Source organism: Bombina bombina, chromosome 6, assembly GCF_027579735.1.
Source record: "Bombina bombina isolate aBomBom1 chromosome 6, aBomBom1.pri, whole genome shotgun sequence".
Lineage (NCBI taxonomy): Eukaryota > Metazoa > Chordata > Amphibia > Anura > Bombinatoridae > Bombina > Bombina bombina.
Window position 1 is genome coordinate 435,146,739 of NC_069504.1, and position 144,179 is coordinate 435,290,917.

The following is a 144,179-nucleotide window of genomic DNA, read 5'->3' on the forward strand; positions in this document are numbered from 1 at the left end:
GGTGGTTTAGGGGTTAATAGTGTTGATAGATTCTTTGCGTTGTGGGGTTTGGCGGATTAGGGGTTAATAGTGTTGATAGGTAAATGGTGTTGTGGGTGAATGGCGGATTAGGGGTTAACACATATATTAGGTAGATCATGATGTGGTTGAATGGAGTGTTAAGGGTTAATACATTTATTAGGTATATTGCTTTGTTGGGGGTTTGCGGTTTAGGGGTTAATACTTTTATTATTAGTTGTGATGTGGGGGGTTACATATATAGGGGTTTCGACGTGTCAGGTTTATTTTTGGGAGGAGGGTTAGACTTTTACGGGAGATTTAACTTTTTTTTCCCTTATGCTCTGGCAAATTTCTAAACTGCCGTAAGTCACTGGCGACTCCAGAAAGGTGTATTTACGCACATTTCTGGACATTGCTAGTTTATCCAATTTACGGCAGTTTATGTACTGCTGGCTCCCTATATGTGATTCCCCCGATGTGCAGAGTGAAATTGCAAGCAACGTGGGTTTAAGATGTTACACTGAAGCCTGTGCCGCATAAGTAATCTCGCCCCTTATCTTCTTCTGTCAACAAAAAATACCTATACTTAGCAAAGATAGACTAACCATTATTATTATTATTATTTTGAAAGTCTTGTATAAATGGGTTAGATCAGTATTGTTCCACAGAATGCAAACCTTTTGATGACACTAGTTAACTGCTTTAACTAATTGGTTTAAAAGGGAAGAGACATTATTAATGGACTATAAACAATGTACTCAAATATTCTACACTATTTGGTGGCTACATTTTCCAAATGTGAAATTAATTAATGAAAGACATTTTCTTGGGATTGCACAATTCTGTAACAATATTTTCAATGGTCTGAAGTTCCTAGGGGCTATATTTGGTACCATCTTTGTCAAACTATTCAATGATCAATAGGAGATACACTCATTTAGAGAAAAGAAGTCAGGCAGCTATGATGGCAAATGCTAACAAAAATATTAAACTCTTCAATTAGGAAAACATTAAACAACAAGATGTAAATAAAATAGCTGGGCTCACTAAACAAGGGTCAACAGTGTTACATCACTCATTTGAGAGTGACACATTGATAATTATTAAGAAGCAAAAAGACCTCTGAACCAACTGAAAGACCTTAAAATTACAGTAAAGTCAAACTTCAATGTTCATGATTCATATAAAGGATGCAATTTTAAACAACTTTCCAATTAACTTTTATCATCAATTTTGCTTTGTTCTCTTGGTATTCTTAGTTGAAAGGTAAACCTAGGTAGGCTCATATGCTAATTTCTAAGCCCTTGAAGGCCACCTTTTATCTGAATGCATGTTGACAGTTTTTCACAACTAGAGGGTGTTAGTTCATGTGTACCATATAGATAACATTGTGCTCACACACGTGGAGTTACCTATGAGTCAACACTGATTGGCTAAAATGCGTCTGTCAAAAGAACTGAAATAAAGGGGCAGTCTGCAGGGGCTTAGATACAAGGTAATCACAGAGGTAAAAAGTATATTAATATAATAGTGTTGGTTAAGCAAACTGAGAAATGGGTAATAAAGGGATTATCTATCTTTTTAAACAATAAAAATTCTGTTGTAGACGTCCCTTTAAAAAAGCCCCGGTGTCCTTCTGTGAAGATTAATCATTCAAACAGTCCAAGCGAAACAAACCGCGGGTAACGCTGATCCCTGTATTTCACTGCCACCCTTTATTTTACTCTTATTGGTGGTAACTAGTTTGAGAGAGGATTTTCTTCTTCTTTTTTTTTCTCCTTAGGATTGAATTAAATATATATTGGATTATAGAAACAGGTTATATGTAGCAATAAACATAGGAATGTTCTGTTTTTGGTTGCAAATAATTTTATATTATGTAGAAACTATTTCTAATATTATGGGATGAATTGTGAATAATTTACTATTTTTAACTGAAATATTGCATATAATACATTGCATTATTTTATGAATGACATGTTATTATTCTTCAGCTCAATAGATGGCGCATGGACTTTAGTAACTATATAAGTGCTAATAGGGATTCCATGCAAAAAGTAGTAGTTCCAATGCCGGTTAAAAGTAGAAAGTTCCTTTATTGTTATGCACATTAAAAACACCAACAAGCACAGTACAGTTTAGCTAAAGCACAGCACAAACCGACCAAGACTCAGATAAAATACAAATCAAAAGGGAGGAAAGCTGCGCTCCTTATGCAGCAGACATGTTTCGTGCTTGCCAAGCACTTGTTCACTGCAGTGAACAAGTGCTTGGCAAGCACGAAACATGTCTGCTGCATAAGGAGCGCAGCTTTCCTCCCTTTTGATTTGTATTTTATCTGAGTCTTGGTCGGTTTGTGCTGTGCTTTAGCTAAACTGTACTGTGCTCGTTGGTGTTTTTAATGTGCATAACAATAAAGGAACTTTCTACCTTTAACCGGCATTGGAACTACTACTTTTTGCATTGGATCCTCTACTTGTCTAGCGTATAGGACGGATACGCTACTGTTCCCTACTGGTTCATGTGACTGTGATGTCATCCCCACTCTCCTGTGTGCCGAATACCGGAAGTGCTGTCCATATGCGGTGAGGACATGATAGAGCACACTGCTTGTGTTTTTGTTTATGTCTAATAGGGATTCCCACAGTTATCCAATCTTTGAATCCTCTCGAGAAAGCGCGGCCGTGACCCGGGAGAAACGCATTGAGGTTGCAAGCCGAGAGCGTGTCCTGACTGAGATTCCTTAGTGGCTACTGTTGGGGACTTTTCGGAAGTTACGTCATCCTCCTGCATGAATGGGTACCACAAGGGTGGTGGTGAAATACAGGGATCGGTCTGACCCTTGGTTTGTTCCGCTTGGACTGTTTGAACCATTAATCTTCACAGAAGGACACTGGGGCTTTTTTTTAAGTATTTTAACTGTAAGTGCAGATGCTATAGCACAAGGTTTTTATTATTACATTTTTAATCAGAGTGCGCTCTGTTTTCTTTTATTATTTACTAGAGAATTTTTAACATTTTGCTATCACTCAATTTAACAAGAAAAAGAGTCTTTTTAATTTTTTTTTATTTAGCAATCAAAAACTCTATTTTTTTTTTTTAGTAAACAGCCCAAGGTATTGATCTATGGTGCTTTCCAAAGGCTTTGCAAGTTAAATTTGTTAATTATTGATTTGCAAGTTTCTCTTGAATAAAACAATTGCAGTTTACATTGTCATCAAGTAAAATCCCATAACACTGACTGTCAACTTACAGTATGTTCTATTTCTGAGATGCTCTGTAAATCTACCCAATCAGATAGGACCATGACACAAATCTAAAGTAAACTTTCAGGTTCCTTTTGTCACTTCTACGTTTTGCTAAAATTACAAACCTTAAAGTGAATGTAAAGTTTAATGAATAAGGCGCTGATTTATCATGGCCCAAATGGGGCCAAATACCCCTGTTTCCGTGCGAGCCTTAACTCATCGCCTCCTCTGAGGCTGCGGTCTGCAATCCACCCGATCATGTATAATCGGGTTGATTGACACCCCCTGCTAGCGGCAGATTCATGAGAACTGCTTGTGCAATGTTAAATGCAGACAGCATATGCTGTCGGCATTCAGTGATGTCTGGTGGACATAATCCGCTACAGCAGATCATGTCCGCCAGACATTGATAAATTGGCCCCTAAGTGTCCGGTATCTAAAACTAATCTTAAAAACAGGAGCACTTTAATTAATTAATACAATGAAGCTTCTATTTTTAAATACTTACCTTTCTATATGGAAAACAGACCGGTGATCCTGCGCCCGTATCTCCTGCTGTACTTAGCACAGCGATGACGAATCCGGCTTCCTCCAATCGTTGCGTGGCCCCACAAGGTGGATGCCAAAGGGGGCACACAGTGATTGGAGGAAGCCGGTCTGTTTTCCATAAAGAAAGGTAAGTATTTTAAAATAGAAACTTCATTGTAAAGTTTAATTAATTAAAGTGCCCATGTTTTTTCATTAAACTTTACATTCACTTTAATACATTCGGGTTGATTGACACCCCCTGCTAGCGGCCAATTAGCCGCGAATCTGCAAGGGGCGGTGTTACACCAGCAGTTCACAAGAGCTGCTGGGGCAAAGCAAAATGTGGAGAGCATATTACTCTCCGCATTCAGCGATGTCTGTCGGACATGATCCGCTGATCGCATCATGTCGGACAGAGGGTTGATAAATCGGCTCTTATGTATTGTGAGCAATATTTATATGTTTTTCTCAGTGCATTGATTACATTTAACAGTAAATAGACTGAGCTTCTAAGAACCTATACGTAGAACTTTAGTAGGTGCTAAACAAAAACTGTTATATTTACTTGCTGTAAGCATACAGCATAATAAGGACACAGAGATAACCATTTTTACAAACAGTTTTCACTCATGTCAAGGATGCAACTAGACTTTACTGCACCAAGGGCAAAGGCTGTGGAGGGACCCCCTATTTAAACACCACTCTTGCTGACTGTTTGCAATCAGCAGAAGCTCAGCTGGCAGCCACATATAAGAATGAAGAGCTGTTTCTCTATGATTGTACCATCCTTCCCCCATGGTTACTTTGTGCTAGTCTTAATGGAATTAAACATATGCTATACTGGTCTGGAGCTGAGCTATCCAGGAGTGGTAAATCAGTAAATCATCAGCAGCCTTTAGCTCTGAATCAACAGTGAATTAACTATGACCTAGGTTAAAAGTGGAGCACAAAAATATTAGTGCAATTGTGCGCTAACACCACTCAAATTAAATCAATAGCTCTCCTATTCTTGTGCTCATATCAAGTTGAAAGTAAAACTTTTTTCACTCACTTGACAGCCACAGATGTGCTAGCATTTGGAGGTCGGATAGTGCGACCACACTAACTCCCTCTCCGCATTTACTTCTATAGGGCGCCATACTAAACCCTGTTCTGTTTTTTGCTTGCCTGCTTACTTGAAGGTGCGTTTAGCCAAGTGCGATTGTAATGTTTCAGTAGTGAGGATAGCGTCTGTCCAGGTAAGGACCAAGTGGCTGAGAAGTGATTAAAACCAGGATGTGAATACAGGGTTTGAGCTCTGAAATGGGTCAGACAAGCAAAGATCAGCAACTTGTGGGCAATTGTGGTACTAAGTTGAGTTCTGAAGATGGAGGCAGAATCAAGATACAGAGACAGGTTAGAAAACAAGCAGAGGTTACCAACGATTAGGAGAAGTACTGAGTCAGGATCCAAAGAGTAGTCAAAAATACACTAGAAGATGGTCAATATCAAGAGTTCATCAGAAGACAAGCACACCCAAAGAATAACTCCAACAAATGGGCACAATATGGACACAGTTGTGTCATTGTAATAGTTTGAATAGTATGACAACTCTAAAACTGAAGGTGCATTAAGAAATTCTTGATAAAGCATTGTCCTTTATTAGAAGAAAAATGTATTTTAAATATATATATATATATATATATATATATATATACATACATACACATATATACACATTTTTACACAGACATACAGGGGCCTATCTATCAAGCCCTGAATGGAGCTTGAGGGCCCATGTTTCTGGCGAGCCTGACCACTGCTTCATAACCCTATCCGCCTGCTCTGAGCAGGTGGACACACATCGCCGAAAATCAACCTGATCGAGTACGATCGGGTTGATTGACACCTCCCTGCTGGTGGCCGATTGGCCGCGAATCTGCAGGTCCACCAGACCTTTGCTAAATATCCCCCCATGTATATATATATATATGTGTATAAAGTTCAAACAGGATCCGCACACAATGGACTTAACATATAGGGGTAGGTTTAACAAATGGCAGGCGGACATGATTTGCTGTATCGAATCATGTCCGTCTGACATCGATAAATGCAGACAGCATACGCTGTCAGCATTTATCATTGCACAAGCATTTCTGGTGAAATGCTTGTGCAATGCCGCCCACTGCACATTCGCCACCGATGGGCAGGGGTGTCAAACATCCCGATCGTATATGATCGGCATGATTGCAGTCCGCCCCCTCAGAGGTGGCAGACGAGTTAAGGAGCAGCGACCGCTACTTCTCAAGTCCTTATTCCAGCAAGCCGGAAAGGCTTGTGCGGAATGAGGAGCATACGCTGCTTAATGAATCGTCATACCCCCATAGTATTTATTAAACCACCTCCCCCACAGGAAATTACATAATCGTGGTTGTCAAGGTGCTCTCAGACAGCAATCATTAACATTATTATTGTGCAAAACATATTATTCTTAGGATATTAACAAGCAATGTGTGAAACTGTGTCGACTTGTCATCACTGTCTAATTGTGCTGATAATTAAATAACATGCAGTGCCATGAAAGTAAATGGAAATTGTCTGTTCTCACATAGGAGCACTGTGTGTGAGAATTGCAAAGGCATGTTCGTATCTAATGTTGAATAAGTTATGTGCGAGCTGCTGCAAAGTTGCTGTAAAATTGCCCTTTTCATGTTACCTTGTATCTACCTTTGGACGCTGTATCCAACCCCAGATTGTAGTGTTGTAACATTTCAATAGATTCTGACCCACCGTCAAAATAGGTTTTCTGAGTCACCCCCAATACGGGGGGGGGGGGTGCCTCAAAGCATAGTGATACGTCATACGCAGCGGTGCTCATCTTGGGGGAGTGTCTATAAGGATGGCTTTCTAATTGGTTGAAATGTAAACACCATTGTCATGGGGAGCTGTATAAAAACAACTAGCCCCTGGCAAGCACCGCTCGATCACGTTACCGCGCTGTTGTGTCTTAAGGCTAATGTTACATGCACTAGTGTGAATAATATAATCACTATTGTTGCTGTCTCAGATCTGCATTACCTAAATAAAACAATGCGAGCCGGCAACATTGAATATATATATATATATATATATAAAGCTTAAGCTGGCGTCTTAAGCTAGCGTCTGTATGTCACCTATAAGGTTAACTAGGGTATATAATGAGTTGCCAATCTAGGGGTCGATCCGATAAAAATCGTCGCCCGCAAAAGCTGGCGACGCCAATATTTGCGCGGGTTTGGTATCCTATATACGGCGTAACCTAGAAGTTACGCGCGTATATTCCTGCCGTCGCCCATAGTTTTTTGGGCCATAGGCAGGTATACCAAACCCACGCAGTTTGGTATCCAATATACAGCGTAAGGACTTACGTGGCGAAAATGGAGAAATCTTACTCCATTTTCACCTTGCCACAAAAAGCAGCCGTAAGAAGCCTTACGCTGACTATTGGAGCCCCGTAACTCCCTAAACTGGCTGCTAAATAAACCTAACACCTAACGCATGCGCAATGTCTATCTCCCTGTCAACCGCGATCTGCTAAATAAAACCTAACACCTAACGCATGCGCAATGTCTATCTCCCTGTCAACCGCGATCCCCCGCCGCAATCCCTAATAAAGTATTTAACCCCTAAACCGCCGCCATCTACATAAACTAACCCCCTACTGTGAGCCCCTAAAACCGCCACCATCTAACTGATCTATCCCCTAATGTGAACCCCTTACACCGCCGCCATCTATATTAAAATTATTAACCCCTAATTTAATCTACCTACCCCGCCGCCAGCTATATTATCTATATTAACCCTAAGTATATTATAGTTAATATAGTTATTACATTATATATATTAACTATATTAACCCTAATTATATTAGGGTTAATATAGTTAATATAGTTACTATAGTATTTATATAAACTATATTAACTCTATCTAACCCTAACACCCCTAACTAAATTCTTATTAAATAAATCTAATTCATATTATAAACTAAAATATTCCTATTTAAATCTAAATACTTACCTATAAAATAAACTCTAAGATAGCTACAATGTAATTAATAATTACATTGTAGCTATGTTAGGGTTTATATTTATTTTACAGGTAAATTGTTAATTATTTAAACTAGGTATAATAGCTATTAAATAGTTATTAACTATTTAATAGCTACCTAGTTAAAATAATTACCCAATTACATGTAAAATAAATCCTAACCTAAGTTACAAATACACCTACACTATCAATAAATTAAAGAAACTACAAATATCTATCTAAAAATACAATTAAATAAACTAAACTAAATTACAAAAAAAACAAACACTAAATTACAAAAAATAAAAAAAAGATTACAAGATTTTTAAGCTAATTACACCTATTCTAAGTCCCCTAATAAAATAATAAAGCCCCCCAAAATAAAAAAAATTCCCTACCCTATTCTAAATTAAAAAAAGTTCAAAGCTCTTTTTACCTTACCAGCCCTTAAAAGGGCCTTTTGTGGGGGCATGCCCCAAAGAAAACTGCTCTTTTGCCTAAAAAAAAAAAAACACAGTACCACCCCCCAACATTACAACCCACCACCCACATACCCCTAATCTAACCCAAACCCCCCTTAAATAAACCTAACACTACCCCCCTGAAGAACTCCCTACCTTATCTTCACCACGCCGGGCCGAACTCCTCATCCGATCCGGGCGATGTCTTCCAGCAAGCGGCAGTGAAGTCTTCTTCCATCCGGGCGATGTCTTCAAGCAAGCGGCAGAGAGTCTTCTTCCATCGGCGATGTCTTCAAGCAAATCGGCATCTTCAATCTTCTTTCTTCGCTCCTCCGCCGCGGAGCATCCATCCGGCACGACAACTTCCCGACGAATGAGGTTCCTTTAAATGACGTCATCCAAGATGGCGTCCGTCGAATTGAACGTGAATCTGATTGGCTGATTCAATCAGCCAATCAGATTTTTCTAGCTTAATTCCGATTGGCTGGTAGAATCCTATCAGCCAATCGGAATTCGACGGACGCCATCATTTAAAGGAACCTCATTCGTCGGGAAGTCGTCGTGCCGGATGGATGCTCCGCGGCGGAGGAGCGAAGAAAGAAGATTGAAGATTTAGTGTTTTTTTTTTGTAGTTTAGTTTATTTAATTGTATTTTTAGATAGATATTTGTAGTTTCTTTAATTTATTGATATTGTAGGTGTATTTGTAACTTAGGTTAGCATTTATTTTACAGGTAATTGGGTAATTATTTTAACTAGGTAGCTATTAAATAGTTAATAACTATTTAATAGCTATTATACCTAGTTAAAATAATTAACAATTTACCTGTAAAATAAATATAAACCCTAACATAGCTATAATGTAATTATTAATTATATTGTAGCTATCTTAGGGTTTATTTTATAGGTAAGTATTTAGATTTAAATAGGAATATTTTAATTAATAATATTAATATTAGATTTATTTTAATAAGAGTTTAGTTAGGGATGTTAGAGTTAGATAGGGCTGTTATACTTTATATATATATATATATATATATATATATATATATATTATAATAACGATATTAACTATATTAACCCTAATATAATTAGGGTTAATATAGTTAATATATATAATATAATAATTATATTAACTATATTAACCCTAATATAATTAGGGTTAATATAGTTAATATAGCTGGCGGCGGTGTAGGGGGATTAGATTAGGGGTTAATAATTTTAAAATAGATAGCGGCGGGGTAGGGGCTCACTTTAGGGGGTAGGTAAGGTAGATGGCGGCTGTGTTAGGGGCTCACTTTAGGGTTTTATAGATTTAATATAGCTGGCGGCGGTTAAGGGGTTAATAACTTTATTAGGTTGCGGCGGGGTTTGGGAGCGGCGGTTTAGGGGTTAATACATATTTTATTGTTAGGATAGTGAGGGGGGATAGCAGATAGAGGGTTAAACATGTCGGGCTATGTTAGGGAGGCGTGTTACTTACGTTACTTACGTGCCGTAAGTCACTGGCAACGCCAGAAATTTGTACTTGCGCAGATTTCTGGACATCGCTGGTTTATCCGACTTACGGCACGTTAGCATCTGACGGTGCAGTATATGGGATAGCTCGAGTTGCGAGCTGAAACTGCGGGCGACGCGGGTTCCCTCGCTTGCGCCGCAAACTACGCCGTTTATCGGATCGCGCCCCTAGAATATACAAGCGACTGTATGAAGTATAACTGAAATATTGAACCCTACATTAAGCACTAACAAATAAAAGTCATGTATTTGTAAATTATCTTAAAAATATACCTAGAACGTCAAACTTAGCTAACAAGTGTGGTCAAATATAGAAACAAGCCTGTAAAAGGGCTTCATAAAAAACTTTTGAAAGGGGTTCATAAAAAAAAGCACCTATCTACATTCATATTCAATCCGTTTGGGTAAATGGTATTAAGGCGAGAAATCCACCTTGCCTCACATTTAAGCAACATCTTACTTCTATCACCCCCTCCTCCTGGGTGGGGGAATGTGGCCAATTAATCTGAATCGTAAATCAGGCAAAGCATGCTGTTGTTCTAGAAAGTGGCGAGCTACTGCTTGTTCACTCTTGCCCATTTTGAGGCGAGCTTGCACTGCAAAGGGCTCTCAAACTGCAAACGCAGCTTCATAATTGAGCTCAATGCATAAAAGAGTCAGGTAGAATAAAGCCAAGTAGGGTAAGGTGCAGCCCCCTCTATTATAAAGTATTATATAAACATAAGATTCCACAAATAGAGGCCTAGTTATCAAGCCGTCTACTTTACCTGCCTTTGCTGGCCCAAAACGCCCGCCTAAGCTCACCTACCATCGCTGCGGACCTGAAAAATTTCGCCTAAGTTATCAATAAAGCTGTCAAAAAGCTGCGCACCAAGTACAGGGCGATGAGCAGTGGACTGTGATAGTTATCACTCATCCGAACTCGCTGCTCTTCGGCTTTTTGACAGCTTTATTGCTAACTACACTGTTCTACCCCCTATACTGGCGCCCCCGGAGCCCCCCGCAACTAAATAAAGTTAGTAACCCCTAAAACGCTGCTCCTAGACCCCGCCGCAACTCTTATAAATGTATTAGCCCCTAAACTGCTGCTCCCGGACACCGCCGCCACCTACATTATACCTATTAACCCCTATCCTTCCCCCCCTATATCGCCGTCACCTATAATAAAGTTATTAACCCCTATCCTGCGGATCCCGGACCTCGCCGCAACTAAACAAATAGTTTAACCCCTAAACCGCCGCTCCCGGACCCCGCCGCAACCTATATTAAACTTATTAACCCCTATCCTGCCCCCCATACACCGCCGCCACTATAATAAATGTATTAACCCCTATCCTGCCCCCCCTACACCGTTGTCACATATGATACATTTATTAACCCCTATCTCGCCCCCCCTACACCGCCGCCACTGTAATAAAATTATTAACCCCTAAATCTAAGTCTAACACTAACCCTAACACCCCCCTAACTTAAATATTAATTAAATAAATCTAAATAATATTTCTCTTATTAACTAAATTAATCCAATTTAAAACTAAATACTTACCTTTAAAATAAACCCTAATATAGCTACAATATAAATAATAATTATATTTTAGCTATCTTAGGATTTATTTTTATTTTACAGGCAACTTTCAATTTATTTTAACTAGGTAGAATCGCTATTAAATAGTTATTAACTATTTAATAGCTACCTAGCTAAAATAAAGAGAAAATTACCTGTAAAATAAAAACTAACCTAAGTTACAATTACACCTAACACTACACTATCATTAAATAAATGAATCCTATTTAAAACTAAATACTTACCTGTAAAATAAACCCTAAGATAGCTACAATGTAATTAATAATTACATTGTAGCTATTTTAGCGTTTATATTTATTTTACAGGTAACTTTGTATTTATTTTAACTAGGTACAATACACAATAATACAAACTATTTAATAACTACCTAGCTAAAATAAATACAAAATTACCAGTAAAATAAATCCTAACCTAAGTTACAATTAAACCTAACACTACACTATCATTAAATAAATTAAATAAATTAAATACAAATACCTACAAATAAATACAAATAAATACACTAACTAAAGTACAGAAAACAAAAAAGAACTAAGTTACAAAAAATAAAAAAATAATTTACAAACATTATAAAAATATTACAACAATTTTAAGCTAATTACACCTACTCTAAGCCCCCTAATAAAATAACAAAGCCCCCAAAATAAAAAAAATCCCTACCCTATTCTACATTTAAAAGATACCTGCTCTATTACCTTACCAGCCCTTAAAAGGGCCTTTTGCGGGGCATGCCCCAAAGAAAACAGCTCTTTTGCCTGTAAAATAAAAATACAAACCCCCCCAACATTAAAACCCATCACCCACACACCCCTACTCTAACCCACCCAACCCCCCCTTAAAAAAACCTAACACTACCCCCCTGAAGGTTATCCTACCTTGAGTCAACTTCACTCAGCCGAGCCGAATTCTTCATCCAATCCGGGCGATGTCTTCATCCAAGCGTGGCGCTGAAGAGGTCCATCATCCGGCTGAAGTCTTCATCCAAGCGGGGGCTGAAGAGGTCCATCATCCGGCTGAAGTCTTCATCCAAGCGGGGGCTGAAGAGGTCTTCCATCCGGCTTAAGTCTTCTATCAACCGGCATCTTCAATCTTCTTTTTTCCAGCTCCATCTTCATCCCGCCGACGCAGAACATCCTTCCTCCACAACGAACTCCCAACGAATGAAGGATCCTTTAAATTACATCATCCAAGATGGCGTCTCTCGAATTCCGATTGGCTGATAGGATTCTATCAGCCAATCGGAATTAAGGTAGGAATAATCTGATTGGCTGATGGAATCAGCCGATCAGATTCAAGTTCAATCCGATTGGCTGATCCAATCAGCCAATCAGATTGAGCTCGCATTCTATTGGCTGTTCCGATCAGCCAATAGAATGCGAGCTCAATCTGATTGGCTGATTAGATCAGCCAATCAGATTGAACTTGAATCTGATTGGCTGATTCCATCAGCCAATCAGATTATTCCTACCTTAATTCCGATTGGCTGATAGAATCCTATCAGCCAATCGGAATTTGAGGGACGCCATCTTGGATGACATCATTTAAAGGAACCTTCATTCGTCGGGAGTTCGTCGTGGATGAAGGATGTTCCGCGTCGGCGGGATGAAGATGGAGCCGGAAGAAAGAAGATTGAAGATGCCGCTTGATAGAAGACTTCAGCCGAATGGAAGACCTCTTCAGCCCCCACTTGGATGAAGACTTCAGCTGGATGATGGACCTCTTCAGACCCCGCTTGGATGAAGACTTCAGCCGGATGATGGACCTCTTCAGCCCCCGCTTGGATGAAGACTTCAGCCGGATGATGGACCTCTTCAGCGCCACGCTTGGATGAAGACATTGCCCAGATTGGATGAAGAATTCGGCTCGGCTGAGTGAAGACGACTCAAGGTAGAATGATCTTCAGGGGGGTAGTGTTAGTTTTTTTTAAGGGGGGTTTGGGTGGGTTAGAGTAGGGGTGTGTGGGTGGTGGGTTTTAATGTTGGGGGGGGGGTATTTTTATTTTACAGGCAAAAGAGCTGTTTTCTTTGGGGCATGCCCCTCAAAAGGCCCTTTTAAGGGCTGGTAAGGTAATAGAGCTGGTATCTTTTAAATGTAGAATAGGGTAGGGAATTTTTTTTTATTTTGGGGGGCTTTGTTATTTTATTAGGGGGCTTAGAGTAGGTGTAATTAGCTTAAAATTGTTGTAATATTTTTATAATGTTTGTAAATTATTTTTTTATTTTTTGTAACTTAGTTCTTTTTTTATTTTTTTTACTTTAGTTAGTGTATTTATTTGTAGGTATTTGTATTTAATTTATTTAATTTATTTAATGATAGTGTAGTGTTAGGTTTAATTGTAGCTTAGGTTAGGATTTATTTTACTGGTAATTTTGTATTTCTTTTAGCTAGGTAGTTATTAATTTTAATAGCTATTGTACCTAGTTAAAATAAATACAAAGTTACCTGTAAAATAAATATAAACCCTAAAATAGCTACAATGTAATTATTAATTACATTGTAGCTATCTTAGGGTTTATTTTACAGGTAAGTATTTAGTTTTAAATAGGATTCATTTATTTAATGATAGTGTAGTGTTAGGTGTAATTGTAACTTAGGTTAGTTTTTATTTTACAGGTAATTTTCTCTTTATTTTAGCTAGGTAGATATTAAATAGTTAATTACTATTTAATAGCTATTCTACCTAGTTAAAATAAATTGAAAGTTGCCTGTAAAATAAAAATAAATCCTAAAATAGCTACAATGTAACTATTAGTTATATTGCAGCTAGTTTAGGGTTTATTTTACAGGTAAGTATTTAGCTTTAAATAGGAATAATTTAGTTTATAAGAGTTCATTTATTTTGTTAGATTTAAATTAGATTTAATTTAGGGGGTGTTAGGGTAAGGGTTAGACTTAGCTTTAGGGGTTAATAATTTTATTATAGGTTGCGGCGGTATAGGGGGGGCAGGATAGGGGTTAATAAAAATATTATAGGTGGCGACGGTGTAGGGGGGGCAGATTAGGGGTTAATAAGTTTAGTATAGGTGGAGGCGGGGTCCGGGAGCGGCAGTTTAGGGGTTAAACTATTTATTTTGTTGCGGCGGGGTCCGGGAACGGCAGGATAGGGGTTAATACATTTATTAGGGGTGGCGGCGGTATAGGGGGGCAGGATAGGGGTTAATAGGTATTATGTAGGTGGCTTGGGCTGGGATCAGCGGTTTAGGGGTTAACAGATTTCTTAGAGTTGCAGCGGGGTCCGGGAGCGGCGGTTTAGGGGTTAAAATGTTTAATATAGGTGGCGGCGGTGTAGGGGGCAGATTAGGGGTGCTTAGACTCAGGGTACATGCTAGGGTGTTAGGTGTACACACTTCCCATAGGAATGAATGGGATGTCAGGCAGCAGCGAACTTGAACTTTCGCTATGGTCTGACTCCCATTGATTCCTATGGGATCCGCTACCTCTAGGGCGGCGGATTGAAAACCAGGTACGCTGGGCCGTAAAAGTGCCGAGCGTACCTGCTGGGATTTTGATAACTCCCAAAAGTAGTCAGATTGTTCCGAACTTGCGTTCGGAACATCTGGAGTGACGTAAGAATCGATCTGTGTCGGACTGAGTCCGGCGGATCGATGCTTAAGTCACCAGATTCTACTTTTGCCGGTCTGTAGGGCTTCATAACTTAGGCGAATCAGCCTCGTCTCAAATACGCTGCGGAATTCCAGCGTATTTGAGGTTGACGGCTTGATAACTAGGGGCCACAGAATCTAAAACTTCAACAACTGTCAATCAAAGTGGCACGTTCACTACAAATGGACGTTTGTGCATCAAAACTATAAACCTATTTTTTTAATTATTCACTGATCCAACAAGCTCTAATGGTTGAAGCATTTATTGTATGGTTCTAGCTAGTAAATATCAATAATAATAATAATAATAATAATAATCATAATGTGCCCTAGATACCATAATCGTCCATTTGTGGCACGTTCACCACAAAAGGACGTTTGTGCATCAAAACTATAAACCTATTTTTTTAATTATTCACTGATCCAACTAGCTCTAATGGTTGAAGCATTTATTGTATGGTTCTAGCTAGTAAATATCAATAATAATAATCATAAATAATATGCCCTAGATACTATATCCTACAAATTCATTTAGAGGCCTCTAATATTGTAATAGACATCACTAATACTTAATCCTTTATTTAAATTCAGTATATTTGGGAAAGTACAGCAAAAACACAGAGTGAACAAATAAGCAAAGTTTTGTTGATTTTTTTAAACCACGTGCATGAAAACCACAGACTTTCGTTAGTTTCCTGATCTTGGGAAACCATCAGAATGATTTTCAGTGGGGCTGACCATCTTTATGTTTATGGTAACACTTACGTCTGAATGAAGTTACCTGGTCCTTTTTCTTTTTTCATGACAATGCTTACAATTACTAGTATGTTTAATGGGAACTATATAAAGACATACATTATCTGAAATATATGGGATGGAGACATGATGATATTTTCTAATGCTCCCAAGTTGGATGTCACATATGTGTTTAACTCCTTTGCGGGGGTTAAGCTTATAATTAGCAATGTCATGTTTTATTAACCTGCACTAACGAATACGACCATGTAATATTGCATTAGAATGTTTCTTTAAAGTAAGAGGATTTGCAATAGAAACTTACACTTAGGACAGGTGAGCCCTAGATCTACAAGGAGTAAAATATATTTGAATTTTAGATTTAGACATTATGGGTTAGATTACAAGTGAGACGCAAACGGTTTTAGGCTAGAAAAATTGTGTTTTTGCAAGCCATTTTCATTGCGCTGATATTACAAGTTGAGCGCAATTGAGATTGCGCTAGCATAATTGCCGTTTATGCTTCAATCCTTACCACGATCTCAGAGCTGTGGTTAACTGTTTAACACAAAAAAGTTGCAGAAAACACTTCAAAAATACATTACAAAGTACACTCATATTAACACTGTCTAATAAAAATTATTTTAAAAAAAATATTTCACAAAAACGTTATAAGGGCAAGATATGAGATCTCGGGTGGTAGAAAAAAAAAAAGGGCAAGCAAATGGCATTAACATTGCTGAAGATGTATTTGTATGTGTATATATATATATATATATATATATATATACATAAATATATATATATATATATATATATATATATATATATATATATATAAATTCTCAGGAATAAAAGATAGCGTCAGCACAATGCTTAAAAAATTCTTCTTTTATTTAAACAACATCAGGATAAAATACAGCAACGTTTTCGAGTCACTTGGACCCTTAGTCATGACTAAGGGTCCAAGTGACTCGAAATATTGCTGTATTTTATCCTGATGTTGTTTAAATAAAAGAAGACTTTTTTAAGCATTGTACTGACGCTATCGTTTGTTCCTGTGAATTTATATATAGGAGGGTGGCAGGTATAGTTGAAAAGTGCTGGACTTAACAAGTTGTTGGCTATATCTATATATATATATATATATATATATATATATATATATATATATCCTTCTTAATACAGGGACAGTCCACAGCTGCATTTATTACTTATGGGAAATACTGAACCTGGCCACCAGGAGGAAGCAAATACACCCAAGCCAAAGGCTTAAATACCTCCCCCACTTCCCTCATCCCCCAGTCATTCTTTGCTTTTCATCACAGGAGGTTGGAAGAGAAGTGTCAGAAGATTTCGGAATAGTTCCTTAAGAAGGGTATCTGCACTTCGAGATGGGACTGGAGTTTTAAGTAGTCTTGTCAGCCTCTCAGTTAGAGCATTGATGAAAGTTAGGAAGTCTGGAGATGCATGGAGAGTCTTTCTGCGAAAACATCCAGACTCATATTAACAGCTCCTAAGCAATCAGCGTTGACGAGTTTTGCTGCCTGCTTTTCTTCACTCAAGTCCATGTCAGAAGCGCTGCTACAATCTGTCAAACTTGAAGGACCGTGTTGCTGTTCCACAGCAAAGATTACGGTAAGATCATTTCATTTTTTATACACATGTTAACGATAGAAGACCTGGTCACAGTGGGACTCCTTTATCTTTATGGAATCAAGGGTTAATTTCTCCTGAGGGGATTATTGAACAGTGGGGTTTATTTATATTTGTTATGTGAATTTGACTGCTTATGTGTAGGAGACGTTTGGGCTCATAGGCTGATACGGAACGTACAGGTAATTTTTCATTTTGAGAGCTGCTTTATTAAGCTGGCGTGCTTTTTCTTAGCAGGGGCGGTCCTGCATGATGCACCGTGTGACCAGGAGTGGTCACTTTTTTTCCCATTTCCGATTCTTGACCAAGTGTCTGCGGAGAGGAGTCAATTTCTCTACCTGTCTGGGTCATAGGAGGTGGTGAGTGTCCCAGCCATTGGGGGTATAAGGTGCCAGTTGTTCTTTCTATAATTTAAATTAGACGAGTTATGGAGGATTCTGATATTTTAGAGGGGGATCCCTCTGATACAGAATTTGATACCTGCGTATATTGTGAGGAGGCCCGGACAATCTGGCCTCCTTTGCCCCGGTGGGGAGGGCCCTTCCACCTGTGGCATCCTGCATAGGGCCGTCCCACTTCACGGGCAGGAAGGGTTCCAACCAGGCCTCTCAATTATGTTCCATATCCCGCATTAGGGTGTTCTCATCAACCAATGTTGAGATGTTAGAGACCACTGAGTCGTCCACCTCTGAGTATTCCTTGTCCCGTGAGGTGTGCTCCAAAATTTTCTGCTCCTATACATACAATTTCCCTGTGTACTGCCGCTCCTTCACCTGAAGGGGGCTTTTTTCCACCAGAGGTTACTGCACAGTTCAGCATGGCCATCTCTACGGCCGTAGCGATTTTGCCTCTTCCTGCTACGTGCAAGCGAAGGGTTAATTCATGCACTCCTGCCCAGGGACCGTCATGTAAAATGACTATTGTATCCGATCAGCCTTCTGGGGATGCGGTTTCCTCTGAGGCTTCAGAGGTAGAACCTCCAGGGTCGGAGTCTGCTGACTTGATTCCTCCGACTGAGGAAGATTTAGCATTTAGATTTAGAATGGCACGCCTGCGTTTACTTCTGAGAGAAGTTTTGGTGATGTTAACCCCTTAACGACGCATGTCGTACAGGGTACGTTGCACACAACCTGGTCTTTAAAGACCAGCGACGTACCCTGTACGACATCAGGGTTTAAAGCGGCTGGAAGCGATCCTGATCGCTTCCAGCCGCTTTCAAGGTATTGCTGTGATGCCTCGACATTGAGGCATCACTGCAATACCTTTTTTCCAAAACCGATGCAGAGAGAGCCACTCTGTGGCCCTCTCTGCACCGGTAGCGATGGGCCCGATCGTTGGTGGGTGGGAGCAGCTTCAGGGAGGCGGGTGGGCGGCCCATCGCTACCCGGCATCCGGTTCCTGAATGTGCAATGTGCACGCCGGGTGCCAGGAGCGTGCGGGGGCCTGCAGGGAGCCTGCCACCAATGAATTAATGAATGGGAGAGAGGGAGAGGGAGGGGGGGGAAATAATTTTCAAAAGGATCTGGGAGGGGGAGAGGGAGGAGGGTATTAGGGGGGGCAGCTACACTACAGCAAAAAATTAATTATATACAAAAAAAAAAAAAAAAAAAACATTTTTTGGGGGCAAATTGGGTACTGCCAGTACCCAAGATGGCAGCAAATAGGATGTGGGCAAGCATTATAGAGCTGTTTGGGGGGGGGATCAGAGAGGTTAGGGGCTAAGGGGGGGTCCATCACAGCTAAACAGATATTTAAAAAAAAAAATTCATAAAAAAAAAAAAAAAAAATTTATTTTAGTACTGGCAGAGTTTCTGCCAGTACTTAAGATGGCGGGGACAATTATGGGGTGGGGGAGGGAAGAGAGATGTTTGGGAGGGATCAGGGGGTGGGATCTCTCAGGTGGGAGGCTGATCTCTACACTAAAGCTAAAATTAACCCTGCAAGCTCCCTACAACCCCTGCACTGCTGGACATAATACACGTGTGATGCGCAGCAGCATTTTGCAGCCTTCTAATTACCAAAAAGCAACACAAAAGCCATAAATGTCTGCTATTTCTGAACAAAGGGGATCCCAGAGAAGCATTTACAACCATTTATGCCATAATTGCACAAGTTGTTTGTAAATAATTTCAGTGAGAAACCTAAAATTGTAAAAAATTTAACATTTTTTTTTATTTGATTGCATTTGGCGGTGACATGGTGGCATGAAATATACCAAGATGGGCCTAGATCAATACTTGGGGTTGTCTACTACACTACACTAAAGCTAAAATTAACCCTAGAAGCTCCCTACATGCTCCCTAATTAACCCCTTCACTGCTGGGCATAATACATGTGTGGTGGCAGTGGCATTTAGCGGCATTCTAATTACCAAAAAGCAATGCCAAAGCCATATATGTCTGCTATTTATGAACAAAGGGGATCCCAGAGAAGCGTTTACAACCATTTATGCCATAATTGCACAAGTTGTTTGCAAATAATTTCAGTGAGAAACCTAAAGTTTGTGAAAAAAATTATGAAAAAGTGAATTTTTTCTTTATTTGATCTCATTTGGCGGTGAAATGGTGGCATGAAATATACCAAAATGGGCCTAGATCATTACTTTGGGATGTCTTCTAAAAAAAAATATATACATGTCAAGGGATATTCAGGGATTACTGACTGATATCAGGGTCCCAATGTAACTAGCGCTAATTTTGAAAAAAAGTGGTTTGGAAATAGCAAAGTGCTACTTGTACTTATTGCCCTATAACTTGCAAAAAACGCAAAGAACATGTAAATATTGGGTATTTCTAAACTCAGGACAAAATTTAGAAACTATTTAGCATGGGTGTTTTTTGGTGGTTGTAGATGTGTAACAGATTTTGGGGGTCAAAGTTAGAAAAAGTGTGGTTTTTTTCAATTTTTTCCTCATATTTTATAATTTTTTTATAGAAAATTATAAGATATGATGAAAATAATGGTATCTTTAGAAAGTCCATTTAATGGCGAGAAAAACGGTATATAATATGTGTGGGTACAGTAAATGAGTAAGAGGAAAATTACAGCTAAACACAAACACCGCAGAAATGTAAAAATAGCCCTGGTCCTTAAGGGAAAGAAATTGAAAAATGGCCTTGTCCTTAAGGGGTTAAAGGTTCCTAGCAGTGATCCGTCAGTTGAATTTCAGTCCTCTAAATCAGATAGCAATCTTGACTAGACGAGTGGAGAGGGATGGAGATCCTATTCCTTATCGTCTATACTGTATATATATATATATATATATATATATATATATATATATATATATATATATATATATATATATATATATATATACTGTATATATATATATATATATATATATATATATATATATATATATATATATATTAGCAATCCCAGTTCCAAGCTCTTTGGGGGGTTTGTGTCGTATGATAGGTTAGACCTTTTTTTTCCACACTCTTTGGTTATCACTTTTGTGCGCTTGCCTAATTTCTTTTTCTAGTCCGTTTCAGATAGTTTTTTGTTTTAGGGCTCTTGGTTGGTGTAGAAACTCTTTATAGGAAGACTTTTCACCACATGTTTTTTTTTTATTCTGGTGGTCCGGATTTTTGGTGACTTCCGGTGGAAGCATCTAGGTCTCTATTCGGGGTGATGGTTCCCTCGATAGTTTTGAGACAAATTTTAAACCACAGAGTTTGTTTCTTTATTTGAATTATTCTCAGTTTTTCTAGCACAGCTCGAACTTCAGAATTTTCTGTTTAGCTCTTGAGTGCTCTGGCAGAGGTGTTGTACCCTAGATGACAGGCAGAAACTGTTTTGGGTACTAGTTAAGTCTGCCTCTTCCTTTCTACTTGAGAGATGGAGCTATTTCTAGCTATTCTGGTCCAGGCAGAGCAGCTCCATCTATCCTAGATAACAGGCAGGACCGGTTTTAGGTACTATCTTGGATGGGCGCTTGATTTTGGATCATATTGGATCCAGGAATCCTAGAGGCTGGAGCTAGGCTTCTCATTCTGCTTTTCTGGGCACCTTTTCTTCTCTTGATTTTGTCTTTCGGCAGAAAGAGGGAAGCTTTTAAGGCGACTTTTGGAGTCATTGTCCAGGTACCTATCGCAGTGTGAGCATTATTTAATTCCACTGTTGGTTAATGGTCCAATAAGGGGAGGGGTCTCCCTTCCTATTTGAGCTCTATGGTACTTAAGCAAAGCTTATTATATCTCCTTTTTTTGAGGGTGAATATAAGGTTTTCTCTACCTTTATTCAGGTATTCTGCGGCATGACTGTCAAGAAGGATATCTTTCCTGTTCATTCCGTTTGAGCAAAATCCAGTTCTTAGGGACCGTATCTTCCAGTAAACTTTGTGTCTGATCCTAGGTTTTTTGGGGGGATCTGGGGTTTAATTGGGCAGTATCCTGATTCCAGATTTTACAGTAGCTCCCTGGTCTTGGCGATTCTGGTTTTCTTACCATCATCTGCTAGTAGACTTTTAGGGATTTTCTCTTGTCTTCTGTGATCCTCAGAGTTGGATCTAGACCTGAGTTCTCAGGTATAGGCACCAGGGTGGATCCCTGGATGCTGATTTGGTCTTACAGACAGGAAGATTTTTCTTTAGATCTTGCGAAGTTAGAGTTTACTTCATCAGGTTTTGCAATCCAGTCCCCCTTAGGCCATCGCTTGTGCTGTGATGGAGGGTGATGTTTTCAGCTGAGGCCGAGACATCAGCATGGCATTATTTTAAATCTGTCTTATCAGATTTATATGGAATACTGGTTGGGGAAATCAATCTCCAGTGTTCTATTCAGATCTCTCTGTCCTCTCTGTCAGGAGCAGGTGTCAGTGAGACTGATTGCTCCATTTGTGCCCGCGAGTTCATATTCATGGTTTAGGGGTTTTCGCTGCCATGGGGGTTTCCTTGTTGCAGGGATCAAGGCCCCTTTGCATCTTCGGATCTTATTCTTCTGAGGCGGATCTCGAGAGGTCGCTAGGTCTTAGCCGATAGAGGTTTTTTTCTGAGAGCTTGCGGTCCTCTCCTTCAGCACATAGCTGTTCCCTCGTCATCTATCATAGGTGTGGAGGGCCTCCCCTTTTGTTGAGAAGAGCAAGATTCGTCCTGGCACTCTATCTGCCTTACCAGGGTTTTTTCTTTGTTTTCCTCAAGGATGATCTGGAGAAGGGCCTTCCTAGCTATTTCCTTGTTTGAACAGTCTTTTTGGGGCAGCCAGCTGTGATAGCCTGATTGTTAGATTAGCTGCCTAGCAAGCGGAAGGTTTGCAGTTAAATCCAGCTGTAGTTCCTTGCACCTTGCATGTGGGCTCACAAGCAGCTTTTAAAATACCCTGTTTGGTCTTCTGCTCTAGAGGCTCATTGAGCTTCCGGGCGTTCAGTTCTTTTTGCTAGGGCACTGACTGTGGTCAGGCCGTTGAGTTTTATCTGCTGCTCCTTCTTGGAGTTTAGATTTCATTTTTAGGGGTTTGCATCGGGTTACTTTGGTACCTGTGCAGGAGGTGGTCTTTGAATTTTCTTCAATGATCTATTACGTCTGTGTTAATTTTCTATGTGCCATAGTCTCTGTGTTGCAATCTGCAATACATACTCCTTATTGGGGTGTCCTTTATAATGAGGCTGTTTTAAAAGATTAGTTAGGTTTTCTTCCTAAGATTGTTATTTTTATGTCATATTCCTTTTCCAGGGGGAAAAAGTTTTTCCCTTTTCGGGGAATCATGCATTGATATTTTTCAGACTACAGAAGAATAATCAGTTTTCTCTGTTGAATATTCGTATCTGGGAAGTGCAAAGCTCTTGAGGCTTGGTCAATTTCTTTATTGTTAGTGGAGGAGTGTCTTTTGCTTGACATAGGAAACAGCAGGGACGCTAGCCTCCTCATAGGTTTACGGCTCAGTTTGAGAGCAGTGACGTCATCTTGGATGGCTGCTTGGTCCTCCTAGCATTCCTTTTCCTTTTTGCTTTTGTTGAAGCAAGCTTCCGGAGAATTGGGTTTTGTTGTAGGCTGTGGTGCCCTTTAGATTTGGGCCGCCTCTCCTTTTTACCCTCCCGTTAGCATTCAGTATCCTCTGTAGCTTGGGTATAATTTCGATAAGTAATGAATGCAGCTGTGAACTCTCCCTGTATTAAGAAGGAAAACATAAATTATGCTTAACAGATCATTTCCTTTCCTTCTGTACAGGGAGAGTCCACAGCTCCAGCCCATGTTTTCCATTGGGTGGACCTAAATTATTATTATTTTTCTTCTGGTACCTTTTTCACCTGTTATTTCTCCTACTGTTCCTTGTTTTCTCAGCAGAATGACTAGGGGATGAGGGAAGGGGGGGAGGTATTTAAGCCTTTGACTGAGGTGTCTTTGCCTCCTCCTGGTGGACTTGTTCAGTATTTCCCATAAGTAATGAATGCAGCTCTGGACTCTCCCTGTACAGAAGGAAAGGAAATTATCTGGTAAGCATATATATATATATATATATATATATATATATATATATATAGTATCTCACAAAAGTGAGAACACCCCCTCACATTTTTGTAGATATCTTTTCATGTGGCAACACTGAATAAATTATACTTTGCTGCAATGTAAAGTAGTGAGTGTACAGCCTGTATAACAGTGTACATTTGCTGTCCCCTCAAAATATCTCAACACAAAGCCATTAATGTCTAAACTGTTGGCAACAAAAGTGAGTACACCCCTATGTAAAAATGTCCAAATTGGGCCCAAAGTGTCAATAGCAGTGCCTTAACCCTCGACATGGAATTCACCAGAGCTTCACCGGGGTCCTCTTCCACTCCTCCATGATGACATCACAGAGCTGGTGGATATTAGAGACCTTGCGCTCCCCCACCTTCTGTTTGAGGCGTCCCCACGGATGCTCAATAGGGTTTAGGTCTGAAAACATGCTTGGCCAGTCCATCACATTTCCCCTCAGCTTCTTCATCAAGGCAGTGGTCATCTTGGACGTGTTTTTGAGGTTGTTATCATTATGGAATACTGCCCTGTGGCCCAGTCGACGAAGGGAGGGGATCATGCTCTGCTTCAGTATGTCACAGTACATGTTGGCATTCATGGTTCCATCAATGAACTGTAGCTCCCCAGTGCCGGAAGCACTCATGCAGGTCCAGACCATGACTCTCCCACCACCATGCTTGACTGTAGGCAAGACATACTTGTCTTTGTTCTCCTCACCTGGTTGTCGCCACACACGCTTGACACCATCTGAACCAAAAAAGTTTATCTTGTTCTCATCGGACATGGTTCCAGTAATCCATGTCCTTAGTCTGACTGTCTTCAGCAAACTGTTTGTGGGCTTTCTTGTGCATCATCTTTAGAAGAGGCTTTCTTTTGGGACGCAGCCATGCAGATCAATTTGATGACGTGTGCGGCATATGGTTTGAGCACTGACAGGCTGACCCCCCACCTCTTCAACCTCTGCAGCAATGTTGGCAGCACTCATTAGTCTATTTCCCAAAGACAACCTCTGGATATGACGCTGAACACGTGCACTCAACTTCTTTGGTTGACCATGGCAAGGCTTGTTCTGAATGGAACATATCCTGTGAAACCGCTGTATGGTCTGGCCCACCGCGCTGCAGCTCAGTTTCAGGGTCTTGGCAATCTTCTTATAGCCTAGGCCATCTTTATGTAGAGCAATAATTCTTTTTTTCAGATCTTTAGAGAGTTCTTTGCCATGAGGTGCCATGTTGAAATTCCGGTGACCAGTATGAGAGAGTGTAAGAGCGATAACACCAAATTTAACACACCTGCTCCCCATTCACACCTGATACCTTGTAACACTAAGGAGTCACATGACACCGGGGCTAATTGGGCCCAATTTGGACATTTCCACTTAAGGGTGTACTCACTTTTGTTGCCAACGGTTTAGACATTAATGGCTGTGTGTTGAGTTATTTTAAGGGGACAGCAAATTTACTCTGTTATACAGGCTGTACACTCACTACTTTACATTGTAGCAATCATTTCTTCTGTGTTGTCACATGAAAAGATATAAAAAAATATTTACAAAAATGTGAGGGGTGTACTCCCTTTTGTGGGATACTGTATGTATATATATATATATATATATATATATATATATGTTTATATATGTTAATGTATTTATATGTGTATATATGTATTTACAGTCATATATACACATATAAAAACATTCATATATATACAGTATGTAGGCATATATAAACATATATGTAAGTGCATTATACTGTAGCTCTTTGCCATTAAAGGGATACTAAACCCTAATTTAATGATTCAGATAGAGCATACAATTTTAAGCAACTTTCTAATTTACTCCTATAATCAATTTTTCTTTGTTCTTATGCTATCTTTATTTTAAAAGCAGGAATGTAAAGCTTAGGAGCCGGCCCATTTTTGGTTCAGAACCTGGGTTATGCTTGCTTAAATGTAGCCACCAATAAGCAGGGTGCTGAACCTAAAATGGTCCAGCTCCTAAGCTTTCATTCCTGCTTTTGAAATAAAGATAGCAAGAGAACGAAAAATGTGATAATAGGAGTAAATAAGAAAGTTGTTTACAATGTCATGCTCTATCTGAATCATTAAAGAATAAAATTGGGTTTAGTATCCCTTTAAATCAATTGCCAGGATTTTTGTGGAGTTTTTTTCAGAAAAATGTAATAGCAGAATAAGAGTCTGCTTATGCTAATTTAGGAATTTAAACTGACATTGCATGAGGGATGATGAATAGTAATTAATATGTATTGTTTAATAATAGTAAGATTATAAGGGAATTGCTGTGAGTGTCGGCATTGATAGCTTTTCTATGCACAATGTAGCAATTTTCTCACTTTCATATATCTGGATAGCCACAAGATCTTATAATATAATTGATCTTGCTATCAGTTTTACAATTAAATCATCAACACAAAATTGAGACAGTTTTCACAAAATGCAATATGAGTGATGTAAATACTATACATACAAATGTTATAATTGATAATAATAACAAATACACACCTAGATTACAAGTTTTGCGCTATAGAGGGTGCAAAACGAACACAACAAAAGTTGTGTTATTTCACCCTCCATAGTGCTGCCATGATGAGTTTTTGAAAGCCGCCTTGTGCGTGCGATATGGTTGCGTTAAGCTCCATACCGCACAAAATACAAGCGCTGCTTTGACGTGCTCATGCACGCTTTCCCTATAGACATCAATGGGGAGAGAGTGTTAGTTTTTTTCTAACACCTGCGATCGCGGAATGAAAAGCTCCATAACGCAGCCCCATTGATGTCTATGGGGGAAAAAAATTACGTTTAAACCTAACACCCTAATCAACCTAAACACCCCTAATCTGCTGCCCCTGACATCGCCGACACCTAAATAAAGTTATTAATGCCTAATCTGCCGCTCCTGATATCGCCGCCACTATAATAAAGTTATTAACCCCTATTCCCCCGCACCCCAACATCGCCCACACTATAATAAAGATATTAACCCCTATTCCGCCGCTCCCCGATATCACCCACACTACAAGAAAGATATTAACGCCTATTCCGCCGCTCCCTGACATCGCCGCCACTAAATAAAGTTATTAACCCCTAAACCTCTGGCCTCCCACATCACTGCCACTAAATAAACCTATTAACCCCTAAACCGCCAGACCCCCACATTGCAAAACACTAAATTAAACTATTAGCCCCTAAACCTAACAACCCCCTAACTTTAAATTAAAATGACAAGATCCCTATCTTAAAATAAATAAAAACTTAACTGTGAAATTAAAAAAAAACTAAGTTTAAACTATATATTAAACTAACATTACTATTATACTAAAATTCAAATAACTATCAATTAAATAAATTAAATTACAAATTAAAAAAAAAACTAACCCTACTAAAAAAATTTAATCTACAATTACAAAAAAATTAAAAATACTAAATTACAAAAAATAAAAAATACTAAAGTACAAAAAATAACAAACACTACATTCCGAAAAATAAATAAAACAAAATTATCCTAAATAAAAACAATTACACCTAATCTAATAGCCTTATAAAAATAAAAAAGCCCCCCCAAAATAAAAAAAACTCTAGCTTACAATAAACTACCAATAGCCCTTAAAATGGTCTTTTGTAGGACATTGAAATCAGCTTTTTTCCTTGTAAAAAAATACTAAGACCCCCACAACAGTAAAACCCACCACCCAACCAACCACCTAAAATAAAAACCCTAAGCTACATATTGCTCTGAAAAGGGCATTTGTATGGGCATTGCATTCAGCTCTTTTTCATTTCCCTTTTTTAGTAGGGTTAGGTTTTTTTAATTTGTAATTTAATTTATTTAATTGATAGGTATTTTAATTTTAGTATAATAGTAATGTTAGTTTAATATATAGTTTAAATATAGTTTTTTTTAATTTCACAGGTAAGTTTTTATTTATTTTATGATAGGGATCTTGTCATTTTAATTTAAAGTTAGGGGGTTGTTAGGTTTAGGGGTTAATAGTTTAATTTAGTTTTTGGCGATGTGGGGGCTGGCGGTTTAGGGGTGAATAGGTTTATTTAGTGGAAGTGATGTGGGAGGCCAGAGGTTTAGGGGTTAATAATTTTATTTAGTGGCGGTGATGTCGGGGAGTGGCGGAATAGGGGTTAATATCTTTATTATAGTGTGGGCGATGTTGGGGTGCGGGAGAATAGGGGTTAATAACTTTAGTATAGTGGCGACGATGTCGGGGAGCGGCATAATAGGGGTTAATAAATTGTATTAGTGGTGGCGATGTCAGGAGCGCCAGATTAGGAGTTAATAACTTTAAAATAGTGTTCGTGATGCGGGAGGGCCTCGGTTTACGAGTTAATAGGCAGTTTATGGGTGTTAGTGTACTTTGTAAAACTTTAGTTATGAGTTTTGTGTGCATAAAACTCATAACTACTGGTCTCAGATTGCGGTACGGATCGTATCGTTATAGGCTGTAACGCAAGCTTTTTAGCTTCACCGCACAACTTGTAATAGAAGGGCTATGGAAATCCCATGAGAAAACGTAATTTTTTTCGAGTGCGGGACTGACGTTACGTTACAGGCTAAAAGGCTTGCGGTACAGCTATACACAAGTAATGGCTGCATTGCTGTTTTAACGCTAAAATGTCCATTTTTTTCAGCGTTAAAACACGAACGCAAAACCCGTAATCTAGGTGACAGAAAGTAATTAAGAGACACAATTGTCCTTAAACATGGTTGTTTTCATTTATATACTGTACCCATATTTAGTTGTATGAAAATGAAGTGAACATACCACACACAATACACACACGAGACCATTTGAGTTCTTTAAATTGTATCCTTTTTTTCAGTAGCTTTTACTGACCAAGTAACACTGTTAACTTCTCACTACATAAAACCAGTTCCACTGTGAACGATACCGGAATTACAAAAAAAGTCTAAAGAATTTTACAAAACAAACAAATGGAATAAACAGTGCACTCTAAAATATGCACAAAATATAACTTTGAAAAAGTTCAAGAGAAATTTAAATAAATTAAAAGATAAACAACCTTTGATATAGCAGCACCTAAGAAGATACTTCACAAGGGCAATAAAGTCTTTATTTGTTCTGCATTCTTGATGAAGGTCTAGGTAAAATACTCATCTCTAGAATGCCCTGGCAAAGCTAATGCCAGTTCTTTGTTCTCATGTGCGAGGTTTCTAAGGCACCAGTGAGACTAAACGTACAAATATTTTATAGTCACAAACATTCATACAACCTGTTTTGCAAGAGAGTTTCCTAAGTGTTGCTGTTGTATTTTCTGCATTGTCAATGGTTCTCATTTGATGTGCGAGATATCTCTGTATTGGGGCACGCAACACGACTATGGGCCAGATTACGAGTGGAGCTCAAAATTGCACTTACATGAGCATGATATTTGTGATCCACTCGTAATACCAGTGCACGCAATTGCGCTCACATTGCATGTAAACTTTGTGCTCACGAGAGCGCGTTTCCATAGGGATCCTCGTTCTGATGCCGTCATACACGGTACAGAACCTAGCGCAGCGAAGGGGTTAAGTTATGCAGCAATGGGCAACAAAGTGTAAATATATATGTATATGGATATATACATATGTTATGGGTAAAGTCAGATATTGGGTAATCCTAGGATTACCCTGGTAAAACAAACATTACCAAAGTAGGTAAAGCCTGATGTAAGATCATAAATCCCCTCAGAGTGCATGCGCTTCATCGAGTCACTGCATCAAACATATATACGATGCACTGTAATTCCCCCATCTTCACTATCTTTTTTGCCTCTGCCTGGAGGGTTCAAGGGGGGGCGAACCTAATTCACCAAGGTTCATTTGGGGTGGATGCCAGTGGATTGGCTGGGCACCCCCCTTCAATCCTCCTAGGCGGAGGCAAAAAAAAATAGTGTAGATGGGGGAATTACAGTACATCTGGCTTTACCCACAGCCGCTTGGGTAATGTCCGTTTTACCCAAGTAATACTAGGATTGCCTGGTTATCTTACTTTACTTGTAACACATATATATTTATGTGTATATATACATAAAAAGAGAGAAGCGCTCAACCTGGGAACGAACAATAGCATAATAGCTTGCTCTATGGCTAGTTACCACCCAAGAAGCAGCCTCTTTTTGCTCAATGTGCCTTTCACAGAGAAGAATTTTCAGTCTGGATATCAGTCTGATCCTGACTTCACAGTACAATCCAGCCCCAAAATACCAGGCAATCCCTCTCTGAACGAGAGAAACAGCAAAACCCCAGACGTACGTTTCGGCCTATAGTGGGCCTCGTCAGTGAGGTGCAGCTATATCCCTCTAGGCACACTGAGCAGTGGGTCCATGTCTGGATTCCCGCATCACACTTAGGGAGACTTCCCAAAATGTCATAATTTGCATAAATAAAAAGAGAGAAGCGCTCAACCTGGGAACGAACAATAGCATAATAGCTTGTTCTATGGCTAGTTACCACCCTAGAAGCAGCCTCTTTTTGCTCAATATGTGCCTTTCACAGAGAAGAATTTTCCTGAAGCATATCAGTCTGATCCTGACTTCACAGTACAGTCTAGCCCCAAAATACCAGGCAATCCCTCTCTGAATGAGAGAAACAGCAAAACCCCAGATGTATATATATGTGTATTATTTAAGCACATACATATATATATTGAGAATTAACACAGTCCCCATGGACCGAAATGTAAAGGTACTTTTCAGTGCTGTTTTTTTTTTCTAACACCTCACATCCGAAAAATTTAAGCCATTAAAACTGCTTTGTGCAGTTATTAATTAAAAAATAAAGATGCTATTTTATTTTTATTTTAAAAAAATAACACTACGTTTAATTTTGTAGGGAATTTGGGGGATATTTTTAAAATTGACCAGAGGTTAATTTTCAGAACGCTAATTGCTACAGCGAGTACACTGTAGCATTAACCAGACACTTGTAATGGCTGGTTATTTATCGTCCACCAGTAAACTGGCGAATTTGCCCTAATTACGGGCACACGATAAATTTGCGCTCCACTTGTAATCTAGCCCCATATATATTAAAAGGCAGAAAGGCCCAGTAATGAAACCCAATAAAAGATAGGTAAAGTGAGCCTTTATGAATTTCGAACATGATTTCCTTTAACAATGAGGCTCCTTGGAAGTCAAACAGGTATCCTTGAAGATAAACCACCCTCCACCCACGGATTCTTTTGATGAATAAAACCCTCCTCACAACGCATGAATTAAAAAAGTACAATATGGTTAGTTATCCCTATCACACACTATAACCTTGCTGAATGGAATATATGAGAATACATACTCTATCAGTCAGGGGGGTATTTTGAGGGGTAGTTATGACATGTTGACTTTTAAGCCCTATAATCTTAAAATGGTTAATTTATTAATTTCATTAAAGCTCATCAATCCCTAGTTGTCTAATGGGGTTGTGTGACGCCTCTATGCATCCTTTGGTTGTAAGATATATATGATGTACATACGAGTTAAAACTGTTGCAGGGAAGATTTAGAGGCATCAAAAGAGAGTAATACACCATTTCTGTCAATATAAATTCAGATATTAAATTATACCACTTATAAGTACAGTTAGCTGCATGAAAGATTGTTTCTGGACATTTCCTTGTGTTGTCTATAAAATAAAAATATTTACTTACACAGGATTTCTTTTACTAATGAGAGAGTATATATTCGTGTTAAGAGATTATCTCCAAGACACACGCCTATACCTGTATCTATTACACTTTGTGTGGGTGTATTGTGTATTGGAATGATATGATTCACAAATATAACCGTTTGCCTTATGCGAACTTTCGTTTATATTTATAATCTCACCTGTGAGTCAAACGATCTAAACATTAAGGACGGGTTAGATATTGAAAAGATATTGACATTAGAAAGTTACTTGCGTGCTAAAACCAGACGTTTATTTTTACCCACAAATGAAATATCATTTGTTCAGACAGGATGTTAGGGACATTTATTTTTATAACATAGATAAGTCCTTTATTTGCACTACTGAACTGCTGCCAACTGTTCTTTTGTGTATAGGGGTCAATATTCATCATTTAATAAAGGTAATATAAGGTAAACAGAAGTTAAATGCAACTCTTCAAACATTTATAAGACTGTGCCCTTATTGCGATTGCATTTGGTCTAAATCATATTATAAATGTTTCAAGAAAAAGGTGTCAATTCTATTATCACATTGTTCTATGAAAGAAATAAGGAGACATTATTATCAAGTTATTATTGCATAATAAATATACTGTATAATAAATTAAACACTATGGGCCAGATTACAAGTGGAGCATTATTTAAATCACCTGCTCGGGCATTAACTGTGTTAGAAGTTAGCTTTTTGTGTGCGTTGTGTTGCGCTCGTATTACAAGCTGAACGTAAACTGTTTTCACTCGCGTGCTAACCCTACTAGCGTAAAAAGCCGAACCTAATCCCCCATAGAAGCCAATAGAGCAAAAAAGTGGGAAAAAACCCTACTCGTATGCAAACCCGTATGCAAGCCCTAACCTGACATGGAATATAATTATATATAGGTATAGATATATAAAGAGATATATAGGAATATCTATTTAAAAATACATAGAACATAGTCTGCTAGGTGGAGAACATTGGAATGTGAAATATTTACTGTAAATACACAGTATAACACGTATTTAAAAATGAATATTGCATAAATATAATTTTACATGTTTTCATCTATTTAAAGGGACATGAAACCCAAAAATTTTCTTTCATGGTTCAGATAGAGAATACAATTTTAAACAACTTTCTAATTTACTTCTATTATCTAATTTGTTTCATTCTCTTGGTATCATTTGTTGAAGGAGCAGCAATGCACTACTGGTTCTAACTAAACACATGGGTGAGCCAATGACAATCGGTATATATATTTATATTCAGCCACCAATCAGCAGCTAGAACCTAGGTTATCTGCTGCTCCTGAGCTTTCCTAGCTAAACCTTTCAGAAAGGATAACAAGAGAAGGGACTAAATTAAATAATAGAGGTAAATTGGAAAGTTGTTTAAAATTGTATTCTCTATCTGAATCATGAAAGAAACATTTTGGGTTTCATGTCCCTTTAACTGCAAAGGACTCCAATGCACTAATATATATTTGTCTTTATATGTGTACATATGTATGTATTTGTTTTTATATGTATATATGTCTGTAAGTACATATATACACATATATATATATATATATATATACACATAAATACTTATATCTATATATATATATACATATATACACACACATATATATTCTAACATCTGAGACCTCATATCTTTGAGCCCTTATAACTTTTTTTGTGCAATATTTTTTTTAAATAATTTTTATTAGATGGTGTTATTATGAGTGTAACTGTACTTTCTAATGTATATTAGATTTTGTGAGACCTTTTTGTTTTGCAAAACAGTTAACCAGAGCTCTGAGGACGCGCTAACCCAACGCGCTTTAACTTTAATTGCACTCAAGTGATCACGTTTGCTTTCAACTTGTAATCCGAGTGAAAAACCTGATGCGCACAAACACCTGCAATAAACCCCTTTTCACTTGCACGTCACTGTTAGAGCTCCACTTATAATCTATCCATATATTGCAAAATATCTACATAAAAATAAAAGTTTATAAGCAGTAACTGTCTTTTTGTTGCTATCAGGGATACAACCCTTAAAAAGCCTGTTGAGTATGTTTATTGTATCTCTCTTTTTTGTGTACTGGTTAAAAGAGTTTTCAAGGTCTGGGCCTTTAGTGCTGAAAACCTGATCTTTTGAGAAAGAAAATTATCTGTAGGTCTATATTGTCTTATGATATTCGGGTTTCTTCTAAGAATGTTACAGATTTAAGAAAATTGTTTACTGTGTATAGTTACATTGCAAAGTCACTCTTCTTTACTTCTGTCAACGGAATTGACCTTTAACAGTAGTTGCCTATCTAAATTCCTCACTTTCTCTTTTATTTGTCTAAGTGGGACAGTCTACTGAAAATTCTAAATTTCATGATTAAGATAGGGCATGCAATTTTAAACAACTATCCAATTTACTTTTATCAACAAATTAGCTTTGTTCTCTTGGTATTCTTTGTTGAAAGCTAAACCTGGTAGGATCATTTTTTAATATCTAAGCCATTGAAGGCCGCCTCTTATATTAGTGCATTCTGACAGTTCTTCACAGCTACACAGTGCTAGTTCATGTGTATAATATAGATAACATTGTGCTAATGTGCTCACTCTGATTGGCTAAAAATGCATGTCTGTCAAAAGAACTGAAATAAGGGGGCAGTCAGCAGAGGCTTACACACAAGGTAATCACAGAGGTAAAAAGTATATTAATATAATCATGTTGGTTATGCAAAACTGGGGAAAGGTATTAAAGCATTATCTATCTTTTTAAACAAACAATAACAATTCTGGAGTAGACTTAAATCTTGTCTCTCAAGCTAAGTCAAGCCTTAAATGTATTGGCACATACAGCATATTTACTTAAATCTGCATAGTCCCTTCTCACTCATACAAATAGCTTCTTTGGTATAACTTTTTTAAGGTGTGGCTGATAGCAAGAATCAGCCCTTTAGAATATTTTTTTCTAAACATTTCAGCATGAATAGTCCCCAATTCACAATTACCTATTAACTGAAGGTCCAGATAAGGATTCTGCTTTTTTCCCAACTCAAAGGTGAATCTCAAATTGAAATCAATATCATTCAAGTAGTCAACAAAATTAGTTATGTCTGAGTTTTCATTACTCCAAATAATTAAAATGATCGTCTATATATCTTGCGTACATCCATATGTTTGTCTTGAAGAGGTTCATATCCCAAAGATGTTGGAAACCTCCATCCAACCCAACAAAAGGTTGGGATAAGAGGGGGCAAACTTGGCCCACATGGCTGTTCTGCACCTCTAGAGGTAAAAATGATTGCTACACTGCAGAAAAATGTTTCATAGCGAGAAGGAGGGAGGGATCCACTACCTACAGAAAAGGTGTTGGGATACGGGGCCCTACATAAAATCACGTGGATGGTGGAAAGGCCTGCCACACTACAATTTTTTTTTCTTTAATTAACCTTACAAACTACCTGATTAACCCCTTTACTGCCAGGAATTTCAGAAGAGTGGCAATGCAGCAAAGTCATGCATGTCTGCTATTTCTAAACAAAGGGGATCACAGATAAGCTTTTACAGCCATTTGCTTTATGGCTGCATATGTGATATGAAAATAATTTTAGTGAGAATCCCAAAAAAATATGAAAAATATGATTTCATTTGCAGTGAAACAGTGACATGAAATATACCAAAATGGGCCTAGATCAATACCTTGGGTTGTCTACTAAAATTATATATATATATATTATTTTGATAGGTAAATAAAAAAAAACAAGGAACTATTTCTGTTTGTTTTGATAGGTAAATAAAAAAAAACAAGGCACTATTTCTGTTTGTTTTGATAGGTAAATAAAAAAAAAACAAGGCACAATTTCTGTTTGTTTTGATAGGTAAATAAAAAAAAAACAAGGCACAATTTCTGTTTGTTTTGATAGGTAAATAAAAAAAAACAAGGCACAATTTCTGTTTGTTTTGATAGGTAAATAAAAAAAAACAAGGAACTATTTCTGTTTGTTTTGATAGGTAAATAAAAAAAAAAACAAGGCACAATTTCTGTTTAAATGGTGTGATAGTAAAAATGCTAAAAATGCTCTGGTCTTTTGAGTATGTTTTTGTCTGAAATTCATGGTCCTTAAGGGGTTAACTGTTTTACAGGTGTTAAATACGTAGAGCATTTTATTATTGCACTGATGCTTTCAAATATCTAACACATTTTTTTTACTCTCAAAGGGTTAATGTCCCTTTAAGGTCATAATTCAGGTTTAAATTATGTAACACTATGGGCTAGATTACAAGTGGAGTGCAACATATCACTTGTGCGAAAGCGATATATGTGCTCCACTTAGTAATATTAGCGCACAAGGTCGCATTCACATTGCATGGAAACTTTACGCTCACAAGAGTGCGCTTCCATAGGTTTCAATGGAGCCTCATTCTCATGCCATGAGACACTACTGAGAACCTATCGTAAAGAAGGGGGTAAGTTGCACGCGATGGGCAGCAAGTATTAAATACATATGTATTTGCTTATATACATATATATTTATGTCTTTATATGTATATATACACATATTAACACATAAATATATATGTATATAAGCATATACATATATTTTTACAGGGAACACAAAGTTCCCCATAGACCGCAATGTAAAGGCACTTTTCAGTGTCCTTTTATTCACCCACCACCCGCCAACTTTAACCCCTAAAAACTGCTTTGTACAGTTTTTTTATTAAAAAAAAGTAACTTTTTTTTTAATAAAAAAACCCCAATAATATTTATTTGGAGGGCAATTGGGGAATATTTAAAAAATTAACCAGAGGTCTGACCTCTAGTTCATTTTTGAAGCTCTAATTGGTACCATTCACTTGTAATGGCTAGTTATTTATGTTGTACCAGTAAACGGGCGAATTTACCCTTGTAATCCCCCCTCTATGTTTCCCTTATACCACTGAGTACACAGGCAATATTGGATAAAAATATTTATTATAACATGTCACTTGCTCAATAATCTTATGTTGTCTCTAACCAGATCATTATCCTCTAAATCAGGGGTCACCAACCTTTCGGACCTCAGGGACCACTAAACTTACAATTTTGAATCCCATGGACCACTAACATGTTTTTCTTTAAAAGGTACAAAACTCTATAATTGTATGTATGTATATATATATATATATATATATATATATACAGTGGCGTAGCGTGGGGGGGGGGCCACAGGGGCGGTTGCCCCGGGCGTATAATTCTGAGGGGCGCTTCCACCCTCAACTTAGCAAAGGGAAGAAGGGAGGCTAAAAAATCTGACAGGTGCCCAACTCTGTTCTGCGACCCATCAGGAATGTGGTGATGTCACGTCACGGTCGCACATTCCGTCGGGTTGCAGATTTTGATGTCTTGAGAGACTGAGGAATTTGAAGTGACTGTGAAGTGTGAACTGAAGTGTTATCCGGACCATTGCCTGCTACGTCACTTTGTCCATCCCATTCCTAGCACGCAGGTCAGGAGGGAAGAAGAAGAAGAGCAGCAGAGTCAGACTGTCAAGCGCGCCACGACTAAGGTAAGGTATCAGAACCAGACTTACTTATAGCTCTGCTTTTGCCTTATACTAGCAACGTGCAAAATGCAGCTTAATTATGGTTATATTATTACCCAACAAGTAAGTTCCCTTCCAACAAAGGACCCAGAGCGAGCTAGAATGCCATGCATTGCCCGGGGCACTTTTTAAGGATCTCTAAGCAGAGGGAGGGGGAGGAATCCTTAAAAATTGCAATAAATCTCTTTCAAATCCACCTACCCGTGGCACTGGTGGCAGCATGGCTGGGCTCTGCCTTTCTGTTAAACCCCAGTTACCTAGTTAATGGGAATGTGGGATGGTGGATCAGAGACCATACTTTCATGTTTGACCGGTTTACAACTTACGCCATCTTGTCCTTGCACAAAAAAAAAGTATATTTGTGACAAAAATGAGACCTTGTTTCCTGTATTTGATTTTTCCCCTCCATGATCTTCCCAGGGCAGAAGTAGATTTAGGGATTTGTGTGCTGTCTGGCACCAGGATTGTGCTGCTCACCAGGCATTTCACTGTGTTTGTCTCCTATCATAGGAGTCCTATGAATTCACCATCTTGAATCTATTTCTTGCTGGACTCCTGAGGTGTGGACTTTTACCGATTTTTAGGGTGTGGGTGCTCATTGCCTTTTTTATATACATTAAACCAACCCTTACTGCATTTAAAGTAAAAAAAAACCCTATAATTTGTGTTGGTAAATAAATTTAACAGCACCCCCTAAATACCATACACCCTCCCCCCATATATGTATGTAATGCTGGGTTGTCTGTCCCATGCCCCTTTTATATTGATTACTTACATTTGTTATATTTATTAAGGTAGAATATATACCCCACTTTTATATGTCATTGGCACCCAAAAGACAGTCTGCCCAGCAGGGACAACCTTATGTAACAGCTGCCAACCTGTGTGTCCCCTTTTCCTCATTTTAACGACTTACCAAAAACCTATTGCACCACATATACAATATGGGGTGCTGCAATGTGGGGGTGGGTGCACCCTGTGGTCTGCAGTATTTGTACCATGAAGTTTCACAGATCAGGGCGTCACCACCAGATGGGGATTAAGGGGGGCTTTCCCCCATGTGTAAAACTAGAATAAATCTTATAATGTAATATTGTATATATTTGCCCAGCTCTGGAGAGCTGCAGGCTCCTAGATTCAAAGCAAATTTGCCAATCCCATTCCCTACTGTACTGGTGGAAGAGACTCCGTCAGTGCTAATGGGTTAGGGGGGGGGCACAATACTTGCCTTGCCCTGGGCGCTGACAACCCACGCTACGCCACTGTATATATATATATATATATACACACACACACATACTGTACATAACTAGTATAACCATAGCTAAGTATACATTATGTATATATTTACACATTTTTAAGAATTATTTTTTGGAATTAACTGAATGACATAACTGAGATAATACTTCCAAATTACAGATGAAGGGTTAGTGCCAACTTTTGAACTGGAAACAGATAGGTAGAAAGTTGGAAAAAAAGAATTATATTTAAAAGGACCACAAGACTTCCAAGTTACCTCCCTAGTTGGGAATTATTCAAAACTACTTATGATCATGGACAGACATTGGAGTCATAAATTAAGTTTATATCAGAAAGCTCTCAATATGGATGTGAGCCAACCACGACTGATGTTACTGGCAATTACTTTAATACTGGTGGGATTTGGCTGATCTGCTGGATGGCAATTACTAGAATTCAGGTGGAATGGCTTTGTTCGCGGGAAAATTATTAGAATCTCGGACCCCACCACAACTAAATAAATTGTTTAACCCCTAAACCGCCGCACCCGGAGCCCACCGCCACCTATATTAAAGTTATTAACCCCTATCCTGCCCCCCACTACACCGCCGCCACCTACATTGAACTCATTAACCTCTAAACCGCCGATCCCGGACCCCGCCGCAACTAAATTAAATGTTTAACCCCCTAAACCGCCGCTCCCGGAAAGGCTAAGAAGCCTGGGAATCGCAGAGTCTGCTTATTAGCAGTCACTGCCCCCAAAGAGATCACAAGTTCTACTGGTGTGTGGTCAGAGACCACTACCGGATGTATCTTGGCCTTAGTAACCCTTGAGATTATATTAGAGGAAATCATAAACAGATCTATTCGCGACACCGTGGGTGACGCTCTGGAGATACATGTGAAGTCCTTGCTTTCCGCGTTCCGCAGCCTCCACACATCTACCAGTTGTAAGGAGTTCGATAACCTAGCGAAAGTCTTCTTTTCGAAAGCGCCAATATCTCTAGGCTGATTGCTCCCTGTCGCACGCTCAGGATCGCACAACCAGTGACTGCTTAAGGGGACAGATACCTCGCCAATAAGGACGAATTAGATGTGTTCCTCAACCATCAAGCGATTGGGCAACTCCTTCGAACCAGTGCTAAGTACTATAGAGAAGGAGACAGGTCCGGCCGACTGTTGGCCTTGCTGATAAATAAACAGACGGCCCGTAAGCCCATAGCGGCCATTAAGTACTGTAACAAAACACACAAGACCCTGGAGGCCATTGTGGAGGCTCTGGCACTCTACTACTCCAACCTGTACACTAGCCAAAAGAAAGCTCGGGAGAGTGTGTCAGACTTTTGGAAAGACCTTGAGCTTCCTCAGCTCAAAGATGAGCAACTTGAAGCTCTAAACTCCCCGATATCCCCAGAAGAGATCCAAAAAACAATCTCCTCCATATCCAATGGGAAAGCGGCAGGCCCTGACGGCCTGCCCATTGAATTCTTCAAAATGTTGAAACCCCAAATCACCCCTACTTTAACTAGGCTCTATAACCTGTATTATAAAGAGATGGTTGCTCCCTCCAAGACATTCACGATGGCAAATGTATCGCTGATCTTGAAACCAGGGAAAGACCCCGGTCTCCATGAATCGTATCGTCCCATCTACCTTCTCAATTCGGATTACAAGATACTCATGAAAATCTTGGCCGATAGATTAAAAGTAATCCTGACAGACATTATTCATCCGATTAAACCGGATTTATGTGTCATAGAACTTCTGTGACGAATGTGCGGAGAGTGTTGCACACTATTGCGCATTTTACAACAAATCCTGAAGCCCCAGAGATGAGAGGGAAATCGGAGGCCTTCCTGCTATCCCTGGATGCAGAGAAGGCCTTCGATAGAGTGGAGTGGAGTCATCTCATAGATACATTACAGCGTTTTGGCTTTGCGGGTTCATTCCTTGCTTATATTGGACATGTTTATACAACCCCATGGGTCCACATTATGGCTAACGGCTTGTTCTCCCCATGCATATCATTGCAAAGAGGCACACGCCAAGGGTGCCCGTTATCCCCCCTCCTTTTTAACATGGCCTTAGAGCCACTGGCCGTAAAGCTGCGATCGACATACCCAGGCATTCTGCTTGGACAGGAGAGGCTACACCTCGCACTGTATGCAGACGACATGCTCTTGTTTGTAGACCATCCTGCAAAATATATCCCGAAGATATTAGCGACAATTGAAGCTTTCGGATCTTTTTCAGGCTACAGAGTAAACAATACCAAGTCAGAAATTCTGTGGCTACGGAAGCGTAAAACTCAACTATTCTCCTACCCATTTCGAGAGGCTAAACCCACCTTGACCTACTTGGGTATTCAGTTGTCCTCCAGCAGCCAAGCCCTGTACCACAATAATATCATGCGAGCGTGTCGGGATGCTGCGACGACGATGGAGGGATGGAGAAACCTGCCGGTCTCCCTCTCTGGGCGCATAAACCTAGTTAAGATGGTAATTCTACCACGACTGTTGTACCCACTGCTAATGCTACCATTCCTTATTACTAGGAGGGACATGGCGGGGTACAATCGGGCTCTTTCAAAATTCTTGTGGAGGGGAGGAAGACCGAGAATAGCTCTTGCGAAGCTATATGCACACCCTTCAGTCGGAGGGCTGGGCCTACCCAATTTAAAATTGTATAACTGGGCAACTCTTAACCGCCTCATGATTGATTGGCAATTATAAACTTCTACTCTCCTGAATTAGAGAGACAAGCCCTGGGAGGGCTCAACCTGGCGGTCCTGCCCTTCGCCATTCCCAATGCCCCGCACCCGGAGCTTAGGGATAACTTCCTCTATAAGGACACACTGAGGGCTTGGCGACTAGCCCTCAATCACGTTGGTTGCTGCTGTGTGGCGTCTAGAATGATTCCTTTGCGAAACAATGCTAGCTTTCCCCCTGGAACTGACTCCTCTCCCTTTGTCATGTGGGCTTCCAGAGGGCTGTGCTCTGTTGGAGACGCTCTCGACCTCTCTAGAAAATGCATTAAATCTTTCACTGATCTTCAGACTCAATTTGGGCTACCACAGGCCCACTTCTATGCCTACCTACAAATGAGGCATTATGTAGATCAACTGATAAGAGGAGATCCACAGTTTTGGGAACCATATGCGTTCGCCGGGACGGTGTTCTCATTTAAATTGGGCAACTTCACCATTTTGGGAATGTATAGAACGCGTTTAAGCTTCATTGAATCTAAAAACTTAACTCTGTTGGTCAGTAAGTGGAGCGGGAGTGTAGCGAGGGATGACCTCGCGGAACTAATCCAGCAAAGTGTGGTGAGTGCTCGGAGAGCGACCTTATCCATGTCCCTAAGAGAATCTCAGATTAGGATTTTACATAGGGATTACATTATACCTCGAAGACTAGCCAAGTGGAGACCCGGAACGTTGAATGAATGTAGTAAGTGTAAACTGAATGATCTGGATTTCCTCCACTTTTTCTACACATGCCCAAAGGTCAGACAGTTTTGGGGTAGAGTTGCCTTTTGGATTACGAGTGTCATTAAGCTAAGGGCCCAACTAGAAGTGGAACAGATATGTTTCTTGGAGTGGCGTGACCTTTGTCTCAGAGATACCCCCTTACTTAACACTATCATTTTAATCGCTAGGAAGACCATTTTGGGTGTCTGGGCGGAGAACACTGCTACAACCTTCAGTGCATTTAGACATCGCCTACACAAACAGCTGCTCATTGAGCAACTAGACACTAAACTGGACACTAATAGGAGACTTAAACAATTTGTAATCAAATGGCGACGTTACATTGAATCACTGAACCTAGACTTACAAAGACAAATTCTGATCCCCTTTGCACATACTGAATACATGCTGACAGCATCCTTGAGAGGCGAGTGGGGATTTTTGTATCAGCCACATAGCGGTGGGGAAAGGGGGAGAGAAAACATTATCATATAAACATTACTAGGTGACTCTTGGATCCTGTCCCCCATTGCCTTCTCCCTTCCCCTCCTCCTCTTTCTCTTTCTCCCCCCCCCCCCCCCCCCCCCCCCCCCCTTTTTTTTTTTTTTTTTTTTTTGTTCTTCATTATACCATAGAGCATGTACCACGACTACTACAAGTCACTCTGGAGACCCAACCAATATCTGGCTGAACAAGGTTGTAACAGTTAATCAGTTGATGTTTAATGGTTTAGTTAAATATATAATGTACCCCAGCTAAGAAAAGAGGACAAGGAAAGATGGATTAAGATCTGATTCAAAGTGTTCTTGTTTTGCCTACTGTAAGCACACTTGTATTGGCTGACTCCTACAGTTGTCATTATTATTTCTGTGAGTTTGAAATGTGTATGTACGCACTTGCTTGTAACCTTTCTCTTGTTCTCAATAAAAATAGTATTTTTAAAAAAAATTAATAACCTCTAAACCTAAGTCTAACACTAACACTAGCACCCCCTAACTTAAACATTATTTTAATAAATCTAAATAATATTACTCGTATAAACTAAATAAATCCTATTTAAAACTAAATACTTACCTGTAAAATAAACCCTAAGATAGCTACAGTATAACTAATAATTATATTGTAGCTATTTTAGGATTTATTTTTATTTTACAGGCAACTTTGTATTTATTTAAGTAGGTTCAATAGCTATTAAATAGTTATTAACTATTTAATAACTACCTAGCTAAAATACTTACAAAATTACCTGTAAAATAAATCCTAACGTAAGTTACAATTAAACCTAACACTACACTATCATTAAATTAATTAAATAAATTACCTACAATTACCTAAAATTAAATTAAATAAACTAAACTATAGTACAAAAAAAAACAAACACTAAATTAGAGAAAATAAAAAAGAATTACAAGAAGTTTAAACTAATTACACCTAATCTAAGCCCCCTAATAAAATAATAAAGCCCCCCAAAATAAAAAAAATGCCCTACCCTATTCTAAATTACAAAGTAACCAGCTCACTTGGATGAAGATTTCGGCCCGGTTGGGTGAAGATGGCTCAAGGTAGGGTGATCTTCAGGGGGTTAGTGTTAGGTTTTTTTAAGGGGGGTTTGGGTGGGTTAGAGTAGGGGTATGTGCGTGGTGGGTTTTAATGTTGGGGGGTTATATTTTTTTTACAGATAAAAGAGCTTATTACTTTGGGGCAATGCCCCACAAAAATCCCTTTTAAGGGCTGGTAAAAGAGCTGGTTACTTTGTAATTTAGAATAGGGTAGGGCATTTTTTTTATTTTGGGGGGCTTTATTATTTTATTAGGGAGCATAGATTAGGTGTAATTAGTTTAAACTTCTTGTAATTCTTTTTTATTTTCTGTAATTTAGTGTTTGTTTTTTTGTACTATAGTTTAGTTTATTTAATTTAATTTAATTTTAGGTAATTGTAGGTAATTTATTTAATTAATTTAATGATAGTGTAGTGCTAGGTTTAATTGTAACTTAGGTTAGGATTTATTTTACAGGTAAGTTTGTAAGTATTTTAGCTAGGTAGTTATTAAATAGTTAATAACTATTTAATAACTATTGTACCTAGTTAAAATAAATACAAAGTTGCCTGTAAAATAAAAATAAATCCTAAAATAGCTACAATATAATTATTAGTTATATTGTAGCTATCTAAGGGTTTATTTTACAGTTAAGTATTTAGTTTTAAATAGGATTAATTTAGTTAATACGATTAATATTATTTAGATTTATTAAAATAATATTTAAGTTAGGGGGGTTAGGGTTAGTGTTAGACTTAGGTTTAGGGGTTAATAATTTTAATATAGGTGGCGGCGGTATAGGGGGCAGTAGATTAGGGGTTAATATGTATAATGTAGGTGACGGCGGGGTCCCAGAGCGGCGGTTTAGGGGTTAACATGTTTATTATAGTTGCGGCGGGGTCCGGGAGCGGCGGTTTAGGGGTTAATAAGTTTATTTAGTTGTGGCGGTGTAGGGGCGGCAGATTAGGGGTGTTTAGACTCGGGGTACATGTTAGGGTGTTAGGTGCAGACATCTCCCATAGAAATCAATGGGATATCGGGCAGCAGCGAACATGAGCTTTCGCTATGGTCAGACTCCCATTGATTCCTATGGGATCCACCGCCTCCAGGGCGGCGGATTGAAATCCAGGTACGCTGGCCCGGAATAGTGGCGAGCGTACCTGGTAGTAGTTTGATAACTACCAAAAGTAGTCAGATTGTGCCAAACTTGCATTCGGAACATCAGTAATAATGTAACCATCGATCTGTGTCGGACTGAGTCCGGCGGATCGTATGTTACGTCACTATATTCTACTTTTGCCGGGCAGTAGGGCTTGATAACTAAGGCGAATCAGCCTAGCCACAAATACGCTGCGGAATTCCATCGTATTTGCGGTTGACGGCTTGATAACTAGAGGCCAATGTATCCTCATACAACTTTTTAGACAAAAACTGTTATTTATTTATCTCTGTGTGTATGCATGTATTTATGTGTGTATGTGTGAAGGTATACATGTATGTGTGTATGTACAGTATGTATATTTGTGTGTATGTGTGAATGTATACATGTATGTGTGTATCTATGTATTTACGTGTGTATCTGTGAATGTATACATGTATGTAGTCGTCCTCCCTTGCAGGGAGAGACGGATGTCAATAACTCTCCCCAGTGGCAGAACCCCTTCCCGGGAGAGGAGACAGTCGGTCTCTCTCCCAAGTGGCAGAGCCATCCCCTGGGAGCGGAGGTAGTCGTCCTCCCTCCCCTTACACAGAACCCCTTCCTGGGAGAGGAGACAGTCTGTCTCTGTCCCCAGCGGCAGAGCCAGGAGCAGGTACAGGAGACAGTCGGTCTCTCTCCCCAGCGGCAGAGCAAGGAGAGGAGACAGTTGGTCTCTATCCCCAGAGGCAGAGCCATCCCCTGGGAGTGGAGGTAGTCATCCTCCCTCCCCTTACACAGAACCCTTGCAGGGAGAGACAGATGTTGATAACTCTCCCCAGCAGCAGAACCCCTTCTCTGTCCATCTCTCTCCCCAGCGGCAGAGTCAGGAGCAGGGAGAGGAGACAGTCGGTCTCTCTCCCAAGTGGCAGAGCCAGGAGCAGGGAAAGGAGACAGTCGGTCTTTCTCCACAGTGGCAGAGCCAGGAGCAGGGAGAGAAGACAGTCGGTCTCTCTCCCCAGCAGCAGATCCATCCCCCGGGAGTGGAGGTAGTCGTCCTACCTCCCCTTACACAGAACCCCTTGCAGGGAGAGACGGGTATCGATATCTCTCACCAGCGGCAGAACCCCTTCCTGGGAGAGAAGATAGTCGGTCTCTCTCCTCAGCAGCAGAACCCCTTGCAGGGAGAGGAGACAGGCGGTCTCTCTCCCCAGTGGCAGAATCCCTTTCTGGGAGAGGAGACAGTTGGTGTCTCTCCCAGCGGCAGAACCCCGTACAGGGAGCAGAGACAGCCGGTCTCCCTCCCCAGCGGCAGCACAGTTTATCACGGAGCGGAGGAGCAGAGGTAGTCGGCCTCCCTCCACAGCAGCAGATCCCCTTCCCAGGAGGAGAGACAGCCCGTCTCTCTCCCCAGTAGCTGGGCTTCATCTCTACCCTTTTTGCGCCCAGGAGGATTTCTCACAAAAAAACAAATGCCAAAACCAGGGGTTACAATCTTAAGTTAAAGGGTAGCAGATTCAGGAAAAATGTGAAGAAGCATTTTTTTACAGAAAGGGTGGTTAAATCATGGAAAAAAATTGATGTCAGTATTTAGCGATGTCTAGCAGACATGAATCGCTATATAGTAAATCTACCCCAAGTAACATGCATTATGGGTAGACTTGGGCCTGTTTGGTTCTATTGACAAATTCTATGCTTCTATATGTTTATTATTATTATACTTTATTTATGAAGTGCCAACATATTCCGCAGCGCTGTCCATGGATACAATTCATTTAAATAAAACAATACAAGACTTGTAAAAAAACAGGACAAAATTTACAAACACATACAGGAGGGATTGAGGGCCCTATTCCCGTGGGAACTTACGTGTGAATGTATGTATGTATATGTGTGTATGTATGTATGTGTAAGTATATATGTGTGTGTGTTTTGTATGTAGTATGCCTATGTATGTATGTGTGTAGGTATATATGTATGTGTGTGTGTACGTATGTATTTTTGTGCGTTAGTATATGTGAATATATATTTGTATACAGGGAGTGCAGAATTATTAGGCAAATGAGTATTTTGACCACATCATCCTCTTTATGCATGTTGTCTTACTCCAAGCTGTATAGGCTCGAAAGCCTACTACCAATTAAGCATATTAGGTGATGTGCATCTCTGTAATGAGAAGGGGTGTGGTCTAATGACATCAACACCCTATATCAGGTGTGCATAATTATTAGGCAACTTCCTTTCCTTTGGCAAAATGGGTCAAAAGAAGGACTTGACAGGCTCAGAAAAGTCAAAAATAGTGAGATATCTTGCAGAGGGATGCAGCACTCTTAAAATGGCAAAGCTTCTGAAGCGTGATCATCGAGCAATCAAGCGTTTCATTCAAAATAGTCAACAGGGTTGCAAGAAGCGTGTGGAAAAACCAAGGCGCAAAATAACTGCCCATGAACTGAGAAAAGTCAAGCGTGCAGCTGCCAAGATGCCACTTGCCACCAGTTTGGCCATATTTCAGAGCTGCAACATCACTGGAGTGCCCAAAAGCACAAGGTGTGCAATACTCAGAGACATGGCCAAGGTAAGAAAGGCTGAAAGACGACCACCACTGAACAAGACACACAAGCTGAAACGTCAAGACTGGGCCAAGAAATATCTCAAGACTGATTTTTCTAAGGTTTTATGGACTGATGAAATGAGAGTGAGTCTTGATGGGCCAGATGGATGGGCCCGTGGCTGGATTGGTAAAGGGCAGAGAGCTCCAGTCCGACTCAGACGCCAGCAAGGTGGAGGTGGAGTACTGGTTTGGGCTGGTATCATCAAAGATGAGCTTGTGGGGCCTTTTCGGGTTGAGGATGGAGTCAAGCTCAACTCCCAGTCCTACTGCCAGTTTCTGGAAGACACCTTCTTCAAGCAGTGGTACAGGAAGAAGTCTGCATCCTTCAAGAAAAACATGATTTTCATGCAGGACAATGCTCCATCACATGCGTCCAAGTACTCCACAGCGTGGCTGGCAAGAAAGGGTATAAAAGAAGAAAATCTAATGACATGGCCTCCTTGTTCACCTGATCTGAACCCCATTGAGAACCTGTGGTCCATCATCAAATGTGAGATTTACAAGGAGGGAAAACAGTACACCTCTCTGAACAGTGTCTGGGAGGCTGTGGTTGCTGCTGCACGCAATGTTGATGGTGAACAGATCAAAACACTGACAGAATCCATGGATGGCAGGCTTTTGAGTGTCCTTGCAAAGAAAGGTGGCTATATTGGTCACTGATTTGTTTTTTGAATGTCAGAAATGTATATTTGTGAATGTTGAGATGTTATATTGGTTTCACTGGTAAAAATAAATAATTGAAATGGGTATATATTTGTTTTTTGTTAAGTTGCATAATAATTATGCACAGTAATAGTCACCTGCACACACAGATATCCCCCTAAAATAGCTATAACTAAAAACAAACTAAAAACTACTTCCAAAACTATTCAGCTTTGATATTAATGAGTTTTTTGGGTTCATTGAGAACATGGTTGTTGTTCAATAATAAAATTAATCCTCAAAAATACAACTTGCCTAATAATTCTGCACTCCCTGTATGTGTATGTATTTATATGTGTATGTGTGTAATATATGTATGTGTGTGTATGTATGTATATATATATATTTATATATATATATATATATATATATATATATATATGTATCTGAGTATGTAAAAATGTATGTAATTATATATTTAAGCAAGTATGTGTGTATGTATGTGTGTTCTACAACCTATTCAAAAACGTTATTCTTTAAAAAATAAAATGGTAAAAAAAAAAAGTAAATGATGTTCTGACATATGTTTGCATCAACAGGTTTAAATAATATTAAGAAGAAAGAAGAGAACCTATGGGTTGTGAAGGCGGCAGAACAGTTGTATAAGGTATGACAAATATTGTAAACTATATATGTATTACTTTTTACAGGTTTAAGTAATATACATTTGAAGAACTTGGGTGTGTGGGAGTCAACTCTTCACTTCCACAGTCCATACTTGCTTAGCTTTAGACAAACATCTATCCTCTCTGTATGTTGAGCTGGACGTCTTTTGACAATTTTTACTGCAGTTTATAACAACACAAATAATGGATCTATTTTATGTTTTATATGGGAATATTTTTTGAGAGTCATCCCAACTTTTGTTGTGTGTGTTGTGGGGCAAGTAATGAGAGCCCAGAGCTTGGCTATGTACCAAAGGTGAGGGGGATTCAATTTTATTTTGAACCCAAAATATGCACACTGGGGTAAGGGTTTTTTGTCCAAGGAAAATACATAAGACCCATGATTTATTATCAGATCCACTCCTGCGTGATACAATTGTAATTTTGGAAGTCAGCTAAACCCCTGAATGGAATTCTCATGACAGTAGAATAAAATGCCAAAAGGTACAGCGCTACAATGCCCTAGATGAAGGGTATGTGGCTAAAGATGGTGTCCACGATTGGTTATAAATATATAAATGACTAGTGGGTTCAAATACGTAAGATCCAGAATTTAAAATTATTAAAATATAAAATCAATCACTACTAAATACTAAATATGATTAAAATATAACATTTAATATAACAATAAGTAAAATGATAGTGAAGACAATGGTTAAAAATGAAAAAAATGTGTACAATCTAAGCATATATAAGGTGCTACTGAAAAAAGGACTATAGGCACAACTCTACAGGGAGTGCAGAATTATTAGGCAAGTTGTATTTTTGAGGATTAATTTTATTATTGAACAACAACCATGTTCTCAATGAACCCAAAAAACTCATTAATATCAAAGCTGAATAGTTTTGGAAGTAGTTTTTAGTTTGTTTTTAGTTATAGCTATTTTAGGGGGATATCTGTGTGTGCAGGTGACTATTACTGTGCATAATTATTAGGCAACTTAACAAAAAACAAATATATACCCATTTCAATTATTTATTTTTACCAGTGAAACCAATATAACATCTCAACATTCACAAATATACATTTCTGACATTCAAAAACAAATCAGTGACCAATATAGCCACCTTTCTTTGCAAGGACACTCAAAAGCCTGCCATCCATGGATTCTGTCAGTGTTTTGATCTGTTCACCATCAACATTGCGTGCAGCAGCAACCACAGCCTCCCAGACACTGTTCAGAGAGGTGTACTGTTTTCCCTCCTTGTAAATCTCACATTTGATGATGGACCACAGGTTCTCAATGGGGTTCAGATCAGGTGAACAAGGAGGCCATGTCATTAGATTTTCTTCTTTTATGCCCTTTCTTGCCAGCCACGCTGTGAAGTACTTGGACGCATGTGATGGAGCATTGTCCTGCATGAAAATCATGTTTTTCTTGAAGGATGCAGACTTCTTCCTGTACCACTGCTTGAAGAAGGTGTCTTCCAGAAACTGGCAGTAGGACTGGGAGTTGAGCTTGACTCCATCCTCAACCCGAAAAGGCCCCACAAGCTCATCTTTGATGATACCAGCCCAAACCAGTACTCCACCTCCACCTTGCTGGCGTCTGAGTCGGACTGGAGCTCTCTGCCCTTTACCAATCCAGCCACGGGCCCATCCATCTGGCCCATCAAGACTCACTCTCATTTCATCAGTCCATAAAACCTTAGAAAAATCAGTCTTGAGATATTTCTTGGCCCAGTCTTGACGTTTCAGCTTGTGTGTCTTGTTCAGTGGTAGTCGTCTTTCAGCCTTTCTTACCTTGGCCATGTCTCTGAGTATTGTACACCTTGTGCTTTTGGGCACTCCAGTGATGTTGCAGCTCTGAAATATGGCCAAACTGGTGGCAAGTGGCATCTTGGCAGCTGCACGCTTGACTTTTCTCAGTTCATGGGCAGTTATTTTGTGCCTTGGTTTTTCCACACGCTTCTTGCGACCGTGTTGACTATTTTGAATGAAACGCTTGATTGTTCGATGATCACGCTTCAGAAGCTTTGCCATTTTAAGAGTGCTGCATCCCTCTGCAAGATATCTCACTATTTTTGACTTTTCTGAGCCTGTCAAGTCCTTCTTTTGACCCATTTTGCCAAAGGAAAGGAAGTTGCCTAATAATTATGCACACCTGATATAGGGTGTTGATGTCATTAGACCACACCCCTTCTCATTACAGAGATGCACATCACCTAATATGCTTAATTGGTAGTAGACTTTCGAGCCTATACAGCTTGGAGTAAGACAACATGCATAAAGAGGATGATGTGGTCAAAATACTCATTTGCCTAATAATTCTGCACTCCCTGTATAGTATATATATGATGGAAGTACTGCTATTCAGTCAGTTTATGTCCAGTTAATATGAAATGTCCAAAAGAAACCCTGAAAATCCAAGAACAGTCCTATGACCTGTTCAGGCTGGTGAAATATCCAAATATTTGGTGTGTTCCAACTTAGTGAAAAAATTAAACAACAGTGTGCAAAAAAGTGTTCAAAAGATATGCATATATGTGTATGGATCCAAAATATAAATTGTAAAAAGCACCTCCAAAGTTGGAAATATAAAACGTGATATCAAAGATGCGTGCGTGAAAAATAAAAGTAAAAATAAAAATGAAAAATGAAAAAATGTGATAACTGTGAGGTGTACACCAAAAAACAGCCCTAAAAAATGTCTTTTGCAAAATATCCTTGAAAAATCCTGAAAACAAATCCTTAGTAAAAACCAATTAAGTGTTCCCAAAATCAATGTGATATGTGGTAACCCAAGTGAATCCAAGCAGTGTTGTTGTTAGATTCCTAGGTGATGGTCCTCTTCTCAAAGAATGTGTCAGTACTTTGATGATACCATCATGAACCTATGGAATAGTACAAAAACGGACATAGTGCAATACAGCTACTAAAGAATAAGAGTATAAGTATTCTACTCACCAAATAAGATCCTGAGCCGTATTACCAGTATAGCCAACGCGTTTCGGTCCACAAAGGACCTTTCTCAAGACTGCCTACTGATGCATGAGTTCATTGAGTGTGGCACATGGGGTTTGCAGGCTCATATAAGCATTGCTTCTTATACTGTATCAATTATGTAAGTATAAAACCTGAGTTTTCCTAACCTCTCTGCCACCTCAGAGGCGCAAGAGAGCAGTGTGTTGGACTGCACAAGCATTTGCTTGTGTAATAGTAAATGCTAGTAGCGTATGCTGCCTGCTTGCCCCAAACACAGTTGGAAAGGTTTCATGGCTGGAAAGTTTGCCTTCCCACAGGTCAGTAAATGGAGCACTTTGACTCATCCTGTATTTTGTCTTGTATTATTAAATCTCACCTTTGTTAGTGAACCAGAAGCACCCAAAGCACACATTTTACCACTGTTTTTCCCTGGGGCCACAAAAACTATTGTATGCATTCTTAGTGCAGAGGGCCACATGTAATCCATAGGCCACCAATTAGCCATCCCTGCTTTAACTAAAAGTCTTTAATTATGGTAAATAATTATTGTTAGCATCGTTTTTTACACTCATGGTAGATAAATGTAGCTATGGATAGATACGTGAGCAATGCAATTTATCATTGGAAGGATATGATATGTACAGTCTTGTGTCTCTTCCTTGCAGTCTACTTTCCAACACCCCTTCAAGAACCTTTTATTGAAATATTTTTCTCCTATAAAAGTTTGTTCACTCAATTTCCTAATTTACCTATCCTCTGGCTACAATGTTTTTATTATGTAGCTTTATAGTAACATCTCCACTTTTCTAATTAATAACCCATATAAAATATAGGAATGTACAAAATAAAGTCACATGAGTTTCTCTCACACTAAAACAATAAATACTTCTAAATACGTCTACTCTTTTTGACATTAGAGCACTCTGGTGCTGAGATCTTGTTTTACGACATTAATACGCCATGTGTAATTCAACATGGTACTCATAGTGAACATACTAATTGAATGAATTCACAGTATCAAGAAAATGCCATTCAGTGTACATTCATGCTTCATTTAATCATCCTGGCCCTAAATCTCCCGCCCCTCCATACAGACTGGTGCCTCCATAGGAGCCATAGTCACATATAGATCTCCACAGTATCTAGGTCACTGTTTCTGGGTGATCCCGGGGGGAGCGGCAGCCCTTCCAGGGTGTTGTTGGAAAGCCGGAGTAACAGCCTGGCAAAGGTACTCAGAAACAGTCTAATGTGAGGGGTGTCCAAAACCCCCGGTTCCTGAGCGAGCTCCCCCTCAGCAATCACCCTAATTTCATTGCAAATCCAATGTATGAAAATGTGTGCAATTTTCTTCTTAAATGGAAAGAGTCAACAGCTGCATTCATTACTTTTGGGAAATAAGAACCTGGCCATCAGGATAAGGCAAAAACAACCCAGCCAAAGGCTTAAATACTCCTCCCACTCCCCTCACCCCCCAGTCATTCTTTGCCTTTCGTCCCAGGAGGATGGAAGAGAAGTGTCAGAATTTTTAAATTTTGTTTTTATCTCTTATGAAGGGTAATATTCTTCGGCATGGGACAGGAGTTTTAAGTAGTCCTGTCAGTCTCTCAGTGAGGGCTAGGATGAAAGTTAGAGTCCGGAGATGTAGGGAGTTTCTTTCTGCGAAACCATCCCGACTCATATTAACAGCTCCTTAAGCAATCAGCGTTGTCGAACTTCGCTTTGCTGCCTGCTTTCTTCTCTCAAGTCCATGGCGGAGGCAATGCTACTATCTGTCACAATTGAAGGGCCACGTTCCTGTTCCACGGCTTAGATTCCGTTAAGATCGTTTCATTTTACTTTATTCGCAATGTACTGTAATGTGAATGTTTCCTGAGAGGCTACCACTGAGACCCTTATACATAAGGGTCTCAGTGAGTCTCTTTTAGTATCTTGGAATCGAGTGTTGATATCTCCTGAGGGGGGTTATTGCACAGGGGGGTTTATAATCATGTTTGTTATGTGATTCAACCTGCTTATGTGCGATGTTTTCTGGGCTCGTGGTTGTAACTTTGAGGCCTTTGGAAGTGACGCGGCCTTTTAGTTGGGTGCTCTTGTTTTGGACTGTACGGTTCACCTTGTGTTCGGGCATGGCTATGCTCTGTTTTTCCATTTCCGCATTCCCAACCGCGTGGCGAAGGAAAATTTTCTAGTCCGCAGGGGTTTGGTAATAGGAGGTGGTGAGTGCCCCAGCCATTGGGGGGGCTCAGGTGCCGTTTTAGTTTTTACTACTTTAGTCCATATTGAAATATCCTCTATCCTGTTATGGAGGATTCTGATGCTAAGACTGTGTTAATTTCAGATTCAGTTACAGAGGATTCTGATACTGAGACTATTTTGATTTCAGATTCAGATTCTGTGTCCGGTGATGAATCCGGAGTGGCCTCGTTGATGCCTGTCAACCAGTTTTGTTCCGTATGCCATTTCAAAGCGCCTGGTTCCTCAGGCTTGGGGAATCAAGGGACTGCTGAGCCATCCGCCTCTGGGGGTCCTGTCCTCCAAGAGGCAAGTTCTCTACCAAATCAACTTCTTCACATGTGGGTAACCCAGTTTATGGTTCCTCCATGCGGGGTGGCGTGTTTCCCCTGGAAGTTGCAGCAAGTTTTCGTTTCCACATAATGTTTGGCGATTGTTCGTCTGCAGAGTCCAGATGTTTGAGAATGTGCTTGTGCCCTATTGTCCCGGGCCTTCTGCCTTGGGGAGGGCATCTACAGTTCCCCTCGGGGGTATCTGTCCCTGAGCGTTGTGCCTTCTGTTACAGGATTGCACGCCTTTGCGTGTTTCTCAGACATGTTTTTCAGTTATTGAATGACCCTATCGTTACCAGATACGGGAATTTTCAGTCTGATAATTCGAATGGTGCACCTCATTAGACATGTGGGGATGAAGTAATCTCCTGATTGTCATTTGTCTGAGATCTTTCCCAGTTTTGTGAGATAGGGCTCCGTTTGGCTGGTCCTGCGGGTAGGCCTGTGTCTTTTTGGGCGTCAACCTCTGGGTTGCCTTATATTTTATTTATATCCGATAGGATGTCTTTTATTTGTTTTTGTTTCCTTCGGGAACCTTCTGGGATTGATACTCTTTATTACTTCTTTGGAAGTTGTTGGACATGTTAGTCCTCTGTTACAAATTTCTGTTTTCTGGGTGGGGGCTTCCCCTACGAGGGAGAATTTACACAGCCTGCCGATTGAGAACCTAGGTGCAGGCTGGTCCTGTCGGGTTCGTTCGTTCTTGCGGCTATTCAGCCATTCCAATAGAAAAGATGCCATTTGAATTAGTAATACCTCTATAACTACTTTTGAGTAAAAGTATAATGTAATTATAATAAACTTGTCAAATGTCCAAACACTTTCTGCTCCATTTAACATTGCACACGCCACTTTTTGTGCAATGCCGCTCCTCTGCTTGAGCTCGGCCAATCGCACTTGAGCAGGAGCTGTCAGTCATCCATATCAGATCAGGATGATTGAAATCCACCACACTTTAGGTGTCAAAGAGGTTAAGTAGCAGCAGTCTTAAGACCACAGCTACTTAGCTTGTGTTCCAGGCTTGTGGCCTCTGAAGCTGCCTTTGCTGAGTAGTATATGGAGCCCTTTGTATGTATATTTAAACATTCAGATGGTCGTATAAACGTTTGCAAACGTTTTATATCTTAAATGGACAGTAAAGTCAAAATTAAACTTATATTTATTGGATAGATTATGAAGCTTAAAAACAACTTTACAATTTACTTCTATTATGAATGTTGCTTAGTTCTCTTTGTATCCTTTCTAAATAGTGATCTTATGTGAGTACTACAGTGAGCACATGTCTTTAGCTATCTGACTACAGTGCTTGTAAGATTGTTTATAGCACTTATAAATAGTTGCAAACACTGCTGCCATAGACGACTAAAGACAGGTGTACGCTCCTCAGCTCTTAGCAGCCTACCTAGATTTTCTCATCAACAAAGGATGCCAAGAGAACAAATCAATATTGATAATGGAAGTACATTAGAAAGTTGGTTAAAATTGCATGCTTTATCCAATCATGAAAGTTTAATTTTGTCTTTACTGTCCCTTTAAAAGTGTAATTTGGGCTATATTTTTTAAAAAAATTTGTTATCAAGAAAATCATGAAACAGTCATATTTATTAAAATGTGACCTGACTTTGCAAGAAAAAAAAAAGTAAGATAACTGTAACAGCTATGATATGCCCTCTGAAGAAGGCCAAAACATGCCATTGTGAATACTTAGATAAATTGTTCAAAATATGATTTCTGATAGATTAGAATACAGCTGAGGGATTGTTTTAATGGACTGGAATATCTCAAACTTAAAACTCTTTGAAAAACCAGGCTTGATACCAAACTCTGATGGGCATTAATCTTAGCTTTTTTGATATTAAAATTAAACCAAGAATTTTACTAAAAAGTGAACTGAGTATGCATGAAACTGAAAGCAAAGTACACTGTGGGAAAACTCTGTGCCATAAATTTTATAAAGTAAAAGTGTTTAATAACCAGAGTAAAGATCTTGAAAAAAAAAGTTGAATCTTCAAGTCCTAAAATGACAATAAAAAGTATTTTGAAGCATTGGACTAGGTTTTTGAGGTGTCTAATGGTAGAGTATCTGAAGTGTTAACATGGCATGACGTTGTGGGCCAATAACAAACAACAGAAAATGGGTTGAGAGAGTTCTATTAGTGAAAATAGAGCAATTTACCCATTTAAATATGAATGACTCTGAATCAGAAGTAAGAATTATAATTACATCTTCACCATTAAATAAGGCAGCAGGACCAGATAATAATAAAGTTCAGGAATCATTAGTACATTTGTTTTGTAATTATTTCCAAAATTAAGATCAACAGATATATATATGTTTTAATTCTGCTAATGTATCATTAATTCTAAAACCCATAAAGACCCTATGTCACCACAATCTTACAGGATTTATGAAGTTAATTATCTATTTACCAAAATATAAGCTTTAGCAAGTTCTTTATGACATTCTTAATGAAAATATTTGCTAACAGATTAAAACTGATTTTACCAAACTAATCCAAATAAGGGCATATTTATCAAAGTGCAAGCGGACATGATACGATGTCGGCATTTACAAGAACTGCTTTTGCAATTCCGCTCTCTACAGATTCGCGGCTGCTAGCAGGGGGTGTCCGCCTCAAAGCAGGCGGACAAGTTATAGAGCAGCGGTCCATTTGGAGCTTGATAATTCAGCCCCCAAGTTGGATTTATTTAAATGAGATATTTATCATACAACATGCGCTAAGTGCTATATGTTATAAACACATTCTAGCCTTCCTGTTATCTCTAGATGCAGAAAATGCATTTGACATATTTGAATATGACCACTTAAGTCATTTAACAACTTTTAAGGGTTGATTTATCCCTTTATTACCCATTTCCCAGTTTTGCATAACCAACACAGTTATAATAATACACTTTTTACCTCTGTGATTAACTTGTATCTAAATATCTTCTGACAGCCCCCTGATCACATGACATTTTATTTATTATCTATTGACTTTTAATTTAGCCAATTACTGCAGTGTCTGCCACAATTCACGGGCGTGCTCACAATGTTATCTATAGGGTTTACTTGAACTAGCTCTCCCCTGCTGTGAAAAGCAAATACAAAAGCATGTGATTAGAGGCGGCCTTCAAGGGCTTAGCAATTATCATATGAGCCTTCCTAGGTCTAGCTTTCAACTAAGAATACCAAAAGAACAAAGCAAAATTGGTGATAAAAGAAAATTGGAAAGTTGTTTAAAATTACATGCTCTATTTGAAACATGAAAGTTTTTTTTGGACTTGACTGACCCTTTAATATAGAGGGGGTAGATGACAGGGTTGCCATTGTCCCCATTGTTATTTGATCTGGCATTAGAATCTTTAGCTATAAACTTGAAACTGCCATTCCCTGATAATGAAATAAGAACTGTTAAGTTTCAGATTTATTTATATGCAGATGACATTACTTTAAGTGAGTAAACTATAAAAAAATACTTAAAGGGGCAGTATACACCAATTTTCATATAACTGCATGTAATAGACACTACTATAAAGTATAATATGCACAGATACTGATATAAAAATCCAGTATAAAACCATTTAAAAACTTAATTAGAAGCTCCCATTTTAGCTCTGTTAAAAGGGTAGCTAGACCACCCACTTTAAGTTGGAAATAACAGACACTCCCCCCTTCCTCTGCATATGAAAAGACTCTTTACACAAACAGGAGCAAGCTGGAGAAGGTATAAATCAATATTCTCCTAAGACTTTGGGGCTTGGTTAGGAGTCTAAAAATCAGAGCAATGTTATTTAAAAATAAGCAACACTATACTTTTTTAAAAAACAAACAAAAAAAACTGTATGGGCTATATAAATGGATGAGCTACAAAACATTTATGCAAAGAAAATCGAGTGTATAATGTCCCTTTAGGTCAAATATTACAAACCATAAAAAATACAGCAATTTCTCAGGATATAAAATTAACACTATGAAATCTCAAATTTTTTGAAAAAAAAGAATCAAACTCAATCTCATTTCCATTTTTAGGAAGTTACAAATTACATCACATAACTAGAAATATTTTAAGCAACTTTCTAATTTACTCCTATTATCACGTTTTCTTCGTTCCCTTGTTATTTTTATTTGAAAAAGAAGGAATTTAAGCTTTGGATCCAGTCAATTTTTGGTTCAGCACCCTGGATAGCGTTTTTCTGATTGGCGGCTACATTTAGCAAGATAGCAAGAGAACGAAGAAAAATTGATAATAGCAGTAAATTAGAAAGTTGCTTAAAATTGCATGCTCTATCTAAAGCAATAGTGGATTAATTTAATCTACATTATTTACTACATTATAAACCTTATTTAATTAAGAAATAGTCTAATCTTAGGGTAATGTATAAAGATATATTAACCTCATGGAAAAAAATTCACATACATTTTGTTTAGTGATTTAAATATTCAATATAATATTTTGGAAAATGTGAAACATAGTTTATTTGCAGGTTTGCTAATGTATTAAAACTATAATTAGAGAATACACACACATTTGGGAGATATCTCCAATTTAAAATAGCAAAAAAAACCCCAAAAAAACAATGATATCATTAATTTATAAATTCTTTAGGAACATTTAGGAAGATAAATATTAAAAAGTATGCAAAATAGTGGGATTTACTAGGGTCAAGAAGAATAACATCTAAGATTATTATCATAAATATCCTAAAGAGTATTATGTTAGCTTCAGATTTAAGAGAAGCACAAATTTGGGTAATAAATAAAGATTATGGGGCCGATTTATCAAATTTCTGTCCGACATGATCAGCTCAGTGGATCATGTCTGACAGACATCGCTGAATGCCGACATCGTACGCTATCGGCATTTAACATTGCACAAGCGGTTCTGGTAAACTGCTTGTGCAATGCCGCCCCCTGCAGATTTGCAGCCGCTAGCAGGGGGTGTCAATCAACCTGAGCCTGAAGGCCCGCACGAAAACTGGGGCATCAGGGGCCATTTGGCCCTTGATAAATCGGCCCCTATATCTCTCACCTGAGACTAACTAAACGGAAAAAAAAACATTTTTCAAGTCTTTTGCAACAAATGTTTTGCAAGCCAAGCAGATTTTAACCACTTTTTAGGCAAATTGTGTAATTGTAACATTATTTTAAATTTAGAGAATAATATTTTTTGATCAGTTATGTTCTTTAAAAAAAAGAAAAAAAAAAGAAAAAAAAAGATGATTAAAAATGTATAATTATGATAATAGCACTTCACTTGCTTGAAAATATATCTTTAAAATATGGATTGCATCTAGGTCTCCAAGTATACAATGCCAAGTAAGATCAAAATAATAGAATAGAAAGATTCTTTAATTGCTGTGGATTATACATTAAAATATTAGAGATTAATTATCCAATTATTGTTATTAAAAAGATTAAGGATATAAAATATATCATGGAAGTGCAAATACGAGGAAAATGAACATATGGCTCTATTTGTCAAGCAGTGGTTGCTGCTTTGAAGGCCCTTCGTTTCAAGATCGCCCGAAACTAAAGTTAAAAAGCAGCGGTCGTAAGACTACTGCTCTTTAACCTGTCCGCCACCTAAAAAGTGGTGGATTAAAAATATCCCGGTGAAATCATCTGCTGAAATGCTTGAGCAATGTTAAGTACGGAGAGCGTATGCAATGTCCAGCTGTTACAGCAAATCATGTCCACTTGACCATTGTTAAATGTAGTCATAGGGGTCAAATTACCAAATGTCCGGCAGACATGATTTGCTATAGTGAACCATGTCCGCCCGACATCGCTAAATGCCGACAGCATACGCTGTCTTTCATTTCTTGTGAAATGCTTGTGCAATGCTGCTCCCTGCACATTAAATCACCCTGATCATATTGGCGGACAAGTTAAGGAGCAGTGGTCTTATAACTGCTGCTTCTTAACTGCCGTTTTTGGCGATCCGGAAACTATGGGTGGAGATAGCAGCATCCACTGCTTATTAAATCTCCCCCATAGTCTCAAGCGCTAGGGGGAAAACATTTTTTTTTTTTTTTTACAAGACTGATCAAAGTCATATTGACATAAGGATTAGCACTAACACTGGAATGAGAATGATCATTTAGTTTTCACACATAATATTTTACCACAAGACTGACGCAAATCATATTGACCTAAAGTTAAACACAAAACAGAAATGAGAATAATCACTTAAAGGGACACTGTACCCACATTTTTTCTTTTGTAATTCAGAAAGAGCATGCAATTTAAAGCAACTTTCTCATTTGCTCCTATTATCAATTTTTCTTCGTTCTCTTGCTATCATTATTTGAAAAAGAAGGCATCTAAGCTTTTTTTTTTTGTTTCAGTACTCTGGACAGCACTTTTTTATTGGTGGATGAATTTATCCACCAATCAGCAAGGACAACCCAGGTTGTTCACCAAAAATGGGCCGGCATCTAAACTTACATTCTTGCATTTCAAATAAAGATACCAAGAGAATGAAGAAAATTTGATAATAGGAGTAAATTAGAAAGTTGCTTAAAATTTCATGCTCAATGTGAATCATGAAAGAAAAATTTTGGTTACAGTTTCCCTTTAATTATCAGATTTAGTTTTTCTTTCACATGCCTGATTCAAGTGATACTAACACAAGGAATAGCACTCACACTGATCTGAGATTTGACATTAGTGGACTTTTTTTTTTCTTCACAAAGTTGACTCAAATCATATTAAAATATGGATTAGCACTAACACTAGATCGAAAATGGCCACTTATTTTGCACACTCCCCCCCCCCCCCTCTCCTTCCTCCCCTGTATTGTTTTATATCATTTTGCAGATTTATGAATCTGAGTTAAAGGGACATTAAACACTTTAAGATTGTCATATAAAATACATTGTATATATATATATATATATATATATATATATATATATATATATATATATATATATATATATATATATATATATATATATATATATATATATATATACTTTGCAATATACTTTCATTATTTATTTAGTCTCCTTTTCCAGTAATTTCATTTTGACAATTGTGAGATTTTCAGTTCTTGTTAGAAAAGGAAGTGTAGAACACTGTTATATTCCACACAGCCATTGGCTGCACACTCTAGTGATCTATTTATAACTGTCTCTAATTTGCCTCAGCAGAGAAAGAAACCTTAGTTACAACATGGCATCTCCCATTGTTTTATAGACACTAAAACTTTACACTTAGGTTGTCAATATTTAAACAACTAATTCAGCTTCATTCTATCTAGCATTTATTTAGTGTCCCTTTAAAATCTCATTTTGGGGTTTCTCTTTTTATGCTAATAATTCTATAATATAAAGATTTGATATAATTATAGAGAAAAGAAGGAACAACAGCTTTACACCAGCTTGGAGCTATTGCAATTAAAAAGGGGTTACCAGCTGCTTAAAAAGGGATATGAAACCCAGAAATGTCCTTTTGTGAATCAGAGCATACAATTATAAAAAAAGTTTCCAATTGACTTCTATTATAACATTTTCTTAATTGCCATAATATTCTTTGTTGAAGAGATACTTAGGTAGGTGTCTGGATCACTACATGGCAGGAAATAGTGCTGCCATCTAGTGCTCTTGCAAACGAAGAACATTCTTGCAAAGCTGTTGCCATATAGTGATTTGATAATAAAAGTAAATTAGAAAGTTGTTTAAAAGTGGATGCTCTTGAATCATGAAAGAAACATTTCAGGTTTAATGTCCCTTAAAGGACCAGTCAACACTGTAGATTTACATAATCAACAAATGCAAGATAACAAGACAATGCAATAGCACTTAGTCTGAACTTCATATGAGTAGTAGATTTTTGTTCTGACAATTTTAAAAGTTATGTCTATTTCCACTCCCCCTGTACCATGTGACAGCCATCAGCCAATCACAAATGCATACACGTACCATGTGACAGCCATCAGCCATTCACAAATGCATACACACTAATTCTTGCACATGCTCAGTAGGAGCTGGTGTCTCAAAAAGTTTAAATATAAAAAGCCTGTGCACATTTTGTTAATGGAAGTAAATTGGAAAGTTGTTTAAAATGGCATGCTCTATCTGAATCATGAAAGTTTAATTTTGATTGAGTGTCCCTTTAAATGACCAGATTGAGATCCAATCACTAAAATAATTTTGCAGCCAGCCTACTTAGGGCTTGCTGGTCTGGTGAGATTCTATAAGATGCCTTATCAGTATTACTAGGCCATTTAGAGATTGTTTCAAAGGTAACATTTACTTTGGGAACTGTGTATCTCATTAAGGGGTGTTGACTAATATGCTTTATCTTAATAGAGACGCTTACTTTACAATCTAATAGATAAACTGATGACATCTCAGCATGCTGATGAGTTTTTGAGAATCTGGTCCTCTGACCCTAATGTCAGTCACAAATAATGTGTCTTCTGATACCCCTGGGTCACTTGTAAAATGCTACAGCTACTGTCAGGGATTGTGGTATGTAGCTGTACAGGTGGGAAAAAATGCTTTGTTTGTGATCACCACTAAAATTATCAACTTTGTGTACAAAGTTTAAGCCACAGATTTAAATAATGTATCAATGTATTGTCTTGACCTAGATGCACTTTCTTTACCTTTTAATTATCTGGTCAAGTCAATTAAAATACCCATAAAAAAATCCAGTGTATGAGGAACACACTAGCTATTGATTATACTGAAGATGTCAGATTACTTAACTGCGAATAAGCAATACTGCACTTGTTGTTTGCTAAAGACAAATGGTTACCTCCAACCTAGATACCAAACCTTTCATGTGCTGATAGGACATTAATGTCACTTGTTTTTCCTGTTTGAACCGGTGCCAGATATTATTCTGCGTTATTTGTGCGACTTGTTATTATATCAGTTATTGTCTATGGGTATTTTAAGGCAATGCTTTGGTTTATAGATGGTGGACATTGTTCTCAAAAATGTTCTGCAGCATATGGGAAAAATCAGCATTAGTGGAAAACACATTTTTGCATAAAATCGCTTTAAAGGAACAATGTACAGGTAGCCCTCAGTTTACGCCGGGGTTAGGTTCCAGAAGGAATGGTTGTAAATCGAAACCGTTGTAAATTGAAAACCAGTTTACAATGTAAGTCAATGGGAAGTGAGGGAGACAGGTTCCAGGCCCCTCTCAAAATTGTCATAATTAACACCTAATACATTATTTTTAAAGCTTTGAAATGAAGACTTTAAATGCTAAACAGCATTATAAACCTAATAAAATAATCACACAACACAGAATATATAATTAAACTAAGTTAAATGAACAAAAACATTTGCTACACAGCATTATAAACCTAATAAAATAATCACACAACACACACTTTACTTGCATTTTTCTGAAAACAGTTCCTTCTATGCATTCCAATCTGGATTGATTTTTAGACAGGAAGATCTTGTTCCTTTGAAATCTGCTCTATAGCTCAGGTCTGGTTAAACTGATTAATTTCAGCTTGCTTGGCTTTGCTGCAACACAAGTGGACAGCTCCACCTACTGTCTATTTTAATAAATGCACTGCTTCTCAATGCTTTTCAACAGCAATCACATGACTTGAAAAAAAAAAAAGGTTGTTATTCTGAAACGGTGTAAATTGAACCATTGTAAAACGAGGGCCACCTGTATTTAGGCAATTAGCTGAAAAGAGTTAAAGGGATAAAAAAAACATTAGTTTCAGTTTTGTAAAAATTTTTTACTAAGCAGTGGCTTATACTTAACATAAATAATTGCAATATGTATTATTTACCTTTTCTTTCTTTCTTTCTTTCTTTCTTTCTTTCTTTCTTTCTTTCTTTCTTTCTTTCTTTCAGCAGGGTCTGTAATTTCCTGTCACAGCCCCACAAGGGCACTGTGGTCTCAACAGGAAGGCAAAGGAACAGCTTTTCTATTGAAGTGTTGTTAGGAGACACCTATAATAGCGCCAGTCAGTTTATTGTCCAGGCTCACTAGAGGACTTTGTGCAAAAAAAGTGACAGCAGAACTTAAAGGGACATGAAACCCATCATTCAGATAGAGAATACAATTAAAAAACGTTTTCAGTTTACTTCTATTTGCTTTGTTCTCTTGTTAATCTTTGTTGAAGAGATCTCCCATTCGTGCAGAATGATGGAGGACCGATACCAGGGTCAGTTTAAAAATTCCTTTTATTTCACTTCATTAAAGGGACAGTTCACCCAAAAACTTTCTCCCCTTTAAATTATTCCCAATGATCCTTTTTACCTGATAGAGTGTATTAAATGGGTTGCAAGTAGCTCCTTTACTCATATTTCAGCTTTTGAAATAGCTGATTTAGCTTGTGGTTTCCCAACCTATACTGAAAGTTTTGATACTGGCGTATACGCTATTGACAAGCCTAAGTAAACACAGCCAGCTGAAGAGATTACACCCTCAGTGGGGGGCATGATAGTTAAGTAATAAAATTATATTTTCCCATTGTTCTCTCTATGTATTGAGTTGGTGTTCCAGACAAATATAAGATAAGGAAGCAAGTCTGTGCACATTAAAGTGATAACATAATGGGATCTAATATTACCTGAAGCTCAACCCATTGTAATAGGCTTTAGTTTCAAAGCACAAAACCAGCTACTTCAGATACACAAATAAACCCAAAAATGCAATTTCTCAAATATTTTATACTCGCAGTTGGTATAACAAGTCATTTAAAATACATTTATGGAAAAACAATTTTACAGTGTACTGTCCCTTTAAAATATATCAAAAGTGTAAGATAAACATCCTCTGTGTCAATGTTAGTGTCAGGCGGACGCGTTTCGGCTATTGCCATACTCTTAGCCCTAATATAGTGTGGTACATATGTCTACATTTAAAGCATCAAAGCTCCCTTGATTGGCTAAAAACAAAGTGACATCAGAGGATGCCGGTTCTCTTAAAGTGATACATTTTAACATATCATTCCATTGCTTTATCCTACATAAACTCTCAAGTATTTGTGAATCCAGACTGCAGCAAAATATTCTGTACATTCAAAAAGACCTTGCCATTGGTGCCTATGCTTTTTACAAATCTAGACGGGGTTAATCCTCCTATTTATATACCCTGCTTGCATACTATAATCTCATCAAATTTATATTTGCACATACCGCATAGCTATTGCGTAAGGCATAAGGTTTATCAGCAGTTAATTACAGCTGTGTAAGTAATCCTATGTATATAATAATAATTCCTTAATATACTTAATACTTATTTTTGTACTCAAGATCTGCATTATTTGTTAATTACGTAATAATACTCCATATTTACATAAGCAATTACATTTACACTGCTTCACCTTATTCCCAAAATACAACTTTATTAATTTCTGGGAATAAGGTGAAGCAGTGTAAATGTTATTGTTTATGTAAATATGGAGTATTATTACGTAATTAACCCCTTAACGACGCATGTCGTACAGGGTACGTCGCACACAACCTGGTCTTTAAAGACCAGCGACATACCCTGTACGACATTAGGGGTTTAAAGCGACTGGAAGCGATCCAGCTCGCTTCCAGACGCTTTCCGGTTATTGCAGTGATGCCTCGATATCGAGACATCCTGAAATAACACCCCTTGGCCATCCGATGCAGAGAGAGCCACTCTGTGGCCCTCTCTGCACCGGACATCGATGGCCGGTATCGTTGGTGGGTGGGAGCTTACGTGGGAGGCGGGTGGGCGGCCATCGATGGGGCATATGACATCTAGGGGGGCGGAATCGGGGGGCGTGACAGTCGGGGCGCTCACAGAGGCGTGCGCACGTGCACGGGAGGGCGGGGGCGGGCGCGTGCATGGGGTGGGAGCGTGTGGGAACGGCTACACTACAGAAATTTTACAAAAATAAGTGGGATAGAGTGGGATCCAAATTATTTTAAAAAATACATCTAAGGGATCTGGGAGGGGGACAGCTGCCAGTACCCAAGATGGCTACCAATAAGGTAGAGGGGGAGGGTTAGAGAGCTGTTTGGGGGGGATCAGGGAGGTTGGGGGCTAAGAGGGGATCCTACACATCAGCATATGTAAATATGCAAAAATTTTCTTTCTTTTTTTAAAAAAAAAAATACCTTTTATTTTAGTACTGGCAGACTTTCTGCCAGTACTTAAGATGGCGGGGACAATTGTGGGGTGGGGGAGGGAAGAGAGCTGTTTGGGAGGTATCAGGGGGTGTGATGTGTCAGGTGGGAGGCTGATCTCTACATTAAAGCTAAAATTAACCATGTAAGCTCCCTACAAGCTACCTAATTAACCCCTTCACTGCTAGACATAATTCACGTGTGATGCGCAGCGGTATTTAGCGGCCTTCTAATTACCAAAAAGCAACGCCAAAGTCATATATGTCTGCTATTTCTGAACAAAGGGGATCACAGAGAAGGGTTTACAACCATTTATGCCATAATTGCACAAGTTGTTTCCAAATAATTTCAGTGAGAAACCTAAAGTTTGTCAAAAAATTTGTGAAAAAGTGAACAATTTTTTTAATTTGGCGGTGAAATGGTGGCATGAAATATACCAAAATGGGCCTAGATCAATACATATTCAGGGATTCCTGAAAGATATCAGTGTCCCAATGTAACTAGTGCTAATTTTGAAAAAAAGTGGTTTGGAAATAGCAAAGTGCTACTTGTACTTATTGCCCTATAACTTGCAAAAAAAGCAAAGCACATGTAAACATTGGGTATTTCTAAACTCAGGACAAAATTTAGAAACTATTTAGCATGGGTGTTTTTTGGTGGTTTTAGATGTGTAACAGATTTTGGGGGTCAAAGTTAGAAAAAGTGTGTTTTTTTCCATTTTTTTTCCTAATATTTTATAAATTTTTTTATAGTAAATAGATATGATGAAAATAATGGTATCTTTAGAAAGTCCATTTAATGGTGAGAAAAACGGTATATAATATGTGTGGGTACAATAAATAAGTAAGAGGAAAATTACAGATAAACACAAACACCGCAGAAATGTAAAAATAGCCCTCGTCCTTAAGGGAAAGAAATTGAAAAATGGCCTTGTCCTTAAGGGGTTAACAAATAATGCAGATCTTGAGTACAAAAATAAGTATTAAGTATATTAAGGAATTATTATTATTTAAGTAGGATTACTTACACAGCTATATTAATATGGCAATTAACTGCTGCGCTGACAAACCTACGGCTAGATTTAGAGTTCTGCGGCCAAAGGGGTGCGTTAGCTACGCATGATTTTTCCCTCCTCACCTTTTAAATACCGCTGGTTTTTAGAGTTCACAGAATGGCCGCGTTAGGCTCCAAAAAAAGGAGCGTAGAGCATAATTTAACACCACTGCAACTCTCGATACCAGCGGTGCTTACGGATGCGGCCAGCTTCAAAAACGTGCTCGTGCACGATTCCCCCATAGAAAACAATGGGGCTGTTTGAGCTGAAAAAAACCTAACACCTGCAAAAAAGCAGCGTTCAACTCCTAACGCAGCCCCATTGTTTGCTATGGGGAAACACTTCCTAAGTCTGCACCTAACACCCTAACATGTACCCTGAGTCTAAACACCCCTAACCTTATACTTATTAACCCCTAATCTGCCGCCCCCGCTATCGCTGACCCCTGCATATTATTATTAACCCCTAATCTGCCGCTCCGTACACCACGGCAAGCTACATTATAGCTATGTACCCCTAATCTGCTGCCCCTAACACCACCGACCCCTATATTATATTTATTAACCCCTAATCTGCCCCCCTCAATGTCGCCTCCACCTGCCTACACTTATTAACCCCTAATCTGCCGAGCGGACCGCACCGTTACTATAATAAAGTTATTAACCCCTAATCCGCCTCACTAACATCGCCGACACCTAACTTCAAGTATTAACCCCTAATCTGTCGATCGGAGCTCACCGCTACTCTAATAAATTTTTTAACCCCTAAAGCTAATTCTAACCCTAACCCTAAGACCCCCCTAAATTAAATATAATTTTATTCTAACGAAATAAATTAACTCTTATTAAATAAATTATTCCTATTTAAATCTAAATACTTACCTGTAAAATAAACCCTAATATAGCTACCCCCCCCAATATTACAACCCACCACCCACATACCCCTAATCTAACCCAAACCCCCCTTAAATAAACCTAACACTAAGCCCCTGAAGATCTCCCTACCTTGTCTTCACCACACCGGGTCCCGATCTGTCCAGAAGAGCCTCCGATGTCTTGATCCAAGCCCAAGCGGGGGTTGAAGAGTGACGTCCATCCTCGGGCTGAAGTCTGGATCCAAGCGGCGGCTGAAGATATCCATCTTCGGGCTGAAGTCTTGATTTAAGCGGGTGCTGAAGAAGTCCATAATCGGGATGAAGTCTTCTATGAAGCAGCATCTTCAATCTTCTTTCTTCCGGAGCCATCATCTTCCAGCCGACACGGAACATCCTCTTCTACCGACGCATACTCACCGAATGACGGTTCCTTTAAATGACGTCATCCAAGATGGTGTCCGTCGAATTCTATCAGCCAATCTGTCAGAACTCACTATACCACCTTATGTTAAATGTCATACAATTACCAATACCACCTTTACCTTTTAGTTCCTCCTAGCCTATTTAAGCTTTCTCCTGACGCCAGCCAGGTGCTTAGTAATTGAGTTTTATCCCTAGGTAACTCTGCTACAAACTGAGCTCCTGCTTATTTCAAGCTACCTTATTGGAAAATAGTTTAAAACTTATTTCAAGGGAAACTGACACCCTGCTACGGTGTTCTGTTTTCTCTACTTTGGTTTCGGTATTCATTTCAGTTACATCTCCACTTATATTATCAAGCCAGGATTATACTTCAAACATCTGAGTGCTTTTGCAACATTACCAGAAGATTTGTAAGTTTATTTCTCCCGCGGACTTCAGCCCTGTGACGTTAGACGCCAACCGCAACCGGTTTTCAGTAAGCTGTCACTCACCGCCTATCAACTGCTGTCTCGAGTGCCGCTCGAGTTCTCTGTTCTCAGCCGATTCAACAGGTAACCTGCGACTATCTCACTACAGCTAACAGAGTTGTGTAACATCTAATTGTGACTTTAAATCTCTGGCGCACACCTCACTAATTTGGGCATAGAGGAACTGCTACATTAATTGTATTGATACATATGAACTGATACTTTTCCAAAAATCATCAGAAAGAATTACTTTGTAAATTTGTTTCTAAATGGACACTTAACATATTAAGTTACTCCTTTATTTTTCCTTAAGTCTCCACATAGACTTAAAAGTTTATTAACTCACTCTGAGCCCCATTATGGTTAACATCGTCATATGCTGAGTGAAACATTATATCTGATCCGCAGCTGTAGATCCACAGCAATAGTTGAAAAATCTTTAACCTACATAGCCTTGACAGAATTACTAAGCCTGAATAATGGATCCAGCGGATCTGCCGCAAATTGTTTACAATCTTACACAAAAGGTAGATCAACTAGGACAGGCCATGAGTGCCTTACAAGTGGAGAATGAAACTTTGAGAAAGGTTATCAGAGACACTGTGAAGGTTACAACACCACCTCCGGTGAGCCAACCTGAACCTCAGATAGCATCCCCTGATTTCTTTTCAGGCGACAGACGCCTATATCGTCAATTTAAGAATGCATGCATGTTGCTTTTCACACTCAAACCTAAAACTTACCCTAGTGATCACCTGAAAGTTTTGACAATGATATCTTTTTTACGTGGTGAACCCAGGATCTGGGCAGACTCGTTTTATGAAACACATAATCCTATTCTCACTTCCCTACCAGATTTCCTCACTGCCATGGATGAATTGTATTTGGATACTAATTCACAAATTACAGCTGAAACTAAGATGAGAGCTTTACGACAAGGTTCTAAACCAGTTGAGGTGTATATCACCGAATTTAAGCAGTTCTCCACAGACTCCCAATGGAATCAAATAGCTCTTAGAAACCAATTCAGGCTGGGTCTCTCTGAGTCTATTAAGGATGAGTTGGCTAGAGTGGTTCTACCAGATACATTGGAAGGACTGATGAGGCTGTCCATACAAATAGACAGGCGTCTCAGGGAAAGGAGAAGTGAAAGACACAGTTCTGAAGTTATCTACCGGAAACCTACACCTCCCATACCCCATGGGGCTACCAGTAGTTCCACTCAAGAGCTGATGGAGATTGGAGTTCTAAGAGGTCCTCTGTCACTAGAAGAAAAGCAGAGACGCAAATCTCTAGCACTCTGCCTATACTGTGCTAATCCTTCTCATTCCGTAAAGGAATGTCCACTGCTACAAAAGAATAAGAAAAGTAAGTGCATTATGACTAACATTTCTACCTCAAAGCAGAATAACCCTATTTACTGTATCATCTCTCTCTCTTTGCAGTGGGAACGTAGACGCCTAACCACTGAGGCTATTGTTGACACCGGGGCCCACGGGAATTATATAGATTCTACCATTGTGAAAATAAATAAAATAGCACTTGAAAGAAAAACCACTCCTGTCTCTATTCGTGTGGTTGATGGCACATACATATCTAGCGGTCCAATAACACATCATACTGTTCCTTTATTGGTTACCACACAAGACAATCATCATGAATATATTCGTTTTGATGTTTTGCCCTCTCCTCTTTTTCCTGTGGTTTTAGGTATACAGTGGATTCGCTTGCATGAACCCACTATAGTTTGGAAGACATTAAAACTTACTTTAGACTCCCCATATTGTAAGCGTACCTGTACATCCCCCACACATGTAATACAGGTAGCACAGGTAGATGAGGAGTTGCCTATCATTCCCAAGGAGTATACCCAATATATAGAAGTATTTAGCAAACGTGAGGCAGAAAACTTACCACCGCACCGCAGTTATGACTGCCCCATAGACCTGAAACCTGGTGCAACTATACCTTATGGTCACTTATACCCGTTGAGTCAACCTGAGCTTGAACATTTAAAAGCTTATTTAGACGAGAACCTTAAGAAGGGATTCATCAGACCCTCAGTATCTCCTGCTGGAGCAGGCATGTTTTTTGTCAAAAACAAAAATTAATCATTACGTCCGATCATAGACTACAGAGATTTAAACAAAATCACTGTTAAGAATAGGTACCCTCTCCCATTAATACCCGAGCTCATAGAACGCCTTCACAAAGCTAAGATTTTCACTAAATTAGATCTCAGGGGGGCCTACAATCTCATACGCATAAGAGAGGGAGATGAGTGGTTGACTGCTTTTAGGACTCGATACGGTCTGTATGAGTACCTAGTTATGCCATTTGGCCTTACCAATGCACCAGCTACTTTCCAACACTACATCAATGATGTCTTCAGAGACCTGTTAGACATCTGTGTCGTAGTTTATCTGGATGACATCCTGATCTACTCTCAAAACCTTCAAGATCATATTAAGCACGTCAGCTGGGTGCTTTCAAGATTACAAGTACATCGACTTTATGCAAAGGCTGAGAAATGCTTATTTCACACTCAAAAGATATCTTTCCTTGGTTACAACATCTCCTCTGAAGGCATCGAGATGCAACAAGACAAGGTTGAAGCAGTAAAAGATTGGCCTATTCCACAAACCCGAAAGGATCTCCAACGCTTTTTAGGTTTCAGCAACTACTATCGAAAATTTATAAAAAATTATTCCTCTATCGTTAAACCTCTTACCATCCTTACGGGCAGTACAACTACCTATCGGTGGAACTCAAAGGCCAATGAAGCATTTGAATTCTTAAAACACTCCTTTACAACAGCTCCAATATTGCGTCACCCTGATCCTGCTTTACAGTATTTCCTTGAAGTGGACTCCTCGGACTACGCCTTAGGAGCTGTCTTATCCCAAAGAGAATCCTTAACCCAACCTCTGCACCCTATAGCCTTCTATTCGAAAATTATGTCTCCTCCTGAAAGGAATTACCCTATTGGGGAAAAGGAGTTACTCTCCATTAAAAGAGCTTTTGAATACTGGAGGCATCTTCTAGAGGGTACACTCTTACCTGTTATAGTTTATACCGACCACAAAAATTTGGAATACCTCCAGAGAAATAAGACCCTCTCAGCTAGACAGGTGAGGTGGAGTCTTTACTTTAGCAGATTTCATTTTCAAATTATTTACAGACCAGCTAACCGTAATGGAAAGGCGGACGCTCTCTCCCGAAGAGACCCTAAACCACCTTCGGAAGATAACCCTACAGTGATGATTCCCCACGAGAAGTTCTTAGGCATCACATCATCTTCTGAATCTGTTTATCAAAAGGCCATACAAGCTGAACAAGATTTACCTAAAGAAATAACACTAGGAAATGATGGTCTATATTACAATTCAGATAAATTATATATACCCGAGCAATTAAGACAAAATTTGATGAAGGAACATCACAATTCCCCTCTTTCTGGACACCCTGGTATTCAAAGAACTCTAAACCTCATTTCAAGGACTTATTGGTGGCCACATATGGCCGTAGATGTTCGTAACTATGTACAAAGTTGCACTAGATGTATCACTTCCAAATCGGAGAGACGTCCTCCTTATGGATTTCTGATGCCCATACAAGTTCCACAAAGACCCTGGACTCATCTAGGTATAGATTTTATAGTTGAATTACCTACTTCAGCTGGAATGAACACCTTAATGGTAGTTATCGACTTGTTTACCAAGATGGCTCATTTTATACCGCACCACAAATTGCCAACTTCAGCTGAAACTGCACAACTATTTATAGACAACATTATTAAACTACATGGGATACCAGAAATCCTTAATTCTGACAGGGGAACTCAATTCACCTCTCGTTTCTGGAAGAACCTCTGCAACAAGTTACAGATTGAACACCGTTATACCACCGCCTACCACCCCCAGACTAATGGCCAAACAGAGCGCTTAAACCAGTGGCTTGAGCAGTATCTGCGCTGCTACTGTGCCTACCACCAAACAGACTGGAAGAAATTCCTTTCAACTGCAGAATTCGCATATAACAACTCTCTCAATTCGTCCAGTAAGATGTCACCATTCTTCGCGAATTATGCATACCACCCAAAGATTAGTCTCTCAACAAAAGAATCTTCTTTAAACCCAAATGTGGAGGATCTAACTGATAGACTTACTGAAAACTGGCAACTATTACAAAGGAATCTACAAACAGCTCAAGAAACACAAAAGAAGTACTATGACCTCAGAAGAAGGCCATCCCCACAGTATTCAATCGGAGATTGGGTCTGGCTATCTACAAAAAATCTAAAATTGCAGACCCCAAGCAAGAAACTAGCAAGCCTCTTTATAGGACCATTTCGTATTATACGTATCATCAACCAAAACGCTGTTACTTTACAACTTCCTACCACTCTTGCCATCCATCCTACATTCCACGTCTCCTTATTGAAACCTGCAAAAAACACTGGAACCCAACTATTACCTCCTGAAGCTCAGTCTTTAGACCCTAACGTTTATGAAGTGAAGGATATTTTGGATTCGCGTTTATATAAAGGGGATCTACAATACCTTGTCAGTTGGAAGGGGTATTCTTCAGACGAAGACACTTGGGAACCCCATAATCTTGTGAACGCTCCCCGACTGGTGTCTCGTTTCCATTCAAGGAATCCTCATAGACCTCGCTTACAAGCCGTGGGACGGCTTGAGTGAAGGGGGCAATCTGTCAGAACTCACTATACCACCTTATGTTAAATGTCATACAATTACCAATACCACCTTTACCTTTTAGTTCCTCCTAGCCTATTTAAGCTTTCTCCTGACGCCAGCCAGGTGCTTAGTAATTGAGTTTTAGCCCTAGGTAACTCTGCTACAAACTGAGCTCCTGCTTATTTCAAGCTACCTTATTGGAAAATAGTTTAAAACTTATTTCAAGGGAAACTGACACCCTGCTACGGTGTTCTGTTTTCTCTACTTTGGTTTCGGTATTCATTTCAGTTACATCTCCACTTATATTATCAAGCCAGGATTATACTTCAAACATCTGAGTGCTTTTGCAACATTACCGGAAGATTTGTAAGTTTATTTCTCCCGCGGACTTCAGCCCTGTGACGTCAGACGCCAACCGCAACCGGTTTTCAGTAAGCTGTCACTCACCGCCTATCAACTGCTGTCTCGAGTGCCGCTCGAGTTCTCTGTTCTCAGCCGATTCAACAGGTAACCTGCGACTATCTCACTACAGCTAACAGAGTTGTGTAACATCTAATTGTGACTTTAAATCTCTGGCGCACACCTCACTAATTTGGGCATAGAGGAACTGCTACATTAATTGTATTGATACATATGAACTGATACTTTTCCAAAAATCATCAGAAAGAATTACTTTGTAAATTTGTTTCTAAATGGACACTTAACATATTAAGTTACTCCTTTATTTTTCCTTAAGTCTCCACATAGACTTAAAAGTTTATTAACTCACTCTGAGCCCCATTATGGTTAACATCGTCATATGTTAATTAAGTGCTGAGTGAAACATTATATCTGATCCGCAGCTGTAGATCCACAGCAATAGTTGAAAAATCTTTAACCTACATAGCCTTGACACAATCGGAATTAAGGTAGGGAAATTCTGATTGGCTGATGGAATCAGCCAATCAGATTGAGCTCGCATTCTATTGGCTGATCGGAACATCCAATAGAATGCAAGCTCAATCTGATTGGCTGATCGGATCAGCCAATCGGATTGAACTTGAATCTGATTGGCTGATTCCATCAGCCAATCAGAATATTCCTACCTTAATTCCGATTGGCTGATAGAATCCTAGCAGCCAATCGAATTCGAGGGACGACATCTTGGATGACGTCATTTAAAGGAACCGTCATTCGGCGAGTAGGCGTCGCTTGAAGAGGTTGGATCCGCGTCGGCTGGTTAGAAGATGGCTCCGCTCCGCTCTGGAAGAAAGAAGATTGAAGATGCGGCTTTATAGAAGACTTCATCCCGATGATGGACTTCCGACTTCAGCCCGATGATGGAGTTCTTCAGCCGCCGCTTGGATCAAGACTTCGGACCCTCTTCTGGACCGATCGCTGAACACGGTGAGGTGAAGACAAGGTAGGGAGATCTTCAGGGGCTTAGTGTTAGGTTTATTTAAGGGGGTTTGGGTTAGATTAGGGGTATGTGGGTGGTGGGTTGTAATGTTGGGGGGGTATTGTATGTTTTTTTTTACAGGTAAAAGAGCTGAATTCTTTGGGGCATGCCCCGCAAAGGGCCCTTTTCAGGGCTGGTAAGGTAAAAGAGCTTTGAACTTTTTTAATTTAGAATAGGGTAGGGAATTTTTTTATTTTGGGGGGCTTTGTTATTTTATTAGGGGGCTTAGAGTAGGTGTAATTCGTTTAAAATTGTTGTAATATTTTTCTAATGTTTGTAAATATTTTTTTATTTTTTGTAACTTAGTTCTTTTTTATTTTTTGTACTTTAGTTAGTTTATTTAATTGTATTTATTTGTAGGTATTGTATTTAATTAATTTATTGATAGTGTAGTGTCTATTGTACCTGGTTAAAATAATTTGAAAGTTGCCTGTAAAATAAATATTAATCCTAAAATAGCTATAATATAATTATAATTTATATTGTAGCTATATTAGGGTTTATTTTACAGGTAAGTATTCAGTTTTAAATAGGATTAATTTATTTAATAATAGTTAATTTATTTCATTAGATAAAAATTATATTTAACTTAGGGGGGTGTTAGTGTTAGGGTTAGACTTAGCTTTAGGGGTTAAAAAATATATTAGAATAGCGGTGAGCTCCGGTCGGCAGATTAGGGGTTAATGTTTGAAGTTAGGTGTCGGCGATGTTAGGGAGGGCAGATTAGGGGTTAATACTATTTATTATAGGGTTATTGAGGCGGGAGTGAGGCGGATTAGGGGTTAATACATTTATTATAGTAGCGGTGCGGTTCGGTCAGCAGATTAGGGGTTAATAAGTGTAGGTAAGGTAGCGGCGACGTTGGGGGGGCAGATTAGGGGTTAATAAATATTATGTAGGTGTCAGCGATGTTAGGGGCAGCAGATTAGGGGTACATAGGGATAATGTAGCTGGCGGCGGTGTACGGAGCGGCAGATTAGGGGTTAAAAAAATTTAATAGAGTGGCGGCGGTGTGGGGGGGCCTCGGTTTAGGGGTACATAGGTAGTTTATGGGTGTTAGTGTACTTTAGAGCACAGTAGTTAAGAGCTTTATGAACCGGCGTTAGCCCAGAAAGCTCTTAACTACTGTTTTTTTTCTGCGGCTGGAGTTTTGTCGTTAGATTTCTAACGCTCACTTCAGCCACGACTCTAAATACCGGCGTTAGAAAGATCCCATTGAAAAGATAGAATACGCAAATGGCGTAGGGGGATCTGCGGTATGGAAAAGTCGCGGCTGCAAAGTGAGCGTTAGACCCTTTCCTGACTGACTCCAAATACCAGAGGGCGGTAAAAACCAGCGTTAGGAGCCTCTAACGCTGGTTTTGACGGCTACCGCCCAACTCTAAATCTAGCCGCTAATGCCTTACGCAATAGCTATGCGGTATGTGCAAATATAAATTCGATAAGATTATAGTATGCAAGCAGGGTATATGGATAGGAGGATTAACCCTGTCTAGATTTGTAAAAAAGCATAGGTATTGGGAGTTTAAGGGACATCAAACAAGTTGGGATAGAGACAAAATATAATAGTATGTACTTTAATTACTTTACCTGCAAATTTATACTGCAGTGCCTTGCTATTAATCTTTTTTTTCTGTTTTTTTCTGAATTGTACAGCTCTAACTCCCCCCACATAATTCCTTATATGGCTGTATCTATCTCCATCTTTGCTTTGGTAGAATGCAGACTTTAACACTCCTTATCTGCTGGAGCATGCCTAGAAGGAAATAAGCAGCTGTGAACTCAATTGAAATACAATGCCTGTGTTTCTGATACTAAACACTGATAAGGGGGGTGGAGTACAGTGCTCCAGACAGCTTAGCTATGTAACTAATTTTGCTTATTTTTGAAAATTATTTTAAAATTCTTGCCAGCAATTGTTAAACAATTTTTTTACGCAAACTACAGTATTTTTACTTAATTATCCCTTTTAGGATATGCACAGATCTCAACATGTTTTATGGCACTTTAAGGCACCAATGGCAAGGTTTTTTGAATGTACAGAATATTTTGCTGCACTCTGAATTCACAAATACTTGAGAGTTTATGTAGGATGTAGCAACGGAATGATATGTTACGAGGTATCGCTTTAAGAGAACCGGCATCCTCTGATGTCACTTTGTTTTTAGCCAATCAAGGGAGCTTTGATGTTTTAAATGTAAACATTTATGCCACACAATATTAGGGCTAAGTGTACAGCAATAGCCTAAATGCATTAGCCTGACACTAACATTGACACGGAGGATGTTTACCCTACACTTTTGTTGTATTTTAATGAACTGAAATAAAAATATTTTTTAAACAGACCCTGGTATAGGTGCTCCATCATTCTGCACGATTGGGAGATTACACTATGGGCACCTGGATGTGAGCACGAACCGAGGACAGCATTCATACATGAGCGGTTAGGAACATAGGGTTTGGTTTGTAGCAGGGTGAGTGATGTCATCGTTTAGAGACACAGGAACGGTGGAGCGGACTGCGCCATAGGAAGTGCTGGCAGCCAAGGAAGACTGGATCACCACTGGTCCGAGAGACATGCAGCGAGGAAAATAGGTGGAAAGGTTCCCCTACCGCAGGTGTCAGCAGAATCCTGTAAGGTATGACGATCTGGGATAAGTAATATGGGAACAACAATGGTTGTATTGCCTAGTATTGCCTATTTCTGATAAAGACTTACGGGGGCCTATTGACCAGTGTGTATTAGGTCTCATGTACACTCCCCTGCAACAAGACTATTTGTGTGTATGACAGGAGCGCAAATTTGTTTTTGACGGAAACGCTAATACTTTAATACCCTGCCTAAAATATTTAGGACAGAAGTTCAAACACGCCAATACCCTGTCTACCCTATGCTCCTTGGACTATACAGGAGCTTTGAATATTTACCGCCGATCAATTTGTATGGGACACCCATTAGGTTTTAATAAACAAGAAAATTGTCCATATAGACACACAGTGTAACTGCCCATATGAATTTACCTGGGTATTTTATCTATTACTGGCCCTTTTTTCTCTTTTCACACCCATTAGGTTATCAGAGATAGTTTTCTTGTACCAGTATATTTGTTGAAGAGATATTTACAGTAGATAGGAAGTGTGAACATGTCTGAAGCACTACATGACAGCAAATACTGCTGCCATCTAGTGCTCTTGCTAGTGTATAACATTGTTGCAAAACTGCTGCCATATTGTGGGGCGTGATTACATATGCGGCATCGGGTGCAAAACCTGGTGTTGTCAATTTTTAGTAGAATCGAGCGATCACATATACGGCGCAGCATAAAAGTTACGCGCGTATATTTTCCCCTTCGCCCGCAGATTTTACTCCCATAAACTAACATAGAACTGGCATCGCAATTCGGAATCACATATTCAGGGCAAGGACTTACGTGCGCAGCAAGCCTTGTGCTGACTATGGCCTAGATTTGGAGTTTGGCGTTAGCCGTGAAAACCAGCGTCAGAGGCTTCTAACGCTGGTTTTAGGCTACCGCCGGTATTTGGAGTCAGTGATTAAAGGGTCTAACGCTCACTTTTCAGCCGCGACTTTTCCATACCGCAGATCCCCTTACGTCAATTGCGTATCCTATCTTTTCAATGGGATCTTTCTAACGCTGGTATTTAGAGTCGTTTCTGAAGTGAGCGTTAGAGCTCTAACGACAAAACTCCAGCCGCCGGAAAATAGCAGGAGTTAAGAGCTTTCTGGGCTAACGCCGGTTCATAAAGCTCTTAACTACTGTACCCTAAAGTACACTAACACCCATAAACTACCTATGTACCCCTAAACTGAGGCCCCCCCACATCGCCGCCACTCGATTTAAATTTTTTAACCCCTAATCTGCCGACCGCCACCTACGTTATACTTATGTACCCCTAATCTGCTGCCCCTAACACCGCCGACCCCTGTATTACATTTATTTACCCCTAACCTGCCCCCCACAACGTCGCCGCCAGCTACTTACAATAATTAACCCCTAATCTCCCGACCGCAAAGCGCCGCCACCTACGTTATCCTTATGTACCCCTAATCTGCTGCCCCTAACACCGCCGACCCCTATATTATATTTATTAACCCCTAATCTGCCCCCCTCAACGTCGCCGACACCTGCCTACACTTATTAACCCCTAATCTGCCGAGCGGACCTGAGCGCTACTATAATAAAGTTATTAACCCCTAATCCGCCTCACTAACCCTATCATAAATAGTATTAACCCCTAATCTGCCCTCCCTAACATCGCCGACACCTACCTTCAATTATTAACCCCTAATCTGACGACCGGAGCTCATCGCTACTATAATAAATGGATTAACCCCTAAAGCTAAGTCTAACCCTAACACTAACACCCCCCTAACTTAAATATAATTTACATCTAAAGAAATTAATTAACTCTTATTAAATAAATTATTCCTATTTAAAGCTAAATACTTACCTGTAAAATAAATCCTAATATAGCTACAATATAAATTATAATTATATTATAGCTATTTTAGGATTAATATTTATTTTACAGGCAACTTTGTAATTATTTTAACCAGGTACAATAGCTATTAAATAGTTAAGAACTATTTAATAGTTACCTAGTTAAAATAATAACAAATTTACCTGTAAAATAAATCCTAACCTAAGATATAATTAAACCTAACACTACCCTATCAATAAATTAATTAAATAAACTACCTACAATTACCTACAATTAACCTAACACTACACTATCAATAAATTAATTAAACACAATTCCTACAAATAAATACAATTAAATAAACTAGCTAAAGTACAAAAAATAAAAAAGAACTAAGTTACAAAAAATAAAAAAATATTTACAAACATCAGAAAATTATTACAACAATTTTAAACTAATTACACCTACTCTAAGCCCCCTAATAAAATAACAAAGACCCCCAAAATAAAAAATTCCCTACCCTATTCTAAATTTAAAAAGTTAAAAGCTCTTTTACCTTACCAGCCCTGAACAGGGCCCTTTGCGGGGCATGCCCCAAGAATTTCAGCTCTTTTGCCTGTAAAAAAAAACACATACAATACCCCCCCCCAACATTACAACCCACCACCCACATACCCCTAATCTAACCCAAACCCCCCTTAAATAAACCTAACACTAAGCCCCTGAAGATCCTCCTACCTTGTCTTCACCATCCAGGTATCACCGATCCGTCCTGGCTCCAACATCTTCATCCAACCCAAGCGGGGGTTGGCGATCCATCATCCGGTGGCTGAAGAGGTCCAGAAGAGGCTCCAAAGTCTTCCTCCTATCCGGCAAGAAGAGGACATCCGGACCGGCAAACATCTTCTCCAAGCGGCATCTTCGATCTTCTTGCATCCGGTGCGGAGCGGGTCCATCTTGAAGCAGGCGACGCGGATCCATCCTCTTCTTCCGTTGTCTCCCGACGAATGACGGTTCCTTTAAGGGACGTCATCCAAGATGGCGTCCCATGAATTCCGATTGGCTGATAGGATTCTATCAGCCAATCGGAATTAAGGTAGGAATATTCTGATTGGCTGATGGAATCAGCCAATCAGAATCAAGTTCAATCCTATTGGCTGATCCAATCAGCCAATCAGATTGAGCTCGCATTCTATTGGCTGATCGGAACAGCCAATAGAATGCGAGCTCAATCTGATTGGCTGATTGGATCAGCCAATCGGATTGAACTTGATTCTGATTGGCTGATTCCATCAGCCAATCAGAATATTCCTACCTTAATTCCGATTGGCTGATAGAATCCTATCAGCCAATCGGAATTCAAGGGACGCCATCTTGGATGACGTCCCTTAAAGGAACCGTCATTCGTCGGGAGACAACGGAAGAAGAGGATGGATCCGCGTCGCCTGCTTCAAGATGGACCCGCTCCGCACCGGATGCAAGAAGATCGAAGATGCCGCTTGGAGAAGATGTTTGCCGGTCCGGATGTCCTCTTCTTGCCGGATAGGAGGAAGACTTTGGAGCCTCTTCTGGACCTCTTCAGCCACCGGATGATGGATCGCCAACCCCCGCTTGGGTTGGATGAAGATGTTGGAGCCAGGACGGATCGGTGATACCTGGATGGTGAAGACAAGGTAGGAAGATCTTCAGGGGCTTAGTGTTAGGTTTATTTAAGGGGGGTTTGGGTTAGATTAGGGGTATGTGGGTGGTGGGTTGTAATGTTGGGGGGGGTATTGTATGTGTTTTTTTAACAGGCAAAAGAGCTGAAATTCTTGGGGCATGCCCCGCAAAGGGCCCTGTTCAGGGCTGGTAAGGTAAAAGAGCTTTTAACTTTTTTAATTTAGAATAGGGTAGGGAATTTTTTATTTTGGGGGTCTTTGTTATTTTATTAGGGGGCTTAGAGTAGGTGTAATTAGTTTAAAATTGTTGTAATAATTTTCTGATGTTTGTAAATATTTTTTTATTTTTTGTAACTTAGTTCTTTTTTATTTTTTGTACTTTAGCTAGTTTATTTAATTGTATTTATTTGTAGGAATTGTGTTTAATTAATTTATTGATAGTGTAGTGTTAGGTTAATTGTAGGTAATTGTAGGTAGTTTATTTAATTAATTTATTGATAGGGTAGTGTTAGGTTTAATTATATCTTAGGTTAGGATTTATTTTACAGGTAAATTTGTAATTATTTTAACTAGGTAACTATTAAATAGTTCTTAACTATTTAATAGCTATTGTACCTGGTTAAAATAATTACAAAGTTACCTGTAAAATAAATATTAATCCTAAAATAGCTATAATATAATTATAATTTATATTGTAGCTATATTAGGATTTATTTTACAGGTAAGTATTTAGCTTTAAATAGGAATAAGTTATTTAATAAGAGTTAATTAATTTCGTTAGATGTAAATTATATTTAAGTTAGGGGGGTGTTAGTGTTAGGGTTAGACTTAGCTTTAGGGGTTAATCCATTTATTATAGTAGCGATGAGCTCCGGTCGTCAGATTAGGGGTTAATAATTGAAGTTAGGTGTCGGCGATGTTAGGGAGGGCAGATTAGGGGTTAATACTATTTATGATAGGGTTAGTGAGGCGGGTTAGGGGTTAATAACTTTATTATAGTAGCGGTGCGGTCCGCTCGGCAGATTAGGGGTTAATACGTGTAGGCAGGTGTCGGCGACGTTGTGGGGGGCAGATTAGGGGTTAATAAATATAATATAGGGGTCGGCGATGTTAGGGCAGCAGATTAGGGGTACATAGGGATAACGTAGGTTGCGGCAGTTTACGGAGCGGCAGATTAGGGGTTAAAAAAAATATGCAGGGGTCAGCGATAGCGGGAGCGGCAGATTAGGGGTTAATAAGTGTAAGGTTAGGGGTGTTTAGACTCGGGGTACATGTTAGAGTGTTAGGTGCAGACGTAGGAAGTGTTTCCCCATAGGAAACAATGGGGCTGCGTTAGGAGCTGAACGCTGCTTTTTTGCAGGTGTTAGGTTTTTTTTCAGCTCAAACAGCCCCATTGTTTCCTATGGGGATATCGTGCACGAGCACGTTTTTGAGGCTGGCCACGTCCGTAAGCAACTCTGGTATCGAGAGTTGCATTTGCGGTAAAAATGCTCTACGCTCCTTTTTTGGAGCCTAACGCAGCATTTGTTTGAACTCTCGATACCAGAGTTAAATTTATGGTGCGGCCAGAAAAAAGCCTGCGGAGCGTTAACAGCCCATCTACCGCCAAACTCCAAATCTAGGCCTATGAGAGTACGTAACTCCCTGGAAGCCTTAACAAACACCTAACACATGCGCAATATCAACCTCTAAACCGCCATCCCCCACACTGCAATAACTAATAAAAGTATTAACCCCTAATCTGCCAGCCCCCACATCACAAACTACCTTATTGATGAATTTACCCCTAATCCGCCAACCCCCCACAATGCAAAGTGCCTAATTACACTATTAACCTCTAATCCGCCAACACCCCACAACGCAAAGTACCTAATAAAAATATTAACTCCTAAACCGCCATCCCCCCACGTCGCAAACTACCTTATAAAACTATTAACCCCTTAACTGCCAACCCCCCACAACACAAAGTACCTAATTACACTATCAGTTGCGCTGAAATTTACACCACATATGTAATCTCACCCTTGGATTTCGCAAAGGTGTTTGATAGAATATTTAGATATACTTAGATTTTGCAATGGCGTTTGATACAGTGCCATATGGGAGATAAATGTACAAAATTAAGGGACTGGGAAAACTGAAAATGTTAGCTCATGGATACATAACTGGATAAAAGACTGGGAGCAAAGAGTAGTAGTAAATGGATCATACTCAGATTGGACAAAGGTAATCAGTGGAGTCCTCTAGCGATCAGTACTGGGCCAAGTGCTTTTTAATATTTTTATTAATGACTTGGAGCAAGGATTAAATAGCAACATCTCTATTTTTCAGATGATACAAAGTTGAGTAAGGTCATAAGGTCAGTGCAGGATGAAATTGCTTTACAAGGGGATCTGCAAAAATTAGAAGAATGGGCAGGTAAATGGAAAAAAAAGATTTAATACTGGAAAATGTAAGGTTCTACATTTTGGAAGTAAAAATAAGCAGGCATAGTAATAGATAACCACCTAAAGATGAATGCACAATGTCGGACAGCGGCTTCTAAGGCTAATAATGTACTAGCATGTATTAAAAGAGGCATTGATGTAAGGGAGGAAAGCATAATTCTGTCACTATATAAATCCCTGGTAAGACCTCACCTTAAGTATAGAGTGTAGTTCTGGGGACCAATCTAAAAAAAAGACATTGCAGACTAATAAGGGGAATGGAGAATTTAAGCTATAAGGAGAGGCTAGCCAACCTGGGTCTGTTTTCTATTTAAAAAAAAGGTGCTTGAAAGGTGACATGATTACTTTATATAAATATATTCAAGGCCCATATACAGAGATGGCTGAAGCTGTGCTTATTCCAAGAATATTGTTTGGGACAAGATTTGACAGTTTAAGGCTTGAGGAAAGGAGATTTCATCTCCAGCAACGTAAATGTTTTTTCACTGTAAGAGCAATCAAATTGTGGAACTCATTACCTAAGGAGGTAGTAAATGCCAATAACTTAGATATATTTAAAAATGGTTTAGATACTTTTCTGGCTAGAAACAGAATTCAGGGATATGATTGCTTTAGGTTACATGGGTCACCTTTTTTAATGCGATTAATTTAAGATCAACTGGAGCTTTTATTGTAAAGTATATTAAGATTTGTAAAGGTGGAACTCGATGGACTTCTGTCTTTTTTCAACCTCATCCACTATGTTAATAAGTTACTAGATGTTGTTATTAAGAGTGTAACTGTACATTTATTTTAAATTGCATTCAAGCAATCACATTTACTTTCAACTTGTAATATGCACGCAAACAGCCTCGATAGTCCTGATATCACTTGTGCGCAACTGTTAGCGCAGCACTCGTTATCTGGCACAAAAAGAGGCAAATCCACCAAATCACCATTTTGTTTGTCATTGATTGTGCACAGAATGGTTATTTGAGGTTACAATCAAATTATAAAGCAGCAGAGTATAAACTGTCGGCTTATTGAAAGTAGCTGCATATTATTTTCTTGTTAATATTACAGTATATAAAAACAACAGATGGAACTGCATAGAATAAACACACCTCTATGACTGATAGTATTACTGTCTTACAGTTTGTTTTGGCTCTGTGCCAAGAAAACGTCATCAAGTCATTTAAGTGCAACTCATAGTCAAAGTCATAAAAGCACTGATGACCCCACATTAAACATCACGGGCATTCTTCTAGTCCTGAAATGCTTTAGCCAGTTTCACACTCATTTATTTATAAATACAATAGAAATAAAGGTATATATACTGCATGTATTTTATACATTTCTACAAAAGTAACAGAGTTACATTGCTTACTTTTTTAATCTGTTACGCACATGAAAGCACAGCAGTTAAACATTTAAAAAATATTTTTTGGTAAAAACAAAACAAAACAAATTAACAGCTGTTTAAATTTAAAGGGACATGAAAAAGATTTTTTTTCTTTCATGATTTATAAAGAACATGCAATTTTAAACAACTTTCTTATTTACTTATATTATCTAATTAGCTTCATTCTCTTGATATCCTTTGTTAAAAAGACTATCTAGATAGGCTCAGTAGCTGCCGATTGGTGGCTGCACATAGATGCCTCGTGTGATTGGCTCACCCATATGCATCACTATTTCTTCAATAAAGGATATCTAAAGAATTAAGCAAATTAGATAATATAAGTAAATTGGAAAGTTGTTTAAAATTGTATTTTCTATCTGAATCATGAAAGAAAAAATGTGGGTTTAGTGCCCCTTTAAGCTAAAACTTACAGGAAGCTCATTATTATGTACAACTGACTCCTAGGATGCTGTTGCTTAAAGGGACATGATACCGGAATTTTTTCTTTAATGATTTTGGTAGAACATACAATTTTAAACAACTTTCCAGTTTATTTCTATTATCAAAATTTGCTTCATTCTCTTGGTATCATTTATTGAAAAAGCAGCAATGCACTACTGGTTTCTAACTGAACACATGGATGAGCCAATGACAATCGCTATATATATATATATATGCAGCCACCAATCATCAGCTAGAACCTAGGTTCTTTGCTGCTCCTTAGCTTTCCTAAATAAACCTTTCAGCAAAGGATAACAAGAGAAGGAAGCAAATTAAATAATAGAAGTAAATTTCAAGTTGTTGAAATTTGTATGCTCTGTCTAAATCATAAATGTCTAATTATGACTTTACTGTCCCTTTAATGGCTGATAGACAACTCCCATAGGAAAAAAGTTGGTTAAGTCAGCACAGGAACATCCAGTAAAAAAAAAAAAAAAAAAAGTTCTATTATACTTTTGAAACAATCTCTTTTCGATGTGAGAGAGAACATTTTTGAGTATAATGTCCCTTTAAAGTGGCATCTTCAGCTTGTATCATGTTCCTTTAAATGCATGGATAGTTCCCTGTACAATAGCAACATGACAAGATCCAATGCCTGCGAAAGCTACATGAAATATTACTGTTTACTTAGCCATTGCCTAGTATGACCTCCTCATGAGGAAGAGAAACTTTAATTGCGAACTGTGCAGAGACACTGCACATTAAATGGTACTACCTGTATTTATAATAGGGTTATCCAACGCTACACTGAAACTAAATGCGAAGTAACAAAAAAAGTCATTGCTAACCTCTAAATGACGATAAGGCTTGAAAAAATTAAATTAATAATTATTTTTCTTAAATCAAAAATATATTACAATTATTATTATTTTTATTTATGTTATTTAAACAATATTGGTGATCATACGCAGTAAGTCACTTCCTAGAAACACCATTACATTTAGGTATGATGTTTAGGTTTTTAAACTTGAGAAAAAAACATTTTATTATGTGGTCTTAATATTATTTTCAAATGTCTTTCAGTGTGCTTTAGGCACAGATTTATCATTAACCCTTTCATGACTGGGCTAAATAGTTTAGATCGGAATACACCATTCTATCTATCATTTAATTAATGCCAGATTGTAAGTGGCATGCTAATAAAAGCTCCCACTTCTTGCGCTCGTCGGGTTGCACTTGTATTAGACATGTATTAGACATGTATTAGTCATGTATTAGTCATTTATTAGACATGTATTAGACATGTATTAGTCATTTATTAGACATGTATTAGTCATTTATTAGACATGTATTAGACATGTATTAGTCATTTATTAGAAATGTATTAGTCATTTATTAGACATGTATTAGACATGTATTAGTCATTTATTAGACATGTATTAGTCATTTATTAGACATGTATTAGACATGTGTTAGACATGTGTTAGACATGTATTAGTAATTTATTAGACATGTATTAGACATGTATTAGACATGTATTAGTCATTTATTAGACATGTATTAGACATGTGTTAGACATGTATTAGACATGTATTAGTCATTTATTAGACATGTATTAGACATGTATTAGACATGTATTAGTCATTTATTAGACATGTATTAGACATGTATTAGTCATTTATTAGTCATGTATTAGACATGTATTAGACATGTATTAGACATGTATTAGTCATGTATTAGTCATGTATTAGTCATGTATTAGACATGTATTAGACATGTATTAGACAAGTATTAGACATGTATTAGACATGTATTAGACATTTATTAGACATGTATTAGACATGTATTAGACACGTATTAGTCATTTATTAGACATGTATTAGACATGTATTAGACATGTATTAGTCATTTATTAGAAATGTATTAGACATGTATTAGACATGTATTAGTAATTTATTAGACATGTATTAGACATGTATTAGACTTGTATTAGTCATTTATTAGACATGTATTAGACATGTATTAGACAAGTATTAGACATGTATTAGACATGTATTAGTCATTTATTAGACATGTATTAGACATGTATTAGACATGTATTAGACTTGTATTAGTCATTTATTAGACATGTATTAGACATATATTAGACATGTATTAGACATGTATTAGTCATTTATTAGACATGTATTAGACATGTATTAGTCATTTATTAGACATGTATTAGACATGTATTAGACATGCATTAGACTTGTATTAGTTATTTATTAGACATGTATTAGACATATATTAGACATGTATTAGACATGTATTAGTCATTTATTAGACAAGTATTAGACATGTATTAGACATGTATTAGTCATTTATTAGACATGTATTAGACATGTATTAGACATGTATTAGACATGTATTAGACTTGTATTAGTCATTTATTAGACATGTATTAGACATATATTAGACATGTATTAGACATGTATTAGTCATTTATTAGACATGTATTAGACATGTATTAGACATGTATTAGTCATTTATTAGACATGTATTAGACATGTATTAGACATGTGTTAGACTTGTATTAGTCATTTATTAGACATGTATTAGACATATATTAGACATGTATTAGACATGTATTAGACATATATTAGACATGTATTAGACATGTATTAGACATGTATTAGTCATTTATTAGACATGTATTAGACATGTATGTATCTCTATGTTAAAGCCCTTTGCCTGACATTTTTTTTCTAACTCCTGGGATCTCATATCGTTGAGCCTTTATAACTTTTGTGTGCAATATTTTTTTTAAATAATTTTTATTAGATGGTGCTATTATGAGTGTAATTGTAGTTTGTAATGTATTTTTGATGTTTTTTGTGTCAACTTTTATGTTCTGTGAAACAGTTAACCACAGCTCTGAAGTCACAGTAATCATTTTAGCATAAATTGCTATTGTGCTCAAGCGATCGCGTTTACTTTCAACTTGTGATACCAGCAGCAATCCTGACGGGTGCAAACTCCCGTGATAAACCCTTATCCCTCGGGAGCAAATGTTTGTGCTCCAATCATAATCTGTCCCTTTGTGTTTAATGTCCCTTTAATTTCCTATCACTCTAACCAAATTAGAGTATAATTCTTTATTATGTATTTTTTCTTCACTGTCTGTTTATCTTATTTAAGGTTCATTCCTGAGAACTCTGATCTTCTCCATTTCCACCATTTCCCTTAATCCTTTTTTTATCATCTCTGCCCTTCACTATTAACACCCTTTTCTTGTCTGCCTAGCACACTCCACTGTTCTTGCACCAATTCATGTAAAGGGGATATGAAACCCAAAAGCTTTCATAATTTAGATAGCACATACAATTTTAAACAATTTTCCAATTTACTTTTAGCATTAAATTTGCTTCTAAGCCCACCTAGGTTTGCTTTTCAACAAAGGATACTAAAGTAACAAAGCAAATTATATAACACAACTAAATTGGAAAATGATCTAAAATGGCATGCACTATCTGAATTGTGAAATAAATAAAAAATATGTTTCTTGTTCCTTTAAATGCCTCCAGTAAACTCAACCACCATGCAAGTCACTCTGCATTGGTTGCTTTAGCCTGTCACTCAAATTACCGACTTCCTGTCTCCATCAGTAGAAATCCAAAAAGCCCATAGTTAGACAGCTACTCTATGTATGTTTACAATTCCATTAGTGTCGTATACTGCACCCACCTACCTTCTACACTATTCTCCACTACTCCCCCTAAAAGAATTGTCATATGCTACACCTACTGTGTGAAAAGATCTCCACTGTTCCCTCAGACTCACAACATTTTTTACAATTTTTGAATACTCCCAAGTTTCCTTGGTAAACTTTTTTATCTGCTCATTCCCCTCCTTGATTCAAATAATCTCTGTGCTATCTTGCCCATTATCAGATCACCATCAGGCAAGCAGCAATGTCCTCATCTTTTGTCTGTACCATCTTATCACCACTAGGGGCCCGATCCGATATGCAGTGTCGCCCGCAAATGCAGGCGACGCTGAATTTTCCACTGGTTTGGTATCCTATATACGGCGTAACCTAGAAGTTATGCTCGTATATTTCTGCCGTCGCCCGTAGTTTTTTGGGCCATAGGCAGGTATATCAAACCAGCGCAGTTTGGTATCCAATATACAGCGTAAGGACTTACGTGGCGAAAATGGAGAAATCTTACTCCATTTTCACCTCGTCACAAAAAGCAGCCGTAGTAAGCCTTACGCTGTCTATTGGAGCCCCGTAACTCCCTAAACTAGCTACAAAATAAACCTAACACCTAACGCATGTGCAATGTCTATCTACCTGTCAACCGCGATCTGCTAAATAAAACCTAACACCTAACGCATGCGCAATGTCTATCTACCTGTCAACCGCGATCTGCTAAATAAAACCTAACACCTAACGCATGCGCAATGTCTATCTACCTGTCAACCGCGATCCCCCGCCGCAATCCCTAATAAAATATTTAACCCCTAAATTGTAATTTAGTGTTTTTTTTTTGGTAATTTAGTTTAGATTATTTTATTGTATTTTAGTTAGATATTTGTAGTTTATTTAATTTATTGATAGTGTAGGTGTATTTGTAACTTAGGTTAGGATTTATTTTACAGGTAAATTGGTAATTATTTTAACTAGGTAGCTATTAAATAGTTATTAACTATTTAATAGCTATTGTACCTAGTTAAAATAAATACCAAGTTACCTGTAAAATAAATATAAACCCTAAAATAGCTGCAATGTAATTATTAATTACATTGTAGCTATCTTAGGATTTATTTTATAGGTAAGTATTTAGATTTAAATAGGAATATTTTAATTAATAATATTAATTAGATCTATTTTAATAAGAATTTAGTTAGGGGTGTTAGAGTTAGATAGGGTTATTATGCTTAATATATATATATATATATATATTATAATAACAACGATATTAACTATATTAACCCTAATATAATTATGGTTAATATAGTTAATATATATATATAATATAATAACTATATTAACTATATTAACCATAATATAATTAGGGTTAATATAGTTAATATATATAATATAATAACTATATTAACTATATTCACCCTAATATAATTAGGGTTAATATAGTTAATATAGCTGGCGGCGGGGTAGGTGCTCACTTTAGGGGGTAGGTAAGATAGATTGCGGCGGGGTAGGTGCTCACTTTAGGGGGTAGGTAAGATAGATGGCGGCGGGGTAGGGGGCTCAGTTTAGGGGATAGTTAAGGTACATGGCGGCGGTGTAAGGGATTCACATTAGGGGGTATGTAATGTAGCTTGCAATGGTGTAGGGGGATCACATTAGGGGGTTATAGATTTAATATAGCTGGCGGCGGGGTCCGGGAGCGGCGGTTTAGGGGTTAATACATTTTTTTATTGTTAGGATAGTGAGGGGGGATAGCGGATAGAGGGTTAGACGTGTCGGGCTATATTTAGGAGGCGTGTTAGACAGTACGGGGGATTTAATAACTTTAGTCAGGTTTTGTAGGCGCCGGCAGTTTCTAAAGTGCCGTAAGTCACTGGCGACTCCAGAAATTTGTGCTTACGCAGATTTCTGGACATCGCTGGTTTGTGAGACTTACGGCACTTTAGCCTCTGATGGCGCCGTATATAGGATAGCTCGAGTTGCGAGCTGAAACTGCAGGCGGCGGGGGTTCCCTCGCTTGTGCCGCAAACTACGCTGCATATCGGATCGCGCCCCAGAACTCTTCAGTTTTCATAAGATACTATGTTTGGTTTTGATTTTGATTCCAATATCTATTGTGCCTTTGTAAAGCTCTGTAGGATACATAAGGCATCATAAAATAATTTCTTATAATAATATTAATATAGTAATCCCTTTTTTTTAGATATCCTAATTTCTTGATAATTTGAATAGTAATTAAAATGAAATGTTTACCTTTGTTGAATGGAGTTACTATTTCCTTTTTTATGTTTCTGTGGGACTTAGTCAAATTGTATTTATAATCCACTAACAATCATGGGCAAGCATATGTTTCCTGCTATTTTTAATAAGTTTTACTTCATTAGACTATGTCATTTTTGCATTAATGACCCAAGTTGACCACATTAAAATTCCAGCCTTGGAGCTCCAAGCATTGCTGTGAACAAGCAGAACATGGCCGGTGAGCAAATCAAGAGCAGCAGTTGCACAATCCACCATCCAATCATCAACTGTGTCCAGCCCAGCTTTACCAATCCTTGTGGCTCCAGAGTGGGAGTGACTAATGCAGTGATATAGAGTATGCTATTTTTGCTCTAGGATGTCCCTTTAAAGGGACAGCATACTGTAAAAAAAAATTCTTAATGTATTTCCAATTACTTGTTATACCAGCTGCAGAGAATAAAATTTATGAGAAATTGGATTTTAAGTTTTATTTTTGTATATGAAATTTCTGGTTTTGTGTTTGAAACCACAGCCTATTACAATGGGTTGAGCTTGCAGGTAACATTATATCTCATTATGTTATCACTATGTGTATATACACTTTCTTCCTTATCTTATATGTGTTTGTAAATCAAAGCCCAATATTTAGAGAGAACAATGGAAAATTATAATTTCATTAGTTATCTCTTCTAAGCCCTATCAGGAGTGTAAATTACTTTGCTGGCTGTGTTTTTATTGCCTGTCAATAGCCTGTACTTAAGTTTAAAAAAATCAGTATAGGTTGGGATGCCGCAGGCTAAATCAGCTATTTCAAATGCCAAAGTACAGGTAAATGATCTACTTGTCAACAATTTAATACACCCCAGCAGGTAAAATAGATCATTGGGAACAAATTAAAGGGGATCATTTTTGGGGTAAACTGTCCCTTAAAGCCGATTACAATTTATACATATTGGTAACTATTTATACATATTGGTAACATTTTCTTGCTATGCTTCTATTTTTTTATATCACTTAAAAAATATACCTCTCTGCAAAAATAACATCGACAGTAAAGTGATAGAAAGGTGCATGGGAGCATTTCACTGGGAAATATAAGCATTTTTGCAATTTACTTTCATTAGCAAAAATGCTTCTAGTAAAAGTTGTAATTGTTTTTCTGTGGCATATGTAAATATCCTGTGAGGTCCCCTGCACGAGTATTCAAACACCATGCCTGCCCAGAGACTCACCAGTGGCTTGTATGATACAAATTATGTCTTCAAAAGCAATACCACCACCACCTCTCTGAGAAGGTGTGGTGTTTAAATACTGGTGCACAGACCCTCACAGGATGTGTGCGTCTGCCACAGAAAAACAGTTATAACTTTTACTAGAAGCATTTTTGCTAATGAAAGTGTATTGTATTTCACATTAAAAAGCACCCATGCAATTTCATTTTGACCTTTCTATCCCTTTAAATGGTGTTGTAGATATATTAACCCTATCAGTTTCAGAGGCTGTTAGGTAGCTTTGCTACAGACAATGGAAAACAAGAATGAGCTATGATTCGATCTATTTAAAGGGACACTAAACCCACATTTTTTCTTTCATGAAAGCAACTTTCTAATTTACTCCTATTATCACATTTTCTTAATTCTCTTGCTATCTTTATTTAAAAAGCAGGAATATGATGCATAGGAGCCGGCCCATTTTTGGTTGAGAACCTGGGTTATGCTTGCTTAGTGGAGAGTAAATGAAAGCATCAAATAAGCAAGCGCTATCCATGGTGCTGAACCTAAAATGGGCTGGCTGCTAAGATTTACATTCCTGCTTTTAAAATAAAGATAGCAAGAGAACGAAGAAAAATTGATAATAGGAATAAATTAGAAAGTTGCTTAAAATGTCATGCTCTATCTGAATCGCGAAAGAAAAAAATTGTGTACAGTATCCCTTTAAGTATTGTGTGATTAAATGAGCTAATACATGATTAAGACATTTGTCTTTATACGCAGACTCTTGCTTTTCAAAGTAAAATGAGGGATCAAACACATTGTGACCATAATAGTTAATTACTGCATGATTTTAGTAGTATCAATGTTCTATCACAAGTTGCTAATGTTGGCTGTGTGCCAGAGCAAACAGATTAAGAAATCATACAACATTTACAATTAGCAGTCAAGCATATGAGTTTATTCTTCCTCCATCTTCTCATTGTTAACTTCAGTATTTAAACATGAAATTAACAAAAAGCGGAACTTGTTGGCAAAGTTAGAATGTATTGGCAAAGTTAGAATGTATCTTCCTTGTTTTACATTCAGCAGATTGCAGAGTTCTTTCATTTTCTAAGAAACATTATTGTTAACCTGTAAATTCATTTCGATATTCAGAAGGAATATTTCAGTTGCATAATGATATCCAGTAGTGATCATACAATACAAAAGCTGATGGATTAATGTAAAACTTAAAACATTTAAGTAGGGTACAATATCCTGTTTGTGCTGCTGTAGTTGCAGGTGGAGGAAGCAGGAAGTATTTGACAATTTCTTTTACAGAAATGTCTCCACTGCCACTAGCATGGCAACAGTAAATAAAAGTTAAAACTACAAGATAAGAGAGCACCATAAGGATGATGCCCCCATCTGCCAGGGCCATGTAAATCACAGACACTCAAAAACAGACATGCAATGCCATTATCCAACTAGTTGCTGTTTCTATAATTTTATAACATTGGTTGAATATGCTAAGGATTGCATTAAAAAATGCATTGGGGGGCGGAGCCGACAGCAAGCATGAATGGTCGCATTTATTCAGAGCTCCAACTGTTATTGCTTTAAAATTGAAATAAGATGCGATTTAGCTATGAAGTCGGACTCAACAAAATGGGGGCTTTATGTTTGATTTCTATCCAATAACCAGAGAATGCTGATTTTGCCTCTGACACACTGGCATCAAGTTGAGACCCGAGATCAGTTTTGAAATTACAAAGACGGTGGCCATCTTGCCTTCCTTTGGCCCAAGTTAAAGTGAACACCGTTTTGCCTGTACAGACCACAAGGTACACAGAGCAAGATAAGATTCCCTGCAGAATACTCCTTGAGAATGGAGGAGGATTGGTACTTAAAGGTACAAGCTTTATTTGAGAACTATGAGCAGCGGATACTCAACAGATTTGACCGCATCCTAGCGGTAGTAGGAGACCTACGTGAGGAGAAGGGGAACAACGAGCCTGCTGTAGCAAGTGAGATGAACGCTGATATGCAGCCTGTCACGCAGCTAAAAGTGGGAAATGCTTCCGCAGCAATAAGTATGTCTACAAATGAACCTATGCAAGCCGGCACCAGGGAGGAGAATATTTGAGAGGCCTGGGGGTCAGCCATTCTGGAGGAGCATAAATTGCCAACATTTGCGAACAGGGACAGTGCGTGTGGTGAGAACTGGAGATCATTGTCCTGTTATCCTCCCAGTGTCTTGGAGACCTACTCAGATAAGGATAGGGATCTACAGAGCACATACGTTCCAGTTACGGATATCACTTTGCTCTTTGTGCATACTTCGGGAACTTAAGGACAACTCATGCTTGCCCCTCTGCTGGAGATTTATTATAGTAAGGTTTGCGACCCTTCCTCCCTCTTACAATTGGATTTCTCTGCTGATTTAGTGAGACTGCATTGTGTGAAAGCTGGTGTGGGCTGAATGTTCCTACTGAAGCGGTAGGAGTGTGGGATATATCATTTCTACAGTAATCGCCAGACTTAGCAAGATGTCTTTTCCCTGTAACTACAATCCTGAATGAAGACCATAAGGTCTGAATTTATAACCTCAGTGTTGCGATCATCTTGTTTTATGGCATCAGCAATTTTAGTGTATATCAGTTAAATTGAGATGTGAGACTTTTTGTCCTATTTGACTATAGGCTTTACCCTTGGTTTAAACATATTATTGTTAGCTTTCCCTCTTATTTGGAAAATTCCTACTATTTACCCCTTGAGCTTTTCTGTCATTCCTTGCTTGGCAGAGTAGTATTTTAAGATCTTACAGAGCCCTAAGGAAAAAACGAAAATGTCAGCATGGCCAGTTACTATGTGTTCATTGGGGGCTCTGGTGGGATGTCTATCATTTTCTAGTTGTAAGCTCATAACACATAGCCTCATAGATAAATAACTAACTAACTTGAGAGAAGATAATTCCCTATAAGAATACTTCAAGAGGCTATAATATGTTTATGTTAATACCTAATATGTCTCGCTGGCTTTGGATCTCTCTTCACATAGCTGCACACTCTGGTCTACGAGTCCTCATCTAGTGGAGCGTATAACTTTAATTGATCCCGGCCCCATGGCCTATATATTTATGTAGATAGACCCCTAATAGTCCCCAGCCCCTGCTTATGGTGCACTTGCAATTTTAATTGAGCAGCCCTGCAGCCCTGCACTTGTGTGCGATATCACCTTATTCTTTAACTATACACTATAGATAGCTAAGGGTCCTTTCCTATTACATGTGCTTATAGCAAACAAAACACACGGATTCTTTTATATTTCAATATAGGGATGAGGATTCGGAGACCACCAGATTTTACATATTATCTGTGTGCCATTTGCTAGCCTGTGTTATTAGTTTATTATTTAGTTAAGATAATCTCTGGTAGATGTATGCACTCTGTTTATTACTAACATGACTATTCTGTATTTGAGTGTTCTGTATAGAGGGTGATGCCCGCAAATTGCTCCCCAGTACTTTGAATCACAATGTTACTTAATCCTGCCCGCTCATATGTCTGTTTGTTCTTTTACTTCAGAGAGTTATCTATTTTGTATGTGTTGGTTGCTTCCCACACATATATGTTGAAGCTTGTTTACATTCTCACGAGTAGTTTTTGAAGCAACCTCTAGCACGAATACTTATGTTAATATGGACTCCACTGGGTGAAAAATATTTATGATTGGTATTGCTTAAGGTCCATCATACCTATAATAGTTTTTGTCTATGGCGCAGGTTAACAGTTCTGGAGAACAATATCATTAGTCTGTCACTTACCCCTCCCCTCCCCCTTCTATGCGGTAAGGAAAGAGTCATTTTTCCTCTGCATAAATATTCTGGCAGAGTTTTGTAGCCTTTGCACTGCCAGAAGAACCTGTTTAAAGCTTTTTTTCTCATATGCTATATGTAATAGAAGACTCTTTGGAGCCTAAATATAACAGAGGTGTGGTGTCTATACCTATGTTCCTTATTATTTATAGTCAAAATGCCCACTTAATTTTATTAAGCTTATCCTGATTCATGATGTCTGACCAGAACTGAGAGTTTTACTAGAGTAATGTTCACTATAGAATGTTTAGAGTTATTACCGTATTGTATTTTCACTGTTTTCTGAAGACTGAACATAGCATTTGACTCAGTTTACCTTATGCACTACTATCTGACACTACCAAAGGTGGACCTTGGTGTCATCCACGATCTTAAGGAGCCTGTTCCCACCAGTGGAGCTAATTGTCTTTGATGACACAACAAACCTTTAAACATTTAAATGGGGAACAGAAAAGATTGGCTATTAAGACAACTATGTAATCTATTGCCATGGTGATGTGTATAACTTGTTGCCAATTTTTGAGGCACCATCTGTATCTTCATCTGCCATGTATGTAAACAAACACAAGAGGCATTAAATATTTATTTAAGGATGGGGTCAGAGACTGCATCTCACTGTCCTCCTTTTGCTGGGAATTTACCATTACTGTGAGATTTAACAAAAAATGGGTTCATCCTCTATGTGACTGCAAGTTGGCATCTCAGTGCCATAAAAATTAATAAGAATAATTTACTTATGGCTTTGTACATTTTTTCACAGTGGCTTGTAAACTATATTTTGCTGTTGCCCAGAACAGTTTACAGTATAATTATTGTAATATTAAGCATAATTGAAGTAATTATTATACTATTAATCCTTCTTTAGAAATGCAAATAAAAATATTCTATGAGCCCCATTTATCAAATGCTGGGCAAACAAGATTCACTCAAGCCTGTATGCCTGTCATCGCGGCAAAAGTCGCCAGTCTGGTGACTACTGAATCATAAAGTGATGGTAAATGCTTGAGTTTGTGAAGAGCTAGGATTTACCTTTGGAACAAATAAAGGGGACTTTCAGTCATGAAGTATAAAATACTTAAAATTTAAAAAAAAACTATAAAATAAAGTTCCTTTATTTGTCTGAAGCTTTTGCTGCCCTGAGCGCCTCAGGCAGCCCATAGCATATTGTGCTGAGAGGTGATGTTTCCACCGCTTAGCAAATAGCTGTGCAGCCCAGCTGGTGCCAAGCCAGATAGCCCGCACGGCTATTGGCTAAGATGTGGAAACATCACCTCTCAGCAAAATAGGGTTCTGCTGTAGGCTGCCTGAGGCTCTCAGCGCGGCGAACGCTTAAAACAAATAAAGGAACTTTCAGCGTGAACTATTTTATACTTCATGACTGAAAGTCCTCTTTATTTGTTTCAATGGTAAATCCTAGCGTTTCACATATGCTAGGATTTACCATCACTTTGACTATGAGCTGCATGCTTGTAAAGCTGCATCTTCAGCTTGATAAATGGAGCCGTATGTATGAAACTTCCTATATTTTAATTATACATTTTAATGCAAGAATTCCAGTATGTAGCATAATACCTGAATAAAGATGGCAGATTGAGGACTTTTGCTGGGAAACTGCTTGTTACCAAAAGTAGAAGAACAGTTCATCATGAGATGTGGGGTGCAAGTTGAACCATTTTACAACATTGTTTAAATATTGTTTGGGTCCGACTACCACAAGAGCAGTCTTTGTGTTTCATTTGCAAATGTTCAAATTTTACAACAGTACCTTGAAGAGCAAACCACCTTTATTGCTTTAGCCAAATTTGGCGATAGATAAGATTACAGATTTTGTTTCTGAGTATCAGATTTTCCAGTTTAGGCTTTTGTTCTGCAAACTCTATCATGGCCTAAGATGGCAGGAGGTAAGTCTTGTGTTCAGTTATGCATGCATGCAATCTATCGTCCATCAATTGTGTCAGACAAGTATCTGTTCAGGATATTATGTGTGGCCTTAAGTCAGTTGTCGACAGGCTGGCATTCCCACCTAATTCGGTACATGGGTTCAAGCTTACATACTTGTGTTATGTTGTCATCCTGCTGAGTCTATACATTCCAACACTAAAGGGACAGTCTACACCAGAATTTTTATTGTTTTAAAAGATAGATAATTCCTTTATTACCCATTCCCCAGTTTTGCATAACCAACACAGTTATATTAATATACTTTTAACCTCTGTGATTATCTTGTATCTAAGCCTCTGCAAATTGCTCCTTTATTTCAGTTCTTTTGACAGACTTGCAGCTTAGCCAATCAGTGCTTGCTCCCAGATAACTTCACGTGCATGAGCACAGTGTTATCTATATGAAACACATGAACTAACACCCTCTAGTGGTGAAAAACTGTTAAAATGCATTCTGAAAAGAGGTGGCCTTCAAGGTCTGAGAAATTAGCATATGAACCTCCTAGGTTAAGCTTTCAACTAAGAATACCAAGAGAACAAAGCAAAATTGGTGATAAAAGTAAATTGGAAAATTGTTTAAAATTACATGACCTATCTGAATCATGAAAGTTTATTTTACAGTCCCTTAACCTTCCAGTTTTTGGTAACTCTGATACCCCGGTGTTATACTCCCTCGCTCCCTTTAGTCCTCCATGCTTCTTCTGGTTATTCTATTTTATTCACTCCCTTTCAGTGTTCTGTATCCTGCTGCCTACTGGCTCATTTTACTGTGGCTCTTCTTCTGGTTTGACACTAGCTCTGTTTCTTGACTCAGATTTGTATCTTCCTGGTTACCCTATGCCTGCTCATTCTCTAGAGCAGTGCTTTCCAAACTGTGTGTCGGGACACACTAGTGTGTCGGCAGCAGTGTGTAGGTGTGTCCCTGCTTCAGCACAAATTTTTTTTTACATTTTTTTTTTGGTTTACGACTTTCCGCCTGCCTGCTACGCATACCACATGGTTGACATATGATTGATACCTAGGGGGGGACAGATCATCTTAACCTATTGGCGCAGCTCAGTGGGAACTGAAACTATTCCCATTGGCGGCACATTGGCTCCTGACTGCACATGTATTCTCCTTAATTGGCTCGTGACTGCATGTATAGTCAGTGAGTGGGACAGCAGTGTGTTTGCAGCATGGGCAGTAGTCAATCGGACTCACCGAGCTCTGAGGGCGGCAGCTTAAACGATGAGCTGAAGTCAGTAGGGTTTTTTTTTTTCAACTAGCTCCCAGTAGTGCATTGCTGCTCCTGCTCTTGATATATGGATAGGAAGTGGAAGCTTAAAAATGCTTGATGATGAAATGCAAGTGTCTTTATATAATATTCCACCAAATATTCAGAAATTGTGTTCATCCCATCAACCTCATACATCCCATTAAAATAGTAAGTAGCAATTGGTGGTGTTAAACTTTTTTTTAATTCTTGCACATACTTACTGTTACTTGTAAATACATTTTGTTATTATATAATTTATGTATGTGTCCGTATCTCTTAAAACAAGTTAGTTTCACCTCCTTTTTGCTAGTACAACTGAATTACTGTGTCGCGAAATTATGTAGGTTTAAAAAGTGTGTCGCCAACATGAAAAGTTTGGAAAGCTCTGCTCTAGAGGACCAATTTCCCTTGGACAAATTGACGGCCAGGGTGTGCTCTTATCTGTATACTGGATTATCTGCTCTTATCTGTATACTGGTTTGCAGCTAAGGAAGACTTACAGAGGGCCTGATTTTGGTTACTGTATTCACAAAAATCTATAATTATGACACACATTCAGCATTGGGTAGACTTACTGAGTGGGTCCATAGCCAGAAGAGGCTGATGATGAGGACTGAAAGCCCATCAAGAGAGTATTATTTTATTTTTTACTGAGGTGTGGTAAAGATAAGCAATGAAGACTTCAAGTAAGAATGAAGAAACAACCAGACCTTGCTAGATTCTGGATTCACATAAGAAATTTCTTTTTTACTCTAAATTTAAGTTTAGTTGGAAACATTTCAGCATTGTAGTCCTGAAACCCTGCTGTTAGTATTTTTGTACCCTGATTGGTGCATGTTTACACAGTTTCCCAGCTGCCACTTGATGTGAAGATTTTTTTTTTTCATATTTGAGAAGGTAGGTGGTACAGTCAATCAAAATTCAAACAGCCAATTCCATAGACAAAAGCAGAGCACACTCCTGGAGCTCAGGATTTGAGTGTAGGAAAGGTTGCCTGCACTTAATACTGAGAACTGGGGAGCAAACTCTAAGAGGTGGGTGGTATGGCTTCTGATTGGCTCTAACTCCCACCTTCTCAAAAGTCAAAAAAATCCTCACAGACTGCGGCTGTTGGGCAATAGGAACTCCGCTGCTTCCAAATACTGATTGCAGGGACTCAGGGAAATCAAGTAGGCAAGTAGTAATTTGTTCCCAGTGGAACTCTTGTTTAGGGTGGAAACATGCCACATACTATCCGATTGTATGTTTGCATATTACTGGTCAGTGGCATAAAAATAAACATTTAAAGGGCCATAATACCCAAATGTTTAAACACTTGAAAGTAATGCAGCATAGCTGTAAAAAGCTGACTAGAAAATATCACCTGAGCATCTCTATGAAAAAAAGAAAGATATTTTACCTCAAAAGTTCCTCAGTAGCCACATCCCATTGTAAAGGATTTCTAAGCAGCATATTAGTATGTCTGTCCTGGGACAGCTGAAAGGATGAGCCTCATGCACTCTCATATTATTTCACCAATCAGGTAAAGGAAGCTTACTATGAAATCTCATGAGAGTTAAGTCAAATCTCATGAGATCACAGTAAGAGTTCATGACCTCAGCACTGCTGATGCTGATTGGCTGCAGTTCATTTCTTAATTTTTTTAAAAATTTTTTTACCTGCAGCTGGGAGCAGCTGAGTATAACTTTTTACACAGAACTTACTCTGCTGAGCTGAGGAAATTGTGAGGTAAAATATCTTCCTGTTTTACATAGAGATGCTCAGGTGATATTTTCCTGACAGCTTTTTACAGTTATACTGCATCAGTTTCAAGTGATTTAGCATATGAGTATTATGTCCCTTTAAAAAAAAAAAAACAGGAATATATTTTAAATGCTCTATTTAAAGTGAATGTCAATTTTGATGCTAAAGTGCCCGGTTTTTAAAAATTCGATTAAAAACAGGCGCCCTTTAATTCATCAAAATTTACATTTCACTCCTGTTGTGAAAAAATAACTTACCTTATAATCTTCACAGCAGCTCCAGCTTCCTCCGGTCATTGCAAGCCATTTCTGATGTCAGAAATGATGGATAGGTCATCCTCCAATCACGACTCCCCCCCCCCCCCCCGGGGGAATCAGTGTCTGATTAAACACCGTGATTGGAGGAAGCCGTCCTCATTTTAGACCAAGGAAGAGACTTTGTGACGGGTGGAGGAAGCTGGAGCTGCTGTAAAGATTTTTTTCTCAACAGGAGTGAAATGTAAATTTTGATGAATTAAAGTGCCCCTGTTTTTAATCAAACCGGGCACTTTAGCATCAAAATTGACATTTACTTTAAGATGCAACACATTAAGCATGACTCTAATGTAAGCTGTAAAGGGATACTAAACCCACATTTTTTCTTTCTTTCGTGATTTGGATAGAGCATGCAATTTTAAGCAACTTTCTAATTTATCAATTTTTCTTTGTCCTCTTGGTATCTTTATTTGAAAAAGCAGGAATAAAAGCTTAGGAGCCGGACCATTTTTGGTTCAGAACCTGGATAGCGCTTGCTAAAAGTGTTTTATGTCTATGAAGAGGAGGAGAGATCATCCCCACAGTACATAGACACAACAATGGTATCTACTATACTATACTGCATCTACTCAATCCAGAAGACATTGTGAAGAAAGGGTTAATATTACTATATTGACAGTGATGGGGTTTTGATGAACTGTGCTATCAACAGGTTTACAACTTATTGTGAGTCATAATCAAGGGCATTATTAAATACTTATAATGAATAAATCTTGAATATCATTTTAGGTTTAGTTGATGTGTAGCTATGTAAACACATATAACCATAATGCGCACATAAATGGATCTTATGTGGACTCATTATCAGGAGGGTGACTTTTTTAAATTTATCTATGAATTATATGGGCACCAATCATGTGAATGTAATAAAGCATATAGTAAATTTGCAGACATACACTTTTATTTTCTTGCACCTGTGATTTCCTGTTTGAAACAACTTTCCTGTTGCAATGTATAATCTAATATCTCCATTTCAGTTAATTTGAAGAGGCCGATTTATCAAGCTCCGAATGGAGCTTGAGGGCCCGTGTTTCTGGCGAGTCTTCGGATCAGGTCCGACAGACCTTTGATAAATAGCCCTAGAAGTCTTAACTTTATTTTCAGAGGGTTGTAATTGTGTTATTTGGTTTAACATGCTTTTGCTTTTTGGAAAGATAGATTAGAACTACTGTATAATGCAAAGCATTATGTAATTAAATTACTACTGCTGAATTTAGATCTTTATTAAAAAAAAAATACAAATAATTAAAATACAAGTGTTTACAATTTTTAAAATTCACTGGATGTTTGCTCACTTTTGTCTGATAAGCTCTCTCTCAGATCATCATTTTGTGCTCCAAATATGGGAGATAATTATGTGAAATCATTTGGTGTGGATGCGATAGTACTCAGAAAATAAAAAGTCTGAAATATTTTTATATAATAGCATTGTTGTTTGATAGTGCTGAGTGCAGAATAAACACAAACAATGTCTATTATGCACATGACAACACAATATTTATATATGTTTTTTGCATGAATAAGTGCATGAGTTGCAAATTAGAATGTAAAAATATTACAGGGATACTAAACCCTCCATAACTTGTCCGCCTGCTCTGAGGCTGCGGACATCAATCCGCTCGATCCTATACGATCGGGCTCATTGACAACCCCTGCTAGCGGCCGACTGGCCGCAAATCTGCAGGGGTAGGCACTGCGCAAGCATTTCACAAGAACTGCTGTCGGCATTTATCAATGTGCGGCGGACATGATACGCTACATTGTATCATGTCTGTCCACACTTTAATAAATCAGCCCCTATGTGTTTATGCATAAATTACCCCAGAATTGAGAACTATCCCTCCACTGCACAAGTAATTTTTTCCTGAACTTGTCAGCATGCTGTTCACCTAATAAGAAGTGTGCCGGTCATTCTGTTGACTTTAATCATGGTGTGCACAGTGCTCCATTTTTCCAGTGAGGGTGAATGACTTTTCCATCTATCCCTGGACTCATGTTATAAAAATATATGAAACAGTCATGGGCTAAATTTGTTGGGGGTTTGTGTGGGGTGGCAGCAGATTCCAAGGTGCCTATGGCAGCACAAAAACTAAATGCATCACTGTATGACTGTGAGTATATCCTAGTAATTTACGTTGATCCAAAATACTTAAAGCTGTAGAGAGAGGTTGGTCCATATTGTTTATTTTAGCCATAAGCATATATATCATGCGCTATCACCTATAAAAATAAATTAAATATAAAGTTTTCCACTTACCCTGCATGGGTAGTTGGCACATCTCTAAACTTTCTATATTTGAATTGGAGCCTTTTGGATTTAAAGGGACACTGAACCCAATTTTTTTCTTTCATGATTCAGATAGAGCATGCAATTTTAAGAAACTTTTTAGTATCAATTTTTATTTGTTCTCTTGCTATCTTTATTTGAAAAAGAAGGCATCTAAGCTAAGGAGCCAGCACATTTTTGGTTCAGACCATGGACAGCACTTGTTTATTGGTGCTGTCCAATTAGCAAGGACAATCCAGGTTGTTCACCAAAAATGGGCCGGCATCTACACTTACATTCTTGCTTTTCAAATAAACATACCAAGAGAATGAAGAAAATTTGATAATAGGCGTAAATTAGAAAGTTGCTTAAAATTGCATGCTCTATCTAAATCATGAAAAAAAAAATCTGGGTTCAGTGTCCCATTAAGTAATTGTCTGCAGGTATCTGTAATAGACTATGTGACAGATGCCTGACTGGGTAGCTCCGCCAAACGGGTCCTGCTTCCTCCCTGCCGACTGCAGCTATGTAGCTGGCAAGTGACCAGAGCCTGTAGCCACCCCTGATGCCCGACAGCACTAGTATATAGGGTCCCACCCTGTGGCAGACTTCGGCTACCCAGACTAGGTAGCTCTGCCAGAGGGTCCTTCCTCTGCCTGGAACAGGCTGCTATGTAGCCCAAGAAAGTGATTTTAGCAGGAGCCCACCCAAATAACTAGACATACTAGCAATCAGGTGAAACAGGAACTGATTTTATTGGAAAACACACACTCCTTTTATGCACAAAGCTCATCTTGATGAGACACTGAACAATCCCACAATTTTCCCACGATTCCCACCCCTCCAGACAGACCGGCGCCTCCATAGCAGCCAAAGTCCCACAGAATCCCAGGACCCAGGGGTGGCGGTTTCGGGGTGATCCCGGGGGAGCAGCGGCACTTCCAATGTGTCCCCAGATGCCACAGTTCAAAAAGCGGCTTGATTTGTTAATGTGGACCGGAGATACAGTCCGTTGAGGTTATAGGGGTAGGGGTCTCCAAAACCCCCGGTTCCCAAAGAAGCTCCCCTCCAGTAATTTCCCCACCTCTTGTCCTGCTTAGGGGCTACCAATCCCCAAAAGAGCGGAGCTCTGGGGCAAAGGGCCGCTGGAGCGACCAGGGGTAAAGTTAGTGGGTGTGCTGCTGTTCTGTGGCCAACCAGGAGTTCCAGGAGCCTGGCCAGCCTGAGAGGGGTTAGGCGGGTGTCCATTGTGAGGCGGCCGACCAGGATTTCCACGAGCGCGGCCAGCCTAGGAGTTTTTTTTTTTTACCGGTGTACACAGCGATAAACAACACATAGCACGCATCTGGGAAATCCTGTAAGCCATTAAATGACCAAATCTAATGTAACAGGGAGTGAGCCATGTAGTATGGGGATGGGGGGTAGCCTTGGCTGTCTGGTATCCGTGACAGACTATCTCTCCATCCCTGAAATTTTACCTGTTTGCCAGTGGCAACAAGGCTGTTTTGGTTTGATGTTGGCATGTGGGTTGTTGCATGATATAATAATGAATATGGCATATAGTGGGATATAGAGCCAGGGTCCTGATCAGAGTGTTGTATGGGTATGAAGCTTTTAGAGGACTGCAGAGCCATGGTTCTGGTCTGATGAGGGTATTTGTCTGAAAAGTGGGCTTATAGAGCATGGGGTATGGTCTTAGGTGTGGTTGTGTGGCTTATAGAAGAGCTGTATGGACAGAGATCTTATCTGAAGTCTCATCTAGTTATGTGACTTAAAGATGGGCTGCAGGGTGAGAGCTCTGATCTGCAGTCTGGTGTGGTTATGTGGCTTACAGGGGTATCAGCAGGGCCTGGAGTCTGATCTGAAGTGGTTATGCGGCTTAAAGTGCTCTGAAATCTGATGAGGGCATTTGACATATATAGGGGCTGCCTGGACATATGTTTTATTTGAAGTCTGGTGTAGAAATTTAGCTGAGATGGCCTGTAAGCAACAAGAAATTGGAAGTGTCACAGATGCTGCATAAGCAGTATCCAGCTTTTGACCCATGAGCAGTTAATATTCTTTTTTTGAGTCTCAGGGACAGTTAATTCTGAAAATTCCCTGGTATGGCAGCTGGAACTGTCCTAGAGGCAGGTCAGCAAAAATACTTGCTTATTCATTATATATCTCCCTGTATGTCAAAGGGAAACAAACACTTCCTTTCACATTAATGTTTATTTAAATATTTGGCAGTGCATGCATATGTCTACAGCATTTGGAATCTCTGAACAGAAGTTCAGCATTGAAAGTAAAACAATGTTTCATTTGTTACTGCACTGCTGGCATACATGTAGCTCCGTATTGTTTATTATGAAACAGGAAAGATATATCTAGCCTGGTAATGGGAGGTTACATAATCAAAACCTAAGTGACATAAAGGGGTAATACACTTAAAAGGATTTAGAGCACTTTATTTAAAGTCTAAATTTATAGCTTACCCCTTTGGAAATGTTTGGCTTACTCCATGTAAACTTGACAAAATCATTGATTCCTCCTGTAAATTACTCCAGTACCGGCTATGGATTTATTGATAATTAGCTCCAGCTTTGGATTGGCTGTGGGTCTAATAAATAAGTAATCATTTTAGAATTAAAAAGTAACAACAGTGACTTCTTTCCTGGACAGGTGAGAATTGCAAATTTCGCAACTCTTACATGATCACTTTGAAAGCCTGGAGCAACATCTCAATAAAGTATTCTGTGTTATGCTGAGGCGAGATCAATTTGCCACTATGACAACTGATCATCCTAGTAATACTCATCTATGCCATGATGGCTCCAGAGGGTTTTATCGCTGGATTATGGAAATGCACGGTCCCGCTGAGATCTACATCTTTGAGTTAACACTTGAGTTATATACTTTCTCAGAAAGCAGACCTTCCATACTTTCCTTTATGCTATGGTGTATTATTAAGATGTCACGTGTATGATGAGCCTAGTACTACCCTACAGTTAATACCCCTGGTAATACAAGGTCATTTGCCGAGCATTGTCTGTTTAGTTACATAGGCATATAGAAAAAAAATTGATATATAATGATGATCCTACACCCTACTCTATTTTTTAGACTTTTAGAGCCTATCCTGTTATAGCTATATTAGCCCTAGATTACAAGCAGTGGCTAGCTTATACTCAGAAAACATACGTTTTAGAGGTATGTCACAGATTCATACATTCATATATTTATTTATTTTTTACAAATATTCAGGTACTATCTCATGCACATTTCACTACATCCAAGGGTTCAAAAGTGGCTATAAGACCTGCCCCAAGACCTCCATCACTTTTAGTTCATTGTACCATCTCATAGTTCCAAGAGTGCTCTTCTCTTTCATTGGAGGTGAATGAATGCTCACTTGATAATATTTTATTTTTATATGTGTAACTGGTTCCTAAACTATCTCTAGGGATGGAGCATGTTATAGCTCCCATTGTCTCATTTCATTAATGACACCTGCAGCAGAATCTTATTGTAAACTTTAAAAATGAGGTATACTATATCTCTGACATGGTGATTATTTACTTAATTGTCTTTTATGTTATCTGATCCATCTCTATTATTTGCTTATGTATTTTACTGTATACACCTAGTTAAATGTACTTTCTATTTCGTTTTACCCCACTCTGTTTTTAATGCATTATTTTACTGAACAAAAAGATGGGCTACAATCCATACACAAAATAACTGAAACAAAAAAATATATGGCATCCTTGTTTTAGAAAAAAAATGTTCAGCACATCTATATGCTTAAAGAGACATGAAACACAATTTTTTCTTTCATGATTTTGAAAGAGGGAACAACTTTCCACTTTACTTGAGTTGTCTAATTTCATCTCAATAGCTGCTGATTGGTGGCTGCACATAGATGCCATATGTGATTGACTCAACCTTGTGCATTGCTATTTCTTCAACAAAGTATATCTAAAGAATTAAGCAAATTAGATAATATTAGTAAAATGGATTGTATACACAGTGTAATTTTTTACAGTTACTGTACTGCTGCTTGCACGCTGATCGTAGTGTGTATCTCATGAATGGAGGCACCCAGCTGACAGACATGGGATCACAGGGACACCCCCCCCCCCTGTGCAGGGCCTAACTGGGAATAAAAAGCAGCTGGAAAATTTGTAGATACTATTATATTAGTTTGTTTTAAAAAAAATAAAAAGTGACAGATTGTTGATATATAGACAACAAGTGTAGCTTTCCACCCCAGCTGCCGCAGCCCCCCGGGAAATCTCCTGTTATCTTGGTAGGCCAATTTGGCCTTGCCCCTGTGATCGCTAGCCTGGGGCGTACTCCATTATTCTATTTCTGCATCGCTTCACTTCTGAGGCATGTAGAAAAAGTGCGTGTGCGCTAACACAGGGCTCAGAACAGCCCAGGACACAGGTGCCGTAAAGGATACAACACTGGTTAGGGGATTAAACTAGGACGTTGTCCTCCTCCTATGATTTTCTTATTTTAAACAAGTACGTACAATGTGGTGTATTTTTGTCTAGCATATTCGACTAAACATTTGTAAAAAACATGATGGACCAGATTAAAAGCGGCAAGATAAAAAAACAAATTCGCTCGCAAGCTAACTGAGCTCAAAGTAAAAAGGTTATTGCGGCTACATTAGCGTATGGATTCCAAGTTGAAAGTACTTCAGATACTGCAACTGTGCTAACTTCTTCTTCTCATAGACTTTTATGGGGAGCGTTAAACCTAAAGGTGCACTTGGAATACTTTAAATTCACATAGAAGAAAATGTTCTTTTTATGTTTAAATATATATACTGTATATATATATATATATATATATATATATATATATATATATATATATATATATAAATATATAGCATTAGGAAAAAAGATACACTCACAGGGTCTTGCAAAGTTGTATTTTTATTCCTCCAAGTAGAAGTAATGTTTTGGGGTCACCCTATGTCTTCAGACCACCAAAATTACAGTAACATACTAGCTTACCTTACTTATACCCATCACCGTGCACTGACCATCGCGCCACTGCCGGCTGGCATCCCGGAGGGGTTACAGGAATGTAAAACAAAAGTGAAAGATGACACCCATGGCTTCCTTCTACAATCAAGAACTACAAAACAGGATGGCGATACCTGCGGTCATCAATAAGTATTGCACTATAGTGGAGTCTGACCCAACATTGCCCTTCAAAAATGTGAGACCGCCCGGGATAGGATATCGTAGGGGAAGATCTTTGAGGGATCATCTTATACAATTTGACACTCGAGACCGGTATACCCCACAAACGTGGCTACAACAAAGCCAGAGGCTGCAATAGGTGCCTGGGATGTGTTACCTGCAATGGCCTAACTACTGTCAAATTCCTTAACCACCCGTATAAGAAAAAGACATTCTACCTCAGACACTGTGTCACATGCACTACAACGCACATAGTTTACCTACTCCACTGCCCATGTGGGATGTTCTACGTGGGCAATGAGAACAAGAATGGCCAATCATAGAATGGCCATAAGGGTAGCTTTGGAGAAGAAGGGAAAAAAAGAATCTGAACAACTGGTAAAACATTTAGCCGAAGCAGAGCATAAAGTCTTAGGGGCCTATCTATCAAGCTCCGAAAGGAGTTTGACGGCCCGTGTTTCTGGTGGCGGACAGACATCGCTGGAAATCAACCCGATCGAGTATGATCAGGTTGATTGACATCTCCCTGCTGGCGGCCCATTGGCCGCGAGTCAGCAGGGGGCGGCGTTGCACCAGCAGCTCTTGTGAGCTGCTGGTGCAATGTTAAATGCGGAGAGCGTATTGCTCTCCGCATTCAGAGATGTCTTGTGGACCTGATCCGCACTGTCGGATCAGGTCTGCAAGACATTTCTTAAATATGCCTCTTAGACTTGAGATATACAATAATTGATTACATCCCCCCACCTACGAGAGGGGGAGACAGAGCAAGGCTTCTACTTCAGTGTGAATCCCGCTGGATCTACACCCATGGCACTTTAAGCCCCAGAGGACTTAACACACATTTGGACTGTCATTGCTTCTTGTGACTGAGAGTCCGACATAGTTCCATTTGATGAGTGTCCAACTGATCTATTATTTTAGGTCCATTATAGTAGCCTTTTACACCCTCTTCTCTTACTAGCCTTTATTTTCTCCTCACATAGGCCCTTTATCAATAGGACTATCCATATTGGCCCTATAATATATAATTGCTTGAATATTTGCACTATAATGGTTTACTTTTCCTGTGTATTTATCCCATTTTTGACTTCTGTTCACATTATGGTATTTCCCTTGAATTATATATACACTATATACATTTGGATATGTAGCTTGCCTGTATTCTATTTATGATTCCTGTATCTATTGTTATTATTTAAACTTAATTCCCCCTTTAACAGTTAAGTGATATTTCAGCCTGGTCCAAATCATTCCCATTATGTTATGATGCATGTATTGTTTTTAAGTCCTGCCTTGTTTTTAAGAGCCTTTCTGGGAAGCTCCCACCCTACCTGAGCAGAATGCTCTGCCCTGCTATTCCCACCTCCTATAACCTCCGATCCAATAACAGCACATTATTTAGCTTGCCTCAATACAAAAAGAAAGCAGCTCGATCCTCCTTTTCCTACAGAGCACCACAATTATGGAATGACCTCCCTTACACTTTAAAAACTTCCCCAAGCCTAATATCCTTTAAGAGATCCATCTCTACATATCTCAAAACAGAATGCACCTGTCATGGTTGATTAAATATTTCCTACCAGTTCTATGTTAAATGTTTGCATATATTGTGTATTATTGTTTTTGTATTTTATTGTACACTATTGTAGCAATGCAATGTTTTGTGGTCCCAGGACATACTTGAAAATGAGAGAAATCTCAATGTATCCTTGCTGGTAAAATATTTTATAAATAAAATAAATAAATAAAATAAAAGTTTATTGTTACTTTCATTTTTTAGGCACTTAATCTTATGGCACTTGTTTTTACAATATTCACCAGGGGATTATCTGTGTTAATATGCTGCTGTCAAAACTGCTGCTGGGCAGCATCTGGTTACCATGGTAATGGGCGGTCCCAGTGAGTCATCGACAATTGCAGGAGCCTCATGATGACGTCACATACTTCTGGGAGATCAGCCGGCAGTGGTGCGATGGTCAGCGCACGGTGATGGATATAAGTAAGGTAAACTAGTATTTTACTGTATAAAATTTGGTGGTCTGAAGATAGGGGGGCGACCCCAAAACGTTACTACTACTTGTGGGAAGAAAATCCCAACTTCGCAAGAGTGTATCTTTTTTCCTAATGCTATACAAGCACTGACTGAATTGCACCCAGGGCACTAGATGTTCACATTGGCATGAGTGCTTGACCCTATCTTGTTCTATATACTATATATATATATATATATATATAAAAATAAAGTTAGGAGTGGACAGCACATCCAGACCGGACCAGGTACACATCCCATGACCCACAAACAGGCTCAGCTTTGGTTGCTATCGCACTCACATAAAGCTACACTATTTGCAGAGTCACAGGCAGTTAACCGCAGGCCTGCCTGGGTGCAGGTCCAAAGGGTGAATTACAGAAACAAACACAGTTACAACACATAAAAAAGTCCAGAACTCACAAGCTCTCAGCTAGGAATAAAAGCAAAACTGGAAGAGTTAGTTACCGCATTTGGCCAAATGGGACAAGCTCAGGCACCCCGTCAAGGTCTCTTCCTAGTGCCTGAGTCCCTAATACAGCCACATAACTGCAGCCACACACTCAAATGCAGGCTAATAAACAAACTGGGAACAAGTCAGGGTTCACAGACTTATGTAATAACTCTGGGCGTAAGCAAAGTTAGGAGTAAGTTAGGAGCAAAGTACAACCAGCGGTGTATATTGCTACAGTTACTAGTGTGGCAGCCTATTGGTTCAACGCTTTGTCAGATTCCCTCCAAGCGGAGACTCCTTTGGAGGAGATTCAGGATAGGTTTAAGGCTCTCAAGTTAGCCAATTCCTTTATCACTGAGGCTTCTTTGCAGGTCATCAAGTTGGGAGCCAAAATATCTGGTTTTGCAATTTTAGCGCGTAGAGCGCTATGGCTTAAATCTTGGTCTGCAGACGTTTCTTCTAAATCTAAACTTTTGGCAATCCCTTACAAGGGAAAGACCTTGTTCTGGCCGGCATTGGCAAAAATTATTTCCGATATCACGGGTGGTAAAGGATCCTTTCTGCCTCAAGACTTGAAGAATAAAATGAAGGAACTTCAGAGGTAAGTCTTCCCCTGCCTCTACCAAGCAGGAACAATCCAAGCCTTCTTGGAAGCCCGGTGTCAGGGTGCCAGGAATCAGAAGAGAAGTGCAAAAATAATCACACCTTTATTAATAACAAAAAATAATAAAAAGTCCACAATTCAAATAACAAACCACGAGTCAAAGCCAGAGCTAGTAGTCAGATGTGCCGAGTCAGGAACCAAAGCGAGTAGTCAGACGAGCCGAGTCAGGAACCAGGAGGGACGTCAGACAGCCAGGTAATACACAGGAGCAGGAACTCACAAACAGGTCTGAGACAACGCAAGGGCAAAGCATACTGAACAGAGGCCCTTTAAATAATAAGTGATGACATCACAATTCTGAGACTGAAACCTGTCTCACACGGATGATGTACAACAGTCTGGCCATAAGAGGGTGTGCAGGAAATGAGCAGCATCACACACTCTGCACCAGATTCAGCAAGAAAAGGTAAGCAAAATGGCTGCCATCAGCACATGACAAACAAAGCAGGGAAAAAACCCTGATACCCGGTCAGTCTTGGAACAAGGGGAAGCTATCCAAGAAACCCGCAGCTGAATCCAAGTAAGCATGAAGGGTCTGCCCCCGATCCGGGACCGGACCGGATCAAGGCAGACTTTCTCAGTTCATGCAAGCTTGGGAACGAGATGTCCCAGACCCATGGGCAGTGGACATAGTTTCCCAGGGGTACAAGTTAGAGTTCAAAACTTTTCCTCCCAGAGGTAGGTTCCATCTCTCAAGGATATCTGTAGACCAGATAAAAAGAGAGGCATTATTGAAATGTGTACAGGATCTTTCCCTCTTGGGAGTAATAGTTCCAGTTCCAAGCCAGGAACAGGGTCTTGGGTTTTACTCCAACCTGTTTGTGGTTCCCAAAAAAGAGGGAACTTTCAGGCCAATTCTAGATCTAAAGTTACTAAACAGATTTCTCAGAGTGCTGTCCTTCAAGATGGAGACTATTTGCTCTATTCTTCCTCTGATTCAAGAGGGTCAATTCATGACAACCATAGACCTGAAGGATGCGTACCTGCACGTTCCCATTCACAGGAACCATTACAAGTATCTGAGATTTCTCAAAGGTCCTGGGAGCTCTATTGGCGGTAATTCAGTTCTGGGGAATTGCAGTGGCACCTTATCTGGATGACATTCTGGTTAAGGCACCATCCTTGCAACTAGCAGAATCTTAAACAAAGATCTTGTTGGCGTTCCTTTGTTCCCACGGTTGGAAGGTCAATTTGGAGAAGAGTTATCTTGTTCTGACTACAAGAGTGATATTCTTAGGAACCATTATAAATTATCTATTGATGAAAATATTTCTGACGGAGGTCAGAAGAGCCAAGATTCTTTCCGCTTGCCTGTCCCTTAGTCGGTGGTTCATCCATCAGTGGCCCAATGCATGGAGGTAATCGGGTTGATGGTGGCTTCCATGGACATAGTTCCATTTGCTCGGTTCCACTTGAGACCTCTTCAGCTTTGCATGCTCGCTCAGTGGAACGGGGATTATACCGATCTATCTCAGAGGATAGTTCTGGATCAATCAGCAACGGACTCCCTACCGTGGTGGCTGTCTCAAGAACATCTGGCCCAAGGGACGTGTTTTCAGAGACCCTATTGGGTAATTGTGACCACGGATGACAGCCTGTTGGGAAACAGTCTGGGACTCATTGAAGGCGCAGGGACTTTGGTCTCAGGAGGAATTGGCTCACCCCATAAACATTCTGGAGTTGAGAACGAGCTTCAATGCCTTGATGGCTTAGCCTCAACTGGCTCTAGCCAGATTTATCAGGTTCCAGGCGGACAACATAACTTCAGTGGCTTACATCAACCACCAGGGGGGAACTCAGAGTTCCTTAGCCAAAAAAGAGGTGGTGCGAATCATTCAGTGGGAGGAGGTTTACAATTGCTGTCTATCTGCCATCCATATTCCAGAAGTGATCAATTGGGAAGCGGATTTTCTGAGGAGACAGACTTTTCATCCTGGGGAGTGAGAACTCCACCTGGAAGTGTTCTCAAGGTGAACAACCAAATGGGGTTTTCCGGAATTGGATCTGATGGAGTCTCGTCAGAACACCAAGCTCCCGAAATACAGGTCGAGGTCGAGAGACCCTCAAGCCTTTCTAATAGATGCTCTGGCAGTTCCTTGGAGCTTCAGATTGGCTTATCTCTTTCCCCCGTTTGCTCTCCTCCCACAAGTCATTGCTCGGATCAAGCAGGAGAGAGCATCAGTGAGTCTAATAGCTCCTGCGTGGCCTCGCAGGATCAGGTATGCAGATCTAGTAGAAATGTCATCTCTACCACCGTGGAGACTGCCACTGAGGAAGGACCTTCTGCATTTTTTTCCAAATCGGTCATTGAGACCATGGTACAGGCTTGTAAGCCTATCACTAGAAAGATTTACCATAAGATATGGCGTAAATATCTTTATTGGTGTAAGTCTAAAGGATATTCTTGGTGTAGGGTCAGGAGCCCAAGGATCTTATCTTTTCTTCAGGAAGGCCTGGAGAAGGGGTTATCTGTTAGTACCCTCAAGGGTCAGATTTCTGCTCTATCTATTTTGCTACACAAGCGTCTGGCAGACGTTTCGGATGTAAAATCTTTTTGTCAGAATCAGGCCTATGTTTAAAGCTGTTGCTCCACCTTGGAGTCTTAATCTTGTTTTGCATTCCATAGATATTAAGTTATTATCTTGGAAAGTTTTGTTTCTTCTGGCTATATCTTCTGCTCGGATGGTTTCTGAACCCTCAGCTTTGCAGTGTGACTCTCCTTATCTAATAGTTAATGCAGACAAGGCAGTTCTTCATACCAAGTTTGGTTTTCTTCCTAAGGTTGTTTCGGATAGAAATATCAATCAGGAAATTGTTATTCCTTTTCTCTGTCCAAATCCTTCCTCTCACAAGGAGCGGTTGTTATACAACTTAGATGTTGTGCAGACTCTTAAATTCTATTTGCAGGCTACGAAGGACTTTTGTCAGTCTTCTGCATTCTTTGTTTGCTTTTCTGGAAAAGGTAAGGGTCAGAAATCTACTTCCACTTCTCTTTCTCTCTGGTTGAGAAGTATTATTCGTTTGGCATATGAGACTGCTGGACAACAGCCTCCTGAGAGAATAACAGCTCATCCCACTAGGGTGGTTTCTTCTTCTTGGGCCTTCAAAAAAGAGGCCTCTGTAGAACAGATTTGTAAGGCTGTGACCTGGTCTTCTTTGCACACTTTTTCTAAATTCTATACATTTGATACTTTTGCCTTGGCTGAGGCTTCTTTGAGGAGAAAGGTTCTTCAAGCAGTGGTGCCTTCTGTTTAGGTTACCTGTCTTGTCCCTCCCTAATCATCTGTGTCCTCTAGCTTGGATATTGATTCCCAACAGTAATTGATGATCCGTGAACTCACCGTATCTTAAGAAAGAAAACAAAATTTATGCTTACCTGATAATTTTTTTTAATTTTTTGACAGGATGAGTTCACTTCCCTCCCTTATTTTCAGACAGTTTTTTTTATATAAACTTCAGGCACCTCTACACCATGTGTTATTTCCATTCTCTCCTTTTCCTTCAGTCAAATGACTGTGGGTTGTGGGAAGGTAAGTGATACTTAACAGCTTTGCTGTGGTGCTCTTTGCCTCCTCCTGCTGGCCTGGAGTGATATTCCCAACAGTAATTGATGATCCGTGGACTCACCATGTCAAGAAAGAAAGACATTTATCAGGTAAGTATACATTTTTTTGTTTGTTTTATATATATATATATATATATATATATATATTTATTTTAAAACAAAAAGAACATCTTTTTCTAAGTTAAGAAACACATTAAAAAATCAATAAAAATTATACTGCATGTTTCAAGGTAATTGACTGGGAACAGCTCATAAATGTGTGCGTGTGTATATATATATATATATATATATATATATATATATATATATATATATATATAGTAGGGCAAAAAAGTATTTAGTCAGCCACCAATTGTGCAAGTTCTCCCACTTAAGAAGATGAGAGAGGCCTGTAATTTTCATCATAGGTATACCTCAACTATGAGAGACAAAATGTGGAAATAAATCCAGACAATCACATTGTCTGATTTGGAAAGAATTTATTTGCATATTATGGTGGAAAATAAGTATTTGGTCCCCTACAAACAAGCAAGATTTCTGGCTCTCACAGACCTGTATCTTCTTCTTTAAGAGGCTCCTCTGTCCTCCACTCATTATCTGTATTAATGGCACCTGTTGGAACTTGTTATCAGTATAAAAGACACCTGTCCACAACCTCAAACAGTCACACTCCAAACTCCACTATGGTGAAGACCAAAGAGCTGTCAAAGGACACCAGAAACAAAATTGTAGACCTGCACCAGGCTGGGAAGACTGAATCTGCAATAGGCAAGCAGCTTGGTGTGAAGAAATCAACTGTGGGAGCAATAATTAGAAAATGGAAGACATACAAGACCACTGAAAATCTCCCTTGATCTGGGGCTCCACGCAAGATCTCACCCCATGGGGTCAAAATGATCACAAGAACGGTGAGCAAACATCCCAGAACCACACGGGGGGACCTAGTGAATGACCGGCAGAGAGCTGGGACCAACGTAACAAAGGCTACCATCAGTAACACACTACGCCGCCAGGGACTCAGATCCTGCAGTGCCAGACATGTCCCCCTGCTTAAGCCAGTACATGTCCGGGCCCATCTGAAGTATGCTAGAGAGCATTTGGATGATCCAGAAGCAGATTGGAAGAATGTCATATGGTCAGATGAAACCAAAGTAGAACTGTTTGGTAGAAACACAACTCGTCGTGTTTGGAGGAGAGAGAATGCTGAGTTGCAACCAAAGAACACCATACCTACTGTGAAGCATGGGGTGGCAACATCATGATTTGGGGCTGTTTCTCTGCAAAGGGAACTGGACGACTGATCCATGTACATGAAAGAATGAATGGGGCCATGTATCGTGAGATTTTGAGTGCAAACCTCCTTCCATCAGCAAGGGCATTGAAGATTAAACGTGGCTGGGTCTTTCAGCATGACAATGATCCCAAACACACCGCCCTGGCAATGAAGGAGTAGCTTTGTAAGAAGCATTTCAAGGTCCTGGAGTGGCCTAGCCAGTCTCCAGATCTCAACCCCATAGAAAACCTTTGAAGGGAGTTGAAAGTCTGTGTTGCCCAGTGACAGCCCCAAAACATCACTGCTCTAGAAGAGATCTGCATGCAGGAATGGGCCAACATACCAGCAACAGTGTGTGACAACCTTGTGAAGACTTATAGAAAATGTTTGACCTCTGTCATTGCCAACAAAGGATATATAACAAAGTATTGAGATGAACTTTTGAAATTGACCAAATACTTATTTTCCACCATAATTTGCAAATAAATTCTTTCCAAATCAGACAATGTGATTGTCTGGATTTGTTTCCACATTTTGTCTCTCATAGTTGAGGTATACCTATGATGAAAATGACAGGCCTCTCTCATCTTTTTAAGTGGGAGAATTTGCACAATTGGTGGCTGACTAAATACTTTTTTGCCCCACTGTATATATATATATATATATATATATATATATATATATATATATTAGGAATTCTGTCGTGCAGCACCTACCCTCTGGAACACTCTCCCTCGTGCTGTCAGGCTTTGCCCTAATCTTTCTTCCTTTAAATGCTCCCTGAAGACTTTTCTGTTCAGGGAAGCCTACCACCCAACTCAATAATAAAAAAATTTCACTTACCTAACATTTCCCTCATCTAACTCTGTATTAACATCCTTCTCAATCTTGCAGTCCTCACCTCCTGTTTCTCAACCTCCTACCTTTCTCGATTGTAAGTTCCCACGGGAATAGGGCCCTCAATCCCTCCTGTATGTGTTTGTAAATTTTGTCCTGTATTTTACAAGTCTTGTATTGTCTTACTTAAATGAATTGTATCCATGGACAGCGCTGCGGAATATGTTGGCGCTTAATAAATAAAGTATAATAATAATAAAAATAATAATATAGCAGGCAGCAAAGTAAAGCACTCACTGGACTTTGGACACCAAAATAAAATCTTTATTGCGTGACGTTTCGGGACCTCAAACATCCCTTCTTCTGACCCGTTTGAGGTCTCGAAACGTCACGCAATAAAGATTTTTTTTTTTATGTCCAAAGTCAAGTGAGTGCTTTACTTTGCTGCCTGCCATACACTTCTCAAAAGCACCCTGGCAGCTGCAGGACATGGTGAGAGTGCATACACCTTTGAACATTTGCTTATAGATATACTGTTTATATATGTATATATATATATGTGTGTGTGTATATACTGTATATAACTGTATACATGTGTATTTATGTGTTCATATGTAGATACAGTATGTATGTTCATGTGCACATACAGGGAGTGCAGAATTATTAGGCAAGTTGTATTTTTGAGGATTAATTTTATTATTGAACAACAACCATGTTCTCAATGAACCCAAAAAACTCATTAATATCAAAGCTGAATATTTTTGGAAGTAGTTTTTAGTTTGTTTTTAGTTTTAGCTATTTTAGGGGGATATCTGTGTGTGCAGGTGACTATTACTGTGCATAATTATTAGGCAACTTAACAAAAAACAAATACAGGGAGTGCAGAATTATTAGGCAAATGAGTATTTTGACCACATCATCCTCTTTATGCATGTTGTTTTACTCCAAGCTGTATAGGCTCGAAAGCCTACTACCAATTAAGCATATTAGGTGATGTGCATCTCTGTAATGAGAAGGGGTGTGGTCTAATGACATCAACACCCTATATCAGGTGTGCATAATTATTAGGCAACTTCCTTTCCTTTGGCAAAATGGGTCAAAAGAAGGACTTGACAGGCTCAGAAAAGTCAAAAATAGTGAGATATCTTGCAGAGGGATGCAGCACTCTTAAAATTGCAAAGCTTCTGAAGTGTGATCATCGAACAATCAAGCGTTTCATTCAAAAAAGTCAACAGGGTCGCAAGAAGCGTGTGGAAAAACCAAGGCGCAAAATAACTGCCCATGAACTGAGAAAAGTCAAGCGTGCAGCTGCCAAGATGCCACTTGCCACCAGTTTGGCCATATTTCAGAGCTGCAACATCACTGGAGTGCCCAAAAGCACAAGGTGTGCAATACTCAGAGACATGGCCAAGGTAAGAAAGGCTGAAAGACGACCACCACTGAACAAGACACACAAGCTGAAACGTCAAGACTGGGCCAAGAAATATCTCAAGACTGATTTTTCTAAGGTTTTATGGACTGATGAAATGAGAGTGAGTCTTGATGGGCCAGATGGATGGGTCAGATGGCTGGATTGGTAAAGGGCAGAGAGCTCCAGTCCGACTCAGACGCCAGCAAGGTGGAGGTGGAGTACTGGTTTGGGCTGGTATCATCAAAGATGAGCTTGTGGGGCCTTTTCGGGTTGAGGATGGAGTCAAGCTCAACTCCCAGTCCTACTGCCAGTTTCTGGAAGACACCTTCTTCAAGCAGTGGTACAGGAAGAAGTCTGCATCCTTCAAGAAAACATGATTTTCATGCAGGACAATGCTCCATCACACGCGTCCAAGTACTCCACAGCGTGGCTGGCAAGAAAGGGTATAAAAGAAGAAAATCTAATGACATGGCCTCCTTGTTCACCTGATCTGAACCCCATTGAGAAACTGTGGTCCATCATCAAATGTGAGATTTACAAGGAGGGAAAACAGTACACCTCTCTGAACAGTGTCTGGGAGGCTGTGGTTGCTGCTGCACGCAATGTTGGTGAACAGATCAAAACACTGACAGAATCCATGGATGGCAGGCTTTTGAGTGTCCTTGCAAAGAAAGGTGGCTATATTGGTCACTGATTTGTTTTTGTTTTGTTTTTGAATGTCAGAAATGTATATTTGTGAATGTTGAGATGTTATATTGGTTTCACTGGTAAAAATAAATAATTGAAATGGGTATATATTTGTTTTTTGTTAAGTTGCCTAATAATTATGCACAGTAATAGTCACCTGCACACACAGATATCCCCCTAAAATAGCTATAACTAAAAACAAACTAAAAACTACTTCCAAAACTATTCAGCTTTGATATTAATGAGTTTTTTTTGGGTTCATTGAGAACATGGTTGTTGTTCAATAATAAAATTAATCCTCAAAAATACAACTTGCCTAATAATTCTGCACTCCCTGTATATACCCATTTCAATTATTTATTTTTACCAGTGAAACCAATATAACATCTCAACATTCACAAATATACATTTCTGACATTCAAAAACAAAACAAAAACAAATCAGTGACCAATATAGCCACCTTTCTTTGCAAGGACATTCAAAAGCCTGCCATCCATGGATTCTGTCAGTGTTTTGATCTGTTCACCATAAACATTGCTTGCAGCAGCAACCACAGCCTCCCAGACACTGTTCAGAGAGGTTCAGAGAGGTGTACTGTTTTCCCTCCTTGTAAATCTCACATTTGATGATGGACCACAGGTTCTCAATGGGGTTCAGGTGAACAAGGAGGCCATGTCATTAGATTTTCTTCTTTTATACCCTTTCTTGTCAGCCACGCTGTGGAGTACTTGGACGCGTGTGATGGAGCATTGTCCTGCATGAAAATCATGTTTTTCTTGAAGGATGCAGACTTCTTCCTGTACCACTGCTTGAAGAAGGTGTCTTCCAGAAACTGGCAGTAGGACTGGGAGTTGAGCTTGACTCCATCCTCAACCAGAAAAGGCCCCACAAGCTCATCTTTGATGATACCAGCCCAAACCAGTACTCCACCTCCACCTTGCTTGCGTCTGAGTCGGACTGGAGCTCTCTGCCCTTTACCAATCCAGCCACGGGCCCATCCATCTGGCCCATCAAGACTCACTCTCATTTCATCAGTCCATAAAACCTTAGAAAAATCAGTCTTGAGATATTTCTTGGCCCAGTCTTGACGTTTCAGCTTGTGTGTCTTGTTCAGTGGTGGTCGTCTTCAGTCTTTCTTACCTTGGCCATGTCTCTGAGTATTGCACACCTTGTGCTTTTGGGCACTCCAGTGATGTTGCAGCTCTGAAATATGGCCAAACTGGTGGCAAGTGGCATCTTGGCAGCTGCACGCTTGACTTTTCTCAGTTCATGGGCAGTTATTTTGCGTCTTGGTTTTTCCACACACTTCTTGCGACCTTGTTGACTATTTTGAATGAAACGCTTGATTGTTCGATGATCACGCTTCAGAAGCTTTGCAATTTTAAGAGTGCTGCATCCCTCTGCAAGATATCTCACTATTTTTGACTTTTTTGAGCCTGTCAAGTCCTTCTTTTGACCCATTTTGCCAAATGAAAGGAAGTTGCCTAATAATTATGCACACCTGATATAGGGTGTTGATGTCATTAGACCACACCCCTTCTCATTACAGAGATGCACATCACCTAATATGCTTAATTGGTAGTAGGCTTTCAAGCCTATACAGCTTGGAGTAAGACAACATGCATAAAGAGGATGATGTGGTCAAAATACTCATTTGCCTAATAATTCTGCACTCCCTGTACATATTAACACATATAAACACATAAATAAATTCACATGTATACATATATATAGACATATTCAGAGCGCAAACTATAACCTTCAGCTTAATATGAGTGCCAGTTAGCTCATTTGTGATATTTATTGAAAATATAGTTTGTGTAGTCGGCCTTGTAATATCAAGTTGCACACTAATGTTAGCATGGTTCAGTGAAATTGTGTATCATGTGCCTGATATGTAATCTGGCCTGATATGTTTAAGAAACATTAAACTAGCTTACTGGCTAAAAAGCAAAACTCCCACAGTTTTTTTTCTCAGTACAGTCTCTTATTACAATTGCACAAATAAAATCCCATCTTTAAGGTTTTCAAAGATTTAATTTTAAAGGGCCATAATAGTCAAAAAAATGACATGCTCTAATTTGTTAGAGCATGTTATTTTAAGACTATTGACCCTGCACTACTTTGGGTTTAACCACTACAAAGGGGTTAATCTCAAAGAAGATGTACCACTCAGGACCTGCGGAACACTGCTATTCCCAAGCGAAAACTCCCACTGATCCAATTAGCAGCTGACTCATGCGACTAGAGCTGAAGATTGGATCAGCAGTGAGTTTTGCTTGGGACTCGTAGTGGCCCCGAGCGGCACTTCTACAGCATGTTTAACCTCTTTGTGGGGGGTTTCAAATTAGAGCATTAGAGAATGTAATTTTTTTCGACTATTATGTCCCTTTAAGAAACGGATTAATATTTCATGTCTGGCTAGCGCGCAAGTAAAGGTGTTTTTATCCCACTTTTTGCACTCCATTGAAGTCTATGGGGCCGAATTATCAAGCTCCGAATGAAGTTTGATGCCCCTGTTTCCGTTTGAGCCTTCTGGCTCACCGGAAACAGCAGTTATAACTTGTTCACCTGCTCAGAGGCTGCGGACATCAATCTGACCGATCCTATACAATCGGGCTGATTGACACCTCCTGCTAGCGTCTGATTGGCTTGTGCAATGATAAATGCCGACAGTGTATGCTGTCGGCATTCATCGATGTCTGTCGGACATGACCGCTGAGCGGATCATGTCGGACAGACCAATGATAAATCGACCTCTATGGGGGAAATACATTAAATCGGTTGCGATATTCGGACTTCGGCTTTTTGCACGCGACGGGTTAGCAGAAACATTTTACTTTCAACTTGTAATATGTCCACTACCCGATACGCGCAAAAAGCCGGTCTAGCGGAGTTAACGCTCTAGTGGAAGCGCAAACTACCGCTCCACTATCTTGCTCTGAATGTCTAAAATTATCCAAAATGTTTTCCTGAAGTTTTTAGCTCCTAACGTTCCCATATTTCACAGTGTGCTCACAGTTTCAATGCTCTTATCAGTGGAAACCAGGGATCATGTATACTCTGCCCAGAAACACCCAACCACACACGTGGACTGCAAAACCACGTCCACAAAATGTCTGACTTTGCCCCAATGGCTCTTCTACCCCAACCCTGGACCCTGCCCCAAGACCTTGCCCCAAAAACAAACATATTGATGTTGGGATGGAGACAAATTGTGCGAGTGACAATATTTTAAAGATTATGAGGTAAAATCATGTGCATAGGAAACTAAATTATCTACAGTTCAGTGGAAACCACTGATTCTACAGCTATAGGTCATTGATTGACAGTTGTTGTTTCTCCAATACCCAATACTGGGGACTAGATGATGACTGGTGCCTACACACATATGTCTTTTGTCATTGGTTCACCAGATGTGGTCAGTTGCATCCTGGTAGTACATTGCTGCTCTGGAGCTGATTTCAATCATGTTTTAGAGGTCAATCACAGCCCTGTAAAAAAAAGTTTATCAAATTATTTATTAAGACTTCATAATTCATTAGATACATATTCTACAGGATTCTGATCAACCTCAGTATTTTATCATTGCAATGTTGCTGGCATCTAACAAATTAGAGAATTTTCATTTTGCACTTTTATATCCCTTTAAATATTGAACACCTGGCAACCATATTCAGCAGTGAAAAGGTTAAACGGAGAGCAATAGGGCAGATAATTGTCTTGTGTGTTGTGTTTCAGAAAGTCATTAGTAACAAGGAACACTAAATATCTTTCTAAAGCAGACATATTTTGTTTTCATGCTGAATTGTGATTTGCAAATGAGCAGGAAAGTATTTTTTTTTTCTTAACTAAGGAAGTTAAACTCAGGATAACCTTTTAAATCCATGTGAAACACTAACCACAGAACCGCTATGAGCATAACTCCGTTGCTATTTAATAATTTTCACCTTCAGCAGTGGATAAGATTTAAGGCGCTTCTAATTTAGCGTCCTAAGACTATCGTCTAACAAGCCTGCTAAATGCTGAGGTGACAAACAGCTTTAGTTACTGCTTTAGCTTGGGAAATTGTGTATATAGAGTAAATGCAGTTCATCTGGCAGAGAACACAGGAAATGTATTGATGCTGCATCATGTAATCCAGTATCCAATCTTTTCATATGTGAGCCATACTGGATAAGTATTATCATTTATTTAACTTTTTCCAAATACTGAGCAAGGTGAAGACATTTTAAACATTATTATTTTAGTTTACCAAGAGAAAAATATATACAATACTTTTGCATAAACAAAGTACAAAAAAAAAGGTTATGCAATCTTTTTATGGACACTAATGAGTATTTTCATATAGTTTCAGATACATATGAAACAGACAGGCACATAAAAACCAGGAATTACACAGCTGAAGGCAAAAGGAGTGATTTGTGTAATGTAAATAGTGAGGGGTGGCAGAGGTATAACTAGAAACATCAGGGCCCCGGTGCAAGAATCCAATTTAAAATTTGCCCCCCAACTAAATTCTAAAGTTCAACATTCCTGCTCCTGGATGTTCCATGCTTCACGGTGATGCTCACATGAATACACAGACAAACACCTATAGGCACTCACATGCTTACAGAAATATACATTCACAGAACACACATAAACAGGAACTCACAGACATTTAGAATTGCACACACAAAAGCCCCCCCCCCCCACTCACACACACCACACACACCACACCCATACATCCACATGGATGCTCAAGCACACAAATCATAAACACAATCTACAACACACTTTGAGATGGGGTAAAACATTTTATTAGAATCATTATAATGCTAAAAGTTGTTGAATTAGAAGTAGCAATACACAGTGAAGGGGTTAATATCTATTTTCATACTGAAATTACCAGCCCCTTTCTTTACCATACTTTTCTTCTAGGATTTATCTTGTTTTATGATGGCCTCTTAACAAATTGTGGGGGGATGGCAGCACAGAATGCTATGTGTTTATTCTCTAAAAACACTCCTAGCTCTGTTAGTGGAACAGTCGGAAAATAAATGCTTTATAAATAAATTACGACTTTAATTTCTTATATTTACAGTATGGTAATCCTGAGCACCTTGTCTTTTCTAACTACTGCTTGTAGATACTTTGGTTTCAATAACATATTTAGGGCTAGATTACAAGTGGAGCACTAAATTATGCACGCCCGCAAATAGGCAAATTTGCCCGTTTTCGGGCGCTTGATAAATAACCAGCCATTACAGGTGGCTGGTTATTAGTACAGCAACCTCACGGCAGCAATTAGTGCTCAGAAAATTAACCAGAGATCCGATCTGTACCATGTGACCTGTGCGGACCAGTAAGGTGAAGGCGGAAAGTCCGGCATCCACGCCCTGAGCAGAGGAGCCGCAGCAACAAGGGTTTGCATTGATTCTCCTATTACCACCAGTCTGTGAAGGGGTCCAGCCAGATGGGCTGTTGGTGGAACATTAAGTTGCACACCCAGGAGGGTGTTTTTACTAAGCGGGGATCTACGGATAGCGGCAAGAGTGCTGCAGCTTCGAATGTTTGCAGCTTTGAAGAGCCGGTCCACTTCTTTACCCTCTGAGGCATCCTGCCTATTTACAGGTAACTCTGGTTATTTGCCCACATAGTGGGACTGTGTTACCATACAGTCATCAGGGATCACAGATAGCAGCCAGTACGCTGCAGCTGCTGAAGAGCGCAGCCAAAGAAGACGTTTCTTTTCTGTAACCTCAGAGAGGTATTGCCTATTTTATGTACTCTGGCTACTCAACCACATGCCTTTTGTACGCCACTCACAGTATTTTCTAAGCCTAGCACTTCTTTCATTGGTTTATTAATATGTGCATATACACATATTAACACATATATATGTATATAAGCATAAATATGCTGCCATCGATGCACTACTCACCCCTTTGCTGAGCGATGTTCTGATGCCATCTCTAATGGCATCAGAATGAGGCTCCCATTGGAGCCTAATGAAAGCACGCTCTAGTGAACGCAATACTTCCGTGCAATGTGAACGTGAGGTTGCATATTGCTCATCAGCGTGCGCTGGTATTTCAAAGTGGAGCGCAAATATTGCTTTAGCTAAATCAATATATTGCGCTCCACTTATAATCTGGCACTTATTTGTTAAATACACCCAAGTAGACATTGAGAGAGAAATGTCTGAAGATGACAGGAGGTCAGAATTGAATGTGGGTGAATTTAACTATTGGGTACTGAAACCCAAAGTAGCTACAGTATTTGCATGTTACGTTAGAGATTTGCAAGGTTCTAAATCTTTTACATTTCTTAAATGATTCTGCTTTCTGGTTGAAACCACATTTTTATATTATATTATATTTTATATTTTGCAGGTTGGGTTATTTTTTTTAATGAAGCAATGTGTGCTGTTTAAATCCTTATATTTGACAATGATTTTTTTAACTCTGAAATTTTACATCCTTTAGAAGACCCTTGTAGATCATTGTTTATATATTATTTCTTGAAATTACACGTGTGCTTAAACAGCAATGGATATCCATGATAAAGCTATTACACACTGGCTAATTACACAATTTAATTGGAAAAAATAGTACTTGAATTAGTATTTACCTTATCTTTAGTATTCTTATTCCTAATTAATCTGCACTGAGCCATGCTCTGTTTTTACAGCTCTGTGTAATAGACTTAGAAGTGAGCACAGCAGCGCTGAAAGGGTCGGGGGGGGGGGGGGGGGGGGGGGGGTCAGAACAACTTAAATATACAAGCATTCCATTCTGACAGCACAGATCTGCTGTAGTTGTCTGCATGGTAGAGGCCTCTCATGCTGCTCATGGAAGTACAGCGTGACATTTCCAGCTGTCTGAATATCAGGGCCTAGATTGCATCTGCTGCTGGGCCCCCCCTTCCCAGGGCACGGTCACAACTGCAACCTTTGTGACCCAGTACTAACACCACTGAGCTACATTTTGATCCCTAAACCTTTGGTTGGACATCCCTTATGTAATCTAATGACTAAGGGCTAGATTTATTAAAGCTGAGGCATACAGGGGCGTGTATACGCGCCCCAGTACGCCTCAGCTCGCCTGTGGCAGGGCGAAATTACCCGTAGGTATTCGCTATTGCACACGAGCGCAATTTTGCGCTTGTGTGCAATCCCGCCTGTCAATCTTCTGACTAGACCGAGGAGATTGAATTTCGCCACATTAGAGGTGGCGAAGAGGTTAGGGAAGCGGCGGTCTGGTGACCGCTGCTTGATAAATAACGGCGAGCAAGTTCTTTTGAGAACTTGCAGCCGTAGAGGTTTAATAAATCTAGCCCTAAGTACTAGACTACAGATGGTGCGCTATCAATATCACAGGGCCGCGCTAATATTAGCATGCAATCTGGTATCCCAAGTTCATAGTAAAACAGAATTACTAAAGAATGTTTAGAACGGCCAATATCCTTTTAGCCACGCTAAACATTGCTCATATTACAAGTTTAAAGTTATGTGAGAGCACTAAAAAAGTTATGACTTGAGACCTGAAGTAAAGTGCTAGGGCCAAGACCACAATCTGATTCAGACCTGTGGAATGACCTACAGAGAGTTGTTCTACAGAGTTTTTTCTTACTGTTATCAATCTATAGTGAGACAGTAATGGTCTAATATTTCTGACACTATTGGAGATATTGGGGCCTAGTTATCAAGCCGTCAACCTCAAATACGCTGGAATTCCGCATCGTATTTGTGGCGAGGCTGATTCGCCTTAGTTATCAAAGGCTCGAGACCGGCAAAAGTAGAATTTTGTGACGTAAACTTCGATCCGCCGGACTCAGTCCGACACAGATCGATTCTTACGTCACTCCAGATGTTCCGCACACAAGTGCGGCACATTCTCACTACTTTTGCTAGTTATCAAAAAACTAGCAGGTACGCTCGGCACTTTTACGGCCCAGCGTACCTGGTTTTCAAAGCGCCAGCCTGGAGGCGGCGGATCCCATAGGAATCAATGGGAGTCTGACCATAGCGAAAGTACAAGTTCGCTGCTGCCAGACATCCCATTGATTTCTATGGGAACTGTCTGCACCTAACACCCTAACATGTACCCCGAGTCTAAACACCGCTAATCTGACCCCCCCTACACCACCGCAACTAAATAAAGTTATTACCCCCTAAACCGCCGCTCCCGGAGCCCACCGCAAGCTACTCTATACATATTAACCCCTAAACTGCCGCTCACGGAGCCCACCGCAACTATAATAAATGTATTAACCCCTAAACCGCCGCTCCCTGAACCCGCCGCAACCTATATTAAATGTATTAACCCCTATCCTGCCCCCCCTACACCGTCGCCACCTATAATAAATTTATTAACCCCTAATCTGCCCCCCCTACACCGTCGCCACCTATAATAAATTTATTAACCCCTATCCTGCCCCCCACTACGCCGCCGCCACTGTAATAAAATTATTAACCCCTAAACCTAACCCTAACCCTAACGCCCCCTAACAAATATTAATTAAATAAATCGAAATAAATTAACTCTTATTAACTAAATGAATCCTATTTAAAACTAAATACTTACCTTTAAAATAAACCCTAATATAGCTACAATATAAATAAGAATTATATTCTAGCTATCTTAGGATTTATATTTATTTGACAGGTAACTTTCAATTTATTTTAACCATGTACAATAACTATTAAATAGTTATTAACTATTTAATAGCTTACCTAGCTAAAATAAAGAGAAATGTACCTGTGAAATAAATCCTAACCTAAGTTACAATTACACCTAACACTACACTATACTTTAATAAATTATTCCTATTTAAAAATAAATACTTACCTGTAAAATAAATCCTAACCTAAGTTACAATTAAACCTAACACTACACTATCATTAAATTAATTAAATAAACTACCTACAAATAACTACAATTAAATACAATTACATAAACTAACTAAAGTACAAAAAATAAAAAAAGCTAAGTTACAAAAAATAAAAAAATAAGTTACAAACATGTTAAAAATATTACAACAATTTTAAGCTACTTACACCTAATCTAAGCCCCCTAATAAAATAACAAACCCCCCCAAAATAAGAAAAATCCCTACCCTATTCTAAATTAAATAAATTTCAAAGCTCTTTTACCTTACCAGCCCTTAAAAGGGCCATTTGTGGGGGCATGCCCCAAAAAGTTCAGCTCTTTTGCCTGTAAAAGAAAAATACAACCCCCCCCAACATTAAAACCCACCACCCACATACCCCTAATCTAACCCAAACCCCCCTTACAAAAACCTAACACTAATCCCCTGAAGATCATCCTACCTTGAGTCGTCTTCACTCAGCCGAGCCACCGATGGAACTGAAGAGAACATCCGGAGCGGAAGAAGTTAATCCTCCAAGCGGCGCTGAAGAAATCTTCCATCTGATGAAGTCATCATCCAGGCGGCGCTGAAGAGGTCTTCTATCCGGGCGAAGTCATCTTCCAAGCCGGGTCTTGAATCTTCCTTCCGCCGACGCGGAACCACCTTCTTCACCGACGGACTACGACGAATGACGGCTCCTTTAAGATCCAAGATGGCGTCCCCTCAATTCCGATTGGCTGATAGGATTCTATCAGCCAATCGGAATTAAGGTAGGAAAAATCTGATTGGCTGATGGAATCAGCCAATCAGATTGAGCTCGCATTCTATTGGCTGTTCCGATCAGCCAATAGAATGCGAGCTCAATCTGATTGGCTGATTGGATCAGCCAATCGGATTGAACTTGAATCTGATTGGCTGATTCCATCAGCCAATCAGATTTTCCTACCTTAATTCCGATTGGCTGATAGAATCCTATCAGCCAATCGGAATTGAGGGGACGCCATCTTGGATGACGTCCCTTAAAGGAGCCGTCATTCGTCGTAGTCCGTCGGTGAAGAAGGTGGTTCCGCGTCGGCGGAAGGAAGATTCAAGTCCCGGCTTGGAAGATGACTTCGCCCGGATAGAAGACATCTTCAGCGCCTCTTTGAAGATGACATCGGCCGGATCGAAGACTTTTCTTCAGCGCCGCCTGGATGATGACTTCATCGGATGGAAGATTTCTTCAGCGCCGCTTGGAGGATTAACTTCTTCCGCTCCGGATGTCCTCTTCAGTTCCATCGGTGGCTCGGCTGAGTGAAGACGACTCAAGGTAGGATGATCTTCAGGGGATTAGTGTTAGGTTTTTGTAAGGGGGGTTTGGGTTAGATTAGGGGTATGTGGGTGGTGGGTTTTAATGTTGGGGGGGGTTGTATTTTTCTTTTACAGGCAAAAGAGCTGAACTTTTTGGGGCATGCCCCCACAAATGGCCCTTTTAAGGGCTGGTAAGGTAAAAGAGCTTTGAAATTTATTTAATTTAGAATAGGGTAGGGATTTTTCTTATTTTGGGGGGTTTGTTATTTTATTAGGGGGCTTAGATTAGGTGTAAGTAGCTTAAAATTGTTGTAATATTTTTAACATGTTTGTAACTTATTTTTTTATTTTTTGTAACTTAGCTTTTTTTATTTTTTGTACTTTAGTTAGTTTATGTAATTGTATTTAATTGTAGTTATTTGTAGGTAGTTTATTTAATTAATTTAATGATAGTGTAGTATTAGGTTTAATTGTAACTTAGGTTAGGATTTATTTTACAGGTAATTTTGTATTTCTTTTAGCTAGGTAGTTATTAAATAGTTAATAACTATTTAATAACTATTCTAACTAGCTAAAATAAATTGAAAGTTACCTGTCAAATAAATATAAATCCTAAGATAGCTAGAATATAATTCTTATTTATATTGTAGCTATATTAGGGTTTATTTTAAAGGTAAGTATTTAGTTTTAAATAGGATTCATTTAGTTAATAAGAGTTAATTTATTTAGATTTATTTAATTAATATTTAAGTTAGGGGGGGCGTTAGGGTTAGACTTAGGTTTAGGGGTTAATAATTTTATTACAGTGGCGGCGGCGTAGTGGGGGGCAGGATAGGGGTTAATAAATTTATTATAGGTGGCGACGGTGTAGGGGGGGCAGGATAGGGTTAATAGGTTTAATATAGGTTGCGGCGGGTTCATGGAGCGGCGGTTTAGGGGTTAAACTATTTATTTAGTTGCGGAGAGGTGCGGGATCAGCAGGATAGGGGTTAATAATTTTATAATAGAGGGCGACGGTGTAGGGGGGGCAGGATAGGGGTTACTAGGTATACTGTAGGTGGCAGCGGTGTCCGGGAGCGGCGGTTTAGGGGTTAATACATTTATAAGAGTTGCGGCAGGGTCTAGGAGCGGCGGTTTAGGGGTTAGTAACTTTATTTAGTTGCGGGGGGCTCCGGGGGTGCCGGTATAGGGGGTAGAACAGTGCAGTTTAGTGTGAGTGCTTAGTGACAGGCTAGCAATAAAGCTGGGAAAAAGCTGAAGGGCAGCGAGATCGGATGAGTGATAACTGTCACAGTCCGCTGCTCATCGCCCCGCGGCTTTTTGACAGCTTTATTTGATAACTTAGGCGAACGTATTCAAGGTCCGCGGCGGCGAAGGTAGGCGAGCTTAGGCGGGCGTATTGGGCTGGCGAAGCCAGAAAAGTAGACGGCTTGATAACTACCCCCCTATATGAAATATTTATATAGATTGCATATTATTAAAGGGACAGTCTAGGCCAAAATAAACTTTCATGATTCAGATAGAGCATGTAATTTTAAACAATTTTCCAATTTACTTTTATCACCAATTTTGCTTTGTTCTCTTGGTATTCTTAGTTGAAAGCTTAACCTAGGAGGTTCATATGCTAATTTCTTAGACCTTGAAGCCCACCTCTTTCAGATTGCATTTTAACAGTTTTTCACCACTAGAGGGTGTTAGTTCACATATTTCATATAGATAACACTGTGCTCGTGCACGAGAAGTTATCTGGGAGCAGGCACTGATTGGCTAGACTGCAAGTCTGTCAAAAGAACTGAAAAAAGGGGCAGTTTGCAGAGGCTTAGATACAAGATAATCACAGAGGTTAAAAGTATATTAATATATCTGTGTTGGTTATGCAAAACTGAGGAATGGGTAATAAAGGGATTATCTATCTTTTAAAACAATAAAAATTCTGGTGTAGACTGTCCCTTTAAGTTTAATGCACAGGAAATAAATTATGTTAACTCTTTTTCTTGGGTTTGTAATGAATTGACAATACATGAACAATTGTACTGAGGATGAACTAGTGTTGACTTAACTTTTCTGCAAGTATTTTACATCTTACACTCAATATAAGCAAGATTGTTTTCCTTTAAAATTATTTGTACTTTTTATGTGTATATACCTTTAAGTCTAAGGGTTGCTGAATGTGTACTTAAAGGGACATTAAACCCACATTTTTTCTTTCATGATTTAGAAAGAGAATGCAATTTTAAACATCTAATTTCTAATTTACTTCTATTATCTAATTTGTTTTATTATCTTGATATTCTTTGCTAAAAAGCATATCTAGATATGCTCAGTAGCTGCTGATTGCTGCACATAGAAGCCTTGTGTGATTGGCTCACCCATGTGCATTGCTTTTTCTTCAACTAAGGATATCTAAAAACTGAAGCAAAATAAATAATAGAAGTAAATTGTAATGTTGTTTACATTTGTGGTCTCTATCTGTATCATGAAAAAAAGATTTTGGGTTTAGTGGCCCTTTTAAGGAAGGTATGATGCAGCTTCTTCTCAGTTCCTCCACACTGATGCTCTACCTGAAAAGAATAAACAGATGGAGCGAGATTAAAAGCGCTTAGGACTAAGCTGAATTTCAATCTTTATATTGTTCTCTAGCGGTATTGCACTATTTGTTATATATGTTTACAGATCTTCTGCTGGAACCGATGCCCTTCTACTAGAGGCTTGGTAACACTTTTGGACACACTAGGTTTTTCACTATTTTTATTAATATTTTTTATAACTTTTCTTCAATTTGACTGTTTCACTATTTTTGTATTCGCTTATTGGTCACTTATAGTTGCATTTTTATATTTCTATTTTTTCCCATATGTTTTCCCATATATAAATTTTTTTCACCATTTTTTTCACCATTTTTTGCATAATTTTTTTCATTCACTGGGATATACCACACAAAACTGGTTTTACCGGATATTAACTGCACCAGACCAAGTTCAGAGCATCGGATCTGACATTATTTACAGTTGTTACATTGGAACACACATAAACCTTTATTTGGATGTCCAACTTCAAGCTTTGCTTCATTATCTAGGTGCACCTAGCGTTTGGCCATTTTATATTATTTTTGCCCATCTGGGTGATTGTATGTTTGATCTGCCTGGCAGTTTAGAGCTGCCAGAGTTTGATCTTCTCTTTTGTTTTAATATTTTGCAGTGTTTAACCGTTAGGCATTTTAGTTTATTGTAATTTATGCATTTTAGCGATTATTGAGCACTATTTTATCGAGTTCTTTTTATTTTGATCATTCATTGTTTTATTAAATATGTTTATGCTCTGTACCACCTCTTAGGCACTTTAATATTGTGTTTAATATTGTGTCAATGTTCCATCTTTACAGCAGCATATCACTGCTGCACCTACATGCCCAGCCTTCAATAGTGAGTGAATGTCGATTTAACATTTACTCACTATCTTTCACTACTCTCCACAGTTCAATTTCTACTTGCCAAAGGCTCGTGGACAGTTTAAACCTTCTGTGTGTGTATATATATTATATATATATATATATATATATATATATATATATATATATATATATATATATATATGTGTTGCAGAATCTGTTGGCACTCAAATAACTGATAATAATAATCTCCATATAGATATATTGCTATAGATATATGTTTTAATATAGATATATAGATAGATGATAGATAGATAGATAGATAGATCAATAGATAGATTCACATGTATTTTAAATAAAAATACAATTTTCTTCTAAGTGAAGAACAATGCTTTTTGAAGTGAAATGGTGGCATGAAATATACCAAAATGGGCCTAGATCAATACTTTGGGTTGTCTATTACACTACACTTAAGCTAACATTAACTCTACAAGCTGCCTACATGCTCCCTAATTAACCCCTTAACGGCTGGGCATAAAACACGTGTGGTGCGCAGTGGCATTTAGCAGCCTTCTAATTACCAAAAAGCAACGCCAAAGCCATATAAGTCTGCTATTTCTGAACAAAGGGGATCCCAGAGAAGCATTTACAACCATTTATGCTATAATTGCATAAGTTGTTTGTAAATAATTTCTGTGAGAAACCTAAAGTTTGTGAAAAAGTGAACAATTTTTTTTTATTTGATCGCATTTGGCGGTGAAATGGTGGCATGAAATATACCAAAATGGGCCTAGATCAATACTTTGGGTTGTCTACTACACTATACTTAAGCTAAAATTAACTGTACAAGCTCCCTACATGCTCCCTAATTAACCCCTTCACTGCTGGGCATAAAACATGTGTGGTGCGCAGTGGCATTTAGCAGCCTTCTAATTACCAAAAAGCAACGCCAAAGCCATATAAGTCTGCTATTTCTGAACAAAGGGGATCCCAGAGAAGCATTTACAACCATTTATGCCATAATTGCATAAGTTGTTTGTAAATAATTTCTGTGAGAAACCTAAAGTTTGTGAAAAAGTGAACATTTTTTTTTTTATTTGATCGCATTTGGCGGTGAAATGGTGGCATGAAATATACCAAAATGGGTCTAGATCAATACTTTGGGATGTCTTCTAAAAAAAAATATATACATGTCCAAGGGATATTCAGGTATTCCTGACAGATATCAGGGTTCCAATGTAACTAGTGCTCATTTTGAAAAAAAGTGGTTTTGAAATAGCAAAGTGCTTCTTGTATTTATTTCCCCTATAACTTGCAAAAAAAAGCAAAGAACATGTTAACATTGGGTATTTCTAAACGCAGGACAAAATTTAGAAACTATTTAGCATTGTTGTTTTTTGGTGGTTGTAGATGTGTGGGGGTCAAAGTTAGAAAAAGTGTGTTATTTTCCATTTTTTCCTCATATTTTATAATATTTTTAATAATAAATTATAAGATATAATGAAAATAATGGTATCTTTAGAAAGTCCATTTAGTGGCGAGAAAAACAGTATATAATATGTGTGGGTACAGTAAATGAGTAAGAGGAAAATTACAGCTAAACACAAACACCGCAGAAATGTAAAAATAGCCCTGGTCCTTAAGGGAAAGAAATTGAAAAATGGCCTTGGTCCTTAAGGGGTTAATGTACACTACTGTTACACCAGATATGAGTTGCACTGGTGTGACACTGTGCCCTGGCAGGCCCTGAAATGCACACGTGTGAAGGAAACTGACTGCTATTATTTCACAGTCAAAAAAGTGTTTTGTTTTTTTTAAATGTACACTACTGTTACACCAGATATGAGTTGCACTGGTGTGACACTGTGCCCTGGCAGGCCCTGAAATGCACACGTGTGAAGGAAACTGACTGCTATTATTTCACAGTCAAAAAAGTGTACACTACTGTTACACCAGATATGAGTGGTGGCACTGTGCAAGTGGGCACAGTATACGCTGTGAGCCTGACACACACTCTGGCAGGCAGGCAACTGCAATTAGATTACACAGGAAAAAAAAAAAAAAAGCAGACTGATGTTCTAGCCCTAAAAAGGGCTTTTTGGGGTGCTGTCCTTACAGCAGAGATCAGATGAGTCCTTCAGGACTGTAGTGGACACTGAATACACTAGCCTAGCTATCAATTTCCCTATTAAATCAGCAGCAGCTACACTGTCCCTCCTCTCACTAAGAATGCAGCTTCCGAATGAATCTAAAATGGATGCTGTCCAGGAGGTGGGAGGGTCTGGGAGGGAGGGTCTGCTGCTGATTGGCTGGAATGTGTCTGCTGACTGTGAGGTACAGGGTCAAAGTTTACTCAATGATGACGAATAGGGGGCGGACCGAACATCGCATATGTTCGCCCGCCACGGCGAACGCTAACAAGCTATGTTCGCCGGGAACTATTCGCCAGCGAACTATTCGGGACATCTCTAATTATTAGTTTAATATAGTTTAATGTAATATTAGTATAATAATTAGGGTAGGTTAATTAATAGTTTAATATAGTTTAATTTAATTCTAAAGGTAAGTTTAAATTTATTATAAGATAGGGTGAGTTAATGATAGATGAGTTAATATTTAATGTAAAGTTAGCGGGTTGTTAGGTTAAGGGGTTAATAGCTTAATATAGTTTATGGCGATGTTGGGGGCTGGCGGTTTAGGGGTTAATAGGTTTAGTAAGTGGTAGTGATGTGGGAGGCTAGGGGTTTAGGGGTTAATAAATTTATTTAGTTGTGTCGGGGTCCGGGAGCGGCGGGATAGGGGTTAATAACATTATGTAGGTTGCGGTGATGTTGGGGAGCGGCGGGATAGGGGTTAATATATTTATTTAGTTGCGTCGATGCAGGGAGTGGCGTGATGGGGTTAATAACATTATGTAGGTTGCAGCAATGTTGGGGAGCGGCGGGATAGGGGTTGGTATATTTATTTAGTTGCGGCTAGGGATTGGCGAATGTGTTTTTATCCGAATTCGAATGTTAGAACGAATGTTATTGTAGAAATTCGATTTACATAATAGAATATTGATAAGAACGAATATTCTTAAAAATTCGATTTTCGAATGTTATTTACAGTTTTCAAATGTCACATTCGAATTCGAATGTGACATTCGAATATCACATTCGAATTTGAATATTACATTTATAAAACACAATTGTAGACTAGAAACACTATTTCGAATGTCACATTCTAATCAAATATCACATTTGAATCGAATGTCACATTCGAATTCAAATATTACATTTATAAAACACAGTATTAGACTAGAAATACTATTTCGAATTTGAATGTCACATTCGAATCGAATATCACATTCGAATCGAATATCACATTTAAAACACAGTATTAGACTAGAAATACTATTTCAAATTCGAATATTACATTTATTAAACACAGTTGTAGACTAGAAATACTATTTCAAATTTGAATGTCACATTTCGAAATTGAATGATACATAGCTAAACATTCTATTATTCGAGACGAATATTTTCCAATTTTATTGAAAAATTCGAAAACGAAAATTTGAAAATAGAATGTTAGAATGTTATATAAACATTCGAAATTTGATTCGAACGAACGAATGCATCAAAATTCGTTTTAAATTTAGAATATTTAGAAACATTCGCCCATCCCTAGTTGCGGCGATGTCGGGGAGCGGCGGGATAGGGGTTAATAACATTATGTAGGTGGCGGCGATGTCGGGGTGGCAGATTAGGGGTGTTTAGACTCGGGGGTTATGTTAGGGTGTTAGGTGTAAACATAACTTATATTCTCCCATAGGAATCAATGGGATATCGGGCAGCAGCGAACATAAGATTTCGCTACTTTCAGACTCCCATTGATTCCTACTTTTTTGAGCACTAATTGTTACCGCAAGCTCCAGGTTGTAATAGGTCGTTATTTATTGTGCAAATGGGCAAATTTGTCCGTTTACAGGCTCACAATAAATTAGCACTTCTCTTCTAGCCCTATGTGTGCAATGGACAGCAACTTTAAACTATACGATTCACATTGCTCAAATCTCAGATCCTCATAATACAACACAGCTCTATTATCAACAGCTCGTTGTGTACCATAAATGTTTGAGTGCTCCTTTGTTCTTACTTAATTTTATGTGTTTTTCTAGATCAGAGACTACCCTATATATTGTAGGAATTTTTATTCTGTTAAAACCAAATATAGCAGAGCAATGTTTTATGCTTCGGAAAGCGTACCACACACAGCAATGAGAGGCAAAGAGCTTACTATACTACTGTATTTCTTCAAGATAACAGACTTACTTTATTCTTCCTTTTATACAAGTCATCTGTTAAACTGCATGATGTAAGCACAGTTTATTGTGGAATAAAGTAACAACACAGCAGACATCTTCAGTCAGGACATTGAGAGAACTTTCCAGTATTTAATACAGGAACAAGAAGGAAGTGAATTAAAAAAAGGTTGACCGATGATATTTCCCTGTCGTAACACCCCACGGAATAGATTGTCTCGCATTAGTATACACCTATTATTCACCCCTATATACACTCTGGCACACATATGTGTATAAAAAGAAATCAACTGTACTTATTTGAAGCAAACCTGTGACTGATGCACATTTAGTTAATTCTCTGCAAGATGCTACATGTAGTTACACTAAAATTCCCTTGTTTTTTGTTTATAGTTGATTGTAAACCAGTTACTGATGTTGACCTAATTTAAAGAGAGCTGCCAGAAATAGATAGACATTTTGCACTGAGTGGGACCCTGTCTCTCTTGTACAAGACATATTGAGTCTTTGCAACGCTCCGCTAGTTGCCAATGTGATATAAAAATTGTATCTTTGTTAAATCTCAGGCGCTCATTTCTGTATATGCAAATTGTATATTGACCAGCTAACTGTTCACTAAATGTTTCAATAAAGCTCTTATGAAAAAAAAAAAAAAAAAAAGGTTGACCGAGCATAGACACAAGGGAGCAGAAGGAATACAATAAGAACAACTAGATAGATTATCTTTATCATCCCCTAGTGTCTGAAAGCAAACAGAGCTTCTGTTCCTAGCATATATGAGGCATACTGATATATTTGGAAGACATGCAGGCTTTGACACAGGGATATGCTAGTGATGGCTTAAGGGGAGGGACTGAAAATAGATGGATTAAATGTTAAGAGGCGTTGAATATAGAATTATTTATTAAATTATCTAGAATTTATAAAGTCAAGCTCTATCTCATTTGGCCAATTCTAACTCATACAGAGTATATTTTGCTTGTGTCAAATGCTTTACGTCATAGATCTCAGTGCTGAAGAGTTTCTAATACACATTGTAATCTGTTTTATTTTATACGTATATAATTTTAATATTTTGTTTGTTACTATTATTATACCTGGCTATAGCACCCTTGTCAAATCTTGGAGAGGTAAAATATGTCCTATAAAAAAACTCTCTAAAGCTGACAAAAGCAACAAATCAGCACTCAGCAGCCACTTGTCTATGAGCTTTTTTTCTTGCAATAGACCCTGTTTTAGTGGATTCTGATGGACAGGAGGCTTCTTCCCCACATAGGGTTGCCACCCGCCCCGGTATCACCGGGACAGTCCTGGTCTGAGACTGTATGTCTCGTGTCCCGGAACTACCCTCAAATCCTCCGGCCCCAGCTCTGAGAGCTAGCACAACAGTAATCAGCAGCACAGGAGCACACACATTAAAAAAAAAACTAAGGTGGCTTGACTGGCCAGCCACCAGGTGGGCAATTCACTGTAAGGGTGGAGACTGGAGAGACATAGGGAGGGTCAAGCAGGTGTCACACTCACTCATCACAACTGACCTGAGCATGATGTCACAGACCTAACTTCCAGCCAGTCCTCCCAACTCTGATGGAGTACAAAGACAAGCATGGTGGTGGGAGTGTCATGGTCTGAGCCGGAATGAGTGCTGCCGGCACTGGGAAGCTACAGTTCATTTAAGGAACCATGAATGCCAACATGTACTGTGACATACTGAAGCAGAGCATGATTCCCTCCCTTCAGAGACTGGGCCGCAGGGCAGTATTTCAACATGATAACGACCCCAAACACACCTCCAAGATGACCACTGCCTTGCTAAAAAAGCTGAGGGTAAAAGTGATGGACTGGCCAAGCATGTCTCCAGATCTAAAACCTATTGAGCATCTGTGGGGCATACTCAAACAGAAGGTGGGGGAGTGCAAGGTCTCTAACATCCACCAGCTCCGTGATGTCATCATGGAGGAGTGGAAGAAGACTCCAGTAGCAACCTGTGAAGCTCTGGTGAACTCCATGCCCAAGAGGGTTAAGGCAGTGGTGGAAAATAATGGTGGCCACACAAAATATTGACACTTTGGGCCCAATTTAGACATTTCCAAATTGGGCCCAAAAGTGTACTCACTTTTGTTGCCAACGATTTAGACATTAATGGCTGTGTGTTGAGTTATTAACACTGTTATACAGGCTGTACACTCACTATTTTACATTGTAGCAAAGTGTCATTTCTTCAGTGTTGTCACATGAAAAGATATAATAAATATTTACAAAAATCTAAGCGGTGTACTCACTTTTGTTAGACACTGTGTGTGTGTGTGTGTGTGTATATATATATATATATATATATACAATGCCTTGCAGAAGTATTCACCCCCCTTGACTTTTTACCTATTTTGTTACATTACAGCCTTAAGTTCAATGTTTTATTAATCTGAATTTTATGTGATGGATCAGAACACAATTGTCTAAGTTGGTGAAGTGAAATGAGAAAAAAATAAACATAAAACTATTTTTTAGAAATAGAAAACAGAAAATTGGCATGTGCGAATGTATTCATCCCTTTGTTAGGAAGCCCATAAAAAGCTCTGGTGCAACCAATTACCTTCAGAAGTCACATAATTAGTGAAATGATGTCCACCTGTGTGCAATCTAACGCCTAGATTTAGAGTTTTGTGGCCAAAGGGGTGCGTTAGCTACGCGTGCTTTTTTCCCCCCGCACCTTTTAAATACCGCTGGTATTTAGAGTTCACAGAATGGCTTGGTTTTCAGTGCGTTAGGCTCCAAAAAGGGAGTGTAGAGCATAATTTAACGCCACTGCAACTCTCGATACCAGCGGTGCTTACGGATGCGGCCAGCCTCAAAAACGTGCTCGTGCACGATTCCCCCATAGGAAACAATGGGGCTGTTTGAGCTGAAAAAAACCTAACACCTGCAAAAAAGCCGCGTTCAGCTCCTAACACAGCCCCATTGTTTCCTATGGGGAAACACTTCCTACGTCTGCACCTAACACTCTAACATGTACCCCGAGTCTAAACACCCCTAACCTTACACTTATTAACCCCTAATCTGCCGCCCCCGCTATCGCTGACCCCTGCATATAATTTTAAACCCCTAATCTGCCGCTCCGTACACCCCCGCCACCTACATTATCCCTATGTACCCCTAATCTGCTGCCCTAACATCGCCGACCCCTATATTATATTTATTAACCCCTAATCTGCCGCCCCCAACGTTGCCTCCACCTAACTACACTTATTAACCCCTAATCTGCCGACCGGACCTGAGCGCTACTATAATAAATGTATTAACCCCTAATCCGCCTCACTCCCGCCTCAATAACCCTATAATAAATAGTATTAACCCCTAATCTGCCCTCCCTAACATTGCCGACACCTAACTTCAAGTATTAACCCCTAATCTGCCGATCGGAGCTCACCGCTACTCTAATACATTTTTTAACCCCTAAAGCTAATTCTAACCCTAACCCTAACACCCCCCTAAGTTAAATATAATTTTATTCTAACAAAATAAATTAACTCTTATTAAATAATTTATTCCTATTTAAAGCTAAATACTTACCTGTAAAATAAACCCTAATATAGCTACAATATAAATTATAATTATATTGTAGCTATTTTAGGATTAATATTTATTTTACAGGCAACTTTGTAATTATTTTAACCAGGTACAATAGCTATTAAATAGTTAATAACTATTTAATAGTTACCTAGTTAAAATAATAACAAAATTACCTGTAAAATAAATCCTTACCTAAGTTACAATTAAACCTAACACTACACTATCAATAAATAAATTAAATAAAATACCTCCAATTACCTACAATTAAACCTAACAATACACTATCAATACATTAATTAAATACAATACCTACAAATAACTACAATTAAATAAACTAACTAAAGTACAAAAAATAAAAAAGAACTAAGTTACAAAAAATAAAAAAATATTTACAAACATTAGAAAAATATTACAACAATTTTAAACTAATTACACCTACTCTAAGCCCCCTAATAAAATAACAAAGCCCCCCCAAAATAAAAAAATGCCCTACCCTATTCTAAATTAAAAAAGTTCAAAGCTCTTTTACCTTACCAGCCCTTAAAAGGACCTTTTGTGGGGCATGCCCCAAAGAATTCAGCTCTTTTGCCTGTAAAAAAAAACATACAATACCCCCCCCCTAACATTACAACCCACCACCCACATACCCCTAATCTAACCCAAACCCCCCTTAAATAAACCTAACACTAAGCCCCTGAAGATCTTCCTACCTTATCTTCACCTCGCCGAGTATCACCGATCGGTCCTGGCTCCGAAATCTTCATCCAACCCAAGCGGGGGCTGGCGATCCATAATCCTGCGGCTGAAGAGGTCCAGAAGAGGCTCCAAAGTCTTCATCCTATCCGGGAAGAAGAGGCGATCCAGACCGGCAACCATCTTGATCCAAGCGGCATCTTCTATCTTCATTCGATGAGGAACGGCTCCATCGTGAAGACCTCCAGCGCGGATCAATCTTCTTCCTCCAACGTCCAACTGAAGAATGACGGTTTCTTTAAGGGACGTCATCCAAGATGGCGTCCCTCGAATTCCGATTGGCTGATAGGATTCTATCAGCCAATCGGAATTAAGGTAGGAAAATTCTGTTTGGCTGATGGAATCAGCCAATCAGAATCAAGTTCAATCCGATTGGCTGATCCAATCAGCCAATCAGATTGAGCTCGCATTCTATTGGCTGTTCCGATCAGCCAATAGAATGCGAGCTCAATCTGATTGGCTGATCGGATCAGCCAATTGGATTGAACTTGATTCTGATTGGCTGATTCCATCAGCCAATCAGAATTTTCGTACCCTTAATTCCGATTGGCTGATAGAATCCTATCAGCCAATCGGAATTCGAGGGACGCCATCTTGGATGACGTCCCTTAAAGGAACCGTCATTCTTCAGTTGGACGTCGGAGGAAGAAGATTGATCCGCGCTGGAGGTCTTCACGATGGAGCCGTTCCTCATCGGATGAAGATAGAAGATGCCGCTTGGATCAAGATGGTTGCCGGTCAGATTAGGGGTTAATACTATTTATTATAGGGTTTTTGAGGCGGGAGTGAGGCGGATTAGGGGTTAATAACTTTATTATAGTAGCGGTGCGGTCCGCTCGGCAGATTAGGGGTTAATAAGTGTAGGCAGGTGGAGGCGACGTTGAGGGGGGCAGATTAGGGGTTAATAAATATAATATAGGGGTCGGCGGTGTTAGGGGCAGCAGATTAGGGGTACATAAGGATAACGTAGGTGGCGGTCGGCAGATTAGGGGTTAAAAAAATGTAATAGAGTGGGTGCGATGTGGGGGGGACCTTGGTTTAGGGGGTACATAGGTAGTTTATGGGTGTTAGTGTACTTTAGAGCACAGTAGTTAAGAGCTTTATGAACCGGCGTTAGCCCAGAAAGCTCTTAACTACTGACTTTTTTCTGCGGCTGGAGTTTGGTCGTTAGATTTCTAACGCTCACTTCAGCCATGACTCTAAATACCGGCGTTAGAAAGATCCAATTGAAAAGATAGGATACACAATTGACGTAAGGGGATCTGCGGTATGGAAAAGTCGCGGCTGGAAAGTGAGCGTTAGACCCTTTAATGACTGACTCCAAATACCAGAGGGCAGTAAAAACCAGCGTTAGGAGCCTCTAACGCTGGTTTTGACGGCTACCGCCCAACTCTAAATCTAGGCGTAAGTGTCACATGATCTGTCATTACATATACACACCGCTTTTAAAAGGCCCCAGAGGCTGCAACACCTAAGCAAGAGCCACCACTAACCAAACACTGCCATGAAGACCAAGGAACTCTCCAAACAAGTAAGGGACAATGTTGTTGAGAAGTACAAGTCAAGTTTAGGTTATAAAAAAATATCCAAATCTTTGATGATCCCCAGGAGCACCGTCAAATCTATCATAACCAAATGGAAAGAACATAGTACAACAGCAAACCTGCCAAGAGATGGCCGCCCACCAAAACTCATGGACCGGGCAAGGAGGGCATTAATCAGAGAGGCAGCACAGAGACCTAGGGTAACCCTGGAGGAGCTGCAGAGTTCCACAGCAGAGACTGGAGTATCTGTACATAGGACGACAATAAGCCACACGCTCCATAGAGTTGGGCTCTATGGCAGAGTGGCCAGAAGAAAGCCATTACTTTCAGCAAAATACAAAATGGCACGTTTTGAGTTTGTGAAAAGGCATGTGGGAGACTCCCAAAATGTATGGAGGAAGGTGCACTGGTCTGATGAGACTAAAATTGAACTTTTCGACCATCAAAGAAAACAGTATGTCTGGCGCAAACCCAACACAAC